The 121,896-nt window shown below is 37.4% G+C and overlaps 3 protein-coding genes across 15 annotated transcripts in view; 1 reads left to right on the top strand and 2 right to left on the bottom strand.

Moving 5' to 3' along the window:
* The first annotated feature begins 1,114 nt into the window (after positions 1 to 1,114).
* LOC139136346 (cytochrome P450 20A1-like) lies at positions 1,115 to 15,583 on the top strand. The gene is made up of 11 exons (XM_070704074.1): positions 1,115 to 2,216; positions 4,671 to 4,750; positions 5,464 to 5,633; positions 6,537 to 6,682; positions 8,957 to 9,124; positions 9,689 to 9,755; positions 10,395 to 10,574; positions 11,551 to 11,674; positions 12,402 to 12,516; positions 13,032 to 13,096; positions 14,470 to 15,583. The coding sequence occupies exons 5-11, from the start codon at positions 8,957 to 8,959 to the stop codon at positions 14,720 to 14,722; spliced, it is 972 nt and encodes a 323-aa protein (XP_070560175.1). The 5' UTR covers positions 1,115 to 2,216; positions 4,671 to 4,750; positions 5,464 to 5,633; positions 6,537 to 6,682; the 3' UTR covers positions 14,723 to 15,583.
* Positions 15,584 to 27,102: 11,519 nt separating this feature from the next.
* LOC139136270 (bridge-like lipid transfer protein family member 3B) lies at positions 27,103 to 96,725 on the bottom strand. Its single transcript, XM_070704001.1, has 16 exons — positions 96,502 to 96,725; positions 75,287 to 75,449; positions 48,235 to 48,273; positions 47,542 to 47,618; positions 46,501 to 46,609; positions 45,602 to 46,000; positions 44,825 to 45,011; positions 40,344 to 40,430; positions 39,374 to 39,820; positions 38,855 to 38,961; positions 38,406 to 38,474; positions 35,510 to 37,690; positions 34,962 to 35,112; positions 34,081 to 34,346; positions 33,334 to 33,448; positions 27,103 to 32,947 (listed from the first exon to the last, which is right to left on the bottom strand). The coding sequence occupies exons 1-16, from the start codon at positions 96,543 to 96,545 to the stop codon at positions 32,688 to 32,690; spliced, it is 4,701 nt and encodes a 1,566-aa protein (XP_070560102.1). The 5' UTR covers positions 96,546 to 96,725; the 3' UTR covers positions 27,103 to 32,687.
* A 6,334-nt stretch (positions 96,726 to 103,059) lies between these two features.
* The window catches only part of LOC139136172 (oxysterol-binding protein-related protein 8-like), a 121,235-nt gene continuing 102,398 nt past the window's right edge, over positions 103,060 to 121,896 (bottom strand). For all 13 annotated transcript variants that reach the window (XM_070703931.1, XM_070703990.1, XM_070703976.1 and 10 more), the window contains 15 exons: positions 117,367 to 117,447; positions 116,929 to 117,051; positions 116,165 to 116,444; positions 115,239 to 115,405; positions 114,144 to 114,322; positions 113,396 to 113,477; positions 112,697 to 112,795; positions 111,931 to 112,126; positions 111,239 to 111,336; positions 110,881 to 110,970; positions 110,338 to 110,373; positions 110,098 to 110,198; positions 108,934 to 109,119; positions 105,479 to 105,771; positions 103,060 to 105,130 (listed from right to left, as the gene is read on the bottom strand). In XM_070703931.1, the coding sequence (XP_070560032.1) occupies positions 104,880 to 105,130; positions 105,479 to 105,771; positions 108,934 to 109,119; positions 110,098 to 110,198; positions 110,338 to 110,373; positions 110,881 to 110,970; positions 111,239 to 111,336; positions 111,931 to 112,126; positions 112,697 to 112,795; positions 113,396 to 113,477; positions 114,144 to 114,322; positions 115,239 to 115,405; positions 116,165 to 116,444; positions 116,929 to 117,051; positions 117,367 to 117,447 (2,262 nt within the window). In that variant the 3' untranslated portion in view covers positions 103,060 to 104,879. The remainder of the gene's footprint in view (positions 105,131 to 105,478; positions 105,772 to 108,933; positions 109,120 to 110,097; positions 110,199 to 110,337; positions 110,374 to 110,880; positions 110,971 to 111,238; positions 111,337 to 111,930; positions 112,127 to 112,696; positions 112,796 to 113,395; positions 113,478 to 114,143; positions 114,323 to 115,238; positions 115,406 to 116,164; positions 116,445 to 116,928; positions 117,052 to 117,366; positions 117,448 to 121,896) is intronic.

The following is a 121,896-nucleotide window of genomic DNA, read 5'->3' as shown; positions in this document are numbered from 1 at the left end:
TTGAAGAGCGGCATTATAAAAGTGCATTTTGTGTTGCTTCCCGACTCCCGCTGAATCAAGCAAAGTGCACAGTGCGCTGTTTCAATGATTTATGTATACCATATCCAAATGTGCTGCTTCAGAGCTTTCTTATCATTCATTATCGACCTCAACTTTATTTGCACCAAGTGTTGCAGACCCGTACTTTATCAGTGTATCGGCAATCGGACTTTGGTCTTTGAAACAAAGCGGACAGTTTCGGATTAAATTTAGATATGTATGTTCAAATGCATCGACTTGGCAATTTTCGAATATTCTGGTTCAGGGGCCCGTTTTACCTCTGCTATCAGCGCTAAAACAGTATTTTAGCATCGCTAGAATGAGCTCTCGTCTAGTCAGAATAGTTCATGGTAGCATGATATAATATAATCTTGAATAACCAATTGTGCTCGAAGTAGTTAATAGAATCGGGATTTTTTGAGAAATTTGACCTCTTTTTTCATAGGATTAGTTTAAAACCTTGCATATGAGTGATCGTCTGTAAAATTTAATAATATATTCTTTAAAAGCTTAAATGACAGATTATATCAATCAAAACATTATTAAAATAAACTTTGACATGCAGGAATGGGTCACATTTTACGCTTTAAAAGTTGGGAGGGTCGCTATTTTTCATGCAAGCATTTTTAAGGTTTATTTTGGTCAGTGTGAAAAACGCTCCCCTTCTCCATCCGTCGATCCGATGGTTTATGTCCATTCCCCCATACGTGAGGTTGGCTCTCATCAAACCCATCCCAATGAGCAAACTTCTACAAAACTACGTTACAACAACCATGAAGTATAGTCGCCAGTACTGGCCATCATCGAAATTAGTGGACAGGCTTGTGGGGCAGAATTTTTCAACATTTCATAGGGATCAACATCCTCACTTTAACTTGCCTGAACATTAACAAAGTGAAAGCTTGAACTTTGAAAAATGACAAGTTTAAAACATTGTTCCAAGTTCTGCATTCAAACTTTACTGGCATCAACTACGCTCGACGGAGACCAAACATCAATTATGTTTACTGTTCCTTGCCAGTTACGGTATAATACACCACTCTTGCTGAAAAACAGCATAGCATACACTAGGAGAGGTCCTACACTACACTATTTTTCTCAGTTAAAATGGTGAGCTTTTGACCAATTTGTTATAATTTGGCCGTAGTCCATAAATTATTTATAATGTACAGCTCAAGGACCAACAGGTAGCTAAATTAGTTGCCCTTGTCCTGACATTTTATGGCTAACACAGCCCATACGATATTCAAGGTTGCTTCTTTTGAAAGATGCAAATCAAGACTACAACAAAGTACCTTTTATTTTGGTAATTTATTTACAAATTGAGAGTCGCCTTTAAATGCAGTGTCGATTGTAATGTTACCTTCTTTCATAATTGGTAAATATTTAAAGTTATTTCATTGGACTGGTATATGTTGTAATATATTTATATAAGTCTCTCTTTTTCAATCTGAAGCAATTCATTTATCAGTATATACAGCATCAAAGGTTAAATGGGTCCTCAAATAGGCATTTCTGAGATTGTATTTGACAGTTAACATTTACAGAAAATGAAAGCAAATCATATCAGATTTGGTAATGCCTCTACCGGTAAAGCCTCGCATCATGTAATTGATTCTGATCAAAAGTGACATCATATTAACATGCTGATCTACGCCTATTGGCTCTTCAAAGTGTTTTACTACAATTTGTCAATGGATATCTACACAAAAACATCAGATATTCTTGCGCCCTGGAATGTACAAGATATTTGTATTCTCTCCGGAAAGCATCCCGAGCTTCTCAACTACACATCATCATCTTTTTTTACAAATACGTAAATATACACAGATTTTGTCCTTCTGACCATACTTTATTGTGAACATACATTCTTTCAGCCTTATAGATCATAAATCAGCCCGACCCGGGAGTCCGGCATAAACGCTCAAATGTTCGACACCTATGATGAGTTAGTGGCTATGACAAACATCGCTTGCGTATACGGTTTAACTTATCAACCCATCTAAATGTCAGGTTAATTAGCACAAGTACGGACGACCCATGACCAGGTGAACAGCTTTTTGCCTACACAAGAAAGCAAGATGGCGAATGTGGCTGTTTTAGTCGCTGTGGCTTTTGTCGTCATTTCGATTCTATACCAATACCTAAGACCAATCTTCACAGCTCGATTTTCAAAGGTAGGTTAATTTTTAGTCTGTGTAGGAAGGTAAGTAACTGCTACAGGCACTGTCGCTTTTGGTTAGATACACGGTGAACACGTCTTAATCTGTCATAGAATTTTCACCTACGACTGCTAGGGGCGTTCAACGTATACCTAACCACAAGCGACTATGGTTATAGCTCAGCTCCCGTATAAGCTTCATAGCTAGCATGAGGTAGCAATGTTTCCTGGCCTTTAAGCACTCGCCAATTCTAACGTTCTAGAGCAACATGTAAACTCATAATAACTTGTACAGTTAGGGAATTGACGTATGTTGCTCACTGTCTCTTTTTTGCAAAGATTCACTCAATTTTCATTATTCTGTTAACCAAGGATGAGCTTATTAATTTCGTTTTCCTTCTAGCATGAAAAGCAGTCGTATTAAAAAGGAGTGTAAATTTATGCAAAGTTGCATAGTCATTCATGATTGTCACTTTGTGTGCTCTTAAGCAGTGTACATACTCGCCTGGCTAGATCGAGTTGGATTAACTTAAGACGGCTTTGACTGATAAATCCAAAAGTCCACTAATGCATTTAAAATGAACCACTTTAAGAATTTGTCTCGGGCATATGACTCTACATACTGCCAATAACAAGTAATGTTGAACATCTGCGAGCCGTACATCAAAATACATGTTTATGTTTTTCTTTGAGTGCATACCTAATAAATATGCTGCTATACTTTAATTGGGGAGCTTGAAAAAATTTGAGAGTATCAAGGGGGGACTTTGAAAAATATAGTAAGGTTTCAATCTCGCACTCTCCGCCCCCCCCCCTCCCACCGTTATTTGTGAACGCTGTCTAAAACAATACCTTAACAAATAAGATATTAAATTTCATATAGTGTCTAGTTTTTTGCTTAACCTTTATCATTAATGTTAAAAGTGGGGCTTTTGACCGCAAATATGTACCCCTTCATTCATCGAGGAAATTATAGTGTCAATACTAAAGATAAGATTCTCTTCATTTAGAAAATGATGGGGTTTTCATTTCATCTTTGATAGGAAATTATTGCTTTGAAAAAAGATGTGTTGGTTAAGTGCAACACCACCCTAAGATAATAAACTATGTATGCATATACGCCATGTTGTTTCCTGAGGTTATCGAGAGGTTATCGAGAGCACCTATGGTTTAAGTAGGAGCACACGTTCTGGTTATAATTGTTTATGATTCATGATTTCCGCAACCAAGGCAACTGTTTGCTTGATCCGGGAGTAGATTTGCACCCTTTCTTGCCTGTCAAAGAACAAATGAACCTTTCAATACATACTGCTGACCCTGTAGAGATTTTCTTTTTTTGCTATTCGATTTTCATTATTGCAGTGGCCAGTATAACTTCATCCGACTTTCGAGTTATTTCAATAAATTAGTTCTTTGCGACCTTTACTAAGCTTGAATATAACCTCCGAAAATAAACCATCGAAGACCCAAGGTGGAACTACAACGCAAGAGCATATGATCTTCATTGCCGATTGCAAGATATCGTTGAGTTTTCATTTTCTGTTCACTATCCAAATCCCAGATGTTTTTGACTATTATAGTTAACACGATTGGAACTAATTTGGGATAATTGGATTTTGGTATTTTTTAAATTTCTCAAAAGAGTTAGGTGCCACATGGTTGAATGTTGCAATACAAATTACTCATAAAAACAAGTGTGTAATGAAAAACGGAAAGCAGAATCTGCTGAGATTACATTTGCAGCTTAGATCGACATTACTTCACCATCCAATTATCCCAAATTAGTTCCAATCGTGTTAGTTGTCTATTGAATAATCATAACCAAAAACACCGGTTATTAACACACTATAACAATACGGCCTGAATGAAACTTATGTCAAAAGACTCATGAGTTCGCGGAATGTAGCTAGTCTGTAGAAGGTTCGAGAGATGAGCGTTAAAAACAAATTTATACTATAAAGAATGGTCGAGAGATGAGCGTTGAAGCCGCATCTGTATTACCAGCCAGTGTTTATGTTCCCTAGTGTTATAGACATTTCATGAGCACAGCCATGCACTGGTCTGAACTTTACAGTTCAGTGATGATAGGTTATGTCCCTGATTACGGAGCCTAGACATGTAACATGTACTTAGGGTAGCAAAATGTGTGAACTGAACTTGTTGACGCCATATCAGGTACAGACTCACAAGCAATAGGGCAAAAATAATAACTCTAGCTTCGAGATCTCAACCCGTAGATGGGAAATTCCACACATTTTTGAATATAGTACTGCCTAAGAATACCAATTTCCACATTATTAATAGTTATTTGTAATGAACTAACAAACACTATCGATGGGGAAATATTTTAATGTGACAGTTCTTTCAGATTTCCATTGTAGGCAAGTGAATTGACGCAAATGTAAAAGCACTTCATCTATTATGTTTTGGAAAGAAAGAACTGCTAATACTTTACTTATGTATTTCCAAGGATGGTGCTAAAGTCTTAAAAGCAGAAGAAAAGTTGACATCAGTGAGGAAAATACCAGGAATGGAGAAACGACACCCCGAGTAGGTTTATCGATCACTTTTTCAAGTTGAGATGATGAAAATGATTGTGTTCTATAGACGTAATTGCAGTCGACTTAATGTGCATTCGGATCGGAAAGAATAGAATCTGATCTTTGACAAGGGTTTGAATTGCAATGATATAACTTGTTTATGAAATGCTCAGCATCAGGACAGTCTCAAGTGGAGCGAACTTTTACCAATTTCAAAAAAGGGTCAGACAAAATAAATTATTCATCGGGTTTTTCTCCGAAAGCAATGAGGCAGCGAGTGATTTTTTTTCGAACTATACAGAACATTTTTATTACAAAGGGTGCTGTGTATAACCTTATATTACTTTGTTAACTTTTTGATGAAAGAAGATCACAGTTGGAGAAGAGTTGTTTCTTGCATGAAATATGTAACCATAACTACAAATAATATTGCCATATTTTTGCTAGTGTTGGTTCCTGTGGTGTCAAGGTGTACTCGATGGTGATGTAGATGATGTTCGAAAGCGTTTGCCGTTGGCATCATGTCAGTCAAATCAAATTTGTACTTCGAGCGGGAAGAATTGAATCCGATTCCGATCTTTCCGAATTATCCTATACTTATCGCGGAAAAAACTCTTTCCTGGAAACAAATTGCATCGTGTCATAATACAAAATAAATTTATGTATTCCGTAAAAATGATCACCATGTTACCTGTCAAACACTAATATCTTTATCAAAATTAGGGATGGCAATTTACAAGACATTACGGAGGCAGGTGGTTTTGCTGACTTTCTATTCAAGTTACACGCCAAGTATGGCCATGTTGCGTCATTTTGGTATGGCAAGCATTATTACGTCAGTCTGGCGTCACCTCAAGCCTGGAAGGATCACATGAAGATCTTTGATAGACCAGGTAAGCGTATTTTACATTGGTAATATAACTGTTAACTCGATTCTTTATGAGTTTACCACAAAGTAGCTGACAATTTTGTAGTGCAATCATAGAGCGTATCTAAATGTGACTCTGCCTGTAACTGTGAAGAGAGACCTCGTTCCTTTTGTTCCAACGTTATACCCCGTTATCGTTTTGATACTTCTTCTTCTTAAGGTAGAATGCACCTCGCGGACAGATATTCGGACTCACAAACTTTCACAATTCTTCGTGATCGACCTCTTGGGGGCTCATTTTAAAGCTCTTGGTATAAAAAAAACTTTTCACCGCCTTAGTTTTTCGAAAATCGAAAATTTTATTTTTGTGCATAGAATTAACACAGGGATAGCAGCCATTTTCAATTTCAAATATCGTTAGATATTGGGCCATTTGTTTCTCTAGAAGGAAAATTTGCTTGGCGACCGCCGATTTTCACTCTCGATTTTGAAAGATAATGGTTGAAATATTCCTTGGGGAAAGTTTGAGCAAAAGATCAAGTCTTTCACTTTCCGGGCGCACACTGCCTTAAATGTAAGGAGAAAATTAACAGCATAAATAACCCAGAATAAAGTGTCCTTACCGTCAAAACAGATTTCTCAAGAAGGTATGTCTCTTGATGTCATACTTTCTCGTAAGTTAAGGGCAAGAACTAAGTTGCGATCCACATTATTTGTCAGAGTAACTAATATAACAAACACAACCACTTAGTTCACATATTACATTCTTTACAGTCTCACTTGACCGGCGAATGTTATCAACATATGCACTTGTACGGTATCACCATCTGTTTCACCGGCAGCAAAGTAGTCTAGACTATGGCGTGACACGTGAAATTTCAAAGTATGTTATTGCTACTTGCCATATACTAATCTAACCATCTTGCAGTCGAACTGTTCGAGTTCCTGAGGCCACTTATTGGTGATAACAGTCTCCAGACTACCAACGGTAATGAAGGCAGAAGCCGACGGAAGATATATGATGTTTCATTTCAAAATCACGCCCTACAGAATTACTACAAATATATTTAAGCGGTAAGAGAGCTATGAAATATGTTATGAAGGATGCGGTGATGGTAGCCATTATTCTACTATGACCCTTAATGAGACATGTTTAATTTTTGCGATCGTGCTTGAATACTGAGTTATAAAAACTTACACACTTGCCTAATTATTCAAGATAAAATCAACAAATGCATAGAATTACACAAAGCAAGTCATTTTCAATGATATAGTCCCCGCCAAATATAGATTTTGTCAATGAACTGCGGTTAAAGTGTGGCAATGTGTTTGTAAATGCACTTTCAAGTCACAAGTCCAGTAGTGAGTAATAGTCACAAGTATGAGCACACACTTTTTTAGGGTACAAGTATTTAAATATGCTGAAACTGCCTTGCGCTATTTGAGTAAATGATATTGGAACATGGGAAGAAAATTGGCTGCATAATTCTGTAGGATTACAATTCAGAAATATATCCCTAATTAGGAAATTCACAAAATATACAAATTAGCAATTAACTTTCATTTCCCCGCAGTGTCTTTCACGGCTGATAAATCCTTGTGTAATCTACATTTGTAGCAATTCTCATCATGTTTTGTGCAGCCGTTTTCATGGTATATCCGCTTTATTTCTACAATCATTGATTATGCAAAATCGGCATAAAATATACAGGCCGCAATCTACAAATATTCGTGAACACGTGAGCCAAAGACCTGAATTTTGTCTAATTATCGAGGGTCAGAAAATTGAAACCTTAGGCTTATTGCATATTTAACTCCTATTACCTGGTCATGATATGAACAAGATCAATACCTTCCACAATGGGTGCCTGCGACGGATCTGCCGCATCTTCTGGCCAAATAAGATCTCGAACAAAGAACTCTACAAGAGGACAAAGACTGAGAGCCTGGTGATTGAAATCCAGCGCCGCCGGCTTAGATGGCTTGGTCACGTCCTCAGAATGTCCCAAGATCGCGTGCCAAAGACTGCCTTACGATGGACTCCACCTGGAGAAGAGGCAGGGTCGGCCTAAAACCACCTGGCGCCGCACGGTGATGGCTGAGCTGAAGGAGATGGGTCTGACCTGGGGCGAGGCACAACATGCAGCCAAGGATAGAGAAAGGTGGAGGCAACTCGTCATCGCCTTATGTCCCACCCGGGACGAAGAGGACTGAATGAATGACCTGGTCATGACGGCTCTATTACCTCAGGGTCATGCGTTACGAGAATTGCATCGACATTCCCAGAGGCCGTAGAGGGGTAGAGCGATGTCTTTCTGCTATCGCAAGACCACGAGGGGTAATAAACGGGTGCTGTAGCTCGAAGAAAGACCACGTTATGGGTGTTTTATAACACACCACATGCTTATGCTCTTTTATGTATTCTTTACATTATGTATAAGCTTATGGTTTGGTATATAGGCAATGAAACAAGTTTACTGGGCGATTCTCCACAGCGGGTACAGTGGTGTCAATTTCTTCACAAAATGATGCGAAATTGACCATAGCATACCGTATAACGTCCTTAGTTGCACTTGAAATATTCGTTGTCAATGAGGTTTTCAAAGTCTTACGCTGTGCCGGTTTGGTCAGAAACTCATTTCGCATCCCGGGCGCTCATCATGCTCAAATCACCCGCCAGTGTGTTTCAAAGTTGCAAACGACACTAACCGTATGGTCACGTGTCCGGGCACTTGTTCAAAATACTACTTCCCAACGGAAACGGTCTTTGTAAAAATGCCCCTGACGTCACCATTAGAGACAAGTTGTATCTATTTTCTCGTCACGTGGCGTATTCTGAAGAATTGCGACACGAACGAGCATGTGGCGTGTTATAATGTTAAATTTGTGACTGGATCGAAAGATGTTATATCAATGTGTATATACATGACTAGACTTGGTTCAAGTCTGTGATTAGTGAATGTTTGAGTGGAGTGAACGCAATGATTTGTATTCTGCTTTCATGTGAAACGCGCGCGCGCGTGAGTGGACGCGATGAGTGGGGTGAACGCGATATGAGTGGAGTGAACGCTACACAGCGGAGTTTCACCCGGTATCCCGGCAGAAACTAACTCACTACTGCGCAGACTCAAACGTGACGCATTCAATCGCTGGCAAAACCTGGCGTGAGCTGCCAAATTCCGGATTGGTTTGTACGAAATAGGAGAGACACAAGAGAAACTATTATAAATTATTTATTTTTTAAATTCACCGACTTGAACCAAGTCTAATACATGACGTGTAAGCTTATAGGATATATTTCGATGGAACTACTTGATAATTGAATTGTCACAAAAACTTTTTTTAAAGATGGCTAATGACGTAGCAGAGAAGCTGTCTTCTGTTCGTCCCGAAGAACACATTGCGCTGCAGCAATGCATATCATTGTTTGTGAGCAAGGCCTTTGGAAGGGCTTTTTACGGAGTCTACTTCGAAGACGAAAAGAAAGTCACTGAACTGTACCACAATTACGAAACGGTAAGCGCACTAATCCTACTAGCGCTCGATGTTATGACCTAATGATAAATAATGGCACATTTTTGTGATTACAAGTTGTAAAGTCACTACAACCACAAGTCGACTGAATGCCTCGAAACGCAGACATATGAAGATATTCGCCGTCCTAAGTAAGGATATCAAGATAATCCCTGGTGCATTTTGTGAGCCAGTGATTCATCTGAACTTCGGGGAAAAAGATTAGCGATGCCGATCATCGAGGGCAAGAAAAATTACAATATTATGCTGTATGAAGATGTAGCTGTGGAAACGTGATTTAATGTGCCATGGAAGTGGAAAATCGGGATTCTTGAAGTATACGATATGCTTAATCAACAGATTCGTTAAGGGCAAAAAAATTTGACAAGTCATTCGAGCATGTAGATAGTGGGCAGAATAATTGGCAAACACGTTTAACTTTTTTGTTAATGTGACTGCGTACTTTAGTACGCAATCCACACAATAAAATCATCTAGTGCCGCCTTTGGATTATCATAATTTGAAATTTTGCAGATATAATTTATCCTCTTTTATGGTTATTTTTAGATTTTTGAGGCGCTGAACCAGAAGATTGGTGACATTAGCTCTGCGAATGATGAAAAATTCAATGCTGGTATGTTTCATTTCATACTTAATATCGCCAATTTTGTGTGGAGTGCTATGACTATGGTGCCAAAGCTTGTATGTTGCCTTTTCTTGGTTCTAAGCACATTATAAGAGAGAGCACATTAACACTATAATAGAGAATATAATAACAATAGTAAATATATTTAAAGTCGCAAAACGCATTTATTATATTTTGACGAAATGCACAATATAATCGCATCTAATGTCATTTCGTGTCCTTAAAATGCCGTTGTAAGAAGCATAGTACTTCAAAACGCATCCTAATATTTGGCTTTCCTTTACAATTCAACGCGATGCCCTCAATCGACCATGCAACCTGCAACACAAGGGGCAGTTTAGGAAAATGGATATTGTTGGCCATACTTACAATAATGACCTTCGGTTACTTTTTTCGATTCGCCCCTTCAACTACTTGTAGTGTTTTGTATGATTGAATACATTTTGTCCTCTTGTCCGCAATTCAGCATTTTTCCATGGGCAGGTATGTTTGCTCTGGTGAGAGTTTTCACACTGTCCCCAATTATACAGGTGGTCTTTTAGTCAACACGTGAATGAAATTGCATCAGTCTTGTTCATCTCGGCGAAGCACTAAAGGCTACGCTGATTCACGTTCCCTTTAATTCAGCCTTGAATGCCTGGCGTGGGCTGATACAAGAAGCAATTCAACACCGACGTGACAATCCTCCAGAGAGGGAGGAAGACAGGAACTTCCTTGATGTGCTCATTGATTTTTGTGAAACTGACGAAGTACTGTTCAGTGACGCTTCCCTGTTCTACGTCGCTGGTTACCATACTACTGTATACAGTAAGTGAATGAATATTTCCCATTATAACTTTTAAAAATCCGCAATCAAATACTTGTTGCTGTGGCCTTCAATTCTCACTATCGCAGGTAGACAGCTTTTCAGAGATACCGTGAAGCATAGTTTTCTGAAATGCCATTATTTTACTGTACTGTGAGAGCCGAGAAACAGATTGTCCACTCGAGTTAATCAGTCAGCGTTCTTTAAAACAGTAAATAAATACAAAATGAATGAATGAATGAATGAATGAACGAATGAATGAGTATACGAAGTCATGTACGTCTTCTATGTGTCAATTAAATTTTCATAGACATCTCGCCTTCTGCTCGAAGTTGTACGGCTCCGCGTAAAACACTCGTACACGATGACGTCAAACAGAGAAAAATGCCATGCGATCATATATAAACATATAGAAGATGTATTTTGCGAAGTTTTATATCTCTTATAGCAAAATTGCTGGTTCATTTCAAAGTTTCTGGACTACACTAATTTTGTGTTTCACTTTAAGAATCAGTCATCATATATTATCTTTGTATTCCTGTGTTCAAAACAGAAAATAGTGGAAGACTGCCGGTGTCGATCGGATAGGTGTATAGATTTTACGTTGTGACTGATCAGAAATTCATGCCTTATGAACTAACATGGCAGGTTGGAATAGTTCTTTTACCGGTTCCATGATGCAGTGCGCGCCAGGGTATACAAAGCGTACGTTACTCACAGAACTTTTTAGCCGTAGGGTACACGCAGGGTATGTTACTCATAGAACTCTATGACAGATTACACCCTGACCTATATTTTCGTTGCTGATGGTTAGAATATGCACGGGGCATTATTTGACATTGCAAATTTGCGTAATTCTTCTATAACAATCCATATCAGTATTTTCATTGTTTTGAGTTGTAAGTACGGTGTTTGATAAAACCTCTGCAGTGCATTGTGGGATAACCGGGAAAAGGTCTATTGCTTTTCTCCCCCTAGTGCTGGTATGGGCGATCTACTTCATGGCACGAGACATGAAAATACAGGATAAGGTGTACGAAGAAATAATCGAAATCCTAGAGAAAGATCGAGATATTGATTTTCAAAATCAAAGTCAGTTAGGGTACGTATTTAACCGTTTGTGCTTTTAAGGCAGTTATTGTTCGATACATATCAGCTATGTAGGGAATCTGTTACTGGACTTACAAACACTAAAGCGAGTTTCAGACAGACGATTTCAACAATTTCAATACTTAGTGTGTTCTTTACATTTCTACTGCCAAAATAATGCATCCAGCGCTGTAGTCCTCCTGGGATGAAACACGCAAAACAGTCACTTTGAAGATACTAATCAATGTTTAAATATCCTAAAGTTATAGTTTAACTTGTTGTAAAAATATTGTTTGGTGTGCTTGAAGACAAAATAACATGTTTCGTGCCTCGCCTTTAGAGGTCTTAGAGTACCTGCACACTAATGAAACTTTAAGTTCAAGTAGAAAATTATCTTGGCCACATTGAAACGACATCTTCACCTCTGATTAACTCAGGGCAATTTCTTTTGCGTGCTATGAGTGTAATTCACACTAGCTTACAGTCTTTTGTCAGAAAGTCTTTCATTCCTTGTCAAAACTTTACTAAATATTGTTTCCAACATCATGATTGAATGAGAGCATCGATTTCTATAGAGCCATTTCAAACTCGTTCAAATGATAACGTCTGCATTATACACTTTCAGGAAGAAAATACAGCTATCGGCAAATATTTACCGATTTGTAAAGTGACTTTCTTTCGTAGTGTTGGAAGACAAAATTCATAAATATGGTGAAAGATGCAAAATTTTCTATTGAAAGGTACCTCAAAAGGGTCATGGATGAAACGATACGCTGCTCTATTCTTGGGACGATGTCCGCGAGAGTGAATAACGAAGAGGACATGAATGTGTTGGATTACACTATTCCAAAAGGAGTAAGTGCTTTAGGATTGTACGTAGAGGGCAGTCGTTTCAAATTCATATTGAAATACTGACCAAGTCGCTTAAAAGAATCTTCTACTCGAATTCTTATCGCCGAGACGGGTAACATGATGCATAGTCAAATTTAGCATTACAACGTGTCGTGCACAATTTAGTTTTATCGATAAGTGAAAAGTTCTGTGTTACGTTTGGCCTTGTTCTTTATTGAAGGTTCGTCTCGAGAAGAAAGGCAGACTTTAGTCAAATTCCTCTTGTAAGCATTACAGAACGAAATCAATGCAGCAAATTTAAGCCAGAAGATTTTTACTTTGACATAGTGACATTTATTGCTCATGTTTCCCGTGCAAATATGTGTAATATCACACTTAAGGGCCTTGCGGTTATATTCTGAATGATGAGACACACAAAACATGCACCTACACTCCAGCAAAGATATGCGTGTACACTGATACTTTGACTTAAGATTGAGGTTTGATAATCAGTATACTTGTGTCTCTTGTCTGTCTAGGCTGGAGTAGTACACGCCCTTGGTGTTGTGTCGGCGGACGAGACCATTTGGCCTGACCCAGAAAGGTATTGAGTTCCGTAAAACAATAATACGCATTTCACGAACAGACGTGTGGACTTCAAAAATTTATTACTTTTCTTGTATGTTAACTGTGAAATCTAATAGTCAAGCCTGTGCAGACGTTTTCACGATCTCGATTATGAGAACACCATTCGAAGACATAATGCCGCAATAGAGTGAACATCGGGTGTAGCGGGCATTTAAATGTCAGACAATGATAAATTTTAGATACACCCACTTGTGTGTCTGATCCCAATTGCGCAGTAGGACCTCTGATTGCTATTCGTGGTTAAAAACAATGGACTTGTGGACCGATACAGCTTTCAGGATTTGCTGAAAAAATAATATCCAAAATTAAAAGAAAACCGATATGACTGTTAAAAACCGCAGTCTTTCTTTAACCCCATTCAGTCGAATGTTACGGTTTGTCGTCAAATACTATGCGAAGAGTTTTGACAAAACTTAATTTTGTCATCTCTTTAAGCATATTAGATATGCCAACCTTTTGCAAATTTTATAATGACTCAGCTGTATATTGAATTTCAAAGTTGTAAGTCCAGTTGTGCGGAGAAAGCTATATTTTGGCCAAAAATGAGAAAATCAGTCCAAGTAAAATTTCCATCCTTCATAGTGAGAACAACCAAACTACGGTCATCATGAGTGACCAGTATGTCAAATACGAAAGATTGTTTAGCAGTGGCTTTTAGACAAGAGAAGAGAATAGATGGCAACGGCTGAGGAACCTATCCTAATATCTTTGCGAATGGTTCAAACGTTCCTATATGTAAATCTTTTCAGTTACAACCTCCTGCTTTGGGGAGCATATTGCTTGAAGCAGTAATTGAGAGTAACTAAAAGCTTATAACATGACAATTACCTGCTTCGCTCCTGTGCACACATTCGACCAAACATGTCACCTTGAGGTAGAACGCGCCTCGGAGACAGATATTCGGACTCTCAAACTTTTACAATTCTTTTCTGACCTACCACTTGTGCCAATGTGGATCTTCATTTTAAAGCTCTTGGTATAAGAAAACATTTCACCGTCTTAGTTTTCCGAAACTCGATTTTTTTTAATTTTTCTTAAAAGAGTTAAGGCAGGGATGGCGGCCATTTTGAATATCATAATACCAGGTAAATGGTTGGTAATTTGTTTCTCTATTACCAAAATTTTCAAAGTTACCCCCGATTTTTGTTCATGATTTTAAAAGAGAATTATTGGTTGAAATATCCCTTGAGCAATCGAACTTTTGGGCAAAACTTTAAGGCTTTCACTTTCGGGGCGCAAACTACCTTAAGGGTAGATTTACTTTGACTGTAAAATTAGTGTAAGGGATTGCTTCTAAATCAATATAACTGGGATCACTATTGTACACAGATTCGACCCGGATCGTTTTCTCCCGGAGAAAGTCGCAGAGCGTCACAAGTTGGCATTTTCTCCAATTGGATTCGCTGGCAAGAGGACCTGTCCAGGATACCGCGTCTCATATGCTGCGGGTGTACAGCTGTTGTCAACATTGTGTAGGAAGTTCAAGTTCCACCTGGTGGGAGGTCAGAGCATACAACGAAAGTATGGTTTCGTTACATTTCCTAGCGAAGAAATCAAAATCATGGTAGAAAAACGAGAATGACGACTCCGTATCCTTGATTGTGTACCTTATTACCCCAAACGACTGAAACTAATTTGGGAGAATAGAATCTTTTAATTGTTTAAAGGTATACAGTCACCTGTAATCTAAATATGCCCATATATATGGTCAAAGGGGCGTTCCTTGGTATTCAAAATGCCCATGTGAGGGCGCTGTTTTTAAAAAGCGGCCACCCGCTTAAAATATGTGATTGTTCAGATTTTCTCTTTCCATGGTAACTGTGGCAAAATTGGAACAGGTCACAGTATACCTTTAAGTGTAAAGTGCCACATGGCTTCTTAGAGTTGCAACATTACCAGTTACCCATAAAACAAGTGAATTGCTAAAAAAGAACAGTAAGCGAGCTCAAATTTGCTGATTAAACCAAAATTACTACAATATCCTATTCTCCCAACTTTGATACAATCGTGTTAATTGTTATCTCTGACCTATTTCCGATTACATTTGCTTTGGTCATACTCGAGTTGGGAGTTAATTCTCTCAAAATTTGATGTGTCCACAAGATGGATTAATTAAATCCATAACAGAATATTTTAAATTCTGCGAAACAAGAAATAAAGCGGAGTCTACCATGAACACAGATATGTTATCCTATACGGCCATTATCAGCTTTTTTTGAAGTAAATGCTAAGTCGATTTCTCGTTGTCGATGCAAAATTCGTACGATCGTATGTCAACCATCTGTTATTGTTCTTTCAAATACTATACAAAACACCCTCCAATGATAATTCCTAAATGCTCACTTTATGTCGGGAGAAGTTTGAAAATAAACCATGTTCCATATTGGAGATTGAGCAACAACCTATCCGTGATTGTTATTTTTCCAATTTTCTTTTCTTTCAAAAAACGAAGTTTGTTCATCGTACAAGTACCCCTTCCCGGCCTACAAAGTACGAAAGCAAACTTTGCACATCATAACGAGGCAAAGCCTCACGCATTATGGTGTGCAAAGTTTGCTTGAGTACAATATTACTAATATCTTATAGTTTTGGCAATGCCAGTGAATTTGAAGATGTAGAAAAGATCCGGGCACAATGTTGGATAATTGCATACGTTATCAGCAATAATCTGGGGAAATGATGTAACACAATCCACTGGTATTGACAAAGCTGTAATATAATTGCCAATAAAGAATTTAACGTTCAAGTATGGTCTATTTACCGTGGCCGAAAACGACACAGACCCTCTTCAGTTTGTAATTGCGTCGTTCTGTTAGAGCTGCGTCGTTCTGTTTTGATCTGCACTCTTCAGTTTGTAATTGCGTCGTTCTGTTTGAGCTGCGTCGTTCTGTTTCGACCTGCGCTCTTCAGTTTGTAATTGCATGAATTGCGTCGTTCTGTTTGAGCTGCGTCGTTCTGTTTTGACCTGCGCTCTTCAGTTTGTAATTGCGTCGTTCTGTTTGAGCTGCGTCGTTCTGTTTTGACCTGCGCTCTTCAGTTTGTAATTGCGTCGTTCTGTTTGAGCTGCGTCGTTCTGTTTTGTCCTGCGCTCTTCAGTTTGTAATTGCGTCGTTCTGTTTGAGCTGCGTCGTTCTGTTTTGACCTGCGCTCTTCAGTTTGTAATTGCGTCGTTCTGTTTGAGCTGCATCGTTCTGTTTTGACCTGCGCTCTTCAGTTTGTAATTGCGTCGTTCTGTTTGAGCTGCGTCGTTCTGTTTTGACCTGCGCTCTTCAGTTTGTAATTGCGTCGTTCTGTTAGAGCTGCGTCGTTCTGTTTGATCGTCGCTCTTCAGTTTGTTTTGTTGTAATAAAGGGAAAGCAACTCCACACATCGTTCATATCTGAGTTGTATGCATTCTGTGTATGATATTGTGTATATTGTGAGTGTGTATCATGTTTGATTGTTTTATGTGAGTATTGGTCAGCCATGGCGAATGTAATAAAGGGAAAGCAACTCCTCATATCGTTCATATGTGAATTCTTTGCGTTTTGTGTATGATTCTATGTGTGTGTATATAATGTTTAGCTGTTTATGTAAAGGGTTATTAGCCATGGCGAGACGTACCCGTAATTTACGTGCCTTCAGTGTCTTGCTGTTAACCCACATCGGAGCGGAGAGACTAGCGTTACACTGCGATCCTTTGAAGCTACGTTTCGAAAACAGAGTTTTCTTCATCAGTCACTTAAAATTCATTTTTGATTGGTGAGACATGTTGAATGATTGATTGATTTTGTGTGTTAATATGTTGTTCCACTGAAGTTTGTTGTTCAATTACGGAAGCTATGTCTACGGTTTAGTCTTGTTGTGTTTGCGTATGCTCATTTGAATCTGAGTGCGAGCTATTGTAGCTTTGTGAAGTCTGGCATTTGTAAGTGTATCGCATACTTCTGTTCCTTCTGTATGCGATTATTGGTTGCTCGAAGGTTTGCAGCATGAAAAAAATATTTGGGACAAGATTTCACTGACGTTCTTGATCCAAGGCTTAAATAGTATAAAATCATGGACTTTTGTATAAAATACAGCAAAAAACGGGCTAAGTGTCAAAGACACAAGGAAAAAAAGCTGGAGCAACAAAAAAGGACCTCGAAATTAAGAAAGTGAAATAGAAAAACATGAAAAGACATTGATGAAGTTCAGAGAGCTTTAGATGATATTTACGAAGTCAAAACACAAGGTATTATTCAACTTGCTAAAGTAAGATGACATGAGCTTGGTGAAAAAGCAATGCTTATTTTTTGAAACTTGAAAGAGAAATCATTACAAAAATCACATTCGTAAACTTCAAGCATCTACAGATTTAAATGAAATTTTAAACACGCAGAAAAAATTTTATCGAAATTTATACCAGACTACACATTGTTTTCCTGAAGAAAATCCCGAAGAGTTCACTGGCGATTTGCATATTCCTTTACTGTCAGAATTACAGAACAAATATTTGTGAGGGTTATTTGAGTCTCGAAGAGGGCTACCAAGCTTCGAAAAACATGTCCAGTAATAAAAGCCCGGGGAATGGCGTTTCTGGCCCTTATATGGTAATTTAATTGTACTGAGTTTAAACTATATGTACACGTCCATATGGAGAGTTGTCAGTGTCAGTTTCCCAAAGATAAGCAACCATTACTTTGATTGATAAAAAAGAAAAAGATCGTCTGCAGCTGAAAACTTGGGGACCTATTTGTCTTTTAAACTTTTATTATAAAAATTGTTGCCAAGGCCCTTTTAATTCGAATTTCAAAGTTTTATCGGAAATAATTTACCCAAATCAAGCTGGTTAATATGTGAAAGGTCGCTACACGGTGACGCTGTTGACCGGTCGTCCCCTTCGTCGACCATCAGACCAACTTCATGAACTTTCCGAGCGCAAGGTGAATCGTGGCAGAAATATACAATTACACTTACTTGAACTAATTTCTACACAAACTGGGAAAAGTTTACTTCAATCAGTTGACAAAATATGTCTCCGAAAAAATCTAAGCGTGTCAATAGCCACCTTGGCTATTGCCACGCGCGTGGCAATAGGCAACTTGGCTATTGCCACGCGCGTGGCAATAGACACTCCGATATATATATATATATATATATATATATATATATATATATATATATATATATATATATATATATATATATATAGTAAACACAATACGAACACAACCTTTAACACAATAGAACAAAGTTAGACATCCTGGCTTCCAGAATGAAATAATACGTACAATCTGCCGTTTATATACCACGAAATTTATCCACTGAACCTGACTTGAGGCGATTGATAAAGAAAGTCTGGCAAACTTTCGAAACATAGCGTTAGTGTCGTACGCAGTGTCTCTACTCTGGAGTACAGACTGCACTGACATTCATATTTAGCTGTCTCGCCGTACCTAAATTGCCATTGTACAGACTGCACTGACATTCATATTCAGCTGTCTCGCCGTACCTATTCTGTTCTGTACACAAGACAGTGAAACAAAAAATACACACCACCATACATTAAAGGCAAACAACCAATTGTGAACGATGTGGGAGTTGCTCTCCCTCTACTACCTATGACTCCACGGGCACCCATGCCAAGTTGCATATTCTCCAAGTGACCGTTCAATGTTTGTTACAAAATGTTTACTCCAGTACTTCCGTGTTATGCTGAAAACAAACTGAAGAGCACAGATCAAACAGAACGATGCAGTTCAAACAGAACGACGCAATTACAAACTGAAGAGCGTAGGTCAAAACAGAACGACGCAGCTCAAACAGAACGACGCAATTACAAACTGAAGAGCGCAGGTCAAAACAGAACGACGCAGCTCAAACAGAACGACGCAATTACAAACTGAAGAGCGCAGGTCAAAACAGAACGACGCAGCTCAAACAGAACGACGCAGCTCAAACAGAACGACGCAATTACAAACTGAAGAGCGCAGGTCGAAACAGAACGACGCAGCTCAAACAGAACGACGCAATTACAAACTGAAGAGCGCAGGTCAAAACAGAACGACGCAGCTCAAACAGAACGACGCAATTACAAACTGAAGAGGGTCTGTGTCGTTTTCGGCCACGGTATCTATTTGAAGTGAGAGTCCATGACGCTAGTACAGAAATTTGCGAGAGATTTGCGAGAAATGGACACTTTCTCGCTGTATTGCGAGAAGTAAGCGAGAAAACATACTTTCTTGCAATCAAGCTGCGAGAACTGTGCTTTCTCGCATGCATCTGCGAGAAACTGAATTCTCGCAATCAATCAGCGAGAACTATGTTTTCTCGCTCTGCATCTGCGAGAAATTGTGAAATATGTGTGAAATGCTTACACAGAAGAATACAATTTCTCGCAGATGCAAAGCGAGAAAACAAATTTCTCGCTGACTGATTGCGAGAATTCAGTTTCTGGCAGATGCTGAGCGAGAAAACACAGTTCTCGCCAGCTGTTTGCGAGAAAATTAAATTCTCGCTAAGTTATTGCGAGAAAGTTATGTATTCTCGCTTACTTCTCGCAAAAGCGAGAAAGTGTCCATTTCTCGTAAATTTCTCGCAATTTCTGTACTATGTGAAGAAATATGCACATTTGTAAAATGTTGTGAAAGTCTTTGTGAAGCAAGTTACCTTCGTGACACAATTGTGCTGCTCCTCGAGCCCAGTGAAACAATGGTCCCTTTCACTGAAGGCAGAATGCGCCTCGAGGACAGATATTGGGACTCTCAAGTTGTTCGCTGATCACTGCGTCTCACGTGACCAGGCAAGCAGCACGTAGCAAGACGCAGACACAGGCAAACCGCCATTTTGAAATGTGCTAGTCTGGTTCCCTGACCCATTTCCCCGGTAGAGGGCGTGGGGAAATAAAGGGTCAGGTACGGCTAATGTAAACATGGACGCTATTGGGTTAAAATAAAACAAGCTGTGATTGGATGAAAGTAACACTTGTAACTTTTTCTCATGTTTCTTGGGTTTCGCACTTTCAGGCTCACTTGACACCAACTTCTTGTTTGTACCACAAAGCCGTGGAGGTAGAAAGAAAGACTTTTTACCTCCATGATTTAGCCACTGTTATTTAGCACACCTCTTGGTACTTTTAGAACGTCGACATGATGCCTGGCATTTTTCACGAAATTCGGACACCATTCTATCCATCAAAATCAATCGTCGTTCACAGTTCCAACAAAGTTTGCTTTCAATTAGCTGTGATATCGCAGCAGTACTTGTGGCGTGTATCGAACGTGCTCTGGTCATTGGGGTCACGCCACAGTCGGTGATGACCTCAATGACCCTAGCGCGTTCGATACACGCCACAAGTACTGCTGCGATATCACAACCAGCCTTCAATCACCTCTATTTCCCCGTACTTCTGGATTAATCCTTTCAGTTTATGTTTCCCGTCTAATGTGCCAATGTTTTTGGTTCGGATACCAGTGTTCGAACATAATTCTGATCCAGTCGAATTTTGACCGGCGTTTTCATGGTAGCAGCCATATTTGTTGTAGCATGTTCTGTCAGGTGACTAACCTCCGCCATCTTGAACAAAATTCTGTTCAAGATGGCTACCCAGTACCTGACCCTATATTTCCCCACGCCCTCTACCGGGGAAATGGGTCAGGGAACCAGACTAGAAATGTGCTAGTTTTTGTCTCCCGGAAGTTGTTAATTGCGCATGCTCGCAAAATAGTGCATCCTTGTTTCTCGCGTGCTTTTTCGTCTAGTCTGGTAGCTACCAATATTTCAAAACTTGTAAGTATGGTTATTAAATCCTTGGTTAAATTCTAATAATTTTAGCTTTACTTCCAAGTAAAATTGAACAGCCAATGACAGCGCCCCATGATTCAACCAATCAGATTTCGTAATTCGATACATGGCGGTTTCCCATTACCTGCCTCTCTGTGCTTGTCACTGAGGCGGGGACCAGCCAATCCCAAGTTGTAAAAATTATTTTCTGATCTACAAATTGTTTGGACTCATTTTAAAGCTTTTGGTGTACGAAAACTTTTCACCGTCTTAGTTTTTCGAAAATTCGACAATTTTATTTTTCCCGCAGAATTAACACAATAATGGCTTCCATTTTAAATTTCAAATATCGGCAAGTGCCAGTTAATTTGTTTCTCTAGTCCCAAATTGCACGATGACCCCTGATTTTCATTCTTTACTTTTGAGAGAATAGTTGACAATTTCATGTAGGAAAGCTTGTATAATGATTAAGTTTTTAACTTTCAATGCGCACAATCTCGACATTAAAGTTTCATGCATCTTGCAATCTTCAGGACAGACGGAAGATTGCAAAATTGGCTGTCGTGAAGATAGCAAGATGCATGGAACCTAGCAACGGATATTAATACTTATAACTTGAAGTAATTTGCTATCGTTTATAACGCTAAGCTTTATTATCGAGTGCAGCTGCAATTCCCTACAATGATATCTATACGCATGGATATGTACATTGCTAAGAGATGTTTAATTGTATGTTGACCTAACTTTCTTGACAAACAATAACATTGCCCACGTTGCAGCTATTGTCATTTTAATCTGAATAGCCAATTATACCCGATGGAGTCGACTAAATATTTTTTGTGAAATTTGATGTTTTGGTATTAGTTGAAACCTTGCATATAAATGAATGTCTGTAGACAAATATGACAAATTATATATATTATATATATATATATATATATATATATATATATATATATATATATTATATATATCCCTTAATTTGCAGTGTAGAGACAATCAGATGCAGTTGTGTGTTTTCTCATTAGTTTATGCATGTTATTTCCACGCTACACAGCATTGGGTGAATGCTGGTATTTGGTCTTTAATTCTTAAATAAAATTTATCATCACCCAGACAATCTCTGTAAAAATCATTGACTATCAGGCTTGGCAGTGTGGCCTTGGTGTTGAAACATTATGCACGAGATCTATGGTTTTGCAAAGTGTCGATGATAGTGTATCTGTATTTATGTAATTGGCAACTATTCAATTTATCTGCTATAAACACAACAACTTTACAGATGATCAAATTAACTCCATGTCATTTTTAAATCTCAAATTGTATTGAGAATTACAAAGTTATAAAAGCAATTAAAGCCAACAATCGATACAATCATGAAAAGATTGTCCTGTTAAGTGTACCAAAATTCTCAATGACGTACATTTATTATTCCCTGTCGAGTTTTTAGTGAAGATAATTTTTAAATGAAATATTCCATCACATTCGAAGAACTATGACTGCTTGGTATTGAATAATAGCATGGAGGTGACCTGCTCAACGCAGATAATATCATCATTTCGGTTAGTGAAAACGCCCAGGCTACTGTACAGCACTGGCATATTCTGTTTTGCCGCAGAACTGTTCCCACTGTAAAACGTGACATACATTGCTGTTTGTAGAAATTAGGACAGGCTATGATTTGATGGAGTTACTTGCACTCATGAGGCAACCACCCCATTAAAACTAAAACAGAGTTGGCTATTGAAAACTCAGGTTTGTCGGGGTTGCAACTCACAATGTAATCACTGTTCGTTTTCGTGGATTAGGTTGTCCTACATGGTGTTGAAATTTAGTCTAAACGATAGACTTAGTGCCTTGCTGACGTGGAGATTAATTTCCCTCTTCTGTCAGAAAGTCTATACATCCAGCTATCAACAGTTGTACTCAGAGTACAAACAGGCGGTTGCTGTCACATTTTATGCAGTGGTTGTCTCATCTTGAAAATCCATGCGGGTGCACCATCTCAGAAGTTGTGTATCCAAAGTGGGACAAAAAGTTCCAAGAATGGCCAAATTTTCGCTTTTTCTCTCGAAATAAAATAAATAAACTTGCTTTGCAGATCTAGCCTACCTTATATTCAAGCATATATAACCCTAAGTGACGACATGTCTTTCTCTCGAAATTCAAATAAATAAACTTGCTTCGCAGATTTAGCTATTATACAAGCATAATTAACCTTTATTTGCGACATAATAGAGCGACCTACGAGGTCCAATTTTAGATGAAAATTCTCCAGAGAGAGGTAAGCTTAATCCAGTCAAAAAAACTAAGAGCGTGACAATCTTTCCAGGAAACATTTAGCTACGAAACCATCGAGCACTCCCCAAATAAATTGGGACCGAAACAGCAAAGCTTTGTATGCCTAAAATTCCTTTACTCCAGTAAATTTGTAAAGTCAATGGTCATGACCCTGACGAAATATCAATCCAAATTGCAGAAAGTTTTTCTTGCTGAGCTTATATTCCTCTTGATATAAACACTGATAAATTCTTCAAATACAGAGTAATGATATCTATATCTGTTAGTTCAGGACGGACTGAAGATTGCCAAATTGTCTGCCGTGAAGATTACACGACGCATAGAACTAAGTAATGGATGTTATAACTTTTCCCTTAAGGTAATTTGTTATCTTTTATAACGCTCTGTTTTGGCATCGAGTGATGTAAATTATCACGCTGACATCTGTACACTGGGATATTTATATTGTTAGATGTCTAATTTTATTTCGTTGTTAACTTTCTGATGACAACAGTACATGCTGCTGTACAACTTCAGGCCAAACTATTAAATGTAACCATGGCAGCTACTGTCGTTTCATCTTGAGATAATCGACTGTACAAGAGTAATTAATAGAATTGCTTGTTGTGAAATATCTCTGTTTCCTGATTTTAGTAGAAAACCATGCATAAAAATTATTGAAAAGTTTCAAAAATGTTCTTTTAAAGGTCAAACAACAAATTATATATTATAGTATTATTGACATTGACTGTGACAGGCAGGGCGACATTTTACACATTATAATTTCGAGGGTCACTATCTTTCATGCAAACATTTTTGAAGGTTTCATTATACACAGGGTCATTTTGAAAAAAACACCCCTTCCTCTCCATCCGATGGTTTGTGTCCAGTCCCTCATACCAGATCTCAGAAAAACGAACTCATTGAGCCACCTTAGACCGAACTGCGTCACCACAATGGTGAAATACATGTACCTTCTGACCATCATCAAAATTAGGGGCCAGACTTGAAACTTTTGGGGCAGAATTTGTCAACATTTCATAGGGATCGAGATGGTCACTTCAGGTTCTGCCTTCAAATTTTGATGAAGACCAAATCACAATTATGTTCACTATTGAGAACAAAGAGTTAGAGTTAAATGAAGGCTGGATCAACTGCTGTCAGTCAAATAGTGTCCCCTGGTGATGAAAATATAATTCACTATGATACATATTAATCCATTAGTATCTAAGTATCTACAGGTATCAGGAAAACGAATGAACTACTATGTTTTCAGATGTTTCCATTTTCCTTTGGTGTCTCAGATCTATCTCTCTTTCTCTCTCTAGATATATGACAGACAGAAGTAGCTGATCGTAGGTGTGGCGACCAAGTTAGCTTGAATGTTCTTCTTGCCAAAAATGGAACTAATTTGGGATAATTGGATTTTCATATTTTCAAATTTCTTAAAAGTGTTAGGTGCCGTATAGCTGAACGTTGCAATATTACAAATTACTCATAAACACAAGAGTGTAACTTAAAAGAAAAGTAGATGAGATTATATTTGCAGATCAAACGGACATTACTTCACTATCCAATTATCCCAAATTAGTTCCAATCGTGTTCAAAGTAGTTCTTGATTTGCTCTACTGATGGCAAGAAAAAAACATACCGTCAAGGACACTATGTGCTCACATACGGTTTGAATTGGTCCATTCAAGGAATATTTCAACCAGAAAAACAAGAATGACAAAAGCAAATAAGGTCTGCAACGTAGGTACTGGAGGTTATCTTTAGAAACATGCATATCAACATCTATAGCAATGGGACAAGCAGATCATACATACATAAGCAAATGTAAATAAAAAAATCAACCAGAGGCGGCTTGACAAGAAGAAAAGGTGGGAGAGTAGGGTAAAAATAAAGAGTGTGGAAAAATAATGTACGAAGGATCTGGTAAAAAAATAATGCTATGTCATCAATCTTCTAGACCCGCTAGATGGTAAGAAATGTATTTACAACCTTGGAGATTTTTCATTAATGCTATCAATCGAATGTAAGCAGCACTTAAGTTAGTTACAGATAGTGAAATGCCTTCCACTGTGGGGGTGATTATGACATCTGGAATCATCCTGGATCCAAATTTCTCATAAGTTCTTGTTTGTCACATGGAAAAGTTGAAAAAATTGGTCCGCAATGAAAAATTTAACCTCAACTTTGTTTTCTGAATCAATTTTACTACAAATTGTTACCAAATATGACAAAATTATGTTCACATCCTTCAAAACTTTTCTCACAGCATATCCTGGGTTGGTCTAGGTCATATGAGGTCACACAGAAAATTACCTAAAATATATAAATTTTGGGGTTTCTCAAAACTTTGAGCAGAAAATTTATCTAACAACATCCCTTAGGACTTTTATACCAAATTACAAAGCTATCAGACAAGTAATTTTGAGAACAAGCTTTCTTGACCCAAAAAAATGACAAATAATTGTCTTAAAGGGAAACAGTCGTTGGAACTGCGCCTGTGCGAGTTTCTTGTTTACAAACAATGTATTTAATGCACAATATCTAAATGCACCTCATCATCATAACTGCAACATTTAAATTATACGATGTAGATTATGACATACATGTTTTAACTTTCATTAATCACCATCATACCTTGGATACAGTGTTTACATTGGTTGTATGGGAGCCATACGACCTTTGAGCGCAGTTCTGATCATTGTATCCCTTTAAAAATACGAATTTGTATATTTCAGGAAAATTTCCACATATCTAACTATTGTCATACCTGGGCATCTGTATACCAAATATAAAAGCTGTCTGTCCAGCGGTTTTTGGACCAAAATGACAAAATTGCCCACAAACAGTAATGTTTCCAATTTTGTCGTAATTCCAACAAATTAGAAGGAAAACACACTTGCAAACAATCCAACCCTAATTTGAAAGCAATTGGGCTGGCCGTTTCAGAGGAGGGTTTTTACTTAAGGTGGTTGGAAAGGCTAGAGCGTCAGTTATAAATTTCAACAAAACTATTAAAATATAAAAGTAGTCAACATTCTCTATGGAATAAAAAAAAAAACTAGACATTTGGGCACAAAGGCATTGCAGAGTTATAGCCTGTTAAAACTTCTGAAAAACTGACCAAATAAGAAGAAGTTGGGGAGTCCTTAGTGTATTTACTATGGTAGAGGTCCCCTAGCTTTTAATAAAATGTTTGAAAAGGGAAAGTCATTATTTGCTGTTTTTCAGGAAAGTTTGACAAGGCGGTGCTGGCATTCAGAGTGAGTGACTTCTATTGTAAACGCATTTTTAGATTCTTTGAGTGTCAAAGAGGTGTCAAAAGTGAGATTAACCAAAAAAAACCTGCTCTATGACTTCAAAAGAGGGTGTAAATATGGCTTGTTTTCAACATTTTTGACAGAATAATAGTTTTCCTACATAATTGTATACCAATTAATCCAACTTTGAAATGAGATATGGACATGGAATTTTTACAGCCTATTAACAAGGTTACAGATAAGATTTCAAGATATCTTCATGATATACATGAAACTGTATAAAGTCCACCTAAGGTACTTGCACACATGCTTATTTTCAAAGCAATCAAGATAACAGTTCCTGAGTTAAAGGTATACAGTCACCTGTAATCTAAATATGCCCATATATGGTCAAAGGGGCGTTCCTTGGTATGCAAAATGCCCATGTGAGGGCGCTGTTTTTAAAAAGCGGCCACCCGCTTAAATCTGTGATTGGTTAGATTTTCTCTTTAAAAGTGCAGCGGTTCATGAGTTTTTGATGTTGATGGACATACTATATGTACATACATACACATACACACACACACAAACATACCAGTACATACAGACACCACCGACTTCAGCTTATATGATATCCTAATATTGGTGTACCAAATGTGAGCTAAAATGACGCTGTACTACTGCCACAGAATGCTGGTATTTGGTCTTTAATTCTTAAATAAAGTCTATTCATCAGCAAGACACAATCTCTGTAAAAATCATGGATTATCAGGCTGGCTAGTGTGGCCTTGGTGTTAAAACACCATGCATGTGATCTGTGGTTTAGCAAAATGTCGATGATCGTGTATCTAATAGGCAGTTAGTCTATTTATCTGCCATAAAACACAGCAATTTTACAGATGATCAAAATAACTCCAATGTTATTAACAAATCTCAAATAGTCAGTAAACATTTCGAGGTAATAAAAACAATCTGCTAAAAAAGCAAACAATCAGATTTTGAGCTATCCCAAGATATAAACATGAAATGATTGTCCCATCAAGTATGTCAGAATTCTCAATGAAGTACATTGTTAATCGCCTGTGGTATAGTTTATACTGAAAATGACTTTGGAAGGAAAATTTCCATCATTTTCGAAGCTTGATATTGAATACTAGCATTAAGTTGGCCTGCTCAAATCTGCCTTTCAGACAACATCATCATTTTCTGTTAACCAACGGCATTTTCTCAAGTATTGTGAAACATTTATGGTACTGTACAGTATACACGTCCCGTTTGGCTCCCTGAACTGTGACCACTGTAAAAAGTGGCACACTGGCCATTAAGACTGTTGTAGCCAGTAGAAATGGAGGCAGGCACCGCTGCACTTTGGTGGAATCACCTGGCATTTGACAATGGTTGAGAAAACATACCCAAACAAGGAATGATAAAATTTGATAACTACTAGCGAAGAAAAAGTGACTGCCGATGGAAAAGAATTTAAATAATATTATTCAATAACAATAATTTATGATTCAATTTACATAATTTGTCATTTTTACACATTAACACTGATTCAAGCCATACAATTACAAACATTGTAGCAAAAACGTGTACAATTATTGCACTCTTGCAATTTTAAGCACCAAAGCAAACTGAAGACTAAGACTACTTTCTCAGTTTATTTTCAGTACTAATATAAGGGGCTGTGGATGATTAAAATGCACACAGGGGAAACGCAACTTCTGCACTTAGGGGGGGGGGGAGGTTTGGCTTTATTTGGATTACCGTGCACAAAAGTTACACTGGTATGTTTTTATATCATAACATCTCGTAATACGTTTTTATGTGTCGCAAAATATTGCTTTGGTGCGTACCTGGCCAGTGCGGCACCGTCGCAACACCAGCATTATTTTGACATACATGAGAATCAATGCACATGTAAAATGACGCAGCAATGTTGGATACACTGCTTCAATTAATGTCATTCTATTGGTCGCGTCATTGTCGAGTTGGCACTGAACAAAGATTGATTTTTGGCGGTATGAAGAGGTTGGTGGCACAAGCATGATTTCATGGCGACCTAGTTACTGATTGTAGGTATGCTGATACAGAATGAGGCTTGGTTGGATTTTCACACTTCCAAACTTTCGTTTAGAGGGGGTGTCAGTTGAGGATGAATGCAATTAGTTGTGTTTGTCATGCGCATGTTTTAATTATCCATGGTCCCTGAAATAATTATCCTTTCTGTGCATTGTTTATATTGTCAGTCTGTGCACCGTTCTAAGACAAAAGTTTGTTTTTTTGCAAGACTTTCAAATTCTATACCACAGTCATGTTATATTGTTACTACCATTTTCAAACATTCCAGAACATATACAAAATATCTCTTAGGAAAATGTTAAAGTAGACTCAAGAGGGCACTCTATGGCACTTACTGCCCTCTTTTGTGACAAACATTTAAAAAAGTTTTCCTAAGCTGATTTTTGGCGGGAAAATACACAACAACAAAGTTCAAATACAACATCCCAAGAACAATGTAAAGCATGTGTAACTACTGGAAAATAGCACAACCATGATAATCTTCACAAATATATTGCAGACAGTATATACTTAGACATAACTTTAGAGCTTGCAATTTATTATCCTTGGGCTGCATAGTGTAAATAGATTACTAAAGATATTGCACTTAAAGAGCTGAATGAATCAGACAGGAATTTGATGTCTTCTGAGGAAATTTACATTCTTGAGGATTTTATCCTGAGCTGAGGGGATTACAAAGTACATTATTGATCATCTCCACAGTGAATTAAGAAACAACCCAAACAAATTCATGTTGAATGTGGACTTGTGCACTTTGGTAGGAAATATAGGGGTTGAAGGACTACCAGAATAGTAAATACACTCAACACTGCTTCAGTTATCAGGACATTGTTACAGGGGTCCTTATTGGCTCTTGATGAGCTTACTTGAATTTTGTGACCAATTGGAGCAAAGTACATTGGTGTATTACCAAAAAAGACACCCAACATTCATTATCACACCACAAATAAAATGTAAAATTTTTCAGTGCAGTATGCTGTTACTTCAAAGTATTTCTGATCACTTTTCAAATCCCAGTACAAACATTTTATCTCTGCAATACAGAAGCAAAGCTGAGTGCTGAAGGCAAAACACAATGTGCAGTCGATCATTTAGAAACAGTTGACACAGCAGCCAGTCGATGCTCTCCACATGGGACAAGGACAGTACTGTGCTGCCCTTCTCAATAACTAAAAGACACAAATATTTCTTGACATTCAGAAAGTCTGCCTGTACCTTTTACTTCACAGAAAATTCCAGAAAGTTCTAGCACTTATTTCAACAGCTTTCCAAAGTGTAAAGGAAATCTGTACAGGAATATTTCGTGTGGCATGCATGTGAGTGGCTATCTTCAGCCACTATTTATTCACTACATGCATCAGTTGTCCTCCTGTCTATGCTTACAATTCTGGACCATCAAGACGTGTACAAGCCCCCTCTGAATATTACCAAGTTTTGCTTGGCAAAAACAGAAGGCAAAAAACGCGCATACGGTCAACCAAAATACTCACAAGGCAACAAAGCTGTTACAATTATATGTTCACTTTCGATTCAGACAATAGATTCCACAACGAAGTTATCAAAATGCCCAGCACCAAATGCAAAACAAATTTTTACGAGTGAAATGATGCATACATCACCTAGTACATAATGAGAATGTCAGTTTCTAACTATTTCCGTCCATCTTTTGGCAAAGTCTAAGAAATGTCATGGGTTGTAAAATCTCATCATGACTGTAACACTGCATTGAACAACATCAATTATAAATGCCAGGAATGCAGATATACATCTCTTGCAGCATTGTCACTGTATCTTGACATCATAACCTTTCTTGTATACACAACATAGTTTACAAGTAAATTTTGTTCACCTTGTAAGCTTTCACAAAATTTGAAACATGTCTTCAAAATACACAATTTCTTTTGTTAAACTCTCAAAATAAAAAACAGCAGGGAGGGAATAAGTACCACTATCTAGTATTCATTCTAAAGTTTCACTAAGAGTGTAGGTATTTGTTTAGTTGTTTGTTTGGAGAAAATATAATTTCTGATGAAACTATGTTCAATGAAATCCAGCACCAAACTCTGTAATATTCGTCTTCTAGTGATAGGAGGAATGAGGTAGACCTACAAGAGCACAAAGAAATGAGACAGGAAGGAGGATATACAAAAGGGTGGTGCTCAGAATGCTGTCTTCAACTTGGAGTACATACTGGGAACAGCACTTCAACATAAATATAGTAGGTACACACAAGATACACGGATGTATAAAATACACAGCTGAACATGGCTGAATTATGAAACCTTCTCAAAACGACATACAAGTACCCGGTACCTAGCTCTCATTCTTGTAGCAACTTGCCAATTTGAAGTTTGCCTTGATACAATGTTGCAATTTGTGCTTTCAACTTAGTGCGGAGTACACAAGCTGGTTTTGGAGTCCTTGTACTTTGTTGAAAATTAACACTCTATAGTGTACTTTGTGGACTCTCACGAGCTTTGTTAGCCATTTTGAAATTTACAGTTCTGAACACCTATGTTATGTCAAATGCAGAGTACCTTGTTTCTTCTTCAAAGCATTTGCATATGAAGACAAGTATTCTTAATTACACAGGAAAGTGATTAGATTTTTTCTCAATACAAAAAGGCTAAACACAACATCTGAAGTCTTATAGTTTGTTTTGAATATTACCCAAATATTTGTTTACATACGTAGAAGACTTTTGTCTAAGTCAAGTTGGCACCACATTTTTCAGGTGTCTATTGCTGAATATGTAATCACAATACTGAATAAATTAGCATGGAACCCCTAAGTTTCTCTTTATTTTTCTTATGATCTGCCAGAACTGAATAGTACTTTTCTAACCAATCCTGTAAAGACTTAAAAATTGTAAACTTATGATAGAAAGTTGTTATTCGCTGCATGGTTAGAAGCAAACTTAATTGAATGAGCACAAAAAGGTGGACTAACTTTGAGCCATCTTAGTCTTAAAAAATTACAGATTGCTCTTAAAAGTTAAATTCAAACATTATTGCTCAAATTCCTCAAGAGTTATGGTTTATGGCAAATGTTCTGGACATCAGAAATTTGCAATTGTGACTGGGCTATCATTGTTTCTCCTACATTATGACATTTCTAAATAATTTCTGACAAGTATGTCTTCAAAATGACTAGCAGAAAGAGAGAGAGAGAGAGAGAGAGAGAGGGGGGGGGAGGGGGAGGGAGACTGCACCCGATCAAAACTAGCCAGGCATAGAGAGAAAGAGGGGTGAAGGAGGGAGACTGACCTCTACACTGAGGAAAACTACCAATCCTGATCATAAAAACCTACACATAAAATCTTTTTATCACATTATATGGTATTTCAGTAGCACACAATGTTTGATTTATAAATAAAAATACTATGAATTTCATAAGCATACTAAAACATATTTTTAAAGCCCATAAACTGTAAATAAATGAGATAAAGTTGTTTTGAGTAGACTGGCCTAAACTAATATCTCAATTACAACAAACATATACTTTTTAACCCTACCTTCAATAGTAGTATAGTACATGACAGTTCTCATACTATCACACTGTATAATTTTTGAAACAGCATTTAAACACCTGCTCAAGGAAGATGTCACATTTCATTTGATTTCTGAAATGATTTCGGGACTTTAAAATTTACCTGTCTCTCCCTTTAATTCTATAAGGCATTGGTCTGCTCAATTGTCCTTTAAATTGGGGTCGGAACGGCACACTGGGAGATAGGTGTGGAAGGGATAATGCACGGAAGAGTTCAATATCTGCCACACTGGACCATCATCTACATTACTGTACATAAATTTACACATTCCTGTTTACCATTTAAGTTTCTTGTAACAGCTGAACACTATTCAAAATCATAATAATATCATGTGAGATGTCTGTTATTGACAATCCTTTCGCCACTTAACTTCGGTTAATCACCATTGTTTTAACCCTTTGAACCCGGCTCGGACATAAATGTCCGATAACGTCATAGATACCAGGGGGTCAGGGTGCAAAGGGTTAATAGGCTGGATGGCTCTATATAAAGTAAAATGGGGCTAAAGTGGCAAAAATTTATACTCTTATACTGTATGACACTTATAACATGGCCTTGAACTAACACAAGTATCCAACTTATTTTAACATCAAAATGGTGTTCTAATGTCAATGTCTCATTTCCATGACCTTTGACCTAACTTATCACCTCCTGGACAAAGCAGTGCCTAGCTTCTCCAATTGGTTTTTCAGCTCCCTGGCCTCTCTATCTGACACTATCAGTTCTTCCCTCATGTGGGTCAGTGACCTGAAGAGCGACGACCTCTCCCTCTCTACATCCTGCAGTGCAGCCCTTGTCGTCCCAAGTTGTTCTTTAAGTCTTCTGTTCTGTTCTCTCAGTATCTTCATTTCCTCGGAGGAGCATGACTCCTCTGCCGATTCCTCTTTTCCCTTATTTTGACATTCTAAATGAGAAAAAAATTTAAAAAAAAATTATTAAGCACGATAACCTGAAGGCAATTGTACAGACTTTTATAATGATACAAGTCTCATTACCTGTTTACTAAAATATCAGTATGATGACAGAGTTACCACTTCTATGATTGTAATGTGACTTATGATTACAGAAATAACATGTAAATACTTCAACCATAAATTCCTGGTATGTACTTGAAATTAATCGAATTCTTTGCCTGTACACCCATAAAGAAAATCAGGTAAGAGTTCTGAAAGCCAGAATGTATGGTGTGACTATTGCAAAAAGTGAAATGGGTGAAAACAAAAACAGCTAGATAATATCACATGCTTTGAACCTTGCCCGGCTTGGTGTTTCTGCCACACTGGTACTTACCATTGATATGAAATATACCATCTAACGATCTCTTGACTTTCGCTGAATGTAAGTACAATTCCACAGGTCCATCATCTGGTGGCGTAGTCTGAGGGTAGGCCGGGATAGAGTCACTCTGAAATTGTTTTTAAATGCCATATTTATTATTCTGATTCATACTTGGACATTAGGATTGTTACCTATAAGCACGGTTGGCTGGCGCAATGCGGTGTATGTAATCTTGAGCATGTTGAATGTAATCGGCTATGGTGGTAGCGATTGGAATGCACAGCGCCACCAGTGGCAGAAATGAGAAGAGTGAGAATCGTACACATGAAGCAAAACAGACTCTTACTTATATGTACTATTGACCATAGACATCAACACCTGAACAGTAAGCATTAAATTTAAAGAGCATGCGCCTGATTGTTGGCGATTTTCTCCCTTACCACCACTGGTGGCGCTGTGCATTCCAATCGCTACAGACACCACCTTACCGCTAATACACTGAGGATTTACACCACATTGCACCAGCCGACCGTGCCTAAAAGCTATTCCCAGATGACTTCGTGTTGTTGCAATCAACTACATTGCAGCTACCAGGTTTGCCTATGCAGTCTAAGCTCAATAACACTGCCTATCTTTGCCATATTCATTCTGATTCATGTGAATGCCGGTACATTGGGTACAGTTGGCTTTCATTTATTTCAATATTCTTGGCAAAAATATACGGTTAAGAAAAAATTGAAATCAATGTCACCCTCTTACCTTCAATTTGATATTTGCTTTTGAGATGTTTATGTCCATTGGTACACAGTCCCCAGACAGCTCCTCTTCAATAAGACTCAGTAAATTAGAGACAGTCGATAGCAGTATCTGTGTGTTTATGCCCTGCACATCAACTCCTAGATGTCCGCGGTCCCCTCCACCTGTACAGTACTGTTCAGCAGAGGGTCCCATTGTGAGTCTGACAGACAGCACTGGGTTGTCAAAGCTGCTAGCTTCTTCTGGGTGTTTAGATTTGCTGCCGCCCTCTGTGAGTCAGGTCATAGGTCAAATCATAGCAATTAGTATTTCAAATAAAGAAAAGATGGCACATCAAATCTGGCGTGACAAAAATATGAGGATGCATACAGTGAAGAGAAATGGAAAACGTTTATCATAAAATTAGAGACAAAAAAACCAAGGTACCACCAAAACCTGGCAATCAGATGTTCTTTCAGGTAGGATGCCACCAAGGGATAGATATTCAGACTCAAATTTTTGCAATATTTTTCTGATCTACTAATTGTGTAGGCTCATTTTGAAGCTCCTGGAGTAAATACAAGTTTCACTGTCTTAGTTTTGTGAAAATTTGAAAATTTAGATTTTTCCAACAGAGTTAACACAGGAATGGCAGCAATGAATTCCAAATATGAGTGGATTTAAGGTTACTTGTTTCTCTGGCACAAAAATTTACTTGGTGACCCCTGATTTTTATTCTCAATTTTGAAAGTGAAAGGTTGAAAATTTCATTGTGGAATGTTGAGTAAAAGTTTAAGTGTTTCACTTTCGGGGCCCATACATTTTTCTATACATCACGCCAAAAAACAACAAAATGCAACAAACCAAAAAAAAATTGAAGATTTTATGAGCACATTTTTACTTGCCTGCAATCCTCTTTGAGAGAAACCACTCCAGTTCTTGGTTCCCTTTCTCCACTGGCTGAAAGTCACCTACGGTCAACTTGACCGCGGAGTCTGCACCATCAAACTGTATGCCAAGTTGAAAGTCTTCTATGTTCAGATCCACCACAGACACCTATTGGAAAAGTGAAAGACCATAAAAAGAATGCTGTTTAGTAGATCTGTGAGAAAAATCTATTGATTGATTGAGTCTAAAACAACTGATTTACAGATGGCAATCAATGGAAATGTAAATATTGTAAACCAAATATAGGTTCTGAGTAATGCTAAAAAAATGATAACAGTCAATATAATGTAAAACAGTGGGGATTCACATAGAGAAAATGTATGAGACCAGCAAAAACACACAAATAAACCGTATTATGTTTAGAAACTATTTTGCCATTTTTGATCTTTTGCCATGTTACATTGTAATCCACACAAATATATCATATAATCAAGTAAAATAAGCATGATTCTTTTTTGTAATGGTAAGTGTATGAAAGCACTTCTCATCTTGTGGCAATACTTACCATTTGAGGTTTCTTTTCTGCGTAAGTGCTACTGCTGACAGATGGAGTACTTGCTCTGCTTGATGCCCTGTCTTCAGTGACAACTGTCACAGGCACAGTTCCAAAACTCTCACTGCTAAAGCTGCCCTCCGATTCCCCATCTCCCGATACATAGGAACCGCTGGCACCTTGCAGTCCCTTGGCGTTGTCACTGCTGAGCACTGCAAAGGCATCGCTAGTGTCGCTGCTTACAGAGAGGGTCTCCCACTGTGATCCAGAATCTACAGACGAGGTGTCGTCCAGTGACATTTGGGAGTTTGATCTGTTTAGCAGTTCTGTGAGGGGAGAATTCTTGAGGCTCTTTTTGATGTTGTCGGCCCGTTTAACCAAAGCTTGCAGTGGGTTGAGGTCACTTTTCTGTGGGGAAACACTAAATCCACTGAAGGGATTAGCATCTGTTTTGTGTGCTGGTGTACCCTGAGCAACAAGAGAATCATGTTTGCCCTCTGTAGGTTTTGCTCTGTACTGTATGCTTCCATTTTCTCTGATTGCAATACCTGTCTCTGAGGATGCTTCTAATGCAGAGGCTTCTTCAGGAGATTCAACAGAAGCTGTGCTCGGTTCATCTTCAAGATCAAGCTTTTCAGCCCTAGTTTCAACAAGTTTTTCCTGCGATTGCATAGCGCCACCATGATGGGGGTTGTGCTCTTCAACCGACTTGAGTTCCACATTTGCTTTGGCACTGAGATCAGGTTTGGTCTCTGCAGTCGGAGTGCCCAGACCGCTATCATGTGAGGCCGCACCATCTGAAAGCACACCTGCATTCTGTACATCCACATTCAGTTGGAGCATGCCTTTCTTGTCCTCGTTGTTTCCATCAGCTTTGACTTCTTCCTCCTTCTCTGGCTCTGGTATTGGTGGCATAATGAGTGTCAGCTCTGCAAGGGAGAGCCTAAGGGATATTACCATGCTCTTGACAGGGCTCGGTTGCTTGTGGAACATGACGTAGTCCTCTTCAAGAGCTATGACAAGACCGGAGAAGGAGTCCAGAAGTCTGAGCAGGAAGAGTAACTGATAGTGATTCAACATCAATCTGATCTTGGAATCCGAGTGAAGCAAGATGCATCTGTCAGGAACGTTGCTATCTTCTCTGCTGGTCTCATTAGGAGCTTCATCTTGGAGACCTGTGGTTGACGATGCAGAACTGAAGACACCGTCACCTGCTGTTGAAGAGTCAATGCTCTCCGTGCTAGTACTTTGGCGGACCTGCCTCGGAGGAGGCGGACTGCTCATTTTGGAGTCACTGTAGTAGTCTCTTGAATTACTCCTTAGGTCAGTGCGGGAGCTGACGAAGACAGAATCGGACATGGATCTAGCATTGGCCATGGCGGTTTCTTGAGCAGTTCCACCACTACCAAGAGAGTCTATACTCTCTGTGGAAGATTCCGATTTATAGAAGTCCTTCAGTAGTTTCCTTCTGTGCATGGTTTCCATCCTGTATATTGCTAGTTTGGAATGTTTACTGGACGCACCTTCACTGGGACGCTCATCTCTTTGACCTCTTTTATTGCTCTTGTTCCTAGTATAAGTTTTACTATTGGTGGGCAATCCTGCCCAGATGGTCAATGGAGCTGCCTCAATGAGGGACACTGGTCTACCCTTGGAGTTCTCTGCTCCCAAAAATTCAAGCCACACTTGTTCAAAGTTTGCACACCACACATCCTCTGATGCATATGTAACAAAAGACTTGGCATGCAACTGTTCACTTTGTGAACTGTCCGAGATATTGCTCCCATGCTTGTCATCATCGTATTGTTCTCGTCCATCTGATTTCTGTTCTGATACATTTTGTTCATGCCCAGCAGGAGATTTCTCCCTCATGGATGGTACCTCACCATTCTCCTGTTTTTTGAAATTCTCCTCTGGCTTCCCTGTTCCCAATGCTTCCTTCGTCTCACTCTTGTAAGCATGATCCCAGAACATCTGAGGCAGTGCCTGGAGGTCCTTGTCAGCATTTGGGAAGGTCTCACTCTCGTAGAACATCTTTCCCCCATACAGTTTCTGCAGAGCTGACCCAAGGTCAGACTTGGATGAGTTGGTCGCTAGTCTTGAGTTGGAGATGGTGAGTTGCGATGACAGAAGTTGAAGTGCTTTGGGCCTGTCCGGCTGGTTGTTTATTTCCTTCTCAGCTGGCAGAGTAAGCTGGGAAAACATGAGAAATAAATAACATTCATATATGATTTATCAGTGAAACAGCAACACTCTGCCCTATGGTTGCAATTTGTGGTTTGGTAATACCATGATTTTTTCAACTCATAAAACTGCAACTACAAATTTTTGCTTATTTTGATATATAAAGTTGAGGGAAAGGAGCCAGGAAAATTCCAGTACAAAGAGCTGGTAAAAGGATTGAATATGCAGGAATAAATTGGGTATTTGTATGGCATATACATATTCCAATCAATTTCATAGAAATAGTTTGCATCCTTTTTAGATATATAACATTTGCAATTAACACAACAGTCACTAGGGATACACATAGCATACTAGGTCTAACTTCACAATTAGAACACAATCATAAAGCACCATTTTTATGGGTACTAATGTGGCTAAGTGCACTCGGATAGAAACTTCTTACATGCTAATTTAAAACCTTCAGCTGTGGGTATTTGTCACAATTTTTCATAATACAAATTAATATATTATCTTTTCTCAGATTAAACATGAAGTTAATGAATCCCTTGTAATCAATACAAATATTGTATGTTAAAGAGCTAAATATATGCCATGAAACAGGGTTTTCATGGAAACACAATTACCCTACATTTAATAAATAATATGCACAATCATAAATACTCTATCATGCATATAATAATTTTCTTTATTTCATGAGAATCACAAAATTTGCATGACCTACCTTTGGCATCAGAGCATCTATTCTGATGTCACGATGTTCAAAGTCTGTTGGTGCACTGTGGTCATCTTTCTATTTGTAAAAGTATAAAGTGAAGTGAAAAATGAGGGTATTCGCTTGACACACATCGGTTGAGTTTGCAAACGTTTGATGATAGTAAAAACATTTCATATTGTTTGTGTGTAAAACTAATTAAATGAAAATTTTTTATTAAAAGTCAAAATATAATGCAATTATATTACAATAGACACATACAGCGTGTACACACTGTGTAAAGTATTAAATGAAAACGGTTTGTGATTGAGCCAGGAAAAATTGATTTGGATAAAAAAAATTGTCACTGTCATTATTCACGCCATTCTGAGATCTTGCTTGGGGTCTTTTCTGTTGGTTGGAGGGAGACTTTTCTCAACGGCGCATTAATTACTAGTACTCTAAAAGAGGAAACTCACCACTCCAGTGGCCATGTTGTTGGCAAACTGGTAGAGCCAAAGTATTGTTGAATAATCCAGGAATAAATTCACAGGGTTGAGCTTCATGAATATGTTGGATTGTGGCACTGAAAAACAGGTAAGTGGGTGTGGTGACATCTTTGTTCATCTCAGAAGTGTGTGAAGAGTAGTGGTATATAGGAATTATATTTACGTTGAATATATGTTCAATAAAAAAACCAAATACTTCAACTTTCAATATTTCTGCTTCAAAACAATTTGTAATGCACTTGAGTGTTTATATTGCCCCAATTCTCTCAACCATACTGGTACGTGTAATGCTTGATATGTTTCCAAGGTAGACAGCAATTATTTTCATTCATACTGTCCAGAAAGCCTGTTTCCCATTATTTATCCACCTCTGAAAGTTAATAAGGTTTAACCTAGACACAATTTTAACAAATCTATTCCTTGATCAATATACGTTACTGTACCATCTCTTACAAATCACTGTGAGAACATAATGTGGTATATTTTTACCTGGATAGTCAAGTCCATCTGGGAAGTAGTACGAGGTGTGCTCAATGTGAAGTGAGGACATATCCGGCGGTAGAAAGAGGGCTTTCTTGTCTGATGACAAGAATTTCTTTGAATGAGCTTTGTGGCTTGACTGAGCTGTTGACACAGAGTACAGGCAGAAATCTTCAACCCTGATCATGAAGGTGTTCTCCAGCAGCCTGGCCTGCTTTGCTGGTGACCTTGAAGCTTGTTGTTGACCTTTGACCTGGGAAGGTTTGGGCTGACCTCTGACCTCTCTTGACTGACCTTTATCATCTGTTGATTGCCTTTGATGCCTGGTTTTGAAGGATTTACCTTGATCTTGAGCACATTTTACTAAGTAGCGGAAGTGAACCATCAGGTGTTCAACCCAGCCATCCCTGGCCGCCATTGCTTCATCGTATCTATCCCAGTGTCCGCGGCTTGTGTCTGAAAACCAAAGAAATGTACACTATCAAGAAAACACATTCAAGTCAGCATTTTTCAAAGAAAGTCCACTTTGTTTCTCATCTTAGCTATTCACTAATTGTCAGTGAAAATCATGCAGAACCATGGGAGGTCAATGTCAACTTGCCCATGCTGCTGAACTTGTCTTTCACATGACCTATTTTATTGCAGAAAGTTCCTAAATAGATAGAGACTTATTTTGATGAAAGCCGAGACAGTCTTAGATCTTGATTCAGAGCAAAATCACATATGTTGCAACACTACAATAGATGCTATCAATGCGAGTATGAATCGGCTGCATAAGATTTTCCTTGTCTCAGCAAGCAACTGCAACATTAGGGTCGCTGAAAAGTTCATGTGGTTGTTCTGCAAAATGTTGATTTAACCCTTTCACCCCCAGTTCCCTGTATACAGGTCCAACTTACCATAGAAAACAATGGATTTGGGACAAAACCATGGTGGTGAAATGGCGATTTAATAATACAAGGTCAAGATTGATACTCACTAGCTATGTGGTATGGATACAAGTCCAATGATAACCTCTGTAATGTTATTTGCATTGCACCACCATCAATACGTCTCTTAAATGTTTCTGAAACACAATATGACCCCCTTGCATTAGTGTTGCACTTAAAAGACGTTCAACATACTGTATTGCAAGATGCACAAAGGTGTAAACTTCTACATTCTAACTGTCGCAGGCATCATGTGCTACCGGCAAATTTAAAGTTGAGATGGGAACTTCATATTTTATTCTGAGAAACTGATGGTGACTATTACACTAACAGTTCCAAAAAGCGTACACAAAATTAGATGAAATATTGTGAAGTAAAGGTAAATTCTACAAACAAATTACAATCTCTTCTACCGGTATACTCTTGTGTACTGTTCTCAAAATTCATGATTAACTTTTTCGGGCTGGATTCCCTTTAAATAGGAGAAAATTTGGTACGTCTCCAGAAAGTCTGGCCTGAAAGGGTTAATGCCAAACCTAGAATGTTTGTGTTGGAATTTACCAGGGATGAATGCACTATAAATGTGGATTTTTTTTATGTTCTCAGTTCAAACTTACTAACTTGAAGTGTTTCACAATCTCATGTTACACTGTAGTTTTTGAAATGACTAATCGATTCAAGACCATACTGCAATTTTCACATCCAGCTTTGACAGATATGTGTAAGATACATCTATACTGCAAAGTTGAAAACCATCAACTCAGCATATTCTATGTCATAATGGTACACCAGTACTGTATGATGAAGGGTGGGTTGGAGGACTGGGGGTTGGAGATGGGCAATTTTAACTTGACACAGAGATATTGATGACAATACTTTATTGTATTTTACATCCTACAAAACAAAACAACAGGACTATCACAAGAGAAAGTTGGATTTAACCAAAGGGTATTTAATTTTGAAATACCGGTACCACTAAGAAAATTAATGAAATATTGAATAAAATAACATTAAACATACGTAGAAAAAGCTGTATGCAGTTATTGGGCAATATTATGTTTATGAGAATATGCTTGAGTGACTGCAGGGTATGAGTGCCAGTTTATGTCAAGTAACATGTAAGGGTCAAGGTATGAGGCCTGACAAAGGAAAAGAAATTAATCAGAGCAGAAGCTCCAAACTAAGTGTAGCAGTTTGAAAAAAAAACTTAAATACAATATTGTAGGTTTCTGAAAGCATTTCTTTGTATAAAGCTAACTAAGCTGTCGTTTTAAATAGTCTGGTTTCTTTGGCAAAGCTCCAAAACAGTACTTGTTGCCATAGCAATGGTTTGATTTAATTTTGTTTGATTGGTTTCTGTGGAAACCTTTCAAGGTGTTCACTTAAGTAATCAAACAACGTTGATGGGAAATAATTCACTGTGTTTGCCTTTGGCTGCGGATAACATCACAGAGACAATCGCTCTTCCAGTAAGGTTCATATATGTGAATATTGTGATAGAAGATTTGACTTTTGATGATTAAATAACATGCTAATATCTTCAGAATATTGAACAGATAGGCCTACTATTTTCTTCCAAGAGTGTAATAAGTTAATAGTCATACTGATAAAACACTGAGCTGGAATGTTCCAAAATTGACTAAGACAAGAGATACGCAACATTCATCCACACCAACAGTGATCCAATTTGAGGAAGACATGTTTGGATCATACAACTGCAAGGCAGAAAGATGGAATGAGTAAAACTACTGTGTAAAATTGCAGAAAGCCATTGATAGACATATAGAATCACTTTGACCACTGGTGAAATGATTCCAGATTCTGTCCAATTCTTGGAATTTAACAATATCATAAACTACATGTTGGTAAATCAAAACTGTTTTATGGTTGAGATGACCTTCAACAGAGAGGGATGTGTGTTAAAGAATTAATGAAAATCAATGCTTGATGTTTCTGATTTGCTTCCAAGGCCAGGGCGTAGAATGACTGAACCAAATGTACAAACCTCTTGCAATAATGAAATTTCGGAATTTGGAGGTGTGGTCAACTTGATTCCAGTTCCGATCAAAGGCCATGAAATGTGCAAAACCAAAAAGCTACCTCTACTGAAAAGTGTTAAAATTAAGAAATATGAAAAGAATGAAATTTAGGAAAAAAATGTTACCTGATTTGGCTGTATTTGTGATTTGTTATGACAAGTGATGGAAGCACAAACGTAAAAGAGCAGAATGCATTAGATTACACCAAATAGAAAGGAATGGTAGAACAGAACAGAAGAAATTTCATGCAGGTGAAATTCTGGCTATAATGAAATAATATGAACCTAAAGAATTTCAATAAAAGTAAAAAGAATATTTAATACTGAAAGATATTATAAGTCCTGTCCAGTAACTCATGACTCACTTCGTCAGTATGAAAATGTGGCAAAATTTCTAATAGCAAACAATTTTTTAATCACCAAAGGTTACGGATCTTCACTTACATGATTTGCTTTATTGACACGTTTCTAAATACTGGTTAGTATAAGTATCAAGCTATGTACATGAATGTGTTCCATGATTTGCAGATTTTGATAATTAACATCCAAATAGTTGCACTATAAATTTCACTGCAATATACTCATTTGAAGAGCTAGTTGTAGAATTGGCAAATACCACGATGGTAACCATGGAAGAAATTTCATGCAGATGAATTTTTGGCTACAATAATGAAACAACATTAACACATATGAACCTAAAGTATTTCAATAAAAATAAAAATAATCTTTAATATTGAAGGACATCGATTCCTGTCAAGTTACTCATGACTCAGTTTGTTAGTATGAAAATACATTAAAATTACTAGTAGCACACAATTTATTAAGGCCAGAGGTTATAGCCCTCCACTTATATGATTTGTCTTACTGAGACGCTGCTAAGTATTGGTTGGAATGAGTGTCAAGCTATTTTACTTGAATGTGTTCGTGATTTGCATATTTACAATTTTTGAATACAACAGCAAAATCCAACACATGTAACAAAATTTACATCCTGGTAGTTGCACTATAATTTAAACTGCAATACTTGTTTGAAGAGTTGGCAAATACTACAATGGTAAACATCTATTGACTGACAAACCAATATAAATCCATCATAAAATATCAAACCAAACTAAAAAAGATCAGAAACTTAGTGACTAAAGTAGCTGTATCTGCAAACTTTCTATTAGGTAGCTACATACCTTATAGACACTTTCAGGTTTTTATTTTTTTTTCAGTTATACCGTAGAAGTCCCAAACCCCAATAAAGCATACATTTTCTGAAAGCCCTGATATTGGAAAATCCAACCATGCACAGTACACAGTCATTATTTGCATAATAGTTACATGACAAGTGTTTTGCTGAACCTTCCAAAATTTGGTTTTTCCTCCCTAAAGCAAACACGCTGCAAGATTTCTGGTTGAAATTTATGCATTTACTAGCCTTAGTAATAACCTTCAAATCCATATGCAATTTTTTCTCCCAGTCTCCATTTACAAAATTACAATTCCTTCAAAAACACCTAAGTTTAACACCTTCAGTAGTGCAAAGCAAAAAAAAAAAAACTTTAAGGCATAAAAAGGAAATCCCAGACACGCATTTGAAGGATATTATCAAGGCTCGACCATGCAAATTTCAACCGGAAATCTTGCTGCGTGTTCGTTAAAGGGAGGAAAAACCGATTTTTGGAAGGTCAGCAAAACATTTGTCACTTGACTATTATGCAATAATGACTGTGTACTTTGCATGGTCGGATTTCCCAATATCAGGGCTTTCAGAAAATATATACTTTATTGGGGGTTGGGATTTCTATAACTGAGAAAAAAAATAAAAATCTGAAAGTGTCTATAAGTTATGTCACTACCTTAAGCTTGTATACAATGTTCATGGAGGATAAGATTTCATGTTTTGAATACAACAGCAAAAACAACACATGTAGTAATGTAAACAGTATGAGGAGAGCACTTCTTGTGATTTTGAATGAGTATTTTTTTTTTGCAGAGAAGGGTTAGTGGATAGAAGATAGTATCACTCTGATTAGTGTTATAATATTTCAAGAACAAACCTTTGCGATATTTTGAAGCTATGTCGCAGAAAAAATGTATATAAATTCATGTGAATGGTGACAGATCAGGAATGAAAAAAAATCTGATTAAATGAATTATTTGCTGTATATAGAATAATGTTAAAATTCAAAGATGAAAGTGCAAGGGTTAAGTGCATTTACAAGCAAATGACGTATTGTGTTTTTGGAAAAGTGAAGAAACAGATGCCCCATCCATAATTCATTCACAAAACCGACTTTGTGGAAAATGCTAAATTTTTTGATGAAGGAAGAGGAGCATGATAAAATGGTTCAGATAATAACAGAGGCTTAGAAAGGTTCCTGGTGTGTGCCTTGTTGTGTGGCTACTGGTACCGGGGTACATCGAAAAGTGTGAATATTTCCTGTCCAAAAAATGTAATATTAGGAAATGCTTTATAATCGTTTTGAAATTGTAAAGTATTCTCACCTTCCGACTCAGGTCTGTTTTGCTCATCACAAAGATGTAAATCAACTCTATTCATGACAACATGGTAGGATGACTCCACCACGTCGTATTTGTCAAAGTGTTTCTTGGCGGCCAATGCGTCTGCTGACAGGTTTTGTTGAGTTCCCTGAGAAGACTGGTTTTTACTCTGCTGGCTTAACAGCTGCGACTGCAGTGGAAATTATTATGGAGGAGAAAAATTCTGAGAGAGTTGAAGGTACACAAAGCATCATGGCCCTGAGGGTAGGGTATTGGACTTGTGATGAAACGATTGAAAGTCCAGGACCAATGTGCCGCCAGAGTACTGCAGTCATTATCAGAGGGTGTTAAGGGCAAGACTCTAGCATGGTGTTGTGCCCTTCAGTATGGCACCTAACCCTTTTGCCACCATGGTTTGAACCAATCCCATTGTTTTCTATGGTAAGGATGGACCTCTAGAGTTTGAAATGGGGGTGAAAGGGTTAAACTCCTCATTGCCTCAGTGCTTGACTGTGCATGTCCTGCTCACTGCTCAATGTGGTAGTGGCTTATCGGAACCATATCCTGTAAACGGGCTTCTTGCCCGTTGGATAATCAAGTAAAGTAAAAAAAAATGAAAGTTTTAAAGTGGTTGCAAGGTCATGGCCAAATACAGACCAGTGCCATCAATGAAAAGACACTTGTTGCATAATGCAGTCCTAAATGAATGAAAAGTTCACATTGAAATGAAGACAAAAAACAGCACTTTCTTGCATCCAAAAATACTGAATTCCACTTTACCTGTGACTCAATATTTGTATCTGTCTTCACTTGGTTTTCAGATTGCTTATTGAGCCTTCCAAGATACTGACAGTATTCAATGACAGCCTTGACCTGTGAGTCAGTTAGCACCCATAGTAAATCCTCAAGCAGCAGTTGAACTTTGGACGTAAGCATCATGCAGTCCAACAGACGTTTCTTGACAGTGAACCTCACTTTCCCTTGATTGGTTATCAGTCGTATGGGAGTTGTGGGCCTATTGGGATCCTTTTTGATGGCGTCAACTTCAATGCGCAGTGACAACCAATCAGCTTCTTTGAAGATAAGGATCTCTCCTCGATTCATGTCTTTGATCCTGGTGAGTCGCAAGTCGGCAGGCTGCCATGTTGGTCTCATGCTTCTGATGCGAAATCTTGAAATCTGCGGTACAGTTCATGACAAAACTAAGCATGAAGAAATATCCCACACATTTTGCAGGCTAATGGAATTTATCAAATGGAAACAATTTATGATTCAGATGATGGTCACAGATTCTGTAACTCATAGATAGACCCCCCAACCTACACACACTAAGTGACACCCATTCAATTCAAAATATGGTACAACACTGACTGAATCAAGACAAATATCTTATTGGAGTGTTTCATTTCGCAAATGTATGAGTCCAATTCACAAACATTTTCCAGGTACATTAGGAGATGGGTGTACCGTACATGTACTATCTGTACAGATTTCATCAGTTGTGACAGAGATACCGTACTTTACTGCAGAACACCTTTGTCTAAAATAATCTTTTTGAATTCTGGCTAACAATGGTTGGTGGTACACGTATATTGAATTTCATTTTGATAAATGTGAAAGTCACACACTCTTCAGACGTACACAGGTGTTCTTCTACCAGGTATATAGTGTTGTCTTACCTGGGCTGAAGCCTGGAATGCTTTGGAATGAAAGTTGATGGTAATTGCATTGACAACAACAAAGAGCCCGTCGATCACTTTATCAGAGAAGCCATATTTCCCTCCAGAACTGTAAAGTGAAAAAACAAATCACAGCGTCAGAGATGTTTAAATGCACTCCAAATATTTCTGTATGCTGACAGCTGTCATAACCGTGAAAAATGCAAACCTACATGGTAGTGTACCGTACATGCCCATGTAAACTCCATAAGGAATAAAACTCCAAGCAGAAGAAAATATTCATTGCATACAGAAAACCCTGCATCAACCTCTATGCTGCCACGGTCATTTTTCACAATCAGGTCAAGTTGAATGAAAACTGGTATTTCCAAAATGCTGCATTTTAACAAAGACTTACAAACTTGTGGGTCCCTGAAAACATACTGCAAACATCACTTTTACTGACTAAATCTGCTATAATATACCATGCCAAGTCTGTGAAAATATTACTTGCATACATACATGTATGGCTCATTAGCGCATTTTACTGACCAGGCAGATAGGGAAGTGATAGACTGAAAAGGGGATTCATATATGGTAATTTTTAAGTCGATCAAATTTAACGGTATTTGTATTCATGGAAACCATTTAAAATTTGTAAAGAACACAGCAATACCTGATGGCAAATATTCAAATTTTACAATGACATATCCGTGGTGTAGGGATTTCACTAACTCTGCATTTTTATTTCAGGACTACATTTTTTTTAAAGCAATCAATGCATTGTTCACTAGTAAGATGCAAAGCTCCTGTCAAGCAATTCATGGAATACCGGTATTTGCTTTCCATCTCAAGTGTTATAAATTCAACTACATAATTGTATATGTCCTGTGTGGCAGTGCATTAATCATGGTAAACACAGCTGTGTAATCTTGTCCACTCACCTCATGATTTCATGATGTACTCATCCCAGTCATGGTATTATCAATTCACTTCATACATCATATTAACATACCGGTACCTGTGTCACAGTATTCTCTATATAATTCATGCGTATCTCACCTGTGCAATGGTACATATTCAGTTCTCTGCCGCAGCTGCTCAGTAATTTCCATTTCCACTTCAACCTGATCCAGGTACTGTTCAAAACAAACACAGGCAGAAAAAAATTCAATTCAGGTAGTCTAAACTCAAATACATGGTACATGTACCGGTATATCTCCGCCTTATATATTTTAGTGTCAGATGAATGTAATATACCAGTATTGATGATATTAACACTATCACCAATATGGTCCTACACAACTCAATTGTTATCATTGGTGATTCACTCAGGATGTGTTTACTGGTGATCAGGGACAACAGATCTTTATCCCGTTTTACATCAATTAGTGTTCTCATACCTTTGTACGTTACTTATAGACCCTTTTTTGACTTTTTATAATTGTCACATCACAGATTTTTGAAAGTACTACTTTAATTAGGAAACTGACAATTTAATTCTATAGAAAGAGGAAAGAATGTGACACTCTGATCGATTTAAGCTTTAAAACAGTAATGAAAGCCATTACCGTTACCACTGCTATTAGTGCACCAGCACAGAAAAAATACCTACATGTACAAACATATACCGGTATATTGTACTCATCATGTGTTCATATGAACCAGAATACGGTACATTAGACATACACTTTCAGAGATTGTAAGGAAGGATAACAAACCAAATTAAAAATACATGTATCTTGTTTGACGTACCAGACTGGCAGGATGTGTTTTAAGTTTTGTCCATGGTATCTGCAATAGATAAAAGAAAAAATCATGGTGAATTAGAAAATTCAAATTTTACTTCAGACATACCAGTACATGTATACATGTGCACATAATATAATGTACCAATATTTGTACTGCGGCATTACCTGGTACATTGGAACAGTACATGTACAGTACCCGTATTCCTCCGATTCTAAGACCCCCTTTTCAGAACCAAAGATGACGAAAAAGATATGGGGGGTCTAATAAACGGATGTCACCGCGAAATCGAACGTCGAAGTTAATTTATACTAATTTATGCAATGTTATGCAAATTTTTATGCCAATGATTTTTTGATTCACGCTACAGACAACTCATACTTTGTGATATCGACTCATGGCCATGCTGTGTTGATACTGGCAGTCGAATCTGTACAAGTATAAATTAATGGAGATCCACAAGTCTTGAAATATAACGTATTTGCCATACCTTCTTTTACTAAACAATACGATAGCAATAAATCTTTGTATTTCGTGAATAGATAATCACCACGAAACTTTGTACGACAAGTACGTTCCTCAGCAGCAGCTATAGCTCCCCCATAGCATGCATAGCATGGCCACAAAGGTCAGACAATGAGTGAAGGGAAAGTCCTGAAGTTCCGCTGGCTGTGATTGGTCAATTTACGCAATAGGTCAAAGGTGTCAGTGCATGAGGTCAAGGTAAAATTCTGTTCAGTGGGATGGTGTCCGTCCGCCCGATGTTTTCTATGTACGATTTTCATTTACTGTACTCCTTAAAATAAACAATCAATTACACGTCGTGAGTTTTATTATTTTGCTCCTAGTTTCAAAAAGTCTAACCGTATCTCGAAACGAAATGTGATCTTACGAACAGGCAGGCTCGAACAGGTAAAGTGTTGAGGCATCGGCTGGCCGAGACGAAAGATTGCTGCGCCAATCTGCTTTATATTTGATGTGTTGAATTTTTGGCAATACACCCTGAAGTTTTTTTATTACTTGTATCGATGACCGAAATGTCTCCTGATGTGGAATTCAATCATCTATGATCAACAGTTCGGAATATGTACGATCATGCACGTTTTTGATCTAACTCTAGTAACTGTAAGTGTATAGGGCCGTTTAAGCTTATGAAGTTGGGTATTTTTCCCTCGCAAAACTTCGAAAGCGTGCATAATCTTGAAAATCTGTTACACTATCGTTCTACTCATTGCTGGGACTAGTTCAGGAAAGGACACACACAAATGCCGTTCAAACAATAAATACCTTCATTACATGAGAAAAACTACAAAATTGATGAAACATAAACGGAAGAAATTCAAAGAATTTTCAGTTCATGCGCGGAAGAAACTTTGGATATCGCGTTTCGTTTGTCAACACAATAATTGCCCTCTTCATCTAAGTCAAACCACAGAGGGACTGTGGTCAAACCAGTCGAAGTCAATATCGTCGTCATTAAGTCTTTTTGAAAGATTTTACGATGCCAATGATAGGCCTATTTCTATTTTCACTGGTTGCTTATACGGTAAAGTTGAACGTAAGAGAAAACTTGCAGCGCTTCACAATGATCACAAAAGAAAGCTTACGTGATAGAAATCTGTTGAAAAAATCTTTCTATACTTTAATGGTAAATTTGAACGTAAGAGAAAAACGTGCAGCTATTCACAATGATCACAAAAGATACCTTACCTGATAGAAAACTGTTGAAAAAATCTTTATAAGCACACCATTTAAAGAGCAACTTTTTCATGTGCCGTAGTCTTTGCCTCAGTAGTATGAAAACAAAAGTGTAAAAGTTGAGCGAAGCAAGTTCAAAGCTCGTGTCATTCACACGTCCCAAATTTTCTATTGATAACGGCAACAAAAGGGTTTCCCGACATCGTCACAAGATCCTATAAAAATGCGTCGATTATCGTAGACTTTATGAGCCGGAAAGTCATAAGACAGTGCACGGTCGTCATGGGCAAGAAAAAAAGTAATTATTAAAATCATTCTCGCTGTCGGCATGCCTAACTACCGTCGCAATCAGCTAGAACTTGGTTTGCCGTATGAACTTCGCCGAGATGCAAACAACATACACGATCGAAATGCTGTAGCCGTTGTTCAAGATGGTTGCAAAGTTGAAAGTTTGAAGTGAGATGCAGCACTCATACCGGGCACGGTTACTTTAGAATATCATCGATCGTGACGTGTCAGTCAACAAAAATACTACTTGAAGGCAAAGAAGAAAGCATTCATCCATTCTCCAAGAGTTGGCATGGCAGAGAAATGTCACGTCGGTGTTTTGGCAAATAATGCGGCTGTACCTCTGCTAAAGCAACCAGTCCGAGGTACTGTTTTCACCGTACATATTCACTAAAACAGATCAAATCATGCCGCTGACCAAAAAAATGAAACGGCCCTTTTAAGGGCCACAACCAGTCTCCAAAAAGAGAACTACTGATACCCAAACTTTTTTGTGTTTGTATGTGTGTAAATTGTACGGTGGCCCCTACACGCCACGGAACTCTACTACTTTTGAATATAAACTCTAATTTTTCTTGACAATATCTTTAATATTTGTAAGAGATTTTATTTCTCCACCGCAAACTTTTAATTTTGTACGGGCAACTTTATCTTAACATTATCTTAACTTTAACTTCTCGAAAGTAGTTTTAGTTTTAACAATAAAGAAAATATGTTTCTCAAAAGTATTTTTTATTTTGTACAACAAAAGTAAAAATTTTTCAAGATAACAAACTCCCCTACACGCCATGGAAATTTATTACTTTTGAACATTAACTCATATTTCTTGGCAATATATTTAATATTTGTAAGAAATTTTATTTCTCCACAGCAAACATTTATTTCTGAACGGGGAAACTTTATTTTTGGGGTAAACTGTTTTTAAAAACTTTTAACAAAAAACACTTTAACTTTTAAAAAATAACTTTAACTTTCAACAAAATATTTGTTTCTCAAAATCGTTTTTTATTTCAAAAAGAAGTAAAAATTGTTCACAGCAAGAGTTTAAGATTTTTGCTGAGCGCGAACTGAGTTACTTAAATGACATAACCTTATATTTTTAGGGCAGAAAACTTAAATTCTTAAAGAAAAGTTTTATTTTTCAAGAGTAAAATTAATTTCTTTATGGAAAAAAGATTTTCTCAGAGCAGCAAATTGAAATACAGAGAATAAAACTTTTTTCTCAATGGAGAGAAATTATTTTCTGAAGACAAAACTAATTCCTTCAAGATATATTTTCTACATATGAGTGTGGTTTAAGAATTTGGTAAAACTGAACTGAGAAAGAACGAAAAAGGGATGAAAAAGTCAAACTTACTTTTCTTCAGAGCGAAATTTATTTCTGAGAGGAGAAATATTTCATGTGAGGGCGCAATTACCTATAATGCATAGCAAACTCTTTCTAGCGAGGGTAAACATATTTTGGGAAGAGTAAAACATTTTTTCGACAAGCAAAACTATTTTAATGGCGGCGGAAGTTAAAGTATCCCACCATGAAACACCCAAGTTTGATGACCCAGAGTCTCCGAGTTGGTAGCCGGTATCGTGTCGGCTACATGGACGATCTGCTCTCCGAGACAACCATGACTGACTTCATCGGCGACACGGGCACGCCAGCCCGGCCCTACCCTGCCTGCGTACGATGCTGTGTGTTGGGGCCGTATAACGCCAGGAACTCACAACATCGTACACAGGGCTACGGGCACGCGGGTCAGTTGCCACTTGTCTGAGTCCCCGAAGAACGGTTTTATGTTTGAGTGATTCATCCTGACGGCAGACGGTGTGCGACGGGACCGCATTGGGGTTCTTCATTTAGCTCTGCATGGCATAGCCCTGCGTACAGGTCTGTGTGTTCGTCCCGGTGTTTAATACGCCGGGAACACACAGACCTGTACGCAGGGCTATGCATGGCAGGGCTGTGTTACCGGCGTTATACAGTCTCCCACCACGTAACACCGGCAAGACACAGCCAATGTGAGTGATATTCATCTTTTCTAAGAGGAGAAGCCAGATTCGTAATTTATAGAAACTGAAACTGAACCGAGCCCGCCAGATTTGACCACAGTCGCGGACTGGTTTTGACTTTCACGTGTGGTGTGCGGGGTCAAAAACGTGAAAGTCAACCAGCCCGTAAAAGGCATATCCCGTCCGAAAACACCACAGCTGTGGACCCACAACTGCTGTATTGAACCACACTCGACTGTGGTCAAATCTGGCGGGCCAGGTTCAGTTTCAGTCGAAGATTCTATCAATTACGAATCTGGCTGATAGAAAAGATGACTATCACACAACATAACATTAACAACACAGCAACTGATGAAGGAATAGCTCTGCATGGCAGGGCTGTGTGTTACCGGCGTTATGTGGTGGGAGGCCGTATAACCACAGTCCATGCAGAGCTAATGAAGGAACCTAATGCGGTCCATCCCGTCGCACAACGTCTGCAGTCAGGACGAATCACTCAAACACAAAACCGTTCTTCGGGGACTCAGACAAGTGGCAACTGTTAAACTGACTCGTTTGCGTGCCCGTGCCCATAGCCCTGCGTACGATGCTGTGTGTTCTCGGCATTATACGGCCCCAACACACAGCATCGTACGCAGGCAGGGTAGGGCCGGGCTAGCTGCAGTACAGTACGGCAAACCGTCCGACCCAAATACCGAGGTAAAACCTCGAGGTACTGTACTGCAGCTAGGGCCGGGCTAGCGTGCCTGTATCGCCGATGAAGTCAGTCATGGTTGTCTCGGAGACTCTGGTCATCAAACTTGGGTGTTGCATGGTGGGATACTTAACTTCCGCCGCCGTTAAAATAAAGTTTTGCTCGTCGGAAAAATGTTTTACTCTTCCCCAAAATATGTTTACTCTCGCTAGAAAGAGTTTGCTATGCATTATAGGTAATTGCGCCCTCACATGAAATATTTCTCCTCTCAGAAACAAATTTCGCTCTGAAGAAAAGTAAGTTTGACTTTTTCATCCTTCCTTTTTCATTCTTTCTCAGTTCAGTTTTACCAAATTCTTAAACCACACTCATATGTAGAAATAAATCTTGAAAGAATTAGTTTTGTTGTCTTCAGAAAATAATTTCTCGCCATTGAGAAAAAAGTTTTATTCTCTGTATTTCAAGTTGCTGCTCTGAGAAAATCTTTTTTCCATAAAGAAATTAATTTTACTCTTGGAAAAATAAACTTTTTTTTAAGAATTTAAGTTTTCTGCTCTAAAGACATAAGGTTATGTCATTTAAGTAACTCAGTTCGCGCTTAGCAAAAATCTTCAACTCTTGCTGTGAACAATTTTTACTTCTTTTCGAATAAAAAACGTTTTTGAGAAACAAATATTTTGTTGAAAGTTAGTCATTTTTTAAAAGTTAAAGTTTTTTTTGTTAAAAGTTTTAAAAAAAACAGTTTACCCCAAAAATAAAGTTTCCCCGTTGAGAAATATAAGTTTGCTGTGGAGAAATAAAATTTCTTATAAATATTAAATATATTGCCAAGAAATATGAGTTTATGTTCAAAAGTAATAAATTTCCATGACGTGTAGGGGAGTTTGTTATCTTGAAAAATTTTTACTTTTGTTGTACAAAATAAAAAATACTTTTGAGAAACATATTTGTTTATGGTTAAAACTAAAACTACTTTCGAGAAGTTAAAGTTAAGATAATGTTAAGATAAAGTTGTCCGTACAAAATTAAAAGTTTGCGGTGGAGAAATAAAATCTCTTACAAATATTAAAGATATTGTCAAGAAAAATTAGAGTTTATATTCAAAAGTAATAGAGTTCCTTGGCGTGTAGGGGCCACCGTAAAATTGTGTTATTTGATCGTGATGAAATGAGCGAATCGTACTTGATCGACAAGTCCGAAAACCCGACTATCCTAAATGTTCATTTCATGGTAGCCAAATTGCATCGAAATGTTCGATTCGTACATAATCAGATGTTGAAAAATCTGCTTATTTGATGGTAGCAAAATGACAGTAACGAAAGACGACATTGTACTAGATCGAGACGCTAAAAAATCCAACTCTTTTATATTGTTCATTTACGGTAGGTAGTGAAATCCAAGTGTAGTTTTATCGCCAGGAAATGATAGCACTGTTCCCGATTGACATGTTCCAAACCCTAACAATAGTGTGCGTGTGTGTGTGTGAGGTTTGATACTTCACTTTGACACTTGTTTGTGACTTTGATAAGCAGCGTAGGTGTTGTGGATATCCTGGTCTCGTTACATGACAATGGCTCTATTGTTCCAGTCAAAATTCGGGTGTACCCCCCTGGAGGGTCTTATAAACGAACTAACAGCTAATTACTAATTGATAAAATAATCCTGGGGGGTCTTATAAACGGGCGGGGTCTTAGAATCGGAGGAATACGGTACCTAATAGGTAGGTAGCTCAACCAAATGATCCATCTCTTCCATAAAGTTTAAAACTTGTGCTCAAAATTTCCTGTGCACAGAAAACTTGAAACCTTATTCTATTAAACAATCAAGAATAAAACCTTAGTAGTAGTAAACTTACAAATTTTGGGATTTAATGTACAGGCGTACATTACCTAATAATATTTCAAGATATTTCATATTAAAAATGGCACCTCCACCTTGTGTTAACTCCACAGAGGAATTTAAATTGTCAATTATCATAAACGACAATACAAGTTGTAAACCTCATTTACTCTACAGCCTGGGTTCAAGATTGGTCCACCCATGCGAGAGACCAGAAAAGTACAGTATTCTGAAACGTTCAGAGTCTGACTACCGGTATCTATCCATGATGTACATAATACTTGCCAAACCAAATCTTCCTTTGAACTTTCCATGAACCATTGAAATGAAAAGGATGTATGCAAGGGTAAACTATTGTGTGCACATATCAGTTTCACTTTGCTAGAAAATTGAGATCATGCCATAAGGGGTTGTTAAGCTTTGAAATGTAAGCCTTGTAGAATTGATCTCTTCTGAGAAGACAGGATGGAGACCTATGGAATTGTCAACAATGGAGCCATGTAGTCTAAACCATGCTGTTTAATATCCTTCTCAAGCCTAATTGCTAAATTGGTAGGAAAACTACGAGTACCGGTACTTGTACAAAAATCTGCTCATACACATGTGGATTTTGTGTTCTCCAAGAGGAACGAAAAGTACATATACCTTGATGGCCAAGTCAATGCTCTACTACCACCTATGTACATGCATCCTTTAAAAGCCTTGATTAGACGACTTTCATGAACTTAGTTGAAGAAGCTGAGCTAAGTGGTTTCACTTGCTCAGAAAGCTTTCTTTCCTTAAAGAGTCCATCTCATGTTTCAATTTCCTGAAGCAATCTTGAAAGGCATCTCCTGGCATGAAGATCCCTGACAAGGCTTCAAGTAAGATTAAATTCTTGCCTCATCATTCAGGCCCAGCACTTATCTATCACTGATCACTATATGTATGAATGGGTACATCTAATTCCAAAAAGAAGCACATGAGATGTTTATTGGATTCTGGCATGCTGCTTTTCGTCACAAGAGAGAAATTTAGTCCTCTTTAAAGTGTTATTTCTTGCCATTTCTACCCGTAGATGGGCTGATCATAGATGTCTCTCTATACTCTCTCCCCATATACTGGTAACAGCATCTCCCCCAGTACGGTACAATGGATGTGTAGATCTATAATTATCTGTGTGTATCAGCACACACATACAGTACAGTCCACGCAGAACCCGTCACTGGTGCGGGAACAATGCCCGCATAAAAAGTGCATTGTGCGCGCACGAAACGAGCATCATTGCCAGCAGTATGCGGGCAGATAAAGTGCACTGTGCCGGCACTGTACGGGCACGATTCGCGCATCGTCACTGTGCGGGCATTGTTGCAATGTGAGGCACATTCACACCTTGACCTTGAATGCATGGCTGAGTTGAACGCTGTTGCATGTGAATGTAAGTTGTAAGTTGTAAGAGTTTCATTCTTGTGGACAAAAATTGCAACAAGTGGACGTACAAGTGGCTACTGTTGTGCTGGGTTTTGTCATCGGCTCAGCCGAACTTTGACCCATTGCTGATTGGGTGGGAGTTGCGACGTTTAGTGTCATTTAATAATACTAGAACGATTTTAGGCCGGGGGTAAAGTGAAAACTCCTTACGTACAACAATGCATGATCTGTTCCTGTGAAATTGTTTCTCTGACTTGGTGCGCTGTGAAGATCGAGTTCGATCGAAAATTATCGAATTTCTCAAATAAAGATGACATCACTGGTCGTGAGACGTGGTGTTGAAGAAACTGAGTGAGGCTGTGATGGTGACGATAGGTACATGTAAGTTGTTGCCATAACCGTAACGCATCGTAGAAGACAAGTCAACACAACAATAAAAATTCTTGATCTGTTTTCTATTTTTCAAAATGTGTACTTTATAACAGGAAGACGATTTATCATGGCAGAAGTGAATGCCTGTGAACTTGAATCACTCTAGTCTATACGAGCTCATATTCTTTTTTTCAATTGTCAGAAAAGACGATTTAGAACTAAAAATGCTGAACTTCTGTGACAGTTTCACGGCTTTCTTCCTCTTTTTCATGCCTAATCGTAATCGTGACACTCATTTTCGGTTCACATTATCATGTTTATTATGCCATGCAATTAAATGCAAGGAAGTCAGGAATAACGTTTCGTTGCTTACTCCGCTGTAGCGCGTCATACTTTCTCGATACAGTAATCACGGTCCCTCTATCACAATGATATTACTGGTATGTACATGCAGGTGAGGTTGTTTAGTGTGACGCCTGGAAAGACCAAAATTCTACAAGACGCATACTCTTATACGGTTTGGTTTTTCCCTTCGATGTACGGAACGATTGAACTGAGAAGCACAAAAATCGCGATTGAGGTTCTGCTTCGTAAACCTGTCCTCGTAAATTTCAATGATTTCACAAGCCGAACGTCTCTATCAGCATATTTCTAGCCAACTATCACAATTAGTGGCACAAATAAAATGAATAATGTGAGTGGAGTAAACTGACCATGTTCGTAAGTAATAACTTGAATTTTCTCCACAGACATGAAAACAAAATATTCGTTTTGGGCGACAGCGCTCGACTTGTTTTCTTGCCGATCATGCCGATGTTTACAGAGGGTGAAAGGTTGCGCGACAGTACACGTTGGTCGGAACCATTATCTAAGTTGCGGTAGGAAAATCTCCATGAAGTTTTGATACGTTCCTCGGATATTCCGTACGAAAAATATTAAATGGACAACATGGTAGTCGATGTTGAGAAAGTCATGATCATCATACTGCCAACGCAATCATACAAACTACGGTGACGCCGCGTAATTTTTCATCGCCACCGGTGCTTCACGATAAAGTCCAACATTAAAATTTGTTTCCCTTGTCATTACGACCATCTGAAAAAAAAAACTACCGCTTCTGCTTATATTTTACATATGAGCTAATACCCGATAAGGTCCAATATTCAAATTGTTCCCACTCCGAATGAAATCGGGGCCAAAAATCTTGAAAAAATATCACGTCTTTTTTGTGATAATGTCAGACAATACCATGCCAAAAAAGTCCGATATTCAAAAACTGTTCCAACCCAAACTTTTTAGTGACGAAAACTAAAACACTGTGCCAGTTTCTGATTGTATTTTCCGTTCGAGTCGACACCTGACGAACCGAATTTCAAATGTTTCCCGCCCCCAACTATTTGCTGCAGAAAAATACGTCTTTTTCATGTCGTGTTTTACGTTGATCAAATCAAACTCTGTAAAATACGCGCGGTGCAGTGTGTTCTAAATCGTACTCTGAACGTTATTAGTATATCACAGTGAAGTCTATTACGTCACCACAGGTCTTCAGTGTCGTTTTATTTTGTGACAGTCGTTCGGGGACGACATTCCCTCCACATCGAATAAGTATACATTGAGGTACCAGAAGAACGAACTTTCCTGGTTACATTGTGAACAAAAGCTTGGGGCCGAAACGGGAAGAGTTGCCCGGGAAACACGTCAAATTTTGCTACACTGTCGTCCAGATGACCTTGAAGACTTGACGTGGGTTGCAATCGCCACCCAGAGCAGACATTGTCCTCGGCCTATTCAATAGCGTCTACGCACTAATCAGCATAATCAGGCGATGGGTCACAAAGGTCATCGAAGTATGCAACAATTTACAGTAAAGATTCGCGTCGGCATGATTGTTTAAATAATTGCGATCACATTGCTGGTGTATACTATCAAGTTCGGAAACACTTTTAAAGGAATAAATATAATTTTTCTACAAAAATAATTCCGTAATTTTTTGGAGAAATCATAAAGCCACGAACTTAACGTTTCGAATCTGCAACTGGGTTATTGTTTAGATGAACTCAACCACGCTGAAACAGGGGTACTCTTACCATTGGCGGCATTTTCCCCACTGCCAACTTCAATCATAACTTCAGTGCAATGGGTAGTCGTAACGAAAGAACGATGTCGCTTCTCGCATCAACGTGTCAAAGAACGCGACATTTTAGTGTTGAAGTAAAGCAGACGTATCACTACTTGTAGAAACACTAACGTACTGGATGTTTTTTGAAGTATCAGCCTTGATCCACGGATATATCAGCACCAAAAAATTCTCTAACATTCCGAGGTTCGTGTTACAGTCGGTACGATTTAAAAATACTTGCGATTAAATCGTTGTTTGACGCAGTTTTAAATGTCGACAATGCATTTTACTATTCAAAAACTAAAAGAAAATTAAGTTAATGTGCCACATAACAAGTTGGCCTTTTAAAGGCCACCAAATTTGAAGAAGGAATTACGAGTAAAAGTTTGGAATAAATGAGACTCACACAAGGATTTCAAAGATAATGTTTTTATTTCCACCCCCTAAAAATTAAAAAATCTGAACCGGCGATTGTCTGAATATTACACCTGATTAAAACTGCAATAAAAAGTTTTGGTCGGGGCGCTAACGCGGAGATGTATGACACCAATTTTCACCATTCGGAGAACTTCTGGAAATGTATTGTTTATGACACATTCTCCACGGGTTATGCGATTTAATGAAGAACATGTTCGTCGTCTTTGAGTTTGCAGAATTGAATTACGTTGACAGTATATAGCCTTGATATGTATGGGAAAATGTATGGTGCGTTTTTACACCGACAATGACAACTTTTGAGGTATTTTTTGCTATTTCCATCATTTTATATGATTCGAATCTTTGGTTCAAAGTGAAAGTTCGGCATGTAAAATGTTTTATTGAACCAAACCGCATCGGTCAACAGTCAATGGTCTACACGTCGCATGGTCGCTATGGAAACCAGCAGTTTCCAAGAATAGCAGGCGAATTCCTCGAAGCATTATGCTCCCATGGGACTTTGTCGGACCACGGTCCCACAGAGGGCTTTCAAATCGACAAAATGGAATTATTCACGTTTTTTATCTGTCACTTCTGAACGTCAAATACATGTTGACCACGAAATTAGTTCAGTCAAGTCACTTCAATTTGTAAATTTTGGTACATTTACATTTCAATGTATGTTTGACTCGTCATGAAACAAAGGTCGCAGTTCTGGTCCAAGGACGTTCACGCAGGAGACAGTATCGACTCAAGTCTACCCCGAAAATTTTGAACGTTTTTTTATATCCGATAGACGCAAGTTGCTGTGAAGACCAGCAGCCCAAAACTGACAGAAAGAGTCTCAGATTTAATAGTATGTATCGCATCGATATAACTTTCAAAAAAATGTTATGCTTTTAACTTTCTACAAACTGTGGAGGGACGGTACATCGTAATACAATACAGGACCTGTATAAATGTTTAGAACTTCTGTCGTCATATTTCCCGGTCGGATAAAGCCGCTTGCTTTAATTCACCGAAACCTAGAATTGTATTTTACACGATGACTACAGAGGCAGATTCGGGCTTAGCGGTAGCCATATTTGCTTGGAAATGCCCAATCGGACAGGGCATGCAGTTTGCAGTCTGGATATTTTCGCGACTTATAGGTCATTTTGGAACTGGGTTTTCTCGTTTCACATTCTGGCATCTCAGTGCCTGGTTTAGTCGTAGAGTGTACTACTGACCCTCTTTCAACACAGTGCATGCGTGATGGCTCAGATATTTTTTAAAAGGGACACGCACCGGACCATAGACTTTAAAAACGGTTTTTAAGGTCTATGACCGGACAGACCGCGGATGTATTTTTGTACGTGACATCCATGGACCACGGTGCCTCTACAAAACTCGGACTTGGCATCTCAGCAAAATGGTTCGCCGATTCGGCTACCTTCGAAACTTCAGTTCGATTTTTTTTTGCGACAAACACGGCAGAATTAGCACGAAAAATCAGTAAGCCAATGAAAACACTTGCATTTTCCTACGACATCACCGCTGACTTTACTTCAGTATGATAGTGACTCGATATTGCTAACTGCAGTGTCTACTATAGACAGTCGGATCCAGAGCAAAGTCGTTCGTGTAATCGTAAAAAGTTCAGGACAAAAATACAAGCTGTTGATTTCAAAAACAAATTTTATTTCGATGCTAGTTGTTATTTCCTGGGCGCTCTCGTTTCCTTACCTGTGTAAAAAGGATGCGTTGTTTCAAATACAACAAATTGACCGGGCAACAATTCAAAACTTGTTATTCTTCACCCTCCCTAATATAAAATGGTTTACAATCTGGTGCTTCTATGTATCAGGTTTCGCAATCATGCTTTAGTTCATGTACGATGTCTACTCTACGGCAAATGACTGACGAATTCATTCAGAAAATTCCCCTGGCATATTGCATAACAATGTGGTGCCTGTGATATTACTAATACGTATCATGAACTTTATTTATTGTAAATGGCTACAATAATGTTCACTTGTTGCAATTTTTCACAAAGCACATCTAACCACGGTCTACACGTCCGTGTTCCAACCTTAGACCACGATCCGTGAGAGGTCTAGTGTCGAGGTCCAGCAGAGTTTGAGGTAGATTTCTTCGGAGCTCTACGCATACTGTACGCATGTGATATTATCTTACTGTGACCTGTCTACGACTAAGATTTTTTTATGGATTTTAGAGTTGCCTTAGGCAGACAAAGAGTTTGGAGCTGGTTTTAGGACTCAAGATTATTCAGTTACTCCCAGCCGCCGCAATTTCAGTTAGGCAAGTGTAGCAATGTTGTCACCGACAACTACCTTTTTGAGTTCAATACCGCATTTTGCGGGCACATTTTGTTCAGTGCGGGCACAGTGCTCGTAAAGTGCTCGCACAGTGCTCGTAAAATACTGGCACTTCACACCCAATTGTGCTGGCATAATGCGCTAAGAGTGCTGGCATTGTGCTCGCAAAATGCCAGCACAATGACAGGTTCTGCGTGGACTGTACTGTACTTATGAATAATAGTTCTGTATCTGCATTGTTTTACAAGAATTTGGAAGTACAAAATGGGATGGATGTAATTTAAGCATATGGTACATGCATGTATTACAATTAGAAGGAGAGCCTCCATGCCATTTTTGTGTACTTTGGAATCCATGAGGTGGTTATGGTACTGTACCGGTATGTATGTAACCTATGAGACACTTCATAAGGAGTTTCTGTAAATCAATACAGCTGAGTGGGAGTATACCGGTAGTGAGTGTACTAATATTCAATTCAGAATTTTCTTGCCGATTATATGGGAGTGCACACATTCATGACAGATTTTGCCTAGGATGTTCGGCACCTGTGTAAACTATGAGCCTATTGTTGTGTCACAATAATCAAATTCAGAGCTATACTTTAGCAATTAATTTTTCAGGAACATTCAAATTCAGACAGTATCTCAAACATCCGAGTTGCATTGATAGATATTTTTTATTGATCACGGTGCAGAGTAATATGCTCAGCTCTATCAAACTTGTCAATAAGTGAAAGCAATATATGCTATGAAGAAAGTACACAGCTGCACATACAGGAATGGCATCAGGCTCTTATTTGATGGTCTGGATGATTTGTATTTCTTTTGTTGTTTTAACAATAGCTCTGATCCTGCTACTAATACTTTTTTCTTTCAATTGCCATAAAAAGTCTCTAGATAGTCATAGGCAGCTATAAAGCCACTGAAATATAGTATGGTGTATGAAATTTGTACAGCTTTCTTAAATGTTTTATCCAAGTTACATTTTGTGGGTGTAAAGCAACTGCTAATGCTGTGTTAATTATACTGCTCAAACGGCTTCTAATCAGTTCTGACACAACTTTTATATTCCTCAGAATTATTTTTAATAAACTGTGTCTTTTTAGCTTTGAGACAAAATACCAGTATACCTGTATTGTATTAACTCACCTTTTGAAATAAGAATTTTATCTCATATTCAGCGTTAAACAGATTATACTTTCCATTGAAGCTGCTTAAAAGGTCCTTAACATTAATTGTCATCATTTCACCTTATCAAGTAGCATACATTTAGTTTTTTATTCCACGATACAAGTACAGGTACATGTATGTGTGTAAAGGCACAATGTACCAGGGGTAAATTGCAATGCATTATATGCAACATGAGCTTGGTGTACAGTAATTTCATGTTCTGGGTACATTGTTTTACCCGATACATCACCATGACGACAATGTTGCATGACACCGGATTTCTCAGACATTATCTTGATACCACTCTACATGTACCAGTGAATGACACAGACTGTACAAAATAACGATTTCAGTTGCTTTAGCTGTTTATTTTTGAAGAGCATATACGGTACATGTACGTCATTCGTTGTGTCGATTCAATAATGTGAGCTAGGGCTTGAACCTTAAAATCGATGGAAAAATCTCCACTGCAGATTGTCCAATGTATACCGATAGTCTGTAGAACTGCATGTACCGGTATAGTGTACACTGCATATTGTAAATGCTTGTAAAAATATGCGGTAAAAAAGCTATTGTTAATTGGCAGACTAATAATGCTACAAGCAAACCTGTTGATGAGTAACTCGGATGGATTAGAGTTGACTGACAAGCTATACTGGTATGTAGTGGATTAATGCTGGATAAATCATAAAATGTGTTGTCAGACTGTGGTCTTCAAGACATGGTTGAGCAGGTTTTACACTTTAAACTGACTTCTTCTTTATCATCGGCAGGATCTTGGCCAATCAATGTGGTGAACATGTTTCAGGTTTCTTCTTTGCAGTTGAAAGCATGAATGTTTCAGTGACTTAAAAAAATTCTCTGTAATATTTATTGTGAACGCTGGTAAAGGTACAGTATGTGTTACTGTAGTGAAATTTCTTGTATGCATCCCAAATACCGTACACACTGAACAATCAGGAGTGGTTTTGACAAATTAGTTTTTGCAATTCACATGAAAGATTGAGCTGAAATCAAAGGCAATCTGATTCATAGGTCAACATAATTATACATCGCATGTTTTATTCCTTCCTGCCTTTGATAGTTGAGAGCCTGGAGTAGTTGAACTTGAGTAGTGTTAAAGAAAGTTTTTCCTATCAACTGAGTACCTTCATGTGACAAGGGACCGGAGTACCGGTATATTTAGCTATTTTCTAGTATCTTAATTTTTCTAATGAAGTAACACAGGTAATATTGTAGGCACATGTAATAAGCTTATTCGGGACATGAACTGATCGCCTTATTTCTGATCAATATCTTTTTTAACAGTTTAGAGAAAATTGATTAACATCTAATGCCTTTTTTACATTTTGAAAGTGAAATACTGTCATTAGAGATTCAACAATTTATCATGCATGTTCAGTAATGTACCTGTTAAAAACTGAGATATGTGTGCAGCAAATTCACAGCAATAAAACACTGACAATATCAGTTCGTCCCATGACGATAAATTTCACTATAGAAATGTGATATATACTCTGCACCTTATTATACAGTAGAAATGTGATAAATGCTCTGTACCTTATTATAGTTAGCACACGCATAGGGCACACATTTGTTATAGTTTGTCTTGATGATGTTAACAATTTATTTGCAAATAATACTGAATATAAAATTAGAAACTTAGAGTGGTCATGATTAATAGCTGACATAGAAACTACCTAGTCCACTACCGGTAGATGACACAGCTCAATGATGGACTGGTATACAGATCATGAATGGAAGCTGCACAAGAATACTTATTGTCTAGAGAGACCGACCAAGATATCTTGTTTGACTAGATTTTACGGTGTACATGTATGTAAGTGATTTGAGTGCCTTTTTCTCCTAGATGCAAATGTAAGAAATTTTATGACAAGACATAACCAGTCTCATAAGTTTATCTGTCTTAGGGACAATGGGATATACTGGTGATGTTGTAATTTTAGGATTTACTTGTACTTAACCATTCTTTGAAAAGGCTATGACATAAACTGATGAAATGAAAAAAGTTTACGGCTATCGATAGGTTGTATTTTGTCAATAAGTATATTCTTTGTTGAATACAGCATACATATATGTCACTAATGCAAAACAAAGCCTGGAGCCCTGGCTGTGTTAGGCTGACAATAATACATACCGGTGCATGTATGTATGGCAAAATCTTACAGTCATACCCTTGTCTTGAGTGAACATGTACCGGTATGCAGGTAACATGTTGACTGTATGGTATGTGCCAAGCTGGTTTATACAAAGCTAATCAAAGTGGAAAATGACGATAAAGCACGCACAAGTTATTTTCTATCTATAAATAAACCTAGCATATGAATGCTTCTGATTTTCAATACTAAAAGGACACCATATCTACGGAAACGTCACATAAAGTACATCACAACTACTTAACAAAACATGCTCCAATTGGTAAACTGCTGCATACAGTGTAAACTCTGTTTGCCTGAAGTAGATTTATTAGTTTTTACGGCAATGTATGCTTCATTTTACTGGCTTTCATTGGTTTATTTCAATTGCGACATGAAGCGGCACCATAAAGGTACATGTGATACAGTATGTTGCTTTTGTATGGTTGGAGATGATTGTTCTTTGTGCTTGAGAAGGATTATCTGTAATGTGAAGACAGTTGTGATGTCATTGATAAATGTCACCAGAGGGTATCTTCTCCATACAAGATCCATTTACCACGTTTCACAGAGCACTCAATGATATTCCAAGCAAGGCAATCCTGCTCATAGGGTAAACTGTGGATGCACCAAAGAGTACTTAGGCCAGAGAAAAAAAATTATTGTTCCTGGGATTGTTATATTCACAAAACAGATGGAAATCAATCAGAATCTCAAAGTAGACATGATTAGATTGGATAAAACTGCATGATGGGAAGAAACCATACCAGTAGAAACAACTACACACATACTGCTTTTCATTAAGAGATTACCAACTTCCCTGTCTTGATTTTGACATTTTAATCTTTGAAGGCCTGCTTTCCTGTAGAAAGATCCTAACCCCTCCACAGAAATCAATCAAAATCAACCAAAGTGTGATCACGTAATAATCACTTTCAAAGGTGTGACTGCGGATATTGCGTGTAAAAATCTTGATTACCACTGAAGTACAGCCATTGTTGATTTCTTTGAACCAAATTAGATGTAACAACTCCACAACAAAACTTGCAGAATAATCAAGGTAATGTGTTTTATGACGTATAGGTGTATTACACAAGTTAAATTGGCAACTGGGATTCAGCCGAGGTGACGCACACTAATTCCCCTCTTCCACAATGCAACTAATGAGGTCTTTCTCCTAAATGTAGCGGTGTACAAGAGGTAAAATGGTTGGTATACCGGTATACCGTACATGTACCCAGAAATGGTTTGCTAATGGTGGCTAATAGAGCTACGCAGTGTGTTACAAAAACACACCGTGTTGGGTAGCTTCATTACAAAACACTGGCTGATATTGACAGATTAGTAGATCAGGTATACCGGTAGTAAAATTTTTGGTGACAAGATCATGACAAACAGGTTTGATACAAGTTTATGGTATCTGTTTACAATGCTGTCTACATTCTGATACATGTGCTCTCTTCTACAAGAAACTTACGGTATGTTTAATTAAGATGTAAGCTTATCATGATTGTGATAAATCTGCACTGATGCACTAGGAATGCTGACACACAGGTGCTACGTGTCACATGATAGAAGAACTGAATGGATGTAGACACTGGTACACCAATCTGCAATAAACATTATGTCTGCTTTTTGTACGTTACAAGTTTATTTTTGAATGTTTCAAGATTTGTTCATATGTATGAATACCATTAGCAAAAGTTGAATATAAGTGTTTTGTAAATAACACTTTGGATACTTGTTAATCATTTTACTGGTTTCAATGTACTGGTACATGTACCTGAAAACATTTTATAGGACAGACAAGGAGATTTAGATTGCCCTACATGAAAGAGATAAGGAGATCAAAAAACAATTGAACTGCTGTCAATGAACTTGTTATTTGCAGATCAGTCATTTTCTTCTGTTTGAAATACAGCAGTAAGATCATTTCACTATTTGAAATACCCCACTAGATCAATACACTGGAATTTTTATTGACTGATCTTTATTGGTGAAGTCAAACGCATAAAACTACTGCATTGAAATAGAAAAACTAAAATGAACATGATGACACATTACATGTATTGGTTGCAGACGAAATGACAGATGCTTCAGGCATGGACACAGATTTGTGGTTAGATATGTTGAGAGATAGTAGGACAGATGGTGAGACACACTGATGATGAAATGCTTGATAGTTGACAGGGGTCAGGAAATCTGTTTGTCATATTGTACCGTATTTGATGATGCACTTTTTTTAATGAAACCAAGATTGATAGTGAGGATGTACCGGTATGGTAGGTTTGTGTGAGTGCTTACTGCAGGTCTCATTACCTGGCAATAAAATATTCAACATATTTCAAGCTACAGTATATGAGTGTATGTACCGGTACCTTGTAACCTATAACTATACACAATTGGAACATTTGCTCAAACTGAAACATTAATAGTTGGGTCACCATGTTCTGATAGCTGTACAACACACTGAAAAGCTGCTAACAGAAAGTGCAGACAAATGTAATTTGCTGTTCTGTCCAGATGTCCCATGGAATTCAAAGTAAACAGTTTCTAAAATACTGTGCAATAAAATGGAGCGTAATTTGACTTCCCTTTAATAAAGGTATTTTAAGATTCAAAGATGATTTACCTTGTTACAGAAATCTAATACTTGCACTGTATTGCTATATCATGTATGTCAATTGAAAAACTCATATCTCATGTTAAATTCATATTTACTTTTACCGTGTACTAGCCCATGCATAGTAATTTTTGCCTATGCATGTACGTATACTACTATGTTCTATTCCCCATTTCAAAATTGATAGTAAAAATGCACTGACAGAATAAAAAGTATTGGTCAAACACTACGAAATGCCATAAAAATGTTGCATTTTCACCAGTGATCTAAAGCAATCATCATCCTGCCCACACCATCTAAATCAAACTGTCAACAATGATTATTTGATAAATCATGGCCAATGTATTCTGTTCCATTAAAGTAAGGCTGTACAATGTCAGTTTGTAAGTCAAGATTTATAGCTGACATTCATCAAAGCAAACATTATCAGTAAAATTTCGAACTGCGAGTCCATGACACTGTAACTGGGAAACAGGCAGAATGTTGTATCAATGATTACTGGGTACATGTCCAATCTTGGTGGCTGTTATTAACACTTTCACCGCGGGAGGGGCGCATTCTGCGCCAACGGCCAGACTGCGGGAGGCGCGTAAACGCGCCAAGAACGTACGCGTTTATATGCGTTCGATATACGTTGGCTTTGTTTGATCTACATCATGTTTGTTGACTATTTCCTCAAGCCTAGCGTAGTATACGAGGTAGAGGTCAAACCTAAATGAGCATGCGCGCCAAATTTGTAAACAAATGCCGCCATATTCGGTTATTTCTCGGCCGTGATTTGTGAGGATCGTGCGATCAATTGTTGTTTTTCTCTCAGAGGGTATTTAAAAATGGCGATGCGGGCAAAGTTTAACACCGACAAAGCCCTTGAGCATGTTTTCTAGACACTAATAGTGGAATTGTCACTGATCTTGAAACTGAACTCGACGAGATGGCGAAAGTCAAATTTCAAATTCCCAAACCAGTTGAGCAAACACAGAGATTGCAAGCAAGACACTGACAGGAAGGTAGGCAATCTGAGCATGCGACAAAGTGCGACAAAGGACCGGTGACTGACATCACAAACGTTGATGGGGTATCCTGTGGATGTTGTACGACATCAATCTATCAATGACAATTACACATCGGACTGGCTACCAGTATATAAGCTGAAATAGAACATAGCTCTCTTTGAATGTCAGATGATGCCTGTTGTTCGAAGATGAACTTGTAATAAATATGCATATTAATCTCATTTACGTGGAATATGTTTTAGCGTATGTGTTCCTCCCACTGAATTTGAGTTGATAAAACGTAAGTGGTAATTTTTAAAGTGTTAAGCTGAGAAAAAATACATTTATATGTTGAAATAACAAAAAATGCAACATTTTTTGATTTTTTTTGTAAAATCCAATATGGCCGCCATGATCACGTGATCTTCAAGGCATGTCACATGACCTTTTGTGCATTTTTATGATGCTCTGTCATATTGCAATACTCGTTGAAAAAATTGTCCCGAATACTCAAATAATTACAAAGATATAGCACATGCATGTAAATCAATATTTATAAGGCCATATACCCATAGAAAACTACGCACAGGAAAGCACGTATAAAAATTAATTACGCAGTGAAAGTGTTAAAGAAATGCATAACTCTGAGCAGTAACATTTTTTATGAAGTTCAAACATCATGCACTACAACTTATATGGTATAAATGCCAGATATGCTTGAATATGATTTAGTTTACTGTACAAAATTTGGAAATGTTATTGAACTATAAAATCTGATATCCACTTTGGCACTAGAGCTTGTTAAGTGTCATTTTAAAATGTACAGAGAAAATTGTTTCCACAGGCTATTTTACATGCTATTTTACATGATATCTGAAAATTTAATTTTTTTCCTACAGATTTTATACTAAATGGTAGCCATTTTGAATTTCAGATGGTTGCTGAAATAACATAATACCAGTATACCTGTACACACTGTACCGGTACATGTACCTCTGTCAGCAAAAAAATTGCAAGGTCACCCTACAGTTTTATTCCTGATTTGAAACAGAACAGTTCATGTACACAGTTTTTTTTCAGCAGAGAATCAGCAAATAACAAAATTTTCATGTTCAAAGTGCACAATTATGACTGAGTGTTAAAATATTTACCAAGCACAGAAACGCAACTCTGATGATTTGTAATTGGTTTGCATTGACCCTTTCACTCTCATTTCCCTCTGAGAAGTTCAACTTAGCCATAAAGACAATTGGGTCATACCAAATTAGGAGATGGATGGGTAAAACTGGATTACACGGTACATCGGTAAAACTACATTATTAAATCTAATGCAGTGTGTTTTCTTCATTACTACCGGTATAGCATTTATGGCTGAACGGTCAGTAAACATATCCATGTATAGCCAGCAACTGAACTGGAAAGTACAGAAAATGCTAACAGTGATATGCAATGTTGATCTGTGCATCCAGATGCAATCTCGAAAGTAATGATTATTAAATATATTAGATAACGCACCAGTGAAGCAAAGCCATGACATGCATGCTTTACAAATTAGGTCGAATGAGTACGGCTGTTTAATCGTATTTGTGGTGAATGAACATGATAATAACATCATACCGGTAGCCACCAGGGGGCATTCTAGGTTATATGATGGAGTAATATTTTATGTGCTCTGGTATATGTTACTTTTAATTTCTCATTTCTGCCTTATTATAGCAACAGTTTTGTGACTGGAGAATTACATGGAAGTTGGCAATAAATGAATTCAGGTACTTTTGTATCACCATTGTTGCTTTTTCCATGTACTTGTAAACATTGGTTTTATTGTTAGTGTACATTTCTGAGGTAGACATTAGATGGCTGGTTTAGGTTCCCATAGCAAATCTCAAACTTGAAATCAAAACATCAGAGCTATGATGATGTATGTTTTCTTTGCAGTGAAATTGTTCTCCAGGTTCAAATATGGCTCTAAATCATCTGCTTCTTGTAGAATTTCTACAGCAGCAGATCTCTGTATACCTTACTACAGTACATATTGCACGGCAGCTTAATTCACATTAGTATCAGGAACTGTGTACTGTTGTCAGGCAAGCTTTAAGTTGGAATACTAATAATTCATCTGTCACTCCCAGATGACAGGCATTTACTGTACATTACATTTCTTTTCAATGTTAGAATTCATTTCCTTGATTCAAGACATGTAAGGATAATACCTCTGCTATGTTCCCTTTTCAGCTGTCACTTGCAGTCCTGCTACTGTAAGTATCGTGTTTTTATTTGCATCATTCCAGATGAAGTCTTAGTTAGTAATACTAGCACAGTTCTGGGAGAACCTTTCTTTCCGGGGAGTGTACCGGTAATACCATAATTACTGGCTTTGGCAGTATTTCATTTGAATCCACAAAGGCACTCAGATGTTATTATTATAATTTCAAGAGGCTTCAATTGCAGTTACAATGATAGTGATTCAAAGTATTAAAAGGAAAGTCACGATCCTGAAGTGGAAACAAAGGGTGTTTTGTCTGTGAAATTTGAAGATTCATCATCAGAGTGTATCAAAAAAGTTTGAAAGTCCAATTATCTATCTCAGTGGTGCATTCTGCCTCTAAAAATTGAGCAGAGAGTTCAATGCCAAATCCATAAAAATACCATGCAAATATTATTGAGATCTCCAATAAAAATCCCGCCGACCTAAATGAATTATATTGTACCAGTAGGTACCAATGTTAAATTACTTAATTTCAAGGGCACAATCACATACCGGTATGTTGGGTTTAGCTGCAAGTTTGCCTTGAGTTGGAAATGATGTGCTTAAATAAGTGTACTTGTAATTTAAACAGAAAGTGAAAACAAAACCAGCTCTGCTATTTTATGGTAAAAATTAGCCTTCAGTTTAAAAAAATTAGAAAAAAAACAGACATGAAAAACAGTTTTCAAAGAGTTGGGCAAAGGCCAAATACCGGTACCTTAGGCAGGAACACACCATAGTAGCACAGTGTTGACAGGAAAAACAATTGATTAGATAAATCATATGTATGTACAATGGGGTACTGGTGCAATGGTTGAGAAGTTGGTACTGGTAACAGTATTTGAGTGAATGCAAGGCCTCATGCAGTGAAACCTGTATGCAAAGCACAATACCGGTAGTATTGATCTGATTATAGAAATAGAATACTGGCTTCTCCCTGTTCCATCACAGGGAATGGAGTAATCTTGTTGTTGTTGTTGTTGTTGTTGTTATTGTTGTTGTTATTGTTGTTGATGGTGATGATGATGATGATGACGATAATAAAAACTATTAAAAAACAATGTGTCATTCCTTGCTGTTGTTTGTCGATGTTGTAGATAATTGTAAAAGAAAACTGTAATCGTGACCAAAAAATTAATAGGATGGGAGTGACGTTGGGCGACCTACGTCGTTTTTTGGTCACGATTACAGTTTTCTTTTACAATTATCTACAACATCGACAAACAACAGCAAGGAATGACACATTGTTTTTTAATATTTTTTGTTATCGTCATCATCATCATCATCATCACCATCAACAACAATAACAACAACAATAACAACAACAACAACAACAACAACAAGATTACTCCATTCCCTGTGGTTCCATTATTACACTAAATCATTATTGACATCTTAATGCATTTAATGATGAAGACAAAATCTTTCTCGTTCAATAGTAATGCTACAGATACAGCACAGATTAGGAATACCATACGATATACCAGTACAGTGCATGTGTGCAACTTGATGGGAATCGAGTTCAGATGTGATTGTATGATTGTTTTGTAACCAGAACAAATTAAGTGTTGCACTGTGATTTTACTTTTTACAGAGAGAGCTAAAAATAGCTACAGCTCCATGCCAAATCCTATTTTGTAACTGACACGTGTCTGTCTCACATTGTCTTTTGGTTGAGTATGCAGACAAACATGGTGTACAGTTGATTAAAATAATCGCAAAATAACTGATGCATATGGCATTATGTTTGGTACTGTTTGTATGCACCTACAGAAAGCTGTTACTCAGCTGGATTATACCGTTATTTTTAGAATCTGTCTGATGAAACCAGGCTGACCGACTGATGTACTCAATCAGCTTAATGACATTCACAACAGGCTGCAAAGATTTTCTGTTTTCATTACTGATTGGCTAAAGCACTTTAATTGCAATTTTTACGTTCAACTGAAAGCAAAAAAGGGCAAATGATTGCCCGTAATTAGGCGGGAAAACACATTATGAGTACCTGCTTCTCTTTATGGTCCAACAACTGCAGCGTGAAATCAGGAGTGATTTCTTCCTATTGAATTCAAGGTTGAGCATGTTCCGTCATGTCAGTATGAGAGGCATGTACAATACACTATACCATCTCCATCAATAGAGTACAATATCCACACAAACTGTATTACACAATGGGACTGTAGAACAGTACCATACCGGTATATCTTACCTGTACCTGAACTTCACAATGTAACTTACTTTTATTCACTGTGAACACTGTTTGAACTGTAGCCAATGCAGGCAATGTACGGTATGTTCTTCAGACTTGACATGAAAAACAAAGACACCTCCTTTTCATTTTTTTATCTCATGATCAAAATCATTTCTCTTTTGTTGATATGAATATCTATCAATAATTATTTATTTGTATAACATCTTAGTAATTCTTATTACTGACTTGATTGATTGATTCTTTGAAGCTTGTAAAACGAAACATGGGGAATATTTATCTGCACAATCATAGATGTTGATACATATGGTACATGCACTGTAGGGTAAGTTGTGCATTCTACTATTATCAATGGGAAGATGATCTTTGAGGATTTAGCTACAGATAAGATTGTGATGAAGAAATTTCAAGAGGGCTTGAACTACATGTAAGCTGACTTTATTTGTCTCAAGACATGGGAACCTACAGCACATGGCAGTTTTGAATGAACGCATAGATTGAGTATACCGTAGTGTGTGGTAATGCCCAGATGAGAAATGATATAGCTTGAATAAAAGTGGACTGTCTTTTCACTAATTCTCCTTTTCTTTGGCTTTCAAAATGATTCTTTACCATGGTCCATTATGTCTGCAATTGGATTCAAGCTGCATTTGCAGATAAGACATGTACTCAATTGACCATACCAGTGCACAAAACCCATTACCGTAACCTCTTCAAAACCGTGAGTTGACCCACAAGCCAAATGTTTCCAATGGCATGGTACAGCGTCATCGGAAACAATCTGCTCAGTGAAAATTGCCGGTGAAGAGGCTAACTTCTCAATTATGGAAATGTACCGGTACATACACTGTGTGGTACAGAGCTTTAGGTTGTGAACAGAGGATTATGATTCACAGGTGGCTGCGCATTACTGAAATACAAGTACATGTACCAAACATATCACCTGTACCAGTACATCAGCCAACATACTAATACTGTACATCTAGCAGGATTCCCCATATGGGGATTTTTAGAGCTGGGCCACACCTCTGTTTTTGGAACAATCTATTATTGTTGTTCATAACTATATGAAAGAATACATTTTATAAACAACAGAATATGCAAATTATAGATTATTTTTTAAAGTAGCCATCCCTCTGTTTTTCCAAGATGAAGAGAACAAGTTTGATCTAGTCTTGTCTAGTCTAAACACTGCGCCATACAATGTACACTATGAACACATCCACTCAACACACACGGAACATGTCTTTGACTCGATGTCAATCATGCCGGTAGAGTTGTGTGTTCTACTGGGTATACCGGTAAACTCATGGTGGTGATAACAGCTACATGTAAATGTTTGTTTCATTGTGGCTACTTTTTGCATGTCTTCTGCCACACCTGCTGCACTCAAGGATATTTATACAGGTGTCAACTGAGATTGTGCAGATAGAGTCACTTCTGTCTGGTGGTGTGGTGTGGATCCCCCATCAAAGTCTGCATCACTGCTTGACTGGAAAGCTGAAATTACTATACTGGTAGGGTATAGCCAGGCAGAGTGATTGCATGTAGTGTACCAGTAGAACCAAAACTTACTCATATAAAATATAGGATAATTTTTCCAGCAGGTACGGTAGAAATGAATGCTGATTTGACTGGAATTTGAGATCAAGAAATATATTTTAACAGTTTTACTGCAGGGAGTAAAAGAAAAAATATAGAGTGTACACAGTCATGTAATCTGATTAAAAAAGAGTGTGAGGGATTGGCTCAATTTCTATGTCTTTTGCCCTTTGTATCTGTCTTTTGTTGGCCCAATAGAAATGCGAGGACGGCAAATGAGAGGGTGATACAATGCACAAGATGAAGGCAGAGCATACCGGTCTCTCTGCATTTGATTTTAATCAAACTGCACCGTCATGTTAGATGAACATCTACCAGTGCACTTACCGTACTCTGTGTCATCTCATCAGTACATTTGGGATTACGAATGACTCATGTACCGGTACTGTACATCAAAAATTTAAACCCATCCTAGGTTTGATACAACAGCTATTTTGTCACAGGGAACACTGTATTTTAAGGTACATGTACTACACACCTCGAAATTCACAAATTTGAATTTTTCCTTAAATTTTCCCGAAGGAAAATTCGAACCATTTTCTTTCAAAATCAAGACTAAAACTCAGGGGTCACCTTGCAAAATTTGGAACTAGAGAAAAACTTACCAAATATTTACTGACTATTGAAATTCAAAATGGCTGCCAACGCTGTGTTAACTCTATGGGAAAAACTTAAATTTTCAATTGTCACATAAGAAAGCCAATGAAAACGTTTTACATAATGCAAGAGCTTCAAAATGAACCCACAAAGGTGGTAGTCAAGAAATGTATCACAAACGTTTGAGAGTCCAAATATCTGTCCTTGAAGCACATTCTACCTTACCGTATATGGACATACACATATTCATTCTACAGCATGATTACAAATAAATGATATGCAAAGGACAAAATAATGACTCACCTTAATGTGAACCCTATTACAAACAGCTTTGGTAAGTACAACCCATGTTGGCAAATCCAACAGATCCATTAAAACTTTCTCATCCAGTTCCAGATCGCTGAGATCACCTTCCCCCTTCAGCGTACTTAAATTGATTTTGTCCTGAGACAAGTTTTTCACAAACCTGTCAGATAAAAACACAAAAATAACAGATTTATAAGTAAAATTATCAAGAATGCCGGTATGTCTTGGGTTGCTTATATTCATGTCTTTTTATATCAAAACTTTTATTTAATATTTCATTCCACTGAATATTTTCAATACAGCCATGGAAGCAGCATCTGTATTTTGTAATATGGGAGACACTTCACAATTTCCATGGAAATACAAATCATGACATGTACCGGTACCATATGCTGAAGTGTCAAAGTATACTGGTATGCACACATGTTGTTTTTTTAACTTGATACGTTGATTTTGTCTCATTGCTGCAGTCAATGTGGCCCTTTGATCTTGTTCAGTACATATGTACGGACAGTATACCGTTATGTCAGGACCAACAAATTTTGCCTGTCATGTGGTAGAGCTGAAATGATTAGTCTACCCGGTAGTATAGTGTACATGTATGGTAAGCTTACAGTAAGTATAGCATTAACAGTATGGAAATGTACTGCACTGGTATGGACAGTACATGCACATTGTACCTCAGTACACTTTGAAGGTAAAGCACTGAGAATGCAATTTGGAACACGAACCGTGGACATGTTACCATTATACGTTACACTCTGATATGTACCTGTACATGTACATGTACCGTACATGTACATGCAAAGTTTAGGGTAGTCAAAACTAATCCAGGACAGCAGATACAACCATCAACATGGCAGTCCTTTGAAGTTTATTCCTTCAGTTGGCTCTGTAATGATACCAGCCCAAAGACCTGGGGCAAGTGGAGCATATACGGTATAATATTACTCAAACCAGCTGATATCCAACACTACCGGTATGTACGGTACATGAACAGAGTGTTACACAGTGTTGGCCGGAGAATTAGTTGCGAGTTTTATGGTGAAAGTGGCGGATGATTGAACTAAAAGTTTAAATTAGAAAATAACCTATCAAATGTATCCTACCTATCCAAGCAGCAAACAGTTATTGCAGACAGTAATGAAATCCTGTTCGCCACAACTTTTTGTATTACCTGGTATGCTCTCACTAGCTGTCAGAGCATTGGTTGAAAGACAGTTCAATGATCACTGTTCACATCAAATCATTCAATCCTGCATAAATTAAATAGCAAAGTATCCTGAAAGCTGATGTGACAAATATCACAATGACATATGGTACTGACTGGCTATGAGGGTAAAGGCATATGTTTTTTTTATAGAGAGTCTAGAGTCGCCCCTGAACAGTCTGTTTCATGAGGCTGCGGGATGACAGAAACTGACTGTTTTGGGGTGACAGGATAAAATGGAAACAAATATATACTCTGTACTGGATACCAGCTGGTCAATATGTGTATTGTAAGACACATCATCAAATTTTCTCACTGAAAAATTGAAATTCTCTGCTGTCATCTACTGGTACACGTGGTATCTCAGTTGTGGACACAGCCATCTGTTTTAATGTTTTCCAGGATATGCAAATTGATAGACGACTATACCGGTATAGCACTTTCAAACTACCTAGGTCAGATTTTCCAAAACTGTTAACTAATTGGTCAATCTGGTTCTGAAACTGTTAACAAGTACTGGTAACAGGTTCAATGCATGCAGCAGCGCCAAAATAAAAATTGGCAAATCAAGACAGAGATTTTGGAAGAGGTTTTTAAACTTCGTGCACATTTATTTTTTCAATAATTATTAGGTCTAGATCAAACCACCTTACTACTAGTATTCACAAAGAACAAAAGTTGATAAAAAACACTTCAAGGATTTTATAAGGAATGAGACTGTATATCTTTTCTGAAAATCAACACTGTTGGTAAATGCATTAGCATGTTCCTCATGAAGATTGTTAAACGGGAAGTTACAGGACCGTGGGTGCACAACAGGGGGATTACATGGACTGATGATGCAGCCATTTGCATACACTGGGCGGGAGTTTTTGAATTTTGATAGCATTGCTTTCACCGTATGATAAATTTGAGTAATCATGATGGCCAAAGAGGGGTCAAATGGTCATACAGGGCACATATTTTGAAACATACATGTACATGTACATGTATGTGTTCTCCAGCAAAAAATGGAACATATTTTCAGTTTATTTTTGACTCAAGTTTAGTCACTACATATTCACAGACACCATATGCAAGATTCAGTGACAATGAACGCATGAATCATGGCAAAATTATAGGATTCTAGTACCAAACACGGCATGTCCGATCAGTAGCATGGCTTTTTAAAAGTTGCATAGATTTACAATAATCCGGCTTTTATAGGGGAAGTTCCTGTTTGAAGCACACTGAAAAAAATTGTGATATGATAGGTGCATTGGTTTACAGGCATCTGCAATTTAAGTTGCCTGGAGCTCTGGGCAGTGTTATCAGATGTTATCTCAAGGGTGACAAAGAAGACAATATTAGATGAAATATTAAAATGTGTAAATGTGAAAATAACACCAATAGGAATATGCAATTGCTGTGGGAAGTATACTGTGTGTGCTTTACATTTTTGTACATTCTTTAAAAGATCTGAGAAACTGCTCTCTTCATGTATTTGTCTGTTCTTGCTGATAATTATGGTTACATTAACTACTACAATTCACAGTATACTGTACCGGTAGGTACATAACCATAACGGCTAAGCTGATCAATTTATCTGAAATTTCTTAGCAAGGCAATTTCTTTTGAATTTGCAAATCTATTATAATATTGTAGGAGGACGTTCTCAATTCAGTTGCGAGACTTTCTGCATGATCAAAGGCATTTATAGAGATTTGAATTCCATAATCCAAATGAAAGCCTTCAATTTTATTAACAATAAATCACAAATACGCTGAAATATAGCACAAATGCTTAGATTTCTGAAAATCCTTTTGATGAAGTCACGACTTTGAGATGAGGATTTGTGGTAAAGTCATATCAAAAGCAATATGTAATTTACAACAGAATGTTTGAAAAACCAGATTTAGGTGGCGTAAAGCAATCATGCATACTGTTCAAACAGAATACCACTTGAAGAGTTATAATACCGTATACCGCACAGTAACCAGCATATGTACTGAAATGGTCTATCAGAAATCCTTGGTTTATGTGATTGGAATACACAATCTATATTTCTTTGTATTCTAGAATTTCTAGTCTACCAACAGATAACTGATATTGTAGCGGTTTTCAAATGACATCATTGTTCTCTCATAAATATGCAAAAAATCATATTTGTTGACAAATTTACTGTTTGAAAAATAATAATATGCATGAAATAATGACAAGGAAAACTTCATAGCTGACTGCTAATGTTACAATGGACACCAGGAAAGACATAGTGATGGCTATGGACTGCAAGCTGAAAGAACATCCAACACATGAAACACCATTTGTCAGAACCTCTGCCAGCAGTGTCTGATGTCTGGCCTAATGTTTGCCTAAAGTAGATTGCAGTTTTTAGCATAAAACTGACACACACAACACTACTATAAGTTTTTGTACCTTGGTTACGGAAGTAATCTAAGTTTCATGTCTTTTCTATGTAAACATTTCTGAATACACTTCCTCAGCATCTGATTTGCTCTCTGGCAGATAAAAGGGTTTCAATGGTGTTTCAGCATTAGGAAGTGAGAGAGAACCACTTGTTTCTATATATCTCTATATGTGTGTACCGGTACTTCACTTTTTTAAGCTCAGTATTTACACTTGATGTACCGGTACTTTCTGATTCAAAATTTTTTCTTGAGTATTTTGTTTTTCTCCCAAAGTCATGTTGACATACCTGGTATTAAAGTTGTCAAAACAACCTGTTCCCGGTGTGAATATAATGTGCAATGTCAATGTTGACAACTGTATCTCAGGTGTCGTCAAGACTAGAATTTATTTGTCAACAGTAACATTGTATGCTGTATAAATAGCACTGTATTTGCAATGCTCAGACTTTGCACTTCAATATACATGACTATTTAACACTGTTGATGGATGCTACTTCCGGTAAATATACCTGTACCGGTATGTGGAACACATCCGGCACTGCTGCCGGAAATTCAGACAAATTTTCTCAATGTTGCATACACTGCTGATGTTGCAGCTTGTACCGGTAGTGTCTTTTCTGGCGTTCATCATAACATTGGCAGTAAGCAATAAAGTATTTCTTGTCGTAATTGTATGCATATTTTCCAAACTAAATTTATGGACAAATATTATTTTTTGCATATTAGTGAAAGCAATGATGTCATTTGCTAACACTGTAACAGTCACAAAATATCAGTTATCTGGAATTCCAATCACATGAAGTAAAGATTTCTGATTGATTGTTTCAGTACTTATGTTGGTTGCTGTATATCATACTCACATTGTCTGTTACAACATTACAGTACCTATACCTACTGTACATGTATCTGGTTTTTCAAACATTTGATGATAATTTACAAATTACTACTGATATGAGTTTTCCACAAGACATTTTCTAAGAGTCATGACTTCATCAAAAGGATTTGCAGAAATCTAAGCATTTGCATTGAATTTCAGCGCATTTGTGATTTGTTATTAACAAAATTGAGGGCTTTCATCGTGACTAAGGAATTCAACTACGCCTATGTGCACAGATTTATACTGTAACAAAATCTCTATAAATGCCTTTGATCATGCAGAAAGTCTTGTGACTGAATTTACAATGTTCTTTCACAGTGGTGTAATAGATTTTCAAATTCAAAAGAAATTGCCTTCTTAAGAAATTTCAGAGAATTGGATCAGCTTTGCAGTTATGTTTAAGTACCTACTGGTACAGTATACTATGAATTGTAATAGTTAATAAAACTATAATTATCAGCAAAAACAGACAAATACATTAAGAGAGCAGTTTTTCAGACCCTTTCAAGAATCTACACCATAAAACAAGCACACAGTGTTCTTCCTGGAGCATTGTAGCCACTACTCCTTGATTTTGGTAAAAACAACAGAAATCATTAACATAACAATTTTTTATATGCAAATTAACCCCCAGGCTATCAGAAATTTCTGGGGAGAACACCAATAAGCTGATGGAGAATTGCATATTGCTGTTGGTGTTATTTTCACATTTGCACATTTCACTATTCTTATACATTCTATTGCCTTCTTTGTCACCAATGAGACAACATCTGATACATGTAACACTTCCCAGAGCTTTGGACAAATTTCAATTTCATTCTGCCTGTAATGCAATGCACCTACCATATCATCTTTTATTTTAATTTATTTTAGTGTTCTATAAAGTTTACAAGGAGCATGCTTGTGCAATATCAACAATATTGCCCTTCAGAAAAGATACACTTACTCCTTTTAAAATCCTACATGAGGTTTTTATCAACTTTTTTCTTTGTGTATAGTGAGGTGGTTTGATCTACTGTAGACCTTTCATATGGTACTTAAATCAAATAATTACCTGGTACATGTATAAAGGTGATATGTTTAACAATGTGTCATGATTTGTTGATTTGTGGTCACGTGGCATACATTATTTTAGGCCCTGCTGCATGCGAGGAACCAGTTACTGGTCAAGAGTTTTGGAAACAATTAAACAATCAAACAGTTTTAAAAAGTGTAACCTGGGTGGTTTGAAAGTGCCATACCCAGGTGTACCTGTCTTTGTGTCTATCAATGCAGACATCCTTGAAAACATTAAGAAAGATAACAGCATACTTTACAACTGAGATGGGTGGCAACAGAGAATTTGTCGATTTTTCAGTGAGAAAATTGGATGAGATGTGTTAAAAACACATATTGACTGGCCATAAGCGTTATACAAACAGCATACCACTACCCACTACATGGTATACCGGTATTTGTTTCTGGTTCATCCTGAGATACCCCAAAACAGTCAGTTTCCATCATCCTGCAGCCTTGTGAAACAGACTGTTCACGGGCGACTCTAGAATCTCTGTGGAAAAACATATGCTGTTACCCTAATAGCCAGTCAATGTCATATTGTCATTGTGATATGTGTCGTGTCGACCTTCAGGGCACTTTGTTATTTACATGTATGCAGGTTTGAATGATGTGGCCTGAATAGGATTAAATTTTTACTTAATAACAAGCTGTAGTGATCATTGAACTGTCTTTCAACCAATGTTCTGATGACTAGTAAGGGCATACCAGGTAATACAAAAAGTGTGGTGAACAGGATTTCATTAACTGTTTGATGCTTGGATGGGTAGGATACATGTACATTTGATTAGGTTATTTTCAAATTTAAACTTTTAGTGCAATCATCCCCTACCTTCACCATAAACCTCATTACTAATTCTCCATCAGTATTTTATTCTTTCTCACAGAAAATTTGCTTGTTTTCCAGGAAAAAGAGATGAAATTTTATTGCAAGTTTCAAATATTGACCCTCAATGTATGAATTTTCCAAATATTTAGTCAGGCAGATTAATATTTAATGTTTCACCATCTGAAGATTTTGTATTAAAACTCATTTACAGTTTATCATTGCTATAGTTTAAGAAGTATTTGAAATTCTGACGAAAAGTGCACCATACCCATATATTTGAATGTTCAATTTTACAGTGCTTCAACTTTCATGACTGGTTTGGAGAAGGGGAAAAAAAATCAATTCCTTGACTGTTATTTTGGCAAATACAGAATATATGCATTAACACTGATCAATATCTGTCGAACTGTGGTTGAAAATAAAGCTTTGCTGATGTTCACAAACCATACACCAGCGTATAATTGAGTTAGTCAGGCATTCAAGCGTGTTGACAACTTTGTCTGATGGATAAAAACCTCCTAATGGTTCTATTTTGTTCACACATCTAGGAAACAGTCATTTGAATGCCAATTGTGTGATGTAACTAAGAGAACACAATATTCCCTATTTTATTGTATTTTGCATGTTTTAATCGAAATACAGCTAAACCCCCTTCCCCAAACATAGTGAGTTTTGTTTGCAACACAAATGCTTTAATGATTCACATCCTTACATCAAAGAGTGCTATATAATATCTTCTATCATACAAATATCTGTACTCATACTTTTCAAATGCTGCACACTGCATCAGTTTTGCGTGGGTAGAAATTGGTCGGTGTAATTCATACAACTAAAATACCAAGAAACATTCAAAAGACTTGGCTACGGTTTTATGAATGCTTATTGCAATCTCAGTAAAAGGTCATATTGGCACTCAGAATCTAAAAAAAGAATGTACACAAATACTGAATTTCAAGTGGTAGTACCGCGGTATGTTATACCACTATGATAAAAACAACCCCACCACATACGAACACATACTGTGTACACATACCTGTACATATACACTGTACCTTTTTACTTTGGCCAGAAAATGTTTGATGAACAGCATTCTCCATCAATTTTTTACGTTCAGTGTCATGACATGCTAATACTGGGGCCCTCTTTAACCCTTTCACCACCATAGTTTGTCCCAAATCCATTGTTTTCAATGGTAAAGTTGGACCTGTATACAGGGAACTGGGGTGAAAGGGTTAAAGGGGCAGTTTTTTTATCAGCTTTATCTCCAAACAAACTGACTAACTGTGCACAGTGGAGAACAAGGGACTAAAATTACATAAACATTCAATGTCAACAACCACTGGTCATAGAACCAGGGATCGAGGACTGCCCCTTTAACAGAAGAAATTCGCGTCATGCAATGATATTGGTATGGGATTAATACAGAGACATTCACATAAATTTTTACTAGATACAATCGACGAATGCAAGGGAGTATATCTGGTTGGGTTAGATTTATCTCACAAGAAGGGCTTCAAATAGTTGTTGTAGATTATGAAGGAAAAATATTCATTCCTCTGGGATACCGAGGTCTAAATTCATGTAATTAATGATTCAAACGGACTGACTGGGATTATCGCTGCGACACTACTTATTTTTTGTAACAGTCCCATTTTATCCTCTGGGCCAATCATTCATTCACTCTCGCTAAACACGCTATAGTGGATTCTCTAATAGATTGATACGCTCTGTGACTGAACATGTCAGCTGCAGTGACCTTGTAGCAGTGTTAAATCAGAAAATGTGCGTGTAAACCTGCAGGAAATCTGCATCCCGTTTTTCTTCAAATTCTCACACTGCCTTCGGTGTTTGTTGAGTGCAAATATTGGTTTTCAATTATATATACAGCATGTATGTTCTTTAACCCTTTCACCACCATGGTTTGGCCCAAACCATTGTCATTAATGGTAACTGTGGATCCGTTCACAGGGAATTGAAGTGAACAGGGAAAAACAAAAAAATGCTGAGACAGCAATCAATATTTCATGTAACTGAGGCCGCAAGGCTAACAAAGGAAAGAGAATTCTTTATCGCGTCGACCCTCACTTGAGATGCCAGCCTATTTCTGCACTCAAATATCAAAGACATACTGCACGGCGCGAGATAGTCTATCAGATCACATGCAGACATGAGTAGAGTTCTAAATATTGAACTTGTCATCACTACAGTTACTTTGCTGCTTGTCAGAATTACTGTAACAGTCAAACTTTCCTGTTAAAGTTGTTTCCATGTCAGACTCTGTAGGCTGATCCTGTCAACTCAAAAAATAAAGAAATACAACAAGAAATAATGAAAAAATGTTATGGGCATCATTTTATGAGAGACCTGGGATAAAAACAAACCTAAGTATCCAGCCTAATGGGATTATTAATCTTTTATATTTACAATGTCTCACACACCTGCTATGGGTTGTTAACATGCAAAGTGCAAAGTGCCATGCAGTGGTTTTCTTGCGTGTTCCTCTTTTAAAGGTATACTGTCACCTGTTCCAATTTTGCCACAGTTACCATGGAAAGAGAAAATCTAAAGAATCAAAGATTTTAAGTGGGTGGCCGCTTTTTAAAAACAGCGCCCTCACATGGGCATTTTAAATACCAAGGAATGCCCCTTTGACCATACATGGGCATATTTAGATTACAGGTGACAGTATACCTTTAACCCTTTCACCACTGTGGTTTGAACCCATCCCATTGTTTTCTACGGTAAAGTTGGACCACTAGAGAGTGAAATGGGTGTGAAAGGATTTTTAAAGGTGAATTTTTAGCTAGCAAAGGGCAGGTGCAGTGAAGAAACATCTGCCCTGGTCAGATTTAGGAAAAACAAAAAAAATCAGAAAACTATACAATCTGGTTCATATAGGGATTTTTTTGACTGTTACAAACTACATTGTAAATACACAATACAGCTGCTCTCTGTCTAGTGCTGAACTTAACATAGATGTTTGAGATACAAAATTAGTCAATTTATAAGAATATTACAAATTATAACACGCCACATGCTCATTCCGTGTCGCGATTCGCCAGAATACGTCACGTGACGAGAAAATAGATACGTCTAGTCCCCACCGGATCGAAAAAAGGGAAAATATTTCTGACCAAATTTGGGAAAGTGCCGGTCACGTGACCGTAGTGTCGTCTGCAGCTTTGCAACAATGGCGGGTGAGTAGAATGTGATGTGCGTCCGGGATAGGTGACGACACATTCTCTAAAACAGATTTTCCAACATTTTCCAACATTCCAACAGCGTATGTAGGAACTTGAACAGCTCATCGACGGAAAAGATTAAAGTGCAACTAGGGATGTCGCTAGGTATGCTTAGAATATTTTTTGAAAGAAAGTGGTACCACGTACAACTGAAACCGCTGTGGAAACATCGCCCAGTAAACTTGTCACAATGGATTGTTGCGGTACAAAATATCAAAACACATTAAAAATTATATAACAATACAACATGAGCAAGTGGTGTGTTATAAAACACCTATAGCCTGGTCTTTATTTGGGCTATAGCGCTCGTCTATTACCCCTCGTGGCCGTGTGTTACCAGAACACTTTGCTATACCCCTCAGCCTACGGCCTTGCGGAATAGCGATGTGTTTCTGGTAACACACAGCCCCTCGGGGTAATAGACGGGCGCTATAGCCCTCATGACCAGGCAATAGGTGTTTACTAAACAACAAAACAAGATTGTCAAAGCCTTTACTATGACACAGATCTGATCAAGGTTGTAGGTATTAAGGTAGAATGCACCTTGGCCTCGAATATTCAGATTCAAAATTTTCTGATCAACCGCTTGAATCTACCGCTTGTTTGGGACTCATGTTTTGAGACCCATTCTACCTTAATGAATATTGTATGACTACTGTTGACAGTGATGTTGATAAATTTTCATCAGCACCAACGTTTATTGCTTCACAGATGTACATGAAAGCTTGTGGTCAAAACACTTTTTCCCCATTATTGGCCTTACAATTGTAACAACTTTGGTTCAATGGTAATATGGTGTATCAGTACCATTTTTTGTTTGTTTATGTGAGATTTCAGAGTTTTGTTAAAAATATTAAACAAATATTCCTTATGTAAAATAATCAAATAAATGTATATGATGTTATTCAAAATCAGCCCCTATATACACTTATTACATGTATTATCATACTGGTACCGGTATATGGTGGCAGCTACCAGCTAAAGACCACGCTGTACTCAAACATACACCTGTACCGTAGGTCTGCTATGAGCTTCAAACATCTGACCTCCCTCAACTCTTGGCTGATATGTATCACTCCAGGGCAGAGAACATCTATGTTTGTTTGTCTTTACCTTGGCTGCAACACTTTAGTGATATGAGTCCTCAGATGATTTGCAAAATATTGCCTAAACTTTCATTGAAAGAAATTCACAATTAGTGATACATGTAAATTTATGAAATAATATCCATTTCCAGGGCATTGAACCATACCCATCTACATGTACTATGGTATTAGTGAAAAAAACAAAACAAACAAAACACTTTTGTGTGATTATAGGCATATGAATATATGTAAATGTAGCAGTGTATGCAACTTTGTCCTTTCACACAGTGAGGACATGATGTACTGGCTGCCGTGGTATAAATTATACACAATTGTATATCATGGCATGTGACCTCAATGTTACTGATAATTTTGGTTGCAATTGCCCTGCAACAAACAAACACATGTACCAGCAACTTTAAGTATCATTCAGTTGAGGTGGCTACACTCTGACATCGTTTATTGACATAAACTTACAACACACAAACTGTTGCCCACATTCATCAGCATGCAGTAAGTATGCTTTTGGGACAGTAAAATAGATACATTTTATTCCACTGATCATCAACCTTGTCCATGTGATTGAAGTATCATTAGCTATAACTTTTCATTTTCATAAATACATCATCTGTGTCTATAAATTATGATGTCTTGCGTCATTCCCTAAATCACACTGAAATGCTTGGCGTTCAACTCACCAACATACTGCCTACACATTCTGGTCAATGACCCTTTGAGCATTGTGATTCCCCCTTCAAAAATAAATATCAGGGCAACATTTTACCAATTTTTATGAATTTTTCTGTAATTTTTCCATAATTTTGAACCAAATGGACATGAATTTTCATGGGCTTCACTTGTTGACCAAATTTTGGGAAAAATAAGAAAAAATTGTCTAGATCTGAAAGAATTTGTTGCTGTTATACCGGTATTGTATAAAGGTAACAAAAATTGGCAATCAAAGTCTTAATACTATAGTGCTTAATCCCCAATGATTTTGAATTCATTTGCCAACAATTAAATAGCATATTACATACAGTGCATTGTACTTACAAGGTCAAAAGGCTAAAACGTTATTTTTCACTGTACTTTGGAGAGAAGAGGAAAATTCAGTTGCCTTGTAGAATAAAAACAATATTGCAAGTCACAGCTGTTGTCCATTTAACAATACATGTGAATGTCATAGAGTTGAAATACAGGTTAAGGAGACCAACATATGGTATCAGTCATTCCTGAAGTTTTTAAAAAAAATTTTGAAAAAAGAATATTGATGAATATTGATCAAATTGCTGAAGATTACTCTGTGACGGTAACACAGTATTTTGTGGTCAAACAAAGGCTGTCCTCATATTTGGTGGTATTATAGTATTTATGTTATGTACTAAAATCCCTCCACTGTTGACAGTTCATCAGTCATCAAACTGAATATCACCACAGAGACCTACACAACAAATAAAGCTGCCAAATATTTGTGTTTGATCAGCAAACAGATGTCTGTGAAATAACTCATCTTTGCTTTTATCTCCTTCACGTTGCTATAGATGTCCCCAAAAGTAGCCTTGAGTGATATACAGTACACTACAGTGTCAGAAAAATCATTCTGAGATGAGTTGAACACTTTACATGTACAGGTACATGTGCGCAAGGGCATTGACAAGTACAGAATGCTATGAAATCAGAAAGATAATTGAAAGATTAATGGACTTTGTACATCAGTTCTCAAGGTAGTACCGGTATGTGCCCAACGAGTAAAAGATTGAAACTTGCTCAAAACTTCCTCAACAAAAATAGTAAATTATTCTCTCTCAATATCAAGAATACCAATAAGAGTCAGCATAGAAATTTTGGTACTAGAGCAACACTTTACCTAAAATTTACACATACATCCTGTCTTTTAACTCCAAGGGAAAAATTACAAATTTTCCAAAAAATCTTCATCGACTCCAAAATCTTCAGAATGAGTCTTCATACACATCATTATTATCAGCAAAAGATTTTTAGTAAAATTTTTGGTCAGAATATGTATACCAGAGGCACATTCTGCCTGAAAACATCCGATGATTCAGGCACACACTTACAGGTACACAATACTATACAGGCCTTTCATCACACACAAATCCAATGACAACTGTATTCCATTTAAAAAACAACAGGACAGGGTTCAAGTAGGTACATCTAACCTACAATGACTTAAGCTGTAATAACTAACAGGCTGACAGTTTTGTTGTAATCAATCAACATGAATTGCTTCTGTGCCAAGGTTCTGCCTGTCCAGAAAATATTCAATTATCAAATAATTACCTAAACATACCTGACTATAAATATCAATTTTTTCATATTTTAAATAAGAGAAGTTTTGAACAATACTGTGTTAACCCATTTCTCTTTTTACAATTACAAAATCCAAATGGGCCTGGAACATAAATTTATCTTGACATGTTCTATATTTAAAAGTATATGTTCAATCAATAATGGATCAAGGTTCTTCATGAGGGATTGGATTATGGACACCACTGAAGTTTTTCAAGCAATCTTTTAATATGTTAACAACTATACAAAAGAATACATTTTACAACAAAGAAGTATGCAAATTATACATTCTTATGTAAATTTCTACCCTCTAAGTTTCCAAGCAGTGGTGAGCCATAGACAGTAGAGGATAGACAGTACATCTCGCTTCTACTGTCCGAGATGAGAACAACTGCACACACCATACAGGGCTGTGCATAATCAAAACATTGTGCATGTGCATGGCTACATGCACATGGAATGTTAAATACTCACATCTGCACTAGTTCAATGTATGTACATGTATTCCATGTAGTCTGTAATACCGGTACATTGTGCATGGTGCATGGCCAGCAAAGCTCAATGCCATTGACCTCAAATCCCCTCCATTACAAATCCTTTGACCTTGAATCCCCTCCTCTACAAATGTAATAACCCAACAACAAAAATTGTAATAAATTTGAATTTTTTAACAAAACAATTTCAATAAATTCCTGAAATAAGCTTAAACTCCTGACAGGTTTTTGAGCAACAAAAACTTCAAAACAGAATCTGAGCTGTGAGTGAGTATCATATGTACAGAGTTTCCATGGTTTAATCTTAGCATTCGACTCCGCTCAAGTTGGTGAATTTTTAACAAATAAAATAAATGGCAAAAGTCTCTCTTGTCTTCTATTTCATACAAACCTCTTTCAAATTTGGCAGCCCAGGTCAGGTTTTCCTAGCTATCAAACGTGTAACATTTCTGTTTGCGCAGTAATAAGTTTCTGCCGGATGAGATTTCGGTTGAAACTCCCCTGTATCACGTTCACCCCATTCATCCCATACACCCTACATGTACATTGTACATATTGTGTTCACTCCACTCACATGTTCACAAACCACAGACTTGAACCAGTCTGCCTTGGATATACTATAGAAATAATGGGCGACACACTGACCATTAACGTTTATATGTGGGCAAGGGCGAGAGGAAGCCAAAAATTAACGGGCGAGGCTTGCCGAGCCCGTTAATTTGGCTTTCCTCGAGCCCGCGCCCATAAATAAACGTTAATGGTCAGAGCGGAGTCTGTTATTTCCATTATATTATCAGCGAACCCAGAATACCGTCAAAATTTCCGAAAATTTCACGAGGCGAACGACAACTGGGCCCCAGAAACTAAGCAATACGCGATGCACTGTCACGTGCGCTGTAAAAAATTGGCAAATCCGGAGATGTTTTCAGAAAAAAGTATCTCAACTTGACCTACAATTGCTCCATTTTATTTTGTGATTGATTATGATTTACGTTTGAGCTGTAAAGTTACGATGATTTGAGTTGTTAATCTTAATATTCATATTTACTGGCATGTAAACAAACCATTAGTGTGTATTTGTGGTCAGTCACGTGGTTCAGCTCGACCAATCAAAATGCGACGGGCAGGGCATGGTCATATAATGGTACATATATATACAATGTACCCAGAGTCACAAATTTACACACAAAAATGGCATTAGCACCAAACGCCTTTCGCCCCTAAATGCATTGAGTTTCATTTGTCAAGTGTATGTTTTAATTATTTGTGGCCCCTCACAGGGTAGGGGGTCTGTGGAATGTTATAAACACACACATCTGTACTGGTACATTTGTACAATGTATGTACTATACGTGTATTCCATGCAGTCTGTCACAGAGTTTGTCACAATACATTCCAATACAAATGGGCTGTGGTATGGGTACCAGCATTTTATGCATGCCAGTATTGGACTTGTAATGATGGTTGTTCTATTCATCCTCACAGTTGAAATATTCACTTGTAAACCTGCCTTCACACCATTATGGTTTACTGGATCTTTCAAAAATTCCAAAAAATTTGTCCTAAAAATTTCAACCTTCTTCTGTACATATACCCTGTAGCCCTGATGCTGTATCTCGGAAAATCTGCATCTATAAAATAGGTCATTGTGCTCAAATAATATCCTTACTGCAATGCATGTTTTCTTTTTCTCAAAACCATATTAGGCACCCCAACAATATGTGTTTCTGGTAACCCAACTTACCCTTACCCTCGTATCCAAAACTTTTTTTTCTCATTTTCAAAATATCATACATTATTTTTTCAAAATAATGCTGTTTTTTGATGGGTAACAACCAAATAAAAAATAGCAAAAAGGAAAAAGGTCCAACCCATCTACCCTACTTCTGAAGCTATGTTTACAGATATACCGTACATAATATTTATTTTATGCCTCACATTTTCTATAATTTATATGTTTAATCCTAAAGGTAGGTTCCCACATCTGGCTATACAGTACCGTGAAGACAGTCAGTAGAAATTTATGAACCATCTCACCAACAGATTTTTGCACCATTATCCTGCTTCATCCATTTTTGGTGGGTGAACCAATGTACAGGTAGTTTGGAGGAAGGTTATCAATACAGGTAATTGTTATTACTGACAGTGCTCGGTAAATAAAAAAGATGCTGCAATTTGTTTTGATAATATACAGCTTCATCCCGTCCCACATGTGAAAAAGACTGTTTTGATAATATACAGCTTCATCCCGTCCCACATGTGAAAAAGACTGTTTTGATAATATACAGCTTCATCCCGTCCCACATGTGAAAAAGACTGTTTTGATAATATACAGCTTCATCCCGTCCCACATGTGAAAAAGACTGTTTTGATAATATACAGCTTCATCCCGTCCCACATGTGAAAAAGACTGTTTTGATAATACAGCTTCATCCCGTCCCACATGTGAAAAAAGACTGATTCTCAACGTTCTTCATGCATCGCAGCACTGAGATTATGCTGTGTGATTAAACTGTTGGATGATTGGGGCCAGCTATGATATACTGCAGATTAAAATCATCACTTCCTTTTCTTTATTCAGCCTGATAAATATTTCATCAAAAGTCCGGCAATAAAAATGAGAACATATCCTGCTTGTAATCTGTATTCTGCGCAGAGTACAATGATATCGGAGTTAGATTTGACAATATCTCATTCTTGACACAAATGAAGCCAGCTTTTTATTCTTCAATGGTTGTCATGAATTTCATCTCGTTGTCAGACAGTTCGTGACTAAGAAAAAATGACTCACAGAAATGGAGGACTGTATACCATTGTAAAGCCTTCCTGAAGTACACATTATCCTCTTGGCATTAACAATTTAGCTTGTTCAGTTGTTCTCGGAGACATAACTGGGAGGGAAATACATGTAATTACTATTTTCTTTTTATTTTTCCCAGTGAGGTAGGAAAAATAATTGATGTGAGCACAATGTAGGGCAGAGACATCATGTGATAATGTTAACAATGCCAATGTGCACCCTCTTTTCTGAAATGTCATCATGATTGTGTCAGCTGCTACATAAATGTAATACTTGTAAAAGTCATACAGTGAACAGTATATACATGTAGCATACACTGAAGGCAATAACTTCCCTTTACGATCACACTTCCTATGATACTGGTAGATTGTGTGCACGTACAAAACCTTCTGGTACATCACTGACATAACCTTTCATTTTTATTCATCACAGGCATCACATCACTGGGAAGTACTTCTGTCAACATATAAAACCTGACAGGAAAATTAGAGGTAACTGGTGTTCCGGTAACATGTCTGTATACTTGGCGATTCTTGTTTTTTCTTGACAAAGACAACTAGAAGAAGCATCTGGGAGTAAACATCATCTCTCAAAATTCTTCCACTTCCCCCTGAAATAAAATGCTTTTCCCCTGATCACCATAGCTGCTCTCAGTATGTTGTCTTAATATCCTAAAGGCCTAACAATTGTAACTGTTGATAATATTTGCATTATTTTTGGCTTAACAGTATTCTTTTTGAATACTCCTTTCTTTTTATTTAACGTCAATAAAGTACACTGAATTGAAATACTTGTAAATTGCCTTGGGCACCAAACGCAATGTCAATGGTGACAAATGAATTGTAATCCCTACCAAACTTCAGTTGTCAACAACAATATTGCACATCACAGTTCACATGTACCGGTACCGTACGTGCTGATGCTGGTTTTGTGAACAAGCTGAGCATGTGACTGGACATTCTGTCATGATATTGGCAGTGGAACAGAAACATGATCTTGCAAAACAGAACAAAACCTGTGGAAAATATACAGTTGTATCGAAAGTTAATGGTGCTTTCCATTGATTAATGCTGACTGGCACTGATGAGCAAAAGCTGTTGAAAATCTATTTGTACGGTCAGAGTTGTCTCAATCAATGATTGATATTAAAGAGCAGATGAAGTCATTACGCCTACATGAGTGGCTCTTGTTCATTAGCCAAGTTATTTATAAAATGTGTAGGAAATTATTATCAGGTCATATTTTCAATCAAACAATTTGAACAAAATTCCCTGTGGGGCACTACAGTGGGTTTCACATATACATTGCAACATTGCTATAAAATGACGTTTCATGCCATAAACCAACATTTTTTTTGGGGGGGGGGGGGGGGAAGATATTTTGTTTATTACATGTACCATGTACCTTTGTGTTGCATTACCGGCATCAGTTCAAAAGTCTGAATTATGGATGTACATCTACGCATCATTTGACAAAGTTATTTCAGTGTGCATGTACGAAGTATAGTACACCGTATTTGACACTATAGGTTTCGGCTGAATTATATATAAATGTAGAATTTTTAAAAGGTGTATAATTGTAATTACATAACAACTATAAAAGTGAAGAATACCTTTTATACATTACTGAGACTTCTCAATGGCTTCCAGATAATTACCGTAAAATCACTAGAGGACAATTATCTCCCCTCCCTCCTGGCTCCCTCTCCCAAACAACCCTCCTCAATACCATCTTTGCCGTTCAGTGAATGTGGTGTGCCTAATGTTTAAATTCTGAGGGTTGATACATAAATTTACATTGTAGACTCGGAGGACACGTTGTATCTAACATCATCTTCAGACGAAAAGAATTATTAACAACCTCAGTGCAGCATTAACTCATCAGTCAGTTATGAATAACACTGAATGCTGCATCTGCTACTGGCATATTATCTACCAGCTACAACAGAGAATAACACAAACAGTGTTCCCAATTACTGTAAATTTAACATCATATCTTACTGGTATGTCATTTCAGACAAAGTAATGTTCACAATTCGAAGACAATGATAACTGCATCTGTGTACTATTATTGTGAGAAGTGTGAACGTGAATGATTTATCAAGCTACAAGCCTGAACCAAACTCAAATTAGCTTGTCAAGGTCACCAAGATGTCTCCCCCTCCATGATTCACTCACTCATAGACATATAAAATTAGAATACAATTTACTTTCTACCATGTGACAAATTTATCAATGTTCACTGGGGACAGGACAAATTGTGAACTCTAACTACACATTTTCTTCATTCATTCAAAAGAAAGGAAAAAATCCTCATAGATTTCCCATATCGTTATTCTGCCTATATTGTTTAGACTTGTAATTCATATAGCAACATGAGTGTTCCAATCTGTTTTGAATCTGTATGAGAGATTATGTAAATATTAGCTCCAATTCGATCCACCACTTTATGCACTTTACAGAATCCTTTATAGATAGTTTACCAGACGTTGAATAGTAGACACGTTTCAGCATTGCTGTATGTTATCCTTACATCACACTATATCATTTTCAAATTGTACTTTTTTGGTTGAAAAAGAACCTTAAAATTATTTTGATATCAGTACCCGCATATATGAAGAGGACTTCTGTGAGTGAAAATTGAAGTATACATGTATGACATGGGTATTCTTTATTTTGTTCCTGGGTTTATGGCTGTTCCTTTTTCAAAATACTTACTTGTGAAATATTTCATTATGGATAGAGTGTTTCAGTGCATTTGTGATATCCAAGCCCTTCAAAACTTTCTCAGCATATTATGTACAGAATGAGATGTCAATTTTATAGTATCCGTATGAAAATAATTGATCCCTGACACATCAAACGGGAAAGGAGATCTATGTGTTTAATTAGATGGTACAGCTGTGGTGCATGTTAGCCTGGCTTTGAAAGATTTTTGTGTAATCACTTCAACGAACAGCACAGAAATTGTATAAATAAAAGCAAGATTGACAACAGTGCCACAGTTCTCCATGATACAAGTTAACAGGGAGCCACCCCTTTCTCTCCTTTCCCTAGGCAGTTTTCTATTTTAATGTTCGGAAAAATACAAGAAAGAATTTTAATGAGACAAATGAAACATGCAATTGATGCATTGGCCAAACCATAGACAGTGGAGCAAGATCTCGCTCTACTGATCTGCAGCCAAACCTGCTAAAACTCAAGAGTGTGTAGGAAAATGTCTGCACAGAACTGTTCAATGACACTTATATTCAGAGATGAAATAGACTTTTCCATAAATCAAATTTTTTTTTTATGGCAACTTTGTCTTCAGACAAAATTATACCATACTGAGTGAAATTTGTTACATATAATGCTAATTTCGTTTTCTGTAGAAATATTGGCTTTGCATTTGTTCAATATGTATCTCATAGTTTATTCAATTTGTGTACAATGCTGGATGATCTGTAACATGGTCACAAGGTTGGCTGATTTTAGTTTGGATCGTCTAAATTCACTCAACCCTTTCACTACCATGGTTTGGCCCTAACCAATTGATTTCAATGGTGATCTTGGACCTGTTCATATGGAGTCAGGGTGAACATGTTAACGTTTGTAATCATTTGACATTCTGCATTTTAATGCCAAAAATTCACAGGGAAACCTTAGTCTTTGAAAATTACTTCGATCACATCTTTCAAATAATTTCACTGCAAAATGTAGTAAAGGGAAAGTGTGATATTTCTGTTTTTTGCCAAAGAAGAAAATTGTTGCCTAGCACGACAAAATTGAACCATGTTGAATTTTTGTTTAAATAAACTGAATTGACAGTACACGTATGTGTTGTTTGAGCACACTGAATTTTATCAACAATTATGAAAATGCTGATGTGGAAAATTCTATTTGGGAATGACAAATACAAAACTAAAGCACATGAATAAATTGTGTAAAGCTAATTGAGTTGACGTGATACACGTATGTATCATGCATTTGCAGTATTGCAATCTCTTTTGTCAGTTTGGTGGAGGGACTCGGCTTTCATCATGGGAAGTCATGAAATGACAGGTCAAAGGTCAGGAAGAATCATGCTCTCACAAAATTAATGCCATGGTCTAATGGGATGAAAATTGGAAAAGCAAATTACGAAAATAAAATCAATGCAATCGATAGATAAATGAAAATGTGAATTGCCGGATGTTCATCACTGACAAAATTAAATTGAAGAGTTTCTAAATCCAAAAATACTGCTGAAAAAAAAGATAAATCAGGCAAACCGTACATCACGTAGCTAGTGTGCTAGAAATGCACGATGTGTGATGGAAAGCTGCTTTCGGTGTGTCAGAGCACGGCGGCCGAGAGACCTCAGAAAGGGCAGTGTTATGTTTTGCATCGTTACCTCCAATCAGTAAAATCACAAAAGCCACGATTGTATGTGCTCACGCGTCAACAATGCCTCTTGTAAGCTGTGTTTTTGAACATTAAACAAATCCACGGAAAGAGGAGAAGAGGTCAAGGAAACCAATGAAAATAGCGAGTTCTGAGGTCTGATTGGCTGTGGCAAATGCTCAGATTCTGCAGATATCGTTGCACTCTCTCGTCAGTAGTTATAGTTGATGATTCAACGCGCCGTTGCTGTGCATATGCACAGTAGCTACCACAAGTACTTGCTGTTTTACACTCACGGCGCTAGCGTACATATTCGAGACTCGCAAAACAACTTGCGCGAGGCTTTGGATCAGTTCCTACGCAAATGCCAAAGCTTTTTGCCAAAGCATAGTCTTGTATTGATGTACTTCTACCTGCTAACTATCAGGATAAATTTGTGAAAGGTTGTTATACGTTACTAATGACCAAAAACTGCTCGAACACTCATGGCCCAGGTAAACTGCGATGCCGAACGAACGAGAAGTGGAGTGTACTTACTTGCTCAGGTGCTTGATGATTTGATTCTTAATAAGCGACGCCATTATCCCTATTCCTCATCAACGTTTGTCGATCTGCATGGACGAGAATTCTTCATCGCTGCATCGACATGGCTTACTCAAAGTGATTTTTTTCAGGGACGTGACAGAGGTACACTCGACCGCCAACGATCGAGACGACGACGGCGGCAGCCATGTTCAGTTAGTAAACTAGACTACCTAGGTTACCAATGAAAAATGCGACCACTTTTGAACTGGTGAGTCGTCTGAGGTCAAAAGGTCGTGCGCATTCTGAAGACTGGACTTTGGAAAGGTCGCTAGGTGTACGGGACAATCACTGAGTGCCGTGTATATGATTGAAAGATGCGCTTGGCTGACGAAACTCGTTGCGTTTGACCTTTTCCCCTCCGCAAAACGAAACTCTGTGAGTGCAAAACCCGACGGTGAAATTTTGATTTTGAACTTCTCTGGACACAATTATTGCTGAAATTTCAACGGTGTTTTCGCATATAGGACTAAAGGGTCACAGGTGCACATGCACTCGGCTTGAATAGTCTGAGAAATATTATATTAATATCATAACTATGAAATATTAATGCTATTCATAAAACTGTTTTGGTATTGCATCAGGATTGATCTTCCATTCTGTGCAGCAATACTTACAAAAACAATGAATGTGTATGAATTATACTTGAAAAAGTACTTCAGTCCACAGCGAGAGAAATACAGCATACATATTGTATGGACCACAGAGGGACTGTGATTGGACAAATGTAGCATTTGGCCAGAGCGCAGTTATAGCATATTGAAAATAATGCTAACCCCTCCACAGTACCCACAATGCTGTTTGATTTGTACCAACGACATTAGTTTTCTTATAACTTTTTCAGTTGTGCATAAAAGCAATGATGTGAAGTCTTAAGATAATTGATTGATTATATTCATTAAAAGTAGGTTGAAATATTGTATTATCAATTTCAAAGAATCCGTCAATTAACCATAAAAGTCACATTCTGCAGGTACTACAAATGTCACAGTTTTGGGAAGCAAGTTATGACCAACTGAAGGGTTCATTCTCTGTAAAAAGCTAGCATGTAAATTTCTTTTGTCTTTTCTATTTGGAAAAAATCAATATCCTTTTGTTTCATAAAACAGGTGCAACTAGTCTCCCTACTTTCCATAACTTTATTCTGTATGGCTGAGGACACAATCAGTGGAAAATTTACAAAAATGCTATCTCCTCTCAAAATCAAGCACAATTTTCTTAATCCTATGAAAAATGGGAATCGAGAAGAAAGGTGTCCTTAAAAGTACGTTTTCAGAATTTTTACAACTCGTCCAGGAATTTGTCTACACATGGGAGACATGGTAGACTTCATGGGGAATCTACGTCGGTACAAATCATGATGCATTATGGGAAATCTCTAGTACTGTGCCCTCCCCTGAAAGCAATGAATTTCGCTTGTTGTGCGCTTGTTTTAATTATGTACAATCCCGTACCTATGTGATTTGAGTGCTGCAAATAACAACAACTGGACAATCGTACATAAGCTGAACACATTGTTTCCGATTAATATGAATTGAGTGGATCGTTAAAGGGCTCAGCAATAGCTGTAACTTTTCATAATATTTCAATTTTTTTACCAACAGCTTATCATTTATCTATTGTTTATGTAAATTACAATATCTAAAAATAAACAAAAATGCATAAACAAACAAGCAACGAGCTAGAGATCCATGAAGTACAACATTAGCCTTCAAACTCTACATAGTGTGTAAACTATATTTACTTGTTGGCCAATAAATTTCGTAGTGCAGACTTAACTCACAGTTGTCTACAATAATATTGGACAAACACATTCAGACTGTATTGAAAAGTTGAACAACAGAGCTTTTGACATGACTTGGGCAGGGTAAAGTAGAAATCAAAATCATATGATACAAACATGGTAAACATTCTGTGAAGCAAACTAAAACTTAAAGATAATTGAATTGTAAAGTTCAAAAATATTGAATTTGTAACTTTATTGAAGTTCAAACTCGATCATTCCCTTTTACCTGAGTACCTCTGTATAACATCCTGAAAGTACATGTACAACATTTCGGAGAGAGAGAGAGAGAGAGAGAGAGAGAGAGAGAATGCTGCGATGCATGCCACTGGCTAGGTACTTAACTGCTGTATCAAACCGATGGCAAAGCAGTTTTGTTGTTTTGTATCCATGTGGTGAAAGTTGACTGTTGTAGGCATTGTTTAAATGTTTACATTTCTAGTTTGGCACTGTTGAGCAAAAGGTTTGTTTCTTTTCAGTTGCAAGGAGCTATTCAAAACGGACTGGCAATATGGAAGATCCTCAGAATAACTTATTGAAGGTTTTGTTGATGGCTGCAAAGATTATGTTGTAAAGATTTACTGCTTGTCAAATACACTATCACACTGTCAAGAAACAGTGTAGTCACTCAACAGGTCAACCAAAGGTTACAAGGGTCATTGGAGGTTTATGAACCATTCATTGTTGGAGGGATGCTCCTTTTCAAATCAGTGTCGACTGTAGGTTTTGATATTGGACAACAAACAACTCATCATATTTACCCCTCTTTCCACAAAAAAGTGAACAATCCTATTGTTCTTTGTAGCAAAACTGGATCTCTCTACACAGGGAATGGGGAGGAAAGAATTATTTCAGAAGAATTATACATGTGACACTCGCATGAATGAGACAAAATCAGACTTGTGTCACCAGCTGGCAAATGTTGCCCCTCCTGAAAGAATTGTGCTCTCCAGACGACAAAAGTTGCTCACACAAAACGTTTGGAAAGACTAATGTTTTTTTTATTGATATGTTTACATTGGGACAATTGAAACTGATGATTGGATAAAATTAATACAGAACAACATGAAATAGATCACTAATCTCATAATGCCACTTATCCAGCCCAAATAATGACCATTGGTGTCACTTTCGAAAATACAATATTTTGAAAATTATCTAATCATATACAAGATATATTATAAGATGAAATTATTTTTTTTAAAGATATTAAAATTTTTACAGTAACCCTCAAACAACCATGCTACTGTGACACGTTCAACAACTCAAGCACATAATTTTCTCTTTGTACATTAGATTTGCAAGAGCACCACCACGTGGTCACACAGGAAAATACTTTTGTTTCTGCTTTTGCAGTGACTCATCTCTTAAAAAGAGACTGTAAAGCTTTCAAAACGAGTTGTTCAAAGATGTTGTACAATTTCAAAAAATAATAACAACAAAAAAGAGAGGAAAACATGCAATTTCTTAACAACTTTAACACCCCCTTACAACTTTACCAAAGATTTATGTCCAAATAGACAATTTTCTGTATCGCATCAGGTTGTAAACAGTATGGTACTGTACAGTTTACAAGTGCACTATCATCAAAGCTGTGACTTCACTAGATTTTTCATGTCCGTGATGTGTATACGGGACACTATTTTGCATCACTGGAAAACCAGTGCATTAAGATAGAACGTGCCTCAGCAACAGATATTCAGACTCTCAAACTTTTACAATTCCTTTCTGATCTATCACTTGTGGGGGTTCATTTTAAAGCTCTTGGTGTAAGAAAAACTTTTCACCATCTTAGTTTTTCGAAAATTGAAAATTGTTTTTTTGTCCATAAAGTTAACACAGGGATGGCATACATTTTGAATCTAAAATATCCATACATCTTTGGTAGTTATTTTCTCTAGAACGAGAATTTGCACAGACACCCCAGATTTTTATTCATGACGTTGAAAGAGAATAGTTGAAAGATGCTGGGAGGAAAGTTTGAGCAAAAGTTTAAGTCTTTCACTTTCAAGGAACATACTACCTTAACTTTGATGTCGAAGATAGTGTAGAAGTCACGACTTTGTCAAGGCTATGGAGGATACACAACTTCTTCACAAAATGTATCCTGTTTCACAAATGCTGCCTGATGTATTTGAACTTAAAAAGGCGTACCGGATCCTGAGCAGTTTACAGACAGAAAATAGCCTATTGGTTCAAACCAAAATGGTAAAGTGATGCTGAACAAATGTATTCTCTTACGCCAGAGTACTTTTGAAAAATGAAAGAAAAAATATTGCACTGACGTGTCTAAAATGCAAGAAAACTTTAAAATACTCAAACTTTGATGTTGGTTTTTGACAGGGAAGCAGTGAATCCAATTCACCTGTCTTTGTTTTTGGCATACGAGCTATCTTTAGATGGTGCGCCTGTTTAAAAACTCTCTTTCAGTGGGACAGTGTAAATGTTTTTCTTCACAGTTTCTAACATTGTCATTTTCTCGGAACAGAAATTGATACACAAACCGTACAGATGATCTGGTATGGTTCATTAAAATTTTCCACCGGACCGTCAGTGCAAGACTGACTATCAGTCTCAGATACTTTAACATACCACTCACTGTTACAAATCACATCAGAGTCCACTCTTTTGCAATGGTCTGCAACATCTGAACAGGTAGAATACTGTGGTGTCACAGGGATAATCCATTAAACAGTGGGGGTGATAAGCGATGTATGGCACACTTTAAAAACATCAATCATATTTTACAATATAGAACAGTACTTAACCAATACAATATCGGAGAAAAAAATACTTCCTACTCTTAGAACTAATATTATAATTAAATCCAAAATACAATGCTTCGGTAAATACATGTGAATAATATTTTGTCAACTCACAAACAAATACCATGATACAGAGATGCAAATGACAAAATAGTTAACTTACTTTGAATATTAGCACCAGACTAAACAGAAACATCTTTATAATTCTTGATATTGGGTTTTTCAGCAAAGGTGTTGGGAACTGCCGGAACTGAGACATAAAGCAATGCACAAGTGTATTTTGTTCATTTTAAGACATTTCTCTGCTGGTCAAAAAGATACAAAAATACATGTGGTATCCATCCTACATGACAAGGTCTTTTGTATGACCTGAATATTTCAGGGAACATGTTCCTAGTGCTCAGGTGGCCCTAAGGATATGAGCGCCCTCTATTGGTATTATTTGATGCTTTTGTTTTTATACAAAGTTCTGATATTTTTCACTGGGTGACTTATGGGCCCTCAAGTCTCATTCAAGCCTATTGGAAATCAATACTTCAATGATTTGGTTGCTTTTTATGTCAGTTTAAATGGCACCTGCCATGTACCATAAGTAATTCTGTCTGGTGTCAACTGAAATGAACAGCAGTGAGCTAATTTTGAGCATACTTTGTAGAAAAATAGGAGTGATGCTACTATTTCACAGCAACATCATACTGTGCATTGGATATGTCTCATTTCACGATCATCTCAAGCAGTAAGTCTGAGTAGCAATAGCACAAAGCAAAATACTATAAAATATGCGTTTGCACATTTAAATTCCAAATTTGCAAAAAAATTCAGACCAGATGTCCCACAACACCTTCACAGAATATAATAAAGAATATTTTCTCTCAACAAAAAAAAAAATAAACCCATCGATCATATTTTTCGTGTCTAAATACCCCTTTCGTGTCTAAAACCCTTGAGTAATAATAGGAGATAAATAAATAGTTGTGATATCATCTGATAATTAATAATTATAAATAATATTAATAATATGATAATTTATACAGCATAATGAGACTATTTGCAAACTGAAACAAAGGATTCCTACTGAAATGGTAATTTGATTTACAAAAGGCAAGTTGTTTCAGCTTGAAGAGTGACTATAATCTGGCAAACTATAAACTTAAATATTTTGCGCAATGTCTTCAGGAAAACAGCTACCCAGAGTTTGCCAAATACTGCCCCAAAATATGTTTGCATATTTCGTAATATGCATGCACGCTTCTGTCATTTCATGACGAGACAATATTGTACTGAATGGTGTTGAAATTACATTTTAAATGTATTTGTTGTGGCGACTTGTGTGTACTGTGAGAGTTCACCCACTCGATCTCGGTACATGCATTACATCTTTCAGTGTGTCTGAATAATTGTTTATTGGTTTAAGGGTAATTTCATAAATTTTCCACTCCATTTCATTCTGAGATGAGACTGCCTGGGCTGTGAATATCAAAAAATAACATGAAATCTCAAACCAGCCTACGGCACAAAACTGATCACCTTTCAAATCCCCCTTTTTTTTCCAAACACACGTTGAATAATTTTCTATTCACTGAAAACAGCTCTACGAATTTCAAATGTCTGCAGAAAGTTTTGGCTTCTCTTTGTGTTAAAAGTCCCAATGAACACTGAAAAAGAAAGTAAAAATCTAAAGAAAGTTTTAGTACATTATGTACAGTACCCTGTTGGCAGTTAGAGTGAAGGTTCCTAGCTCACTGGGAGACTTCAAAAAAATAAATTATGTAATAATAACATGGTGAAGAAATGTGAACAGATTAAAATTAGCATATTCTAATCAGAGAAATATCACAACCTATCAGATTGTAGCAAACTGTAAGAAGGGCTCATCAACAGGAAATTAAACGAATGTCTTGTATAATGTACTCGTAGCTGTTTGATAAAATCTTCATTTTCCCCCCATAGAGTTAACACAAGGTTCATCCATTTTGATTTTCACATATCGGTAAATATTAGGTACAAACATAACATATAGAACTGGTCAAAACTGTCAAAGCCTTGCCAAGTCAGCTCAAGTTTACTCAGAAATGGTGGAGTTAATCAAATACTCTGTGTCATTATTTAAAGAAAAATATCATTCACCACCAAGAATATATCAGATTACAATGATTTTGAAGGCAAACCACATTTGAATCGACAGATACAGGAAAATGGCTGTCGATTGGGGGAATGTCAGTAAGTCTAAGATGAAGTCAGGCATAGAAATATATTCTTTTCAAGTGACTTCCTAGTGTGTGTGTGCTCTAACTTTGAATTTATTGGTTGCATCGTTTGGATTATTGAATGACGCCATCCAGCCTGTTGGATAATGGAATGATCCACGCTTGAATACTTCAAGACTGTTCCATGGATTCGAAAAACAGGTTGATAAAGAGGTGGGAACAGGAAATGATCGGAAATCCATGGAAGGGAGGAGACAGATGTTTGGTAGACATTATTTCCATTTCCTACTGACGCAAGTTAATGGCATCACAGTTTTGAGTTGTCCACAGTATGGAAATGTTGCTCCATGAAGGGGGATGCTGGCAACAATGATATCACTCACCAAAAAGAGGGCTACACTACCGAGTCCTCACAATACCATTAACCCCCCCCCCATAAATCATGGTTTGGCCCAAACCTGTTCTGTGAATGGACCGTTGGACATGGAATCGGGGGGTGAACAGGTTAAGCAGGCGCTATAGATTTCTGACGGCCCTCTACCTATCCAGATTACTGAATCCAAGAACCAGGTTGAACTGACCACATCTCTGTAGGCTACGAAATTTTCAACTATAAACTTTGGTAGTACTGTAAGTTTTTTTACATATAGAGCACTTGTATATGTATGTATGTATCGACTATCTTCCCTTGTTTTAAATTGTGGGATGTTACAGAAGGTGGATATTGCCCGAGTCAAAGCAAAGCAATGTAGTTGAAGCTGTGATAAACTACAGGTTACTAGAATTCTGACTAGACATGGTCTGTTTACAATGCTGTCATAGGCACTGCGTAAGTTATGTGGACAACGAAAACAAAGTGTAACTGAAAATGAGGGGTACAGTGTACAATAAAACTAACTCTGTATAAACACAAAAATGTTTGATCCAAATTTGAACACTTTCTGTTCATCCATATAACTATAAAATGTAAACTCTCCACCAACGTAGCATGCCATTATACAAATTTACAAATTTCAAGGGTGTCAAAACATGCAATCTCATCTGGTAAAGGCTCTGGAAAACTTTCCCTTGTGTCAAAATAAACTTATATTTACTGTTCCTAGTACACTGTGTATGTGACATGATGGAATCAGTAAAATACAGTGTCATTCTGCTGTCTAGAAAAGACATGCAAAGTTTGTAGAATTCGCTGTACATTGCAGATGTTACAGACCTCACCTTGTTGATATTGAATTTATTAATTTAACTATCCCCATTATTGACCTTTGATACGAATATTGACTCCACAGATTTAAGTATTTTCCATTATTGACCTGGTTTACTGATATTGACTTCAACATGCCAATATTCCACTTATTGACCTACGTCCTTCTTCATTTTGAGAACTGAAATCACTGTGACGCAGAGTAGTTTATGGTCAGGTTTCATGTCCACTTCAAGATTGAAACATCTTTACAGTGGAGACTTTCAAGTTGTAGGATTGGCCTGCCAACTGTCAGCCTTCTAGATGACATAACCAATCGCGATCGCAGGCAACGTATTTCCACAAATCACTCCGCCAAGAAACTCCCAGCGCCATCACTTCATAAAGTAGTTCAGAAGCACTTGAGTTACAAGAACGACGCAGAGTAGGAACCAGTCTTTGCTTCGCAGTCCAAACATGGCTTGGTTTTCCTCCTGGTACCTGGCCACGGTCAGTAACTGGTGACTGATGGTCTTGAGCTGGTCACTAGTGTGTTGTTGACTCTCCTGGATCGGTCGGATTGCCTGCAGGATGTCAGACGACGTGCGTCTGTTCACGCTGCTGCTTTTGTTACTGGAATGGTCATCTGTGATATGAAATAAATATAAATGAATTATATTCACATCACATATCTTACAAACCTTTGGACTATTAGGGGCATTGGATAACTAAACCGCAGTTTACAGACAAACCCAAATTTTGTACATCCAAACTTTTGTTTATGGTAGGGGCATAGGGTCAAAGACAATGAGATTTGTGAAGTCATGCGAGTGTTTTGGCTATCCAATGTCCCTTGTATCTCCAAGGATGATCCAGTACAGCGGGGTATTCATTCTGTATAAGACTCTTACTCAACTTTGACTTGAATCGATTGTTAAGCACCAGGCACATGTCGACATGGAACTCCAAAGTATACCAAGTTATTTTGCCTCACCTCCATCACTTGATCCGGAATGATGCTCCAGATCCGGAGTTGAACACTCACTCTCGCCGCTCACTGCACCATTGATGGGCCGTAAGCTCAACGATGTCCTCGTATGGGACACATGACCAGCACGCCTCGTGGACTGACGCAGTTTACTGTCGCGGCGGCCGATGATATCGTTGGGCGCCAGGCTGATAATGCTGGTGGTTCTGACCATTGGTGTCCTGTGTTTGGTTTTTGTCCTGATGATTCCGTTGCTCTCATACTGGTTGATGTCATTGCGGACATCCCACGGCCTTGCACTGTGGAGGAATGAAAAGGTAACGTTTTTTTGCAAGTGCCTATGAAAGCATACAGTAATCTCAACACTTGAGGCAAACACATTCAAGTGATGAAACTGTTCAATACATCACATGACCCTGTCATCCCATCACAAAGAGCAAATAACTTGAAACAGAAAGGTTAGGTCACCAATGAGGGCGCTGTACACAATTACAACTGATCACAGACTTTGCTGATGAGTTGACCAGAAAAACAGAAGTGCTGTTCTTAGAAAATGTGTGACTCTCATTTCAAAACTATTTGACAGCAAAGCAAAATATTTGAAGACATGAATATGTGAATATTTTCAAAAACATTTTGAATAAGGGGAAAGCATTGTGCCCTAAATCTGTTAAGATTTCTGAGTTTTTTAAGTCAACTTAAGGTGGTTGAAAGGCTAGAGCGTCAGTTATAAATTTCAACAAAACTATTAAAATATAAAAGTAGTCAACATTCTCTGTGGAATAAAAAAAACAACCTAGCGGCCGCTATAGCTCCGCTGTGTTTATGTACAGAATAACTATTTTTGACACATGTTGATGAAGAAGGTGGAAATCTTTGATAACTCAATGCAGTGGCCAGAAAACTGGCTAAAATAAGCTGCAAAAATACAAAATTGAAGATTTCATCATACTTTGAATATATCACATCCGATCATCCCTAAGAACATGTCAACCAAAGCTATCTGATGAGTAGTTTTTTGAGAATAAAATATTCTGACCAAAAATGGCAACAATTGCCCCCAAAAATAAAAATTGCAGATTTCATCATAATTTCAAAATATCACACTTAGTTCGTATATAGAAACCTGTATACCAAATTTCAAAGCTGTTAGACCAGTACTTTTTGAGAAACGCATCTTTTGACCAAAAATGGGAAAAATTGCCCCAAAAATTCAAAATTGCAGATGTCATCATTATTTCTACAAATATCATTTAGTTCATCTATGGAAACCTGTATACCAAATTTCAAAGCTATCAGATAAGTAGTTTTGGAAATACACATTTTTTGACCAAAAATGGCAAAAATTGCCCAAAAAATACAAAATTACAGATCTCATCAGAAATTTAATATATATTACTAAGCTTATCTGTAGAAACCTGTATACCAAATTTCAAAGCTATCAGACCAGTACTTTTTGAGAAACACATTTTTTGACCAAAAATGGCAAAAATTGCCCCAAAATTACAAAATTGCAGATTTCATCATTATTTCAATAAATATCATTTAGTTCATCTGTAGAAACCTCTATACCAAATTTCAAAGCTATCAGATGAGTAGTTTTGGAAATACACATTTTTGACCAAAAATGGCAAAAAATTGCCCCAAAAATACAAAATTACAGATTTCATCAGAAATTCAATATATATTACTTAGTTCATCTATAGAAACCTGTATACCAAATTTCAAATCTATCAGACCAGTACTTTTTGAGAAATACATTTTTTGACCAAAAATGGCAAAAATTGCCTTAAAAATGCAAATTTGCATATTTCTGCACAATTTGAACAAATCTGAAATAGATCATCCCTAGGGACATATGTACCAAATATAAAAGCTATCTGACCAGTAGTTTTGAAGAAGAAGATTTTTTACCAAAAATGACAAAAATTGCCTTAAAAGTACAAATATGCAAATTTCACCACCATTTGAACAAATCTGATTTAAGTCACCCTAAGCAAACTGCATATCAAATTTCAAAGCAATCGGACAAGCGGTTTCAGAGAAGAAGATTTTTTTACCAAAAACACCAAAAAATGCCCCAAAAATACAAATATGCAAATTTCACCATGATTTGAACAAACTGAAGTGAGGTCACCCCAAGTGAACTGCATATAAAATTTCAAAGCAATTAGACTTGTGGTTTCAGAGGAGAAGGCAATTGTTGACGGACGACGACGGACGACGGACGACGACGACGGACGACGGACGACGGACGACGACGGATAATCAACCTATTTGATAAGCTCCGCGTCGCTGACAGCGGAGCTAAAAAACTAGACATTTGGGCACAAAGGCATTGCAGAGTTATAGCCTGTTGAAACTTCTGAAAAACTGACCAAATAAGAAGAAGTTGGGGAGTCCTTAGTGTATTAACTATGGTAGAGGTTCCCTAGCTTTTAATAAAATGTTTGAAAAGGGAAAGTCATTATTTGCTGTTTTTCAGGAAAGTTTGACAAGGCAGTGCTGGCATTCAGAGTGAGTGACTGCTATTGTAAATGCATTTTTAGATTCTTTGTGTGTCAAAGAGGTGTCAAAAGTGAGATTAACAAAAAAAACTGCTCTATGACTTCAAAAGAGGGGTGCAAATATGGCTTGTTTTCAACATTTTTGACAGAATAACAGTTTTCCTACAAAATTGTATACCAAATTAATCCAACTTTGAAATGAGATATGGACATGGAATTTTTACAGCCTATTAACAAGGTTACAGATAAGATTTGTACGGCACAATTTCCTGTATTTGAAGTACTTTTTGAAAAATCACATTTTGAAATTTGAAAGAATTTTTAATAATTTTTTGATATATAAACCCATGTAAAATCATAAAAACAAATTTTATTTACAAATCCTGCCGTACAAATCTTACAATAAATAGTGTCAACATATTTATAACTAATTTGGTAATATTAACACAATCCAATTATTATTAAATTCAAATATGTAAAAAATATATGAAAAATTAAATTTTAATATTTACTGGTGTCATATTTCAAAGTCATGGCTGCAAATATACAATTTTTATATTCTTTGGAGAAAATATTAACTAAGGAAGTTATCCTGAAAATTTGAACTAAATATCTTGATTCTAACACTTGAAACTTGACATTAACTCTGAGAAAAGAATTGGTGCGAAAATAGCCTTTCCGACCACCTTAAGAATTTGCTGAAATTTCCTGGCATTAGTACTGGGAAAATGTCTGAGTAAAGGAAAATTAGTTTCATAAAACTTTCTTAAGCAACTGATGAATCAAACTAGCTTAGAGAGCACATTGATGATCAGTACTTTTCACTCACAACTGCAATTCTAAACCATTCATCCTACTTCCATGTGAACAGGTCCAAAATCATCATTGATAACAATGGGTTTGGGCCAAACCGTGCTGGTGAAAGGGTTAAATCAAACAAGCTATCGTTCTTACTCTGCATGTTTGTACAGCCATTCTCCAGTGATGACATCCTGTTCAAATAACCGTGGCAACCACTCCTGCCTTTTGGCTTTCCTCTCTCTAGTAGCCTGCCTCTGTGCTTCCTCCAGAATGGTCTTCTCCTTGGTGGCGTCAACTTGGTCTCCTTTGTTGATGGCTTCTGTCACGTGTATCCACAGTCTAAAAATAATGATGAATATATAAATATATGAATATATATAAATATACAATCAATCAAACAAACACAAAAATCAAATGAAAAAAACTATACCAATGCAGCAAATTTGCTTGAAGGAGAGTTAGGCAGTAACCGAAAATTAGCATATATCCATATATGGTAAAAGAGGTATGTGTGTGTGTCAGTCACTCATGGATTGTAGCAGCTACACAGTATTGCTGGTGGTGCAGTTTTTTTTGTTTGGCCATCCAACTGAAAATTTGTGATTGGCTGTTACAAAATCAGGTATCTGATAGAATGCCTCTAATGGTTAAACTGCTATTTCTACATCTGGCAAATTAGAAGTGAAAACTCACGCTACGCATGTGTGTGTGCTTGTGGACAGTGGTAGTAACAGTGTACAACTACTTCAAAGAATTTTGTTGTTGTGGCTCAAGGTACGCTGAAAACAACCACTTCATCTTGTCAACAGGGTCTATACAGTGTGTGCGACTTGCAAAGATGAACACATTTGTGGTATCTGAATCTGTTAAAATTTTACACATGTGCAAGAGAGACATCCGTAGTACATATGCTTACGAGCAATACTTTCCTTTCAAATGTTTGGCGATTATTAATGCAAAAAAACCATGAGTAATTATGTACACTAAGGTTGCAGAATATCTCGAAAACAATTTGAAACTTCTGATGTTGATCTCGCGCGGAATTTCTTCCTTGTCAAAGATTTTTACTCCAGTCATTTCATTCACAACAGACTGCCACACATTGAACATACATTAGCAAAATCCACCTCTGATAGTTTTGAACAGTAGGTAAGTCAGTATTGCAAAGTCCACGTATGACCTTCACCGACAGCTCTGTACTCTCATTTACTTTGACCTTATACGCTCCTCACACTGAAACACGCACTGCTTGTGACAGATTGTGACACATTTATTTTGACCTCTGCAGAGATGACCTGATTTCAGAGATGCACTTACTTCTGGGATTCGAATTCTCCCATTTCGTCCCACTGGGGCTTGTGTCGCTTGAGGCGGCTTTTCATCACCTCGTCAGTCACATGCCAAAACAATTCACTCTCCTGAAACAATAAATGCCCTTCTATCAATATTATTATAATTTTGAGAAATATTTTCATCCACATAGTTTTTCTCGACTGATACTTCACTTCATGTAAATTTTGATCCGGCTGTATCCATAATCTATGGAATAATACTCACCCCTGTTCTTTTGTCCTTGATATAAACTTCATCATCCTGGATAAAAGAAAAAAAAAAGAAAATTGACATTAAATTTGAGCAAGCTGCAGCTGTTGGGTAATATAACCTCCACAAACTGTCACTGTCAATGCATTTTCATTCAAGTATTTAATTCTGTTTGTGAAATAATGTTTCTTGATCAAATTCAAGAGCCATGTCAAAATATTAAGTATTCATGACAACTTATTGACACAGCACGTATGTGCATATGTCTAATAGAAATTAGAGAATAGAAATTGATTGTATTCCAGTAAACTTTCAGCATGAGAATAGGAATAATATTAGCAAACCTTACACAGTAACTACCATCCCTTTAAACCTTTCACCCCCAGTTCCCTGTATACAGGTCCAACTTTACCATAGAAAACAATGGATTTGGGACAAACCATGGTGGTGAAAGGGTTAAACCTATCACAATTACAACCCCCACTGATATAAAAAGTAAATCTCTCGTCACATCATTATAGTTAGAAGCGTCCCACTCAGGTAGACACGGTAACTCACCCATCTGCCATCTATCGTTGCAATGGTTTCTTTGCCAAGTTTCACTTTACCAACGATGTGATTGACACTGTCACTGCTGCCTAGCAACGGCTGTTAATGGAATGAATATAGAAAACCATACATTAACATGATTCCGTTATGAGTTTGTGAATTTTTGTCATTTACGATCTCAAATCTATACTTTGATGATTTTTACAGATTGTTATTTAGTAGTTTCAGCTGAAGAGAAAAATGGACGACACATTCTTTCTGAAAAAGTGACGTGTTACTTTCTCGGTGAGAATCAAGTTTACTTGTGATTAATTTCTGATTATTTTCACCATTTTCATGAAATTAGAAGGGGAAGTTGAAGCCTTACCTTGAGTTTGAATTCTAGATCAGTTTTGTACCCTGTCTTTTCACATTCAATAGAGACTTTGCCACCGTATTCCATTGTAAGGGTTCCGTACAGGATACCTAAGCAGAAAACACATGGACAATTATATATTTTACTCCCCGTCATTGTGTATTTTTTTCGCAGAACAAACGCTAGGGTATTTCAGCAGAAGAATAGGACTACACATTTGTTTCATGGAAAGAAATTAAAATATAAACAAAACTTACAGCTGCTATCCCTTTGATTACACCTACTACAATTACGAACTACTGACCAACACTGACAAAAGCACAGACTTTGTACTTTACTCACATCTCAGAATAATAATGAAGATAAAGGCTTAACCCCTTTCACCACCATGGATTGGCCCAAACCCATTGTTATTAATGGTAAGTGTGGACCTGTTTACAGGGAATTGGGTGTGAACAGGTTTATTAAAGGTATGCCCCCCGGTACTGTCACCTGTTCCAATTTTGCCACAGTTACCATGGAAAGAGAAAATCTAACCAATCACAGAGTTTAAGCGGGTGGCCGCTTTTTAAAGACAGCGCCCTCACATGGGCACTTTGAATACCAAAGAACGCCCCTTTGACCATCTATGGGTATATTTAGAGTACAGGTGACTGTACCGGTATACCTTTGATCAGCTTGTAAAAATGAGGATTGGAACTGACCTTTGCAATATGCATACGGCATGGTGACTAGGTAGTCTTCACCCCTAGTGATCAAAGACAGCTTGGCAGTACCATCTAATATTGCTGCAATGGAGTTGCCGTAAAACTTGGATTTGGCAAGAATGCTACCGCTGATGCAGAAGCCATCGGCACGGTTGGAAACATAGAAGGCAGATATTGGAGGATGATGGGATACCTGTAACATAATCAGGAAATATCACTTGTAAGAAGAAAATTTAGAAATTTTACCCCCATTTCTAAGTACATAGATCCAGTCATCCTATTGAAAACTGTGGGGATATACTAAAGTGTGATTGTATATAGGGAGGAACACTATGTACATGATGGTGAATATTCAGCATTGAGTCTGTGTCATACTGGTACTTAGACATAAACATACAAGAAATTATTCTGACGCTTTCAGAAAGATTCTCTGTGTAAAATTACTCTCCTCTTTACATATTTGTCAGACTGACATGACCAGATAGGGAAACTTTGAATGGCGTCTTTCTTCCAACAGAAACATTGCTAATATTTGGTTCTGATTCAATAAATGTCTTTATGAATTACATCATCTGGATGTTAAATGACAATAGGCTACTGGAACTTTTGTCATTCTTAATTCTCTACAGCATGTTCCTCAATACACAGCTAAATCACAAACTTGAAAATATGGCAGCTATATGGACGACTTTGGAGTTAGAGTAATCATTGATGACTGCTTGATCATATTCAGTTTTTTCACGGACTTAAATTTCACACTCACCTGTTCGGCAATGTAAAATGTCTTACTACCAGTACTGGGTATGGGCCACATACAGCGAAAGGTTTCACCAAGTATCGGATTGTAGGGCTTCTTGGCACCCTGTGTGTGACAACAAAAAATAATCTGTTATCATAATTTTTGCAGGTGCTAACAAATGCCATACACAACACGTGTTCTGTAACATTGACTGTTTCCAGGCACCCAAAGCGCAGCACATTCTGTGAGTGCCTCTGCGCATTCACTTTTGGACAGTTTCAACGGACCTACCGTACAAGATTTGTGCCAGAATATGTACCGGTATCTCACTCTGTATGTGTAGTTGCACAAGCAATCAGAATTACATCAAAGATAGCGTTCTGTACTTGTGCTATATCATTGTGACACTGCACAAAAACAGTCACAACTCAGTTGTTTGACACCCTTGTCACGAATAAAAGACGTATAATAATATATGGCAATCATGGAATACTGCAAAAGATGCATTCGGACATTGGCACCACACTTCACTATCTGCTTTGCGTCAGACTATACACTGCGCTAAAGTCCTCATGCATCCTTTGCCGTATTATCATAATAACCTCATGAGTTTCGGAACATAACACTAAACACTACAGATGAAAGACAAATGTATGATAAGTATAGAAAACATTTTTAAGTATCTGAAAAGTAAATGAATTCTCAAAGATTATTTTCAGTCACCTTTGGTTTTTTGTAGAATCCTGAGAGATACCATCTCAATATCTGTTTCATTCGACTAAAGGGATCACGTTCCTTCACAGCCCTGAGAAAATTGAGAGAAAGTAATGGTTGGTACTGTAAAACATTTAATTAGTGGGGAAAAAAATGTTACAGCAAACTAACCCACTTCTTAAGATCAATGTTAATAATTTACTTTGACACAAAGTTGTCAAAAAACTCTCAGTTCACAAACCTGCAAATTGTTAAAGTTAATGGTGAAATCCTATAAGACTCTACATCTTTCCATCTGCAGGTCACATTCAAAGACTTCAAATCTCATCTTCTCATCTACCAATCATATTTAAAGACTTCACATTTCATCTTTCCATCTACCAATCACATTCAAAGACACATCTCATCATTCCATCTACCAATCGCATACTTAGACTTCACATCACATCTTTACATCTATACAATCACCCTTACACCTGAGGAATACCAGGACCCAATTATCCTCATGAATATGATCAGGTCTTCCAAGGGGCCCCCAGCATAGCTCTGTTAGGCAACTGGACTCCCTAGGATTACCGTGGGTGTGTTGATTAGTGAACTTGATCAATGCAGACCCAGTGTTCTTTTGTCTTGCCGAATTGCAACTGGTACCCTAACATGTACTAGCACCCCTATTACAATGAAACTTTGTCACAACCATATTGTTCTATATACCAAAACAGGACAGCTCCACATAAAGTAGGGATGACATGCTTACCTTGATAGGAAGTCTGCATGATAGCAGTAATCTGAGAGTTTATCCAACCATGACCTTGGTTCAAGTATAAACGTTGGCAAGACTACTTTAGACAGATCCATGCCAGGTCTGACTTGTTTGATCAGCATCCACACAATACTTTTATTCTCATCGGCTATTGTGTCAACTTGATTAAATTCCTGTGGTGCAGAGAAGATTTTGAAAGTGATCAGTAGACTTGGTTCAAGTCTGTGATTTGTTAATGCTTGAGTTGAGTGAACACAATGATATGTATTTTGCTTTCATGTGAAACGCGCGCGTGAGTGGAGTGGACGCGATGAGTCGGGTGAACGCCATACAGGGGAGTTTCACCCGGAATCACAGACTTGGCTTTCTTGCAGGGTTTACGTTGCTATAAATTATTCATGAATGACGTTTTTATTTACTTATATATTATTCATAAGATGACATCTCTTTATTGGGAGGAGTTACCTCTTTACCTCAAGCGAGACGTGCATAAAACTTACATGGCGTTGTCAACAAAATGTCGAGTGGCAGTGCGATCACTCCCACAAACATCAGCACGACCTTTGTTGTATCACCGAAAACGCCTGAAAATATCTGTGTTGTTTGTGGGGCCCATGTTCCAAAATGCGATAATCATCGCCGGTTATTCAAGGATGGAAAGTAGAAGTGGAAATCAAAGGGTCCTATTAGAGGCCACTAACACTAAGTTCATGCGTTTTCCTTATTGGCCAGAATAATGGCTGGAGCAGTCACTCATTTTGTATTTGTTTGACGTCACTGTGTACAGAGTCCGTCTGGCCGCCGGTACTTTGCAAGAAGTCCAAGTCGGTGAAACTAACTCACTATACTGCGCAGACTCAAATGTGACGCATTCAATCACTGGGAAAACCTGGCGTGAGCTGCCAACTTCCGGATAGGTTTGTACGAAATAGGAGAGACACAAGAGAAACTATTATAAATGATTTTATTTTTTTAAAATTCACCGACTTGAACCAAGTCTAAGTGATCAGCAACATTTTAGAAATTTTCAAACTATGTACACTTCTTTCAATGCACAGAATTGTTGGACTTGACTTTCGCAGTAATTACCTGTCCTAAATCTTCCTTATTTTCTGGTACATAATTGGTTTCCGTCTGTGGCACCTCTGGCATTTCTTCAATGTCATCATCTTCTTCCGAGCCTTCGGAATCACTCTCTTTTTCCTTTTCCACCTCATTCTCCTTGTCATCGTCATCATGCTCCGGCTCGTCAAGACCTGGGCAGAGACAAGAACAAATTTCAATTTTCTTCATATAAAATTCATTCCACATTATCTGCTATTTTCATGGAAGCTGTTGAGAATGTTCACACTGGGCTAGACCCTCTTCAAAGGTGGCACAAAAGAAACTCTACAAAATGCTCAGACACAAAAATATACACATGGTGTCGTCACAATAGAAGTGGCAGAAGCAATGTTTTGTCTTCACAGGACAGGGGTTTGAAGTGTTTCTTTGAACGCAATCTTACTGTTACAATGAGAAGAAAAAGCAGAACGCTGTATCTGTTTAGGGTAGTATGCACCTCGAAAATGAAAGACTACCAAACGTTTGCTAAACAAAACTTTCCTCAAGGAATCTTCTAAATAATTCTCTTTTCAAATTCAACAATAAAAATCGAGGGTATTCATGCAAATTTTAGTTCTCATGAAATAAATTGCCTAAGATTTAGTGATACTGTAAATTCAAAATGGCCGCCATGTGGGTTCTCTTCATTTTAGAAAGGAAGACCATCTACACTTTGAAAATAGACAGTGCAATTCAATCTTTAAACAATCTTTAAAGGCATTTTGTTTCCTTATATTGAAACACAGAATTTCACCGCAGTGTTTATGTTTCACAAATGACAGGAAAAGATGTTACTGTCTTGTCTTTGATAGCTAGGTTACACTGTTTCAAAATCTGTAGCATTAGAGAATTTGAGCTTTTCAAAAACACTTCACCATCCTTGTTACAATCTCTCACGGCATGGCCATTACCTTGGTCTCTGAAGTGTTTGTTCTCAATCTCACTCTCATTCATTCCCTTTGCACTGTTGAGAAAGCTCTGCAACTGCTGGGTGAGGTCACCGCTACTCGTATCCGCGGCCGTTCCTGCGTCATGCTCCTTCATCGACCTCATCAACAAACTTGAGCACCTTAGGGACAATTCCAGGGCGTCCATCCAGCATTTGCCGTCTGCTTCCGACGGCGCCCGGAATATCAGATAATTACTTGGCAGTGGTATTGTAATCGATCCCATTGATTCACCCTTAGGACCCTGCAATAAAGAAAGTGAGTTTAACCCTTTGAGTGCAGTATTTTTCCAGCCAAAATTTTAGTGCAACATTTTACCAATTTTTGTGAATTTTTCTGTAATTTTTCTAATAATTTTGGACCAAATGGACATCACATTTCATTGCTACAGTTTTCATCAAAATTTTGGCAAAAATTTGAAAAAATTGACAGGAGTAAATTTTACATAAAGACAACAAAAATTGACTTTGGCGCTCAAAGGGTTAATTGAAAAGCTGTCGAGGTATATAATTGTCAAAAGCATTATTCATACAAAAAAAATATCGTTAAAATTATTATGGTTTGGTCTGAAATTGATCAGCCTAGAAACAGTGTTATGATTTAATACCCTGTGACCCATATTGATTGGTCAGAAAGTGGGCAGCCTAGAAACAGTTTTATAACTTAATGTTGTGACCCATATTGATTGGTCAGAAAGTGGGCAGCCTAGAAACAGTTTTATGACTTACCCTTGTGGCCCATATTGATTGGTCCAAGGGATGGAAGACCTTAAAACAGAATCCATCTTTTCTTGATGGTCTTTCAATCAAATCACACGAATTAAGCAGTACTGTTCCGACCCACTGCCCATGCTGTGAAGATAAAATATTGATATTTAAGAATTAAAGCAAATACCATGGAAATCTATTTGCAAATTAAGTCTTCCTTCTAAAAGACTTCACTTACAGCATATTTTGAATGTCATGCATAAACATCTGTACACAACCCAATCAGATTAAAGGAAACAAAGTGAAACGAGGGGTTTCATTGGAAGTTTTCTAAACATCAAGTCTCTCACTGTACCATGCAAAAAATGTAAACTTGTAAAAAAATGCCTTTTTTCTTATGTTTTTTTGGTAGTAACATCTATAATTTCAATTCAATATCTGAATAAAAATGTTTCTTACCTTTGAGCTTTTGTAAATAAGAAGTAACCCTGGCTTGAGTACACACCATAGCTTTGTCCAACCTTTGAGTGTCCCTCTCACCTGCGAAAAAATATAAAATATCAAAAATACTGTACGACAAAAACAATACTAGACTAGGGCTGCTGAGTCCATAAGCTTGCACAGATATGTAACTTCAATGAAGTGACAAGACGACTGCCAGCATGTGCACGGCAGAAGCTATTGGACAGTGTTATATTTTTTATCCTAAATGAAAACATATTGATGCTTTTCAATTTATTTTAAATTGTTCTCAGTTAATTAAGTAATTGTATAACTTTAATTGCTTGCAAATCTTGCTCAAAGTAAAACCTACTGAAGCTAGGCCATTATGTACAATGACGCAGTCGCAAGTATCATGGGATTGCAATGGCGGCAGCTATGCGGTCAAAAAATTTTGTTCTCATCCTCCTGCAGTGATGCATGCGAATCAGTAAGCTGCTTGCGGCCACTCTTGGCGGCCCACATTGCAAGCTATAAGACAGAGGCACATCCTCTACCGTCTATGACAGAACTAATGTTGCCAACACCTGGCCACTGTTTGTGGAGTTTGATAAAAATAAGCTTTCTGCAGGCTGATAATATCCAAAAGATATAAAGAGAGTATTAAACAATGTAATGCGTCATGCTGTTTACCAATCTCACATGTCCAGCAATACGTACTGGTGATGGCGCCCCCAAAGTTGAGATTACAGCTACTTTCTTCTTAGTAAGTATAGATTGTGAAAATGTGTGGGCGTAATATTTGAAGGTACATGAAAGAGACACTTAACCCAACACAATAAAAAATCTATCAATTTTGGGGATGATAGCAGCAAAGCTGTCTACTAGTAATGAAATCAACAGAAAACTGGTCCATTTCTAATCAAACATGAGTTGCATGATAGGATGTCGGAATCGACAAGTCATCCTGTGAACTGAAAACGTTGCCTTGCATTCATTACAGATTTCAACCGAACTTCTCAAATCTGCATTTGATAGAGTACATCCCCTTAACTTTTTCAATAACAACATGAACATCAAAACAAGTAATTCATCAACCCTCAGAGAACTCCATTAAAGCATTTTCTTGAAGGCAAGGGCAATTTCCAGACATCAGATAGAACTTAATGATAGACAACTGTCCGTGACTGAACACATTTGAAAGAGAAAATTAGGAAGTAACATCTTGCATTATAACACCTTATATGGTAATTTTAATGAGTTATCCTTACAAAAGGACACTATCTATAATTAACTTGCAAACGCCAGCAAGAAACTAGTATTTTAAATTAAATATGGTTTTAATTAAATGTCTTTTCAGTTCCAAAGTTTCTCCTGTTGAAATTTAATACAGGAAACTTTAAAACTAAAAACCCATTCAGGTATACAGAAACACATCCTTGGGGTATAAATAACCGATATCTAGTACCTGTACTTAGCCAATCAAAGACAATTCGATGAACTCTCGATGTGTGATAATGCAATAATCACACATATAATGATAGGTTATGATGCTATCTAACACAGTGTTTAGCATAGTGTGTTTCTATTTTTGTAACTATTTAATTAGGCCAGGAAGAGTATGAATAAATAGTTCCCAGGAATCACAGCTTCTAATTCAGCCAAGTTGGAATTTTTTTTTGAAATGGCAGCAAATATGTACCAGTACTTCCCCCAATACCGGGTATATATATACAATGATATGGTATACAGTGTATTGACAACTTACTACAGTATACTACTGGTGTATGAGCTTCCTGTTTCTATTGCGAAGCAGAAGAGAACCTACTTGAATATGTGACTACATAACTTTACTAAGATCACAATACAGTGGTGTGAGAGTATTGTGTAAACTGTGTCGGCACAGACACGGTGATAAAGAGGATAAAACATGGGTTGAAAAAGCATGAATCTTAGACCCTACTTCAGGGATGTTCAAAAGACAATACTGCCATCGTTTTACTTTTAGGGTATTCTTGATGTCAAATTTTTGCAGTTTTCTGTTTTCTTCTGGGAGGATATGGAAATACTCAGAATTTGTTGTGTCAACATAGACTCTCCACAGTCGCTGTGCCTTGTTTTGTGCGCGCCCACGATGGGCCTGCGCTGCATTCGAAGACTATACGCTGTGCAGCTGTGAGCACGCGCTGCCAGACACAGCAACTGTCCGTTTTCGTAAGGGTATGAATATTCATAAGGGTAGTGACCTCAAAAGAAACACCAATCTAACTGGGTGGAGAGAATATATATTACTAGTAGCCGGTAGACCTATACACGTGATATGTTTTTATTTTTCATTTTTCATTTTATTTGGCTATGCTACTTGTCATTTTTGTTTTGATTAACGGATGTGTGGAGTTCTATAAAGTACCCGGATCAGGCAGAAATCCGACCGGTCGCTTGCAAGAACGTCCAGACCCTGAGATTCACGTCGCGTCTCTGAAGGGCGCGCGTGTTCCAACAGGGGAGAACGCGAATCGCAGGGTCTCTGCCAGACTAGTGTCAACACTGCTTGTATACGGTATGTAATGTCTCTGTAATTGTGGACAGATTGTAGAATATATACCGGTACTCCCAAGTCATCAATAACAATGTAAAGAGTGTGAGATGTTGCTGGTTTGTAAAATTATAAAAATATTTTCGCTCAACTCAGTTTCTATACCTTTGCCCAAAAGAATCTTAGGAACAATAATTTCTTTTCCTTGACCTAATCATGGAAAATGTCATGGAAAATGCAGGCACGGTTGTCGTTACTTCCCTGGTAGGTTGCAAATGACTCCTGCACAAAGTTTGTACAATAAACACAATATCTAGTATTTGTGCAATAAACATAACACCAAGTACTTGTGCAATACAAATAAAACCTAGTATTACTGTACCATATGTGGCAGTGATTTATGGTGAGATAAAGCCACATTACATGGTTACATTCTATGCTATCAGAATGCAGTTAACATTTTGACAAACACAGCTTTCAAAGTCTTGTGGTAAATACACAACCCAAACCACTTGTGTGTGATTTTGTGGAAGATAATATCACAAACTATGGAATCAAAATCATCATGGAAAGGACTATTAACGATTTTCTTGTTTTCTCAAAAAAAAACAATTACAGTTTTGCATTTTTAGAAGTGACCTGACAAATGAAAGTAACTTGGCAACTCCAAACCCCTACAGATTTGTGTCTAAAACTGAAGCCAACGACTGATAGAATCTGACAACTAGTGATTGTATCTGGATGGCTGTTCCTTTAGTCGATGGCATTTGTGAGAGTCCTGACTTCCTGGAAGTAGTTTCACTTCAATTGAACGTTTCACTTTGCATCCCTGATCCAGAACCATTATCTTGGAAATGTTCATTCCGTGCATTACAGACGAGGCACTTTGCCCTCCGATAAAGGGCACTGCGGAGCAATTCGTGAGAAGTAAAACAAACAGAGAGCTGACAGACTGCACAAAGAGCTACACAAACCAAACCGGCTGTCATTCACCCTAGACAGCGTGGGTAATCTAGATGGAAAAGACTGCAGAAAATGGTTGGTACGTACAGATTAACCCACACCCGTGAGGAAAGGTCTGTGAGACTGCTTATAAATCGCATCCACTTTGCCTGACAATCAGACACAGCCCACTCACCCTTTACTGCTGGCATACAACTGATCCTTCACTCTATCATACACAATCAAAAGCAAATGAGTTCAGTCAGCCATTTACAATTGAGAGTGGCATTACCTTGTCTTACTTTAAATATTATAACTACGACTAGTACTACGTGTCCCAAGGACCTGGTAATATTTTACCTTCAATGATGATGATTGAATCAGTCTTGATGTTATATACCGGTAGCTTTAAAGGCAAATGATGCAGCACTGGCTATCCTTGAAAATCTTTAGAAAGTATACGATATATGAAGGCTTATCCTTTACCAATTATTTGTCATTTATCAAAATTATCATCCTTACCAAAATTTCACTCATTTGGGTACCTGAAACCCACCTGTATTAGCCACAACAGATGTATATCAGGTGCACCTGTAAACCCGCTCCAAAGTATGATTCCACCACCAGCCCCCCCCCCCCCCCACCGCCCAGGTGCACCTGACGAAAACGAGTCTGCTTTGGCAAAGTGGCACCTAATTCTTATTTCACCATTTTTTTCAAGACATTTTACCATACCGGTATACCAGTATAAATAATTTAGTTCTACCAGTTCTTATTGAAATGTAATGAACTGATAACTCTTTGAAACAAAGAGTGTTAGCTGCTTTGTTGTAGTACATACAGAATCTTTCAACACCACTGGTACTCCATGAATGTTAAGGGAGACTAATAGAATCCCACACCCCAACGGGTTGGGATGGAATGTCTCACACGAGTTGGGGAATTCTGTCTCACACGAGCCAAAGGCGAGTGTGAGACTGAATCCCCCAACGAGTGTGAGACATTCCCCCCCAACCCATTGGGGTGTGGGATTATTTTTCTCACGTCCCTCCAATATCTAGGGTATTTTC

The sequence above is a fragment of the Ptychodera flava genome, chromosome 1, assembly GCF_041260155.1.
Source record: "Ptychodera flava strain L36383 chromosome 1, AS_Pfla_20210202, whole genome shotgun sequence".
NCBI classification, from domain to species: Eukaryota; Metazoa; Hemichordata; class Enteropneusta; family Ptychoderidae; genus Ptychodera; species Ptychodera flava.
The sequence above is the reverse complement of the archived record's forward strand: the minus strand, read 5'-3'. Positions and strand labels throughout refer to the sequence as shown.

Bases quoted from the DNA above. Each gene is read 5' to 3' on its own strand.
- LOC139136346 (XM_070704074.1), top strand. From the start codon at position 8,957: ATGGCTAATGACGTAGCAGAGAAGCTGTCTTCTGTTCGTCCCGAAGAA. The intron at 9,125-9,688 runs GTAAGCGCACTA...GGTTATTTTTAG, and splicing joins TGTACCACAATTACGAAACG to ATTTTTGAGGCGCTGAACCA. The intron at 13,097-14,469 runs GTATTGAGTTCC...TATTGTACACAG, and splicing joins ATTTGGCCTGACCCAGAAAG to ATTCGACCCGGATCGTTTTC.
- LOC139136270 (XM_070704001.1), bottom strand. From the start codon at position 96,545: ATGGCGTCGCTTATTAAGAATCAAATCATCAAGCACCTGAGCAA. The intron at 48,274-75,286 runs GTGAGTCATTAT...TATCTATTGCAG, and splicing joins GTAATAGGGTTCACATTAAG to ATACCATGGACAAAACTTAA. The intron at 32,948-33,333 runs GTAAGTACCAGT...TTTCTCATTTAG, and splicing joins TGGTATATTTCATATCAATG to AATGTCAAAATAAGGGAAAA.